This window comes from Schistocerca piceifrons, chromosome 4, assembly GCF_021461385.2.
Source record: "Schistocerca piceifrons isolate TAMUIC-IGC-003096 chromosome 4, iqSchPice1.1, whole genome shotgun sequence".
Taxonomy (NCBI): Eukaryota; Metazoa; Arthropoda; class Insecta; order Orthoptera; family Acrididae; genus Schistocerca; species Schistocerca piceifrons.
The window spans coordinates 656,347,004-656,491,182 of NC_060141.1; the positions used below are offsets into that span (position 1 = coordinate 656,347,004).

General features: G+C 42.3%; 2 protein-coding genes across 2 annotated transcripts; both read left to right on the forward strand.

Moving 5' to 3' along the window:
* Window positions 1-27,207: 27,207 nt before the first annotated feature.
* On the forward strand, window positions 27,208-87,202 carry LOC124796093 (sodium-coupled monocarboxylate transporter 1-like; the record flags this gene model as incomplete). Its single annotated transcript, XM_047260179.1, has 9 exons — window positions 27,208-27,428; window positions 33,263-33,422; window positions 40,107-40,224; window positions 49,414-49,481; window positions 66,930-67,084; window positions 72,933-73,073; window positions 75,557-75,665; window positions 79,156-79,265; window positions 87,100-87,202. Coding segments are annotated over exons 1-9 (1,185 nt in total), but the record flags the coding sequence as incomplete, so codon positions are not given.
* On the forward strand, window positions 87,172-120,618 carry LOC124796387 (sodium-coupled monocarboxylate transporter 1-like). The gene is made up of 4 exons (XM_047260555.1): window positions 87,172-87,283; window positions 89,831-89,917; window positions 97,872-98,047; window positions 120,040-120,618. Exons 1-4 carry the CDS (start codon window positions 87,203-87,205, stop codon window positions 120,308-120,310), a joined length of 615 nt encoding a protein of 204 aa, XP_047116511.1. The 5' UTR covers window positions 87,172-87,202; the 3' UTR covers window positions 120,311-120,618.
* The last annotated feature ends 23,561 nt before the right edge of the window (window positions 120,619-144,179 follow it).

Consider the following 144,179-nt stretch of genomic DNA (forward strand, 5'->3'; position numbering starts at 1 on the left):
TCTTTCTATTGGCAAAAAATTCTCAAAACTCAGACGTTCATAGCGAATTTGATGAGTGAAGAAGTGTCCGTCAATGATATCATTTAAGAATGGAAGGACGAGTCCATGATGACGACAAAAGTGGTCTTCCGCCTGTAGTCAGAAACGAACTGATGCATATAAGTGATAAAATACGTTAATGAAAATCTGCGATTCACTATATCTTAATGGCGGCCAATTTTTCTCAGATTTCTCGGGGCCTTTTTCTTGAGATCGCGAGTCAACATTTAGATTGCCACAAGTTCTCTTTTCGTTTGCTTCCACATATTTCAAGCTGCTGATAAATATGCAGACGGATTCAGCAACTCGGTAAATCTTCATGGTGATTATGAAAAGACGCAATAAAAATGTGTAGTTTCAAGATTTTTTTAGAAATAATTTGCTTAATGAATTACAGAATTTTATTTACAGCCTGACAGACAACCCTCTTATTATCCGTAAATCTGTAAGAAACTGACGTCAACACCACAAGGCTACCACTCCGCGCGCCACTCTTTCGACCGTCCTTGTGGGTCGTAACGGCCTGCGTCTGATGCTAGAAGAGATGCCAGTTGCTCCATGTGTTCGGAATCTTGTGTGCTCTGTATCAGGTGCTACGGTCTTTCCCCTATACTGAGTTCTACTTGTCGTGACCTCATGGGTAGGTTAGATAAACCATAGAATTCCTCATTCCTGAAATCATATATATTAGGGCGGGGGGGGGGGGGGGGGGAGAGGTTACTCTAGAACTTGCGACTTTCACTTTCGCAGTTCAACTCGTGACCTAATTTCCCTATCTTTAAACACAGTTTGCTCGGAAATCAAGGCAATCACTTGGCGTCTGCGCCTGCAACATGACAATCAAGCACTCTTTGTAAGTCCCTCTCAGTTTCCATGACACCGTTTGACACAACGCTCGAGACACACAGCGTTGCAGTTACTTTATACTATATCTTGTAGGTTTCTCCCCTACATTTCTTATCATCCTGTGCTTGTCTCTTTATTCCTACATATTTGATACAAAAGAGTCCTTCAATAACGTGAGATATCAACTTTAGAGCTCCTTTCATTGTTGAACTTATTAGTCGACGTTGTCTCACTGACACATTTTCCACCTTATTCAGTCTCCTGATGGTTTTCTTGCATCTTCAGCTAATGTATGTTTCGCTATTTCAAACATTATTTACCTTCTCAATTGTGTCTTCGTTATACAGATCCCTGTTACTGCCATTCTTTGAAGTGATTCTTTAACTATGCTAGGCTCCGCCTATTCTCGGCCCAAACTCAGTATTAAGCAGACTGTTAATTTTTATTGAATCCTTACTTTCAGCAAAAACAGAAAGTACAATCAGCTATCCTTTCCTTCATTATTCGGTTCTACAGCACTTTTTTCATGTTCTGAAATTGTTATTTACTTCCTTTACAACAGACAGATAAATCTGAGATAAGCAGCAAGTCTATTCTAAAATCCTTAGCTCTATTTTGTATGTCTTGGTTTTCAGCTTTTATTATTTACACTTTTTGTGGACGCCTTAAATTATTGGCCTGTCCTTGTAATTTACGCTTACTCTCATATGTTAGGAAATTATGGTTCTACTGTTCTGGTTTTACGATTCATGCATTTCGCTTTTGAGAGTGGCAGTTAAGAAATACATTTCGTATTTAAACTCACGTACAAAGAACTTTCATGCATACATGAATGAAGCAGTGGCCAATTTTCATAAAACAACGTACACCTCATACGACTAACCCGCGCCGCTCATTTCAACATTGCTTCGTGGCTACGGCGTCTTACGAACATGACGAGTTGTAGTATGGTAGAACAGTGTAATATATGGAAGGTATTCTCGGTTGAAGAAGAGAAGTTCCTCTATAGCGGCAAGCCACGTACTTTGAGGGGTACGGTTACTGCCGGAATAGATCTTCCCTGCGGTTCGTAGCAGGTAGCGGGAAATGGGTCTATAAAAGAGTTTACGGCAAGCCCAGCAGCAAACTTGCGCCTGCTTTTTCAGGATGTCAAAAGAGACCAGACGAGCATAGTAGCATCACCGCGGGTGTTCTTCTCTACAGAAAATGAAATTTTCAATAGATTCGCTAAGGCTCATGAAGCTAACGATACACTATCTCGAATCGTATTCCAAAGTGATTGCACTGCCTTCAATTACTAACAACAACATGCAATTTTTGGCAACCATGGCGAGTGGTTTCCTATGTAAACTAATTTATCGCAACAGTCCCTGGCCAAAATAAATGTTTCTAATCGAAATGGTCTTGCCACAATGAATATACCGGGAAGATATTTCCTGACAGATATCACCAGTAAAATGGCTCTGAGCACTATGGGACTCAACTGCTGTGGTCATAAGTCCCCTAGAACTTAGAACTACTTAAGCCTAACTAACCTAAGGACATCACACACATCCATGCCCGAGGCAGGATTCGAACCTGCGACCGTAGCGGTCGTGCGGTTCCAGACTGTAGCGCCTTTAACCGCTCGGCCACTCCGGCCGGCAGATATCACCAGTATTCAGAATAGGTTTACATGACACAATCGTCGACAGAGACTTCAGCAACTATGCTGATACTTAAAAAGTACACTGGAGACGAAAAACTGGGTTGTGGTACGTCTGTGACTTGTTTCGTGAATAGCTCTTGGCCTGTGAATCAAAAAACAACCGCAGTTTCTGTCCATTACGTTAACTTCTTAAGCTACAAGTTACCCTCTATTTTCCTCAAAAGAAGTTCAAAATTTGCATGTACAGGAAAATAAAGGGAAAACTTACCAAATATGCTGTTCACACAGAATAATTCATAAAAAAGCTTTACTACAGGTTGAACTGTGTCCACGCAATTAGTAAAGTTTCTTTACCAAATGGTAAAGAATGAAAATTTTTGCTTGTAACTTCTTTTGGAGTGTTTAATCTGTGGATATTTTAGGTTGATGCTCCAACAGTAGTGAGCCATCATGTGTGTATCCCGTCTACCTTGACATAGTGCCTCCATAAACCTTCAAATCTTGGTGGAACCGTACACACTGCTCATGACTGACTGCATCAAGATTTTTTGAGAAGTCAGCGAGATGGCTATGTAAAATGATTCAGTTTGATGCTCATTTTGTAACAAAGCATTTTGAAGCTCTCGAAGAGTTCTGGACAAATTCGATGTAATTCTGTGTTCGTCTATTTCCATGAAAATTGTTGACTATGTTTCTGAGTGCCACCCAAGTATTCTTTTCGAGTTCTGTCATTGTTCCAAAGAAATGATCATATTTGCCGGTCGATGTGGCCGAGCGGTTATAGGTGCCTTAGCCCGGATCCGCACTGCTGCTACGGTCGCAGGTTCGAATCCTGCCTCGGGCATGGCTGCGTGTGATGTCCTGATGTTAGTTAGCTTTAAGTAGTTCTAAGTCTAGGGGACCGATGACCTCAGATGTGAAGTCCAACAGTTCTTACAGCCATTTGAACCATTTTGATCATCTTTAACGAGCCGCTGAATCTGGGGGCCGTGAAAAACACTGACCCTTACCTTTTCATATGACAAGCTAGCAAACACCGATATGAGATACCTGCAACAGCCTGGAACAGCCTGGAAATACACCGCAAAAAAAAAAAAAAAAAAAAAAAAAAAAGAGAGAGAGAGAGAGGTACACCACCTGAAAAGACGACGTCGATTTTGATCTGATGATGCCATACACCATCTGGAGGGCAGAAGATGTATTGATAATGGTTTCAACGTCGTCCACCAACAGATAGAGTAGCGGCACAGCTATCAGAGGACCACCTGTATCTACTCTTTAATAGGGAACGCCCACAGTCTGAAGGCTCAGTGTGGCGCGAGCTTGTGAAGTAGGATGCAACCATGGCATGGAGACACATTCGTGTTTCCTACAACCAACACAGCGATTTTGAAAAGAGTCAAGTTGTGGCCTACCTAGTGACGCGACGGTCCTTTCGGAGAGTTGACACACAAGTTGGATGTGCTGCGTCAGTTATGCAACGATGCTGGTATCAGTGATCGCGTGAAGATTGTCACATCTGTAGACGAGGTTCTGGACGCCCACACAGCACAGATGCCCGCCAGGACTGTCGTATTGTAAGGGCAGCATTGTCAGATCGTACACCTACCACATCACAGATAAAAGGGCTTGTGAGCCCAGACGTGTGAACTAACCGGTTATTGTCAGTGGGACTATGGGCACACACACCTCTAGCCCATCTGCCACTCACGCCTCGGCATCGACTTGCACAGCTTTGCTGATGCCATGAGAGGATCACTTGGAAGATGGAATGATGCATTGTGGTCTTCAGCGATGGAAGCAGATTCTGCCTGCACGCAAGTGTTGGTCGTTTCCGCGTACGACGTGGATGTGTTCAGCGTTGTTTCGTAGAGTGCTTTCGTCCTAGGCATACTGTACCCCCCTCCCAGGCTTTGTGGTCTGGGGTTTCGATAAGCTACAGCTCTCGCTCACCTGTGGTGTTTCGGAAGGAGTGCTAATCAGCGCTCATTGCGTGCAGAGTAATTTCCAAAGAAGTTATCTCTTTGAGAATGGCACTGGGATGTCAGCTGAATGAGGCACTGTGTGTATAGCTGTGGAAAAGCCATCAACACACGGGACGGGCTTGCTAACGTTGATCCGTAAGCAGATGGGACGTCCATCGTCACAAGATACAGCGCTGTCGGCACACGGGACGACCTGGTTAACGCGATTATGCGTTCTCAGCGCCCTCCAGCGAAGTTGTCGGCTTTATTTGGCTCGCGAACGATGCAGTTCGTTCACGAAAATGGACGCACGTAAAATTCCTGCGGTGGCTATATCAAAACGCAAATTTCCGCCTTTCTCCATATAATACTCATATTGTTCTGTCCGTGGTAAACACAAATAAAAACATCAATATCAGCGAAAATGTAATAAGATAAAAAGGAAAGATACGTGTCACGGGCAGTGAGGACATCAGCTTTTAAAATTCCACCAAATCTAACAAACTCACTCATGACAGGGGACTGCCTTATATTTACATAAAATTAAGAATGACAGAAATTATTTCTATTGATACAACAGAACTCGAACCCTTTACCGTACTAATCTCTGCCTCTACATACTACGCTACGCTGTAGCTTTGATACAATGGACTTTGGATTTTATCTCACAGTCTTCTAGAGGCTTTAATCACCGATATGTTAATAATTTACAGTTAAATTCTAACAAAAACGACAAGTTTGTCAGGAGCCTTTAATGTGCTCTTGCCTTAAAACGGCTTATTCTGCTAACACCCGAGTTACAACGCGATAATAACTAAACACGAAAATGTTTTAACCGCCAGTATGAGGTTTCCTCTAGTTTTCTTACAGCACACCGAACAAGTAACGATTCATTCCCGATGCATTAAATTTTCTGGTGCGTAGAAACAGCATACATTCATGAAGTGTAAGGCACAACATAAAAACCCACCGAATATGGGCTTCTGCTGAACAAGACAAGTACGACACGGCGTCTTGCTTGCTGTTGGCTTCAAGCTCTCGTCTCGTGACGTATAGTGTTCTTGCTTCCTTTCGGTTCTTCTAGTTTACTGGGCAGGTCGCCGATAAGTCGGAGGACTTATTTTTTGTTTCATATGACGAAATGGCTCCTCAGCGTAAAATAGCCGGAAGTTACGTCATAGAACTCGTAGAGCGCCACGTCAACGTTGCGTAGTTCATTCTGCATGGCGACAGCTTAATCTGGGACACACTATTTGCTTTTCTTGTATCCTGACTTTTTCACTATCAAATGTAACGATCACTTGGGTGAAATTTGTGCTCTCCCAAATTATAGGGATGCCAAATAAAGGCTTATTACGAATTCCTTTCGACCTCAACCATAAGCTCTCGACACACTGCATTCACACTTACTGAGTGGCCCATAATTTATCTTTATCATTAATTTTCATTTTAAAGTAGGCAAAATAGGCTTACCTGACTAATGTAATGATGCTTACCCTTGGACTGGGGATGGGAAAAAATGGTTCAAATGGCTCTGAGCGATAAGGGAGTTAACATCTGAGATCATCAGTCCCCTAGAACTTAGAACTACTTAAACCTAACTATCCTAAGGACATCACACTCATCCATGCCGGAGGCAGGATTCGAAACTGCGACCGTAGCAGTTGCGCGGTTCCAGACTGAAGCGCCTAGAACCGCTCGGCCCTACCGGCTGGCGGGAATGGGAAAACTGCGAATCGTGGCTGTTTAAGCACATACGACAAGTATTAACAGAGGCAGGCATAAGGAAAGTTTAAGTTCATACACACATATAAACTAAATTGTGTAATACGTCCGACCGCGGCCAATTCCGCCAACGTGCTGCGAGAGGCCGAGCAGGACCCCATGGGGCGATCCCCTGGGTCACTGCAGCCATTCTGCAAGGACACAGCGGGAACTCAAGGAGAGACACTATGCGAAGGGCCTGCCTGACAACGAGAAGCGTGCCGTGCCGAGAGCTGATGAACACCTACAGCCATTAGGACGGAACGCCAAGAATGCACGCGAGACGGAGCCCAAACATGAGTCTGTCCAGGGCTCACGCAGAGAGAGCGGTGATAAGGATTTGTTGTGTAGCTGCTCTCCCAACAGCCTCGGAATGCAGGAAAACATCTTACGAATGTGAAATTGTGAGAAAGATGCCAGTTCACGAGGCACACGCCAGCCCACGCCAGATAGGAAATTTCCACCCCACAAGATGTGGCGTGGCTATGATCTGTCACTGTGCTGTATTGGAAATTTTGTCAGCCAATGACGACGCATAAGGAAGAATATTTCGAAGAGGAGTTGAGCTGAGAGATGGAAGGAGAAGTGAGGAGGAGTCGGGGAGACACCGCGGAAGCGAGAGGACACGGGCCGTCTTCCACCTAGCGCCAACATCCGCCCTCCGACGTCGTGATATCACAGCTTCGGCCACGCAACCGACAACGGGCAGACAACGCGGAGATCGTACCTGGGCCCCGCCGCAAATCCGCGAGTGCTGGTCAGGGCAGCCGACTCGCGCACCACAGATCCGAGGCGACGCGCCATACCGACGCAGCACCTGCCGCCGACAGCAGTATACGACGAACGATAAGGAAGAATAGTGATACGATTCGTTCCCTCCTCCTTCCCCTTAATAACTGAGTTGTGTCCACACCCAATCAAATAGGCCCTGAGATATATAAATTTGTTTTAGTTTGTGTAAACAGAACGCAAATAAATACATTTCTTTCATGGTTTGATCATATAAAGAATCTTTTACATTAATTCATGTACATCTTAATGTTTAACCATTTGTGTTTTATTTTATTTAATTATTGATATCAATTAATTGTTGGCTCCTAACGTGGGGCAATGTCATCAGTTATCTGCTCGTCATTTCACGTCCGACAGCAGAGAGAAGAATACACAGTTCACTACATTTTTGGCGCACAACATGGGGCGACCTCATAGGTAATGTTGACGGTATCTGATGTCACAAAGTAATTTCTCGAATCCACTACAAAATACTGTTTTATAAACACAAGAAAACGAACTCCACGTTGAAATGCGCTTCACTGTATCAGACCGACGCACAACGTCTCTCTACAGTGTCTGAAGCGTAACTGCACCGGTTCAGATAAAATAATCCTCTCGCTGGTGTGCTATGGCGTCTTTCACTCCTCCGCTCTTCGATCGGAGACCGTTTGTGTCAGCCACTAGGAGCGCAAAAGTGCTTGCTGTGCTCCACGGTCGATCCTGTGGAGAGCGGTGCAGTTCACATAAGATGTAGAGAAAAATCTCGTCAGGGTAGAATAAACCTAACAACAGTTTTCAGATCAGCATGCGTATTTAACAACCACACACGGCGATAGTTTCTACTGTTTGCCTTGCCCAACAAGGTCGCCGGGTCCCTCCGCAATTAAGAACGTTTGGAGCCTTATGGACAGGGCCCACCAATCAGCTCCAGATTTTGACAATTTAACTCGCCAGTTAGGCAGAACATGGCACGATATCACTGAGGAGGACATCGAACAACACTATCAATCAACGCCAAGCCGAATAACTACTTGCAACGTGGCCAGAGGTGAACGAACGTGTTATTGACTTGCTTAGTTTGTGAAGGTCTTCCCTTGAATAAATCATCTTTTTTTTCTGAGACTGTAATCGTTTGTTTGTACATGTGTATCTACCGATTTCCGTCCCATTCGTATAATTCTTGCGTTTGCTTATCTGTACAGGTGCATTATATCCACTGATTTCCGCCCAATATGATGCGTTTTTGTTTAATTTTCGGCTGTAAAATAGTCATAGTAATAATAATAATAATTATAGTAACAATTATATAATGACAAAACACAGGGCGCCGGAGGAGGATTGCCGAATATTCAGGGATACAACAGGAAAGATCATTCGAAGCGAATAGGAGGAGAAAAGGTGTGCTCCAAAATGAAAAAAAAGAGCTATGAGCATTTGTTTACCTGTGCTACAGAAAAAATTGCTCACAGCTCTTAAGGTAAGCTTTTTAGAGCCCATGTTTATTGTACTTTGCTTCTTGTTGCTTCCACCTCTCAAAATATGGAAAGCAAAGAGCTTACAGTGAAGAGATTTGTTTCGCAGTATCGCAGATGAAGAGATGTTCATAGCTCTAAAGATATGTGTTTTGGAGCCCATGTTTACCAGATATTTTCGCTTCGAATGTTCGTTGCTGTCGTCTGATTGCTTTGATGCGGTTTGCTACGAATTCCTCTCCTGGGCTAACTTTTACGTCTCAGAGTAGCATTTGGAACATACGTCCACAGTAACGTGCTGGATCTATAGCAATCTCTTTCTTCCTCTACTGTTTTTACCATCTCCCTCTAGTATCATGGAGGTCAATCCCTGGTGTCATATGCCCTATCATCGTGTCCCTTCTTGCTGTCAGTGTTTTCGATTCTGTGGAGAACCTCCTCATTTCTTACCTTACCCGTCCACTTAATTTTCAACATTCTTCTGTAGCACAACACCTCAAATGCTTCGATTCTCTTCTGTTCAGGTTTTCCTACAGTTTACCATAGAATGTTGCGCCCCAAACGTACATTCTTAGAAATTTCTGCCTCACATTATCGCCTATATCTGATACTACAGGCTTCTCTTGACAGGAATTTCCTTGTTTGCCAGTGGTATTTTGTTATTTTCCTGAATATTGACCATCCGCCCTCGGACAACCTGTACTTCTCGGCAAAACTGGTCAGCTGGTCGCAGTGGGATATAACTTGGTCACGTGACTAGGGAGAGTCAAATTGAAAGCCACACTCGTTGACTTCCTGTGTAAGCGCGAAAAGTGACGACGAATAATAATCGCGTAAAATATCTTTGCGGGAAGATGCAGCAACTTCCTGTTATCAGTAATTTTACTGACAAAATTAATTTAAAAAGTGTGATAGAGTCGATACAGAGGCATCGGACCGTGCAAGTAAATGCTGACAAGCGTAAGTAAATTAAGTCAATGGTGTGAAAATTACGGAAGGAGGGACACGCTGCCGAGTGAAGCAAGTGTCAAGTACCTCCCGATTTAGTAAAAAAAACTCAATAAATATTTCATTCACGAATTAGACAAATGAGTTATCAGACAGAAATTTCTGGGAAATAGTGGACAATAGAAGGAAATACCATCTTCGCAAGAACATCACAGATCTTTTTTTTTTCTTTTGCACAGAACTGGACTTCCAGACTAACATAGGAACCCTAAGAAAAACTGTTCCATCTACGGGACTGATTTTAAATAAACAACTAAGTATGTGCAGACGAGAGAACATACTTGCAAAAATATTTTAGATTTTTTAGAAAAAGTGAAACATCCGAATTAAAGCGACCAGTAATTTGTATATAACGGGCAGTGAAATGAAAACGAGTCAGAATGAAAAAAAAAAAAATTAAGTAAACAGATTATTATTTTAGTGTCTTCTTATTATATTCTTTCAATAATTATGTTAGTTAAAAAAAAGAAAAAAAAGCTGAACAGCCCTACCTGATCATCTGCGAAGTTCAAAGTGTACATACAGTGATGCTCTGTTACCTTAATACTCTTGCTGTACATTTCCTACTTCATAACTTCAACGCTCTCTAAACGTGTGTTTTAAACTACATTGGAGAAGAGCCAGCACCTCTGTTTCAATACTTTTGTAATTGTGGAACGGAAGGAAACTGAAAAATCGGTTAGCATAGATTCAAACAAACAGTCGGCATTGTCTTTCACGACTGAAACAGCGGACGACGAGTCAGCGGACACTGGGAAATAGCGACGTCACCGGGGAGATAGTTTTACGAACACTGACAGTGAAGCATCGTGAGCACTCAAGGTGAGACATAACTTAGGTATCATTTCCGATTTTCTTTTAAATGAGCGCTTCATTAATCGTTGCGTATAATCCTGTAGCAGTTTTCGAAACTACACAAAGTATGGCAGTATGGGAGTGAATGCTGGAAACTACAAGAAGTACCGAACTGTACGCTATTACTGCCTCCCCTCCCTCTTTCTCAAGTCTAAACACGACGGTGCTGGCACACTGACCAGGTAACAAGTTCGTTTTGTCCGAAAATGGACACGAATGAACATACGAAATTTAAAAAAAAAAATCGGAGACTAACAATGGCATAAGCAATACTACTACGTTCTTGTTAAATATGAGTGACGGCACGTAAAAGAAACGTGTGGCAGCACTACAGAATAATTCATTGGGAAGAAGTTTATTGGCCAGAGGAAGATCGAGAAGTAACAGGGTACGGTTAGCAGGTGAGATGGAAGGAAGACTACAGAAATAAAAGGGTATGAGGAAAACCTGGATAGTTTACAATGTGAGGGAGATAGTAGTTTTCTGCTGAAACAATGGGAAACAGCTAGAATGAGCCAAGAGAGAAGCTACACCAACGATACACTGATAATTCTTCAATCTCCTCTTGCATGGAGAGGGGTTTTGGGTGACACGCAGGTTACACACCAGTTTCTTCAACAATTGTATGGCTGACGTGGTAAAGGAGCTCGAGAAATATTAAGTGGTGGAAACAGCAACGCCACGAATTGGAGTCCTTTTCTTGAAACATTTAGTGTTGCATAAAAGTACATCCAGCGTAATAAATGTAACCGATCCCGTATGATAGTTATTTAGTACTTTTGAAGAGGTACTGCGGCTACTAGTGACTACGAAATTGTGTAAGTAACCAGAGCTCGTGAAAGTCATATCACCTGTCCGACTGGATCCAGCCTAACAGCAAGAACTGATGTGATCAACTGAATGTTACACACGTGTCGTGCTGGTGCATTCAAAGTTAATCGCTATGTATGGAGTTTACTCTAACGTTGAACCACATCACAATAGTAAAGAATTGGTTAAACTAAAGACTATACTAATTTTTGTTTAATTTAAGGTTGAAATGTTTTTTCTAAAGCTTTGGATTACTTCTGGCTGATGCGAATTTCATGCGTGCTGCAACAGTCTGTTTTGCTAAATTTAGATGTTCAACCAAGATGGTATACTAATTTCTTTTTAGGTAACTGGATACTATCAAGGCGTATTGGAGAAACTGTTTCAAAAATGTGCCCTGATAAACGTTTACTGTGGTACGAGGATGATCTGTGGTTTCTTCGGGTTTAGTTTAAGACTATGGATTTGTGCCTTTCGTGATGCTGGAAAAAAAATCTTCATTCGTACATGGTCCAGTCACATTAATGTGACCACCGCCAATCTTAAGCGTTGACGTACACTGACCAATCACAGACAAGTGGCAGCTCTAGTAATGGATGATATACAGGGTGAGTCACCTAACATTACCGCTGGACATATTTCCTAAACCACATCAAATACTGACGAATCGATTCCACAGACCGAACGTGAGGAGAGGGGCTAGTGCATTTGGTTAATACAAACCATAAAAAAACGCACGTAAGAATGTTTTTTAACACAAACCTACGTTTTTTTAAAATGGAACCCCGTTAGTTTTGTTAGCACATCTGAACATATAAAAAAATACGTAATCAGTGCCGTTTGTTGCATTGTAAAATGTTAATTACATCTGAAGATATTGTAACCTAAAGTTGACGCTTGAGTACCACTCCTCCGCTATTCGATCGTGTGTATTGGAGAGCACCGAATTACGTAGGGATCCAAAGGGAACGGTGATGGACCTTAGGTACAGAAGAGACTGGAACAGCACATTACGTCCACATGCTAACACCTTTTTATTGGTCTTTTTCACTGACGCACATGTACATTACCATGACGGGTGAGGTACACGTACACACGTGGTTTCCGTTTTTAATTACGGAGTGGAATAGAGTGTGTCCCGACATGTCAGGCCAATAGATGTTCAATGTGGTGGCCATCATTTGCTGCACACAATTGCAATCTCTGGCGTAATGAATGTCGTACACGCCACAGTACATCTGGTGTAATGTCGCCGCAGGCTGCCACAATACGTTGTTTCATATCCTCTGGGGTTGTAGGCACATCACGGTACACATTCTCCTTTAACGTACTCCACGGAAAGAAGTCCAGAGGTGTAAGATCAGGAGAACGGGCTGGCCAATTTATGCGTCCTCCACGTCCTATGAAACGCCCGTCCAACATTCTGTCAAGGGTCAGCCTAGTGTTAGTTGCAGAATGTGCAGGTGCACTATCATGCTGATACCACATACGTCGGCGCGTTTCCAGTGGGACATTTTCGAGCAACGTTGGCAGATCATTCTGTAGAAACGCGATGTATGTTGCAGCTGTTTGGGCCCCTGCAATGAAGTGAGGACCAATGAGGTGGTCGCCAATGATTCCGCACCATACATTTACAGCCCACGGTCGCTGTCGCTCTACCTGTCTGAGCCAGGGAGGATTGCCCACGGACCAGTAATGCATGTTCCGTAGATTCACTGCCCCGTGGTTTGTGAAACCCGCTTCATCGGTAAACAGGTAGAACTGCAACGCATTCTCTGTTAATGCCCATTGACAGAAAAAAATGGCTCTGAGCACTAAGGGACTTAACTGCTGAGGTCATTAGTCGCCTAGAACTTAGAACTAATTAAACCTAACTAACCTAAGGACATCACACACATCCATGCCCGAGGCAGGATTCGAACCTGCGACCGTAGCGGTCTTGCGGTTCCAGACTGCAGCGCCTTTAACCGCACGGCCACTTCGGCCGGCGCCCATTGACAGAATTGCACTCGATGATTAAAGTCATCACCATGTAATTGCTGATGTAGCGACACATGAAACGGGTGAAATCGGTGACGATGCAGTATGCGCATGACACAACTTTGACTCAGTCCACCGGCTCTCTCAATGCCCCGTTACTCTTGTGTGGGTTCATGGCAACAGCAGCTAACACTCCAACTGCACCCGCTTCTCCTGTGACGGGCCTGTGACGGACCCGTTTGCGTGCTACGACCATACCTGTTGCATACAGTTGGCGGTAGATGTTTTGCAATGTGCGGCACGTTGGATGCTCTCTGTCCAGGTACCGTTCTGCATAAACCCTGCAGGCTTCAGCTGCATTTCGTCCACACTCATCTCCGCCTATTCAGAGTTCGAATACACCATGGTCACATTTCCTACAACACTACACTATCACAGACGTCTGGTAACACGGTGTACTACAGTTGGTCTGCGTGCAGAGACGAATGCAGAATAACAATAGCAGCAAGCGCTACATGCGGACACTGCGACAGCTAGACCAAACCACAACAGTGCACTACAGCCACACTCGTAAACACGGTCGTCATCGTAAACATGTCCCTGCAGATGCTGCTCGCCGACCGTGGGCCGTGTTTGTTACAACACGCAACTGAACGTCGGAGGTTTCAAGCGTCAACTTTAGGTTACAATATCTCCGGATGTAATTAAAATTTTACAATGCAACAAACGGCACTGATTACGTATTTGTTTATATGTTCAGATGTGCAAACAAAACTAACGTGGTTCCATTTAAATAAACGTAGGTTTGTGTTAAAAAACATACTTCCGTGCATTTTTGTATGGTTTGTATTAAACAATTACACTAGCCCCTCTCCTCACGTTCGGTCTGTGGAATCGGTTCGTCAGTATTTGATGTGGTTTACGAAATATATCCAGCGGTAACGTTAGGCGACTCACCCTGTATAATGCGTGTCGCGGGAAAACGGGAATCAGTGCAGCTGTTGTAATGCGAAAATGGAACAATTCATCTCACATCCTAAAGGGCATCCTAATTGGCTTTTGGCCCACGGGCGGAAGCATTTCAAATGGTTCAAATGGCTCTGAGCACTATGCGACTTAACTTCTGAGGTCATCAGTCGCCTAGAACTTAGAACTAATTAAACCTAACTAACCTAAGGACATCACACACATCCATGCCCGAGGCAGGATTCGAACCTGCGACCGTAGCGGCCGCTCGGTTCCAGACTGTAGCGCCTAGAACCGCACGGCCACTCCGGCCGGCGAAGCATTTCAAGAAACGACTATGTTTGCAAGCTGTTCGTGTACAGCCGTGGTCAGTCTAAACCGAACATGATAAAATTGGGCAACTCTGGTGAACCACGGCACATAAATGACGGCAGCTGAGATGTGTCTGGGTGACTAGACGCGCAACTGTTCAACGACTGCCTATCTACATCAACAAAGTGTCCACGAACAGTGTCTCTTCAGCGATCGTTCAGCTAACGTTGCTGCACATGAGAGTTCCCAGAATGCACCTGTTTCATGCTCCCAGGCTGACTGCTGTTCATCGCCGATGGAGGCCGGAATTTACACGCCGGTACCGCAAGTGGACATCCAGTGATTGGCGACAGGTGGCCTTTTCAGACGAATCACGTTTTAGGCTTCATCTAAAAGATGGCCGTTGACGTAAAACATCTGAAAGCGAACACCTTGTATCACTTATGGTCTAAGGAAGGACTTCGGGGTATTTCCTGGGTGACCTCGTAATTCTGGAAGACGCAGTGTACCAGCACAAGCATGCATCTATTCTTGGTGCCATGTCCATCCCGACATGAAGTTTGTTTTACCATGGCACGATGGCGCCTACCATCACGACAATGCCAACGTGTCACAGAGCTCGCATTGTACGTGTGTGGTTCGAAGAAAAACTGGTTGATTTCATCGTATTACCCTGGCCAACATTCTCCCCGGATCTGAACCGATTCGAAAATCTGCAGGACTACCTCGATCATGGTTTTCGCATCATAGATCCTCAACCGAGAAAACCAGAGCAGCTGCTCACAGCACTGGAGTCATGGCTCCATATCAGTCTTGGTACGTTCCAGAACCTCACTGACTCTCTTCTTTTACGTCTCGTAGTGGCCCGCTCTGCAAAAGCTAGTTATTCAGGTTATTCAGGTTCTCACAATAATCTGACTGGACATGCAGTCGGTCTGATCCGTATGCAGCGTCGTTCGTACTGCTGATTCTTAGAGCCACCTGGTTATCGTTAGCATGAAAGTCGTAGTTACAAGAATGAAGAGCAGGTAGAATAGCGTCGAAATATGGCAGAAAAACAATGGACCAAGGACAAACACCTAGATGACTCCAGAGAGCACGTGTTACCGGCTGACCCCTCTGACCCACAGACAACTCACTGACATTTGTTTCCAACCTATCTGCCGAACCACGGTATTTCACGTCAGAAATTCATCTGTTTCATTTTCATAAGTAATATATATATAAATCAACAGTATGAAAAGCTTTGCTGGTCGCTTAACGCCTGTCCATGGCGTATTTGACGTCTGCTGACAATTTGATTAATGCTGCTGTGTTTCCGGAAGCCTGATCGGTATAAATTTTAAGTTGTATAAGTTTTACGGTATTGCGTCACCTGTTACTGGACAGTGTACTCCCAGTAAGGGTAATACGCTGAGGGTAATACGCTGATGAGCCTAAAATCGCCTGGTGAGTTTGGCTTAACAGTCTTACATATTTGTTAAATTATGCTTTGCTTCCACTTAGCAGGATCCGTACCACTAACTAGATGGAGAATGAGGAGGCCTTTGAGAACTGAAATAACAGTAACGTCTATGTTTTTAATCATAGCTATGCTGATTCTATCATCACTTTCTGCCGCAGAGGAGGTACCCATGATTGCTTGTCGTACTGACTGAGCAGAAATATGTTTTAAGAAACACGTGCCTGTCGAGAAGGCGCTAAAGCCGCGCAGTTTTTATAGCAGTGATGTCGGTTTTGACACGATGTGTACAAAAGAGTCGGCATGCATGATTTCGGCTACGCACACATTTTGTTTCCCTTCCTCCCACAGCTCCTCGTATAACTTATATATAAGGCGAGAGAAATAAAATTGGCCTGGAAAATATTTAAAGCGTCTTACTATACTTAACCGAGCTCACATCATCCATATTCGAGACGGATGATGTAAGTTGGGTTTCGTATCTTGCGGTACCTGAAATACTTTCCGGGCCAGTTTTCTTCATTTACCTAGTAGTTCAGATGTTGGATATGCTCGAATCTTCCTTGTGCAGAATATAGTTTATTCGTTACCAGGTGTAAGTTTGTAATCGGTCATGGACAATGTTACTTTGATAGAACGCTTATGGTAAGTCTACCATCTCGAGCAGTGGTTGCTATAGACGAGTTGGACGCTACGATGGTTGACTGAATTTGGTAGCTGTAGTGTTAATCACCATAGCCGATAAATGCGTCTGTGACTGTTTCACTGATTTGGGAGTCGTCCTTTTTTTTTTTTTTTTTTTTTTTTTTTGAGTCATCAACCTTCCGACTGGTTTGATGCGGCGTGCCATAAATTCCTCTCCCGTGCCAACCTCTTCATCTCAGAGTAGCACTTGTAGCATACGTCCTCAGTTATTTGCTGGATTTCTGTCTCCCTCTACAGCTTTTACCCCCTACAGCTGCCTCGAGTACCAAGAAAGTTATTCACTGATGTCTTAACAGATGTCCGATCATCCTGCCCCTTCTCCTTGTCAGTGTCTTCAACGTATTCCTCTCCTCTCCAATTCTGCGCAGAACCTCCTCATTCATTACTTATTTTAACATTTGTCTGTAGCACTACGTCTCAAATGCTTCGATTCGCTTCTGTTCCGGTTTTCTCACAGTCCATGTTTCACTACCATACAAAGCTGTGCTCCAAATATACGTTCTCATAAATTTCTTCCTTAAATGAAGGACTATGTTTGATACTAGTAGACTTCCCTTGTCCAGGAATGCCCTTTTATTCCATTGCTAGTCTGCTTTTGATGTCCTCCTTGCTCCGTCCGTCATTGGTTATTTTGCTGCCTAGGTAGCAGAATTCATTAACTCATCTACTTCGTGACCATTAATCCTGACGTTAAGTTTCTCGTTGTTCTCATTTCTGCTACATGGCATTACTTTCATCTTTCTTCAATTTACTCTCAGTCCATATTCTGCACTCATTAGACTGTTCATTCTATTTGGCAGATCATGTAATTCTTCTTCACTTTCACTCAGGATAGAAACGTCATCAGTGAATCGTATCATTGAAATCCTTTCACCTTGAATTTTAATTCCACTCCTAAAGCTTTATTTTATTTCCGTCACTGCTTCTTCGATGCGCAGATTGAACAGTAGGGTCGAGAAACTATATCCCTGTCTTACACCCTTCTTAATCCGAGCACATCGTTCTTGGTTGTCTTTTCTTCTTCGCTCATGTACATATTGTATAAAACCCTTCTCTGCCTATAGCTTACCCCTATTTTTTTTTTTATAATTTCGACCATCTTGCACCATTTCACAATGTCGAACTTTTTTCTAGGTTGACAAATCCTATGAACTTGTCTTGATTTTTCAGTAGTCTTGCTTCCATTATCAACTGCAACATCAACATTGCTTCTCTGGTGCCGTTACCTTTACTAAAACCAAACTCATCGTCATCTAACTTATCCTTAAAAATTTGGAAGTTTGTGGTAAGGTCTTATCTGACCAAACTGCTTAAGTCATCGGTCCCTAAACTTGCGGACTACTTAATCTAACTTAAACTTACTTACGCTAACGACAACACATACACCCATTTCCGAGGGAGGACTCAAACCTCCGACGGGGGGGGGGGGGGGGGGGGGCCGCGCGGACCGTGACAAGGCGCCCAGACCTTGCGGCTACACCGCGCGGCGCTTATCCTTAATTTTCTTTTTCATTCTGCTGTAAATTATTCTTGAAAGCAACTTGGATACACGAGCTGTTAGGCTGATTGCGCAATAATTCTCGCACTTGTCAGCTCTTGCAGTCTTCGCAATTGTGTGGATGATATTTTTCCGACATTCAAATACTCGTAGTATGTTGTCAGACTCACACACCCTTCACACCAACGTGTATAGTCGTTTTCCTGCCACTTCGTCCAATGATTTTAGAAATTCTACCGGAATTTTATCTACCTCTTCTGCCTTATATAAGTACTCCAAAGCTCACTTAGTTTATGATTCTAATACTGGATTTCCTAACTCTTCTAAATCGACTCCCATTTCTTATTCTATCACATCAGACAAATCTTCCCCCTCATTGAGTCCTTCAATGTTCTCTTCCCACCTATCCGCACTCTCCCATGCATTTAACAGTGGAATTCCCGTTTCACTCCAAATGTTACCCCTCTTGCTTTTCATTTCACCGAAGGTTGTTTTGACTTTCCTGTATGCTGAGTCAGTCTTTCCGACAGTCATTTCTTTTTCATTTTCTTCACATTTTTCACGCAACCTTTTTGTCTTAGTTTCCCTGGACGCCCTATTTACTTTATCCCTCAGCGACATTTATTTCTGTATTCCCGAATTTCCCTGAACATTATTGTACTTTCTTCTTTCATTGAATTGTCCTGTTACCCATGGTTTCCTCGCAGTTACATTTCTTGTACCTATGTTTTTCTTCCCAACTTTGCCCTTTTTTGGAGATGTTCATTCCTCTTCAGCTGTCCTCCCTACAGAACTATTTCTTATTGCTGTATCTATATCCTTAGAGAACTTCAAGGGTATTTCGTCGTTCCTCACTGCTTCTGTATGCCACTTCTTTGTGTATTGATTCTGCCGGACTAATTTCTGAAACTTTAGCCTACTCTTCATGACTAATAAACAGTAATCGCCTACTCTTCATGACTAATAAACAGTAATCTGGGTATATATCTACTCGTGGGTACGCCTTACAATCCAGTATCTGATTTCGGAATCTCTGTCTGAACATGATGTAACTTAAGTGAATTCTTCCAGTATCACCCGGCCTTTTCCAAGTATATCAATTCCTTTCCTATCACTAGCTGAAATTTATTACAGAACTCAATTAGTCTTTCTCATTCCTTGTCCCAAGCCCACATTGTCCTGTAACCTTCCCCTACAACTACACACCAGTCCCCCATGACTATTAGATTTTCATCTCCCCTTAAGTACTGTATTACCCTTTCAATATTGTCATATGCTTTCTCTGTCTCTTCATCTTCAACTTGCAACGTCGGAATGTATACCTTAAATATCTATGTCGGCGTTGGTTTGCTGTCTGTTCTGATAAGAATAGCAGTATCACTGAACTGTTCACAGCAGCACGGTCTCTGCCACTCCTTCCTATTTATAACGAATCCTACTCTCGTTACAACATTTACTGCTGCTGTTAATATTATCCTGTACTCATCTGACCAGATATCCTTGTCTTCTTTCCATTTCACTTCACTGATCCCTATTATATCTAGATTGAGCCTTTGCATTGAACTTTCAGATTTTCTAGCTTCCATAGCACGTTAGAACTTCTGATATTCCACGCCCCGACTCGTAGAATGTTATCCTTTCGTTGGTTATTTAATCTTTTTCTCATGGTCACCTTCTCCTTGGCAGTTCGAGAGATTCGAATGTGGGGCTATTCCGGAATCTTTTGCCAATGGAGAGATCATAATGGGACATTTTGAATTACAGGCCACATATCTTGTGCGTACACGGTACGTGTCTTTAATACAGTGGTTTCCATTGCCTTCTGCATCCTCATGCCGTTGGTCATTACTGATTCTTAAAATGAAGAACAAACCACCTTCAGTCACAAGTTGCGTTTATTTACTGCACTATGCATTTCGAGCCCTGGAGGTTCATCATCAGGTGCTTTTTAGTGATTTACATCGGGTTTTTTAGTTGTTTGCCTGTTGATATTACATTTTTGTGTTGCAACATGGTATATTGTAGATATAAGTTTAACAGCGTTAATAATATGAAAATAACTTACAGTTTAACATTGTATGATGTCTGCTTCTGTTGTTCAGTTGGTATACACAATATACATCTTTAATTTTGCAGTGCATACTGGGATATATACATAGTCACACACTTTTTCGCACATTGTAGCAGCAGAACATGCCAAAGATTCTCGTTCATACAGATGTTCTACTTCTAAATATAATCGATTTTCTTGTTTCACACAAGATAATATGATATAGTATTATTAGTACTGTTATTAAAATAATTATTTGGTACCATGTTGTAGGTTGTCAGCTGTTTGTACTGTTATAGATTTGATTCCTCAGGAAAAAAATAAACTTTTAAAGGTGTAGAAAAAATTGTGGCTGTTAAACTCTGTTTGTTCATTCAACAAGTTTTCAGAATATTTTTCTTTGTGTAGCATTATTTCTAACTGTTCTAGTGGATTAAGTTTTTTACTGTTGGGTTCTGTGTGAAGTACAGTTAGGCTGTTGTGGATGTCGTCAAGTCTATGGTTATTAGTATACATGGGGTTAGCTATTGTAGATTTTTCAAAATGGTTTAGTCGAAAGCCGTCGGTGTGTTCTTTATACCGTGTTTGGAAGGTTCTTCCAGTTTTTCCTATGTAAAATGCAGGGCAACTGTTACATTGTAATTTATATATTCCACTGTTTTGTGTTATTGGCTTGTTTGTGTTCACTGTGTGAGGTAAAAGGTATCCAAGTTTGCTGTCTGTGGAGAAAGATATTTTAATATTGTTTTTTTTTTAATAAGTTAGCTATTTTTTGTGATACTGTGCCTAAGTATGGAATGCTTGTGAAGATTTGTTTTGTGTCGGTAGTTTTCTTTTCGTTGCTTTTGTGAATGATGTTGGTCTGAATTTTTCTAGATAGTTTATCAATTAATTTTACAGAGTAACCATTATTTACTGCAATTGTTTTGATAGTATCTATTTCTTGTGTTAGTGCTTTGGGTTTTAAAGGTAATGTATGTGCCCTGTTCAACAGTGATCTAAATGCAACATACTTATGTGTGTTCGGGTGGTATGAAGATTCATGTGTTGTGATGTCAGTGTAGGTTGGTTTTCGGTGAATGTACAAGTTATGTTCTTGTTGTTCATTCACAATTGTGAGGTCTAAGAAATTTATGGGGTGATTTGTTTCATGTTCTATTGTGAACTTTATTTTATTGTGGAGTTAGGAATGATGCGAGGAGTTCTAGTTCATCTTTAGTGCCACCAAATAATAGTAGTGCGTCATCTACATATCTCTTGTAATACACAATTTTTTGAACAAGTTTATTTTCTCCTTTGAAGAACTTATTCTCTAATTGGTTGATGAAAATGTCAGCTAGGAAACTCGACATGCAGTCAAATTGCTGATTCTTCCGCCTTTAGGGGCAGTTTCCCACCACAAGGACAAAGAGTGCCCTAAACCTGTGTCCGCTCCTCCGCCCTCTTTGATAAGGCCGTTAGCAGAATGAGTGTAAATTCTTATGCCGGAAGTCTTCCCGCCAATACTGATTATTAATCAACATGTTACCGGCGACGTAGTCGTCATACCAGTATATAATTATCGAGCGATCTTAACTCCGACATATTGACTATAATCTGAACTGAACAACATGAACGAGGGAGATCTCTAAGAATATCTCACCCAGATCCTTGTTTATGAGGTTACTGCACGTGCCAATCGCTCTCACTCATTTTTGTTAAGGTGTATGGGTGAGGGGAGGCGAGGGGTCATCATTTTTCTGCCTAATGTGATGCAACCCGGCATGACTTATTCACCATCACACAGGTGGCGAGAAACAACTCTTTCTATTGATTCTGAGCCGCACATATTTTTGGAATTTCACACTCGATCCTTGGTGGCCGGCAGTTTGTTGGTCAGCTTTCTGTTGTAACTATTTCTGACGATTTGCGAACTCGCTGGGAAATTCCTATATCCTAGCCCTTTTTGGCCTTTACATACGCTGAGTGTGTATCTTGTGGAGCAAGGCACCAAAATAAATTACCGAACAGAGAGAACTTCTGCAGTTCTCACGCACTAAAAATTGTTTTTGTTGTGTTTAATCCACCAATAAAGGTTGTTTCAGTCACATGTCTACATCTACATCTACATAAATACTACACAAGCCACCGAATGATGCGTGGCGGAGGGTACCCTGTACCACTAGCGGTGCAACGTACGGGTGTATTATGTTTATGAAACATCTTTATTTTTAATTAGTGCTATCCGACTTCGGCTCTGTTTAACTGCGCGAACTTGAATGATAATTGTAATTATGAAAACTCTTATTCTCAATGGGTAGTTTGCTACCTGCGGAAATAATAATACTTTAATTATGGTATGTTATCAAATCTTACATTCATTCAATAAAACAGGATGAGCAATATTAATAACCTGAAACATTACAATCAAATTAATTGTCTAAACTAAGTATCTTACCATTTGCACAATGGAGACTCTGTCTCTAATCATGCCACTTTCACTAACTTACGTAGGTTAATACTGGCCATGCAAGTTGTTTTACTGAAGCTCCACCTAGATGGACACAGAATCAGAGAGCTCAAGCAAAAGAGGAACAGGTACTCATTTGCAATTACAGTGCCCTACTTTGCCAGCTGTTTGTGCTAATATCACCATAATTCAGCGCGACGATTACGACAGTCGGCCCAGGTACCGGTGTGATGCCGTCTTTCCCCTATGAGAGCTCGACTTTACCTAAAACGTGGAAGTGATTTCCGTCCGTAAACTCCAGACCATAAGGTACTCAACTGTGGAGTCCGTCACTAGCAAATACACAATCTACTTGCACAAATGCCAGGAGTAGTTGGTAGACTCAAATGCGCGGCAGCAAAGCAACACTTAATGTTGCATTCGAACGCCACAAGTGAGCAAAAATCTGTTTCTCTTGTCAGAGAAACAGATGATTCTGCTTTTGTGGGGACGTATGCAATACCTTTGAAAAACTGGAGAGGGGTCACATTGATCGCAATGCCAGCATTATCTCCAAAGCTAACTGTTGTGTACATAGTTCCGCGTAGTCAGCGTGTACACAACTTTCCCACTAGAGCGCGCCCCGCTAAGCACATCAGCGCAGGCGCAGCGCTCGCCCATCTCCGCACTACGAGATGGGGTGCTGCCTTAGAGACGGACCAAATTCTGCTTCCGTCGATCCGCGTATTAATATGTAACGCAGCCAATGAGATTGCTGCTAACGTAGAACCTTTTCTCCTCGCGGATCACACTCGCGCAGTGATACATGAACGCGCGAGGTATTATAACTAGTGTACAGACCTCCAATTAGTCAGTCTGCATTTGTCTGCACCAGTCTGTACCAGTCTGCATTAGTCTGTACCAGTTTATAGTCAAGTTTCAGTCTGCGCCTAATAAGATTACCATATTCCCGTACATTGCCATGAAGATAAATGAATAGACACTTTTGTCCGGTATCAGAGATATATGTGAGAATAAGATTAATGTACTAATACCACAGGAACTTCAGATTGTCAATTGTAAATAGCATCCAGAATCAAGTTAAGTAATGTTTACACTTGTTATTATTTTAATAAATGTGTGTGAAAATTAATCAAGTTCTGTTTAAAGTTGGTCACCGTCACTCTGCTACTCTAAGCGTGCAAGTGGCATTTCTATCGACTGACCTAACGGCAGAAGATAAATACGCCACAATAAGACCACTAGACATATTGCTGACACTCGCCTACTTCGTTAGAGCGACAAGTCAAATAATCTGATGGTGTGTGTATCAAAGGTCTTACAGTACGCACACCACACTAACTATCTCTAGGCCTCCGCTTGCAGAGCACATCCACAGCGTCCGCCCAGCACCACCTCCGGCACCAGAGCCCCGATCTTGTTGCCGCCAAACTTTGCTGTTCGTCACACATGTATCCCTGCGCGTTTTCGGCCAATCAGGATTCTGAATTTTCGCGCGGTATCTTGTTGCCGCCAAACTTTGTGTCCCGTTAGCCGCAACGGCGGGAAGCAGTCTCTCTCTGTCTCGCACGGACGCTCTCTCTCTCTCTCTCTCTCTCTCTCCCTCTCTCCTTCTACCTGTGTGGTCTCAGGCTCCCCCGATGCTCCCTGCGGCCACAAGTACCACTCTGCTACCAAAGCAGCCGCCGTGTGAAGCTCCGGCCAGCTGCCTGCCACTTCGTTTGTTCGACAGCTCAAAACAGTTCTTTCCTGTGTCCGTCCAAACTACCTTCCCGATGGTAATACGCACAGTTCTAACAATCTTACGTACCAGTATCGACGTTGATAAGTTGATATTAGTATTAAAATGTAGACTTTCACGGCCGGAAATATCATGTCCATTATAATTATCCGGGCTGTTATGCCGTGGTCGGTTGACGAATTCTGTGTCGATTCCCAACGTTTCGTCTCCGACTGCGGGAGACATCTTCAAGGGGGTCCGTAGCACAATGGAAGGTCCAACACACCCACTGGCTCGCTACTGACAGTCAGTAGGTGTGTTGGACCTTCCATTGAGCTACGGACCCTCTTGAAGATGTCTCCCGCAGTCGGAGACGAAACGTTGGGAATCGACACAGAATTCGTCAACCGACCACTGCATAACAGCCCGGATAATTATAATGGACATGATATTAGTATTGTTCTGTCAAGGAGTTATCTCTATCCACGTGGTATTTGTCATTTATTATTTTCTGAATAAATAAGGTGCTAAAATCTGCCACCTTACACCGGTTATTTCCTTTCCTGTTCTAGTCGCAAATGGAGCGGGAGAAAAAAACTTTTTGTACGCCTCTGTTTGAGCCCTTATTTATCGTATCTTCGTGTTCCTTAGGCACAATGTATGTTCCCAGTAGTAGGATAGTTCGGCAGTCAGCTTCAAATTACTGTTCTTTAAATTTTCTCGGTAGGGTTTTTCGAAAAGAAAGTTGCCTTCCCTCCATGGATTCCCGTATGAACTCCCGAAGCATCTGCGTAACACTCAAATATTGTTTGAACCTATCGGTAGCAAATCCAGCAGCCCTCCTCTGAACTGCTTGGATGTCCTCCTATAATACGACCTGTTACGGATCCGAATCATCTAGCAGTGTTTAGAAAACAGGTTGCACCAGCGTCCTATACGCAAATCTCCTTTACAGATGAACCACACTTTCTCAAAATTCTCCCAATAATCCGAAGTTCACCAATCGCCTTCCTTACCACAATTCCCACATGGCCGTTCCTCTTTATATCGCTTTCCAGTGTTACGCCCAAATATTTAAACGACGTGACTGTGTCAGTCAGGACACTACTAATGCTGTATCCCAACATTACAGGTTTGCTCTTCCTACTCATTCGAATTAACTTACGCTTTCCCAGAATTAGAGCTACCTACCATTCATTAACATTTGGAAATTTTGTCTAACTCTTCTTATGTCTTCCTACAATCACTCAACTTCAACACCTTACTGTACACGATAGCGCCATAGGCAAACAATCGCAGATCACTGGTCCGCCAAGTCATTTATGTACGTAGAGAACAAAAACTCAAAATGTTCAAATGTGTGTGAATTCCTAAGGGACCAAACTGCTGAGGTTATCGATTCCTAGACTTACACACTACTTAAACTAATGCTAAGAACAACAACAACAACAACACACACACACACATCCATGTCCGAGGGAGGACACGTATCTCCGGCGGGAGGGGCCGCGCAATCCGTGACGTGGCGCCTTAAACCACGCGGCCACTCTCCGCGCGGCAGAATAACAGCAGTCCTATCACATTGTCCTGGGGGGCACTCCTGATGTTGCCCTTGTTCCTGTCGAGAACAACACACTGCGTTCTGTTACTTAACAAGTCTTCAATCTAGTCACATATCGGTGAATTTATTCCATATGCTCGTACCTTCGTCAACAGTCTACAATGGGGCACTGCGTCAAATGATTATGAGAAATCTAAGAATATGGAATATATATCTTGCCCTCTTCTTAATGTTCCAATTTATGCTTCTGTTAGAGCAAGTGCCATTCTGCCATAGGCGGCGCGAAGACAAGATTACACTAATATGAAACTTCCTGTCAGATTAAAATGTGTGCCGTACCGAGACTCGAACTCGGGACCTTTGCCTTTCGCGAGCAAATGCTCTACTAACTGAGCTACCCAAGCACGACTCAGGCCCCGCCTCACAGCTTTACTTCTACCAGTACCTCGTCTCCTACCTTCCAAACTTTACAGAAGCTCTCCGCTGCACACTCCGCTCCAGAATGAAAATTTCATTTCTGAAAACATCCAACAGGCTATGGCTAAGCCATGTCTCCGCAATATCCTTTCTTTCAGGAGTGCTAGTTCTGCAAGTTTCGCGGGAGAGCTTCTGTAAAGTTTGGAAGTTAGGAGACGAGGTACTGGCAGAAGTAAAGCTGTGAGGGTGGGGCGTGAGTCGTGCTTGAGTAGCTCAGTTGGTAGAGCACTTGCCCACGAAAGGCAAAGGTCCCGAGTTCGAGTCTCGGTCCGATACACAGTTCTAATCTGCCAGGAAGTTTCATATCAACGCACACTCCGCTGCAGAGTGAAAATTTCATTTCAAGATTACACTAGTTACAGGGGGTACAGAGACATTTAAGCATTTCTCTCGCGTTCGATTCGCGATTGGGATGGAAAGAATCCCTCAAATCGATAAAATGGGAACAACCGTCTACCATGTACTTCACAGTCGTTTGCAGTGTGTAGTATAGGTGTAGAATCCCAAGGGATCGTTTCTTCTTTTGATGCTTTAAAAGTCGGTCGGTGTAGCCGAGCGGTTCTAGGCGCTTCAGTCTGGAACCGAGCGACCGCTACGGTCGCAGGTTCGAATCCTGCCTCGGGCATGGTTAGGTTTAAGTAGTTCTAGAGGACTGATGACCTCAGATGTTAAGTACCATAGTGCTCAGAGCCATATGAACCATATGATGCTTTAAAAGCCGGAAAAAGAAACTGTCTAATACGGAAGTTTGACTGTGTTGTTAATAAGAGTGACGTGATATTTCAGGGGTCCTCGGTAATAGCAGCGTCCAGGTGCACACACAACCGTCACCACTGGTGGGAGCAACATGGCGGCCAACGTAACAGCTGCGGCAGCAGGTGTGGTGGGGAGGCAGGTGCTGTTCGGCTGGGTGGACTACGTGGCGTTCGCGCTAATGCCCACTCTCTCCGTGGCCATAGGCCTCTACTTCGGCATCTGTGGCCGTGCCAAGAACACTGCCAAGGTGGACTACCTGCACGGCGGAAAGACTATGAGGGTGCTCCCCGTCGCCATCTCGCAGATATCGAGGTGAGCCATCCACTCTGCAAGACATTACTCACATGTTTCCGTAAATTAGTACACTACTTGAGAACTCCTTGGTAGTAATGATGCAGGGCGTTCGGTAGTTCCAGCTGCATACTTCGAAGATATGTTGAGGTCACTGAGCACACAATATATCGAATAGGAACCAACGGCTGGGAATATACCGTCTCAGCTCTACAACCATTTCAGATAAGGTTTTTAACACACTCATTTCTGCTTTATGAATTTAATTATTTAGTAACTGCAAGGAGAAAAATTAAAGAACTTATCAGCACTTTTGTCTGTAGTAAACCTGAAAAGATTCCTGACATTACTGAAAAAAAGAAGAAGAAGAAAAACAAAAACGAGTGCAGCAACGGTTACTCATGCACAAATCAGCTGCTCAGTATGGCGACCACCTAAGTCGATGTGTGCGTTGTACCCGTCCATCATGTTATGATGTACCTTCTCCGTCACACCTGGTGTGTCGTCAGTCTGTCGTGCAGAAATTGTGCCAGCGAGCCTCCCTCTGCCTCCACAGGAGTGTCACAAATTGAGCAATATATTTGTGACACGCCTGTAGAGGCAGAGGGAGGAAAATGTCTGAAACGCTCGTAGGTGCGTTGCAGGGCAGATTGCACCGTGACATAAATGTTAAGAAAAAATGCGATACGTTGCACCGTTTCCGAGTTATTAAGCACTGAATGTAGCCAATCGGGGCGACGCGCGCTCGCATTCAAGGGGCCTGCCAGGAGCGGTGTTACCTAACGAGTGCTTTATTTGGTTAGCAAAAACTTGAATTCGCGCGCGCAACGAACATATTGGCTAACTTCAATGCTAAATAACTCGGAAACGACGCAACCTATTGCATTTTTTTCGCAACATTTATATCTCAGTACAATCTGCCCTACAACATCACGACAAGCGTTTCAGATATTTTCTGACCACCCTATATACATATACTTTCATTCTAGTGTGAAAATAATTTAATTCTATTATTGAAGTATATATATATATATATATATATATATATATACACTCCTGGAAATGGAAAAAAGAACACATCAACACCGGTGTGTCAGACCCACCATACTTGCTCCGGACACTGCGAGAGGGCTGTACAAGCAATGGTCACACGCACGGCACAGCGGACACACCAGGAACCGCGGTGTTGGCCGTCGAATGGCGCTAGCTGCGCAGCATTTGTGCACCGCCGCCGTCAGTGTCAGCCAGTTTGCCGTGGCATACGGAGCTCCATCGCAGTCTTTAACACTGGTAGCATGCCGCGACAGCGTGGACGTGAAACGTATGTGCAGTTGACGGCAACGCCACTTCCAAGCAAATTAGGGACACTGTTGCTCCTGGGGTATCGGCGAGGACCATTCGCAACCGTCTCCATGAAGCTGGGCTACGGTCCCGCACACCGTTAGGCCGTCTTCCGCTCACGCCCCAACATCGTGCAGCCCGCCTCCAGTGGTGTCGCGACAGGCGTGAATGGAGGGACGAATGGAGACGTGTCGTCTTCAGCGATGAGAGTCGCTTCTGCCTTGGCGCCAATGATGGTCGTATGCGTGTTTGGCGCCGTGCAGGTGAGCGCCACAATCAGGACTGCATACGACCGAGGCACACAGGGCCAACACCCGGCTTCATGGTGTGTGGAGCGATCTCCTACACTGGCCGTACACCACTGGTGATCGTCGAGGGGACACTGAATAGTGCACGGTACATCCAAACCGTCATCGAACCCATCGTTCTACCATTCCTAGACCGGCAAGGGAACTTGCTGTTCCAACAGGACAATGCACGTCCGCATGTATCCCGTGCCACCCAACGTGCTCTAGAAGGTGTAAGTCAACTACCCTGGCCAGCAAGATCTCCGGATCTGTCCCCCATTGAGCATGTTTGGGACTGGATGAAGCGTCGTCTCACGCGGTCTGCACGTCCAGCACGAACGCTGGTCCAACTGAGGCGCCAGGTGGAAATGGCATGGCAAGCCGTTCCACAGGACTACATCCAGCATCTCTACGATCGTCTCCATGGGAGAATAGCAGCCTGCATTGCTGCGAAAGGTGGATATACACTGTACTAGTGCCGACATTGTGCATGCTCTGTTGCCTGTGTCTATGTGCCTGTGGTTCTGTCAGTGTGATCATGTGATGTATCTGACCCCAGGAATGTGTCAATAAAGTTTCCCCTTCCTGGGACAATGAATTCACGGTGTTCTTATTTCAATTCCCAGGAGTGTATATATATTGTAGTGTGAAAATAAAACTTTTTCTCTAATTTAATTCTTTTATTAAAGTATATATATATAAATTTCGAAATACGTAAGAAAATTAACAGCACTTTTGTAGAATAAGTGTTTTGAAAGAAAATTAATTTAGAGAAAAAGTTTTATTTTCACACTACAATGAAAGTATTTTCTTGAAAAACACTTATTATACAAAAGTGCTGTTCATTTCCTTACGTATTTCGAAATTCATGCGACCAGATAGGCTAGGATGATCTTACGATGATAGCACGTTCCATAAGATTTGAGAATGGCAAACACATAACCGTATAAACGGAAAGCTACTCCCGGAGCAGTATCTTTAGCGCCTACTGTCATTCAGGGTTCTAGCCGTGGTAATCTCTCATTAGCACGCGTCCCTATAACACCCGATGAGAATGTTCGATCGGATTCAAAAAAATGGTTCAAATGGCTTTAAGCACAATGGGACTTAATATCTGAGGTTATAAGTTCCCTAGACATAGAACTACTTAAACCTAACTAACATAGTGACATCACAAACATCTATGCCCGATGTAGGATTCGAACCTGCGACCACAGCAGCAACGCGGTTCCGGACTGAAGCGCCTAGAACCGCTCGTCGGATTCAAGTGCTGCTAGTATTGAATGCAGTCCCTTCATACATGATTTTGAGGACAACTGCGAATAAGAGCCGTAAGTTATATGATGTTGTTGTTGTTGTGGTCTTCAGTCCTGAGACTGGTTTGGTGCAGCTCTCCATGCTACCCTATCCTGTGCAAGTTTCTTCATCTCCCAGTACCTACTGCAACCTACATCCTTCTGAATCTGCTTAGTGTATTCATCTCTTGGTCTCCCTCTACGATTTTTACCCTCCACGCTGCCCTCCAATGCTAAATTTGTGATCCCTTGATGCCTCAGAACATGTCCTACCAACTGATCCCTTCTTCTCGTCAAGTTGTGCCACAAACTCCTCTTCTCCCCAATTCTATTCAGTACCTCCTCATTGGTTATGTGATCTACCCATCTAATCTTCAGCATTCTTCTGTAGCACCACATTTCGAAAGCTTCTATTCTCTTCTTGTCCAAACTATTTATAGTCCATGTTTCACTTCCATACATGGCTACATTCCATACAAATACTTTCAGAAACGACTTCCTGACACTTAAATCTATACTCGATGTTAACAAATTTCTCTTCTTGAGAAACGCTTTCCTTGCCATTGCCAGTCTACATTTTATATCATCTGTACTTCGACCATCATCAGTTATTTTGCTCCCCAAATAGCAAAACTCCTTTACTACTTTAAGTGTCTTATTTCCTAATCTAATTCCCTCAGCATCACCCGACTTTCTCCTGATAAAAACGTCCTCTTGAGTAGTCCCCGCCCGGAGATCCGAATGGGGGACTATTTTACCTCCGGAATATTTTACCCAAGAGGACGCCATCATCATTTAACCATACAGTAAAGCTGCATGCCCTCGGTAAAAATTACGGCTGTAGTTTCCCCTTGCTTTCAGCCGTTCGCAGTACCAGCACAGCAAGGCCGTTTTGGTTATTAGTTATATGATAACAGAATCCAAATAATGAACTCATTATATATCACCATACACAAAAAGTGATCAGTGTAGCTATTGTATTGGGATGAAGAGATTCGTAGGATTTACATCATTTCTGAAGTCTACCAAATGATTTTGAGTGGTGGTGTAGATCTCGCTAGATTATCTCACCTGGATTCATTTCTGCGTCTGTTCCAAAAAGATTTGTAATAAGACGTTCAGTAATGAGAAGCTTCGTTCATGGACGCTGAAGAATTATGAAAGAATCTGATTGTGGAAAACCACGGGAAAAAACGATATTTCATTATTGCAGACATCCTGAAATACGATATCAGCGAGACCTGCCATGAAGATATCACCATTCGTCTCACAAGGGAGATTTTTCACAAGTAAGCCAACATTTACATGTATGTAATCAAAGAAGAGATTATCTCTTTCAACGCGCTGAGCAAAGGCGAGTAAGTCTGTTAGGATACCGGCACTTCTTAAATCAAATCTATTCAGCAAGAAACATAGGCAAACTGAGATTAAATTTATAATATTCTCATCACTTTTATCACACGGAAGTTTACCCCTGCATGCCATATGAACAGAGTTTCGTTCTAGCAAAATGGCAGCAGATGTCACCTTATTTTGCAAAATGCCAGGAAGAGTTATAATACACGAAGCAATTATCAAAGGGTTACCTTAAGACGGGAGTTCGTGTATCTCCAAATGCCTGATAAGACCTCTATGTTTCTCCACACGGAACGATGTTCATGTCTGTAAATATAGAAACGTAATGCATATATCACCGTACGTGGATATAATTGATTATGATTGTATCCTACATGGTTGCAGTCCTCGTTCACACAGGATTCATCTAGCGAACGATGTCTTCAAAAGAAAATAGCTTGGTGGCGGAAAGGTCAAGTCGAACTCCCAGTCTGAATCCCATGAAGCAAATTAGTATACTCTAGGAATCGTATTGCTGCCCATAGTCCACATAATCATCGAAATAAGATGTTTGTGATGCTACCTGGTACTAAAGCTACCTTGTTAATTATAAGAGCGATTTTTATTGCTATGAAACTCGATTGAAATTACAGTTATTTCTCTGAAACTGGCTTTGATTTAATGTTACCTTAATGTGAATTTAAAAGTAACAAAGTTGAGTAATTATTGTCTGGAAAGATAGAGAAGTAAGTATAGAATATCACTGATCAAGGCGGACGGAAATGGCTTGCTTTGTACGAAAAGAATGCATCTGACAAGTAATACCAGTAATACAGAACCTGGTAGAATATAAATGGTTTGCAGTCATTGAGACTTACGTGGACACTTCTAGAGCTTAAGCTGTCTGCTTCGGTTTCTCGTCTGACGTCTGTTTCATCGACAAGCTGACATTTTACCAACACAAGTGGCGGCATACTGGCAGACTTACCCGCATTTGCTCAGCGCGTTGAAAAAGGTAATCTCATCTTTGACTACACACTGCTGCCTCCGAAAGTTCCGCTTGAGAAAACGGTACTCCATCTTGTAGTTAATCTTGGTAGTCAGTTACCTCGTACAGCTCTGCATTCAGTAATCATTTGCGAATTGTAATGAGCTTAGTTTGCGGAATAACGTTCATTTCAAACAGATGTATTCTGCTTACTGTTGAGATTATCACAATACTTACTATATATACATCACAGCGACCTTGGTGTTCTTCTCTCGATTGCGCGTCAAGGTACTCATATTGAACTCTGTGAATAAGAATGACACATTTACCAATAGGAGCCAGTTCATCGACATCTCAGTTGAGAATATTTGCCACTTTAGTTTTCATAATCTTGTTGTAGGCTATCTGCTATAAAACACAAAATCAGATATAACACTCGTACGTTAGGAATCCTCTACCATTCGGGGACGAATGGTAAATACAAATGAGTGCCATAGATTAAACGAATAAAGAACTATAAATCATTTGATCTCCTTAGGGAGTGATTCTTGATTTTATACATAGTATGTTGCCAACATCTACCTTATACACTCACACTTTTCTCAACAGTCACGTATCTGGTAGCACGCTGGTGGGTGTACCTTCAGAGATCTACTTGTACGGCAGTGTATACACTTGGATTTGCCTGAGTGTCATTCTGTTCTCTATTGTCACCAACTTCGTCTTTCTCCCAGTCTTCTTCGAGCTTCAGCTCACATCAACTTACGAGGTAAGTATATGAAGTATCTTAGATAGAAAACCTGAATGGGAATTAATATTGTGGCTCAAACCCATTTGTTAACTAGGAACTGTCAGTAAATTCTTCTATTATTACATATGAATATTAAGCAATGTCTCTACCTTAGGCTCGAAACAAATATATAAAAATGAATAAAAGTTTCCAGTCGTTTTGACGATAAAACTCTTTCATATGTGAGTGAAGTTGTTTCCCGTTTATAAATACTTGTTTAACACGAAGGAAATGAGCGATTGCTTAAAATTTTATTTTTAGAATTATTTTAAGACAATTGACTATTCATACTTCGTTAAATATTATAACTAGTATTCAGGAAATTACACCTTTTCGGTTTGGATTAATATCGACGAAATGTTGTGAAATATAAGCACAAGAATGAGTTTTGTTACATTAAAGTCATCAGTCGGTCTATTAGTCCAACCAAGTTGATCTGTGAGTACATACTACACGAAATGTATTACAAAGGGCCTTGGAAAGGTTCGGAGATTGGTTTCAGAAAATAAAGGAAACAAGAGTTACGAACAAAATATCTCCATTGGCCTTAAAACTAATCTCCATTAGCTACAACACATTTGTGACGTCGATTGCAAAGCTGTTGGAAATCGACAGCAAACGCTTCTTCTGAAATTACCCGAAGAAATGGCCTTGTTGGATATCAGCAACAGCTACAAGTTCTTCTCTCTCAAAACAAAGCGCTTGTCCTTCAAAACTTCCCTTATTCTCTAGATTTGGCGCCAGCAGACTTCTTTTTCTTTCCGAACTTTAAATTGGCTCTGCAAGGTTAACGCGTTGCAGACATACCATGTGACCACAGTGCTTCCGTTTATTTCCACAAGAAGCGTTTCGAAACAATTTCCAACAGCTTTACACCCAATGTCAGACGTGTGTAGTAGCTAATGGTGATTACTTTGAAGGCCAGTTAAGAGAAATTTTCTAACTCTTGTTTCCTTTGTTTTCTGACACCATACACTGAACTTTTCTGATGTACGTTGGACGTACCAGTCTGTTGTCTGACATCCTTGCCATTATAGTCCGTGAGACGAGTGATTGGTACTGACAGTTCCAGCGGGCAGACGTCGCTGTTGCCGAACGTGGCTCACAGCACGCGGCGCCCTGTCTGCTACACGCATTCTCTAGCAGCAGAAATAAAAGCGAGACAAAATACAAGTCGTATTGGTACGCGTGAATTTATTTAAAGTTGATGCTTGAAATATATTAACTCGAAAACTGATAAGAGCTATTTAGTACAAGTATCTAAGATGCTGAAACATAATAAAGTTATTTGTTAAACTTCACAACTGAAATGAAAACTATTTTCGCAAGTTGTTGAACATTAGCAGTTTTGGTTTCCATTGTTAAGTATTAGCATTATTAATTTGTTCTACTACAAGCTACAGAATAATTGGTCAGTGTATTAAGAGTTATAATGTGAAGAAAGTACTCACAATATGATGATCTGGTTGTAGATCGATAGCAAACTCCCTCCTTACATTCCTGAATACGTTGTAGTTACTGTAATGGAAAAACACCACTCACATCACTGTCAGAATCTGATTTGACATTGGCTTCCTCAGCACTACTCGAACTATCACTGCTCTGTCCCATATGTATAATTAAATTTTCGATGCATTCTTTCACAACCCCTTCGGATTTGGCCGCCTCTCTGATAGCACTTGCAGTGCTGTTTACAATTTTAGCACACGTCTCGTTTGTCACTTTATTGATAGCTGCTGGAAGGAGAGTTTCCACTTCAGAGATCGTGAATTTTTTATTGTTTGCAGCAATGTAATTTTTTATCTGCGCCCACACTCCTTCAATTGCACTGAAGTGACAGTGGTATGGAGGAAGCCGAACGATTTCATGCCCGTGCCTTTTAGCAATCTCGTCAATTACATATGTTGAGAATTGGAGTTTCTTTTGTGCCACAATTTCGAGCAGTTGCGCCTTCCTTAAATCTTCTCTGAAATCTACTTTTCGCCGTTTGAACCACTGAATGATATCGTCTTTTTTTGTTACCAATGTTGGTGCCTTATCGTGAACAACGGAATGATAAGGCGCATTGTCCATAACAATCACTGATGGACTTGTCAGATTAGTCATAAGCGATGTCTCGAACCATTCTTGAAATACTACACTGTTCATTTCTTCATGGTAATCTCCCGTCTTTTTTGACCGAAACATTTTCAAGCAGTTTGGCACAAAACCTTTCGATGTTCCTGCATGTAAGACAATAATACGCCCTCCTTTGCCAACAGGCACTGCCATTGTCCCCTCGGGCGTTCCATCATTCCAGCCTCTACGTAAAGAATGGCTGGCATTGACCCAAGTTTCATCTAACCACACTATACTTTCGAATTCCACACCCATGATCCTACGCAGAAATCTGCACCGCCATGCTACTACATCTGTCCTTTCCATTAATATTTTGCGTCCGTTAAGCAGTGAATAGCTGAAGCCTATGTCTTTCAACACTGTACGCAATGAAAATTTGCTCCCTTTAAAAAGATCGTCTTTCTGAAGCGACACCAGTAATTTAGATAGAGTGTGATGTTCCCTTCTCTTATAATAGCTGTATATATGACGACGAATAGCGTCTTTCTGAAAATCGTCCAAAGCTGTCATCTGCTTATTTCTCGGTCGCTTCTTTCCTGGTGTGTGCAGCTTTGTTGTGCCACTCTCGTCACAGTATACACTATACTGTTCTTTTCCTATCTTTACAACAGTGTTCTTACTTATTTTCAATGCTGCTGCAGTTCTCTTCACAACCTGAACAACAGGAATTAAGGGCCCACCTTTGTCCTTTTCTTTCTCAAAGTAATCCATCACAGAGCACACGAATTCACGGGCCTGGGTGTGTAGCACACTATTCTTCCTCCGTTTCACTTCTTGTGTTGGGCTGGTACTACCCGGCGCACTAGACATTGTTTACAACGAAACATAAACAAAGAAACACTAAAAACAACAAAAACGAAATAAACTGCGAATTCAACGAAACATAAACAAAGAAACACTAAAAACAACAAAAACGAAATAAACTGCGAATTCAACTTCAGACAAACGACGAACGACCGCACCGCCTGCACGCGAGACACTGGTAAGTTTCATAAGCGCGCGCGACCGGGTTTCAGAGCGGCAACGTGGCCCTTGCTACCCGCTCAAAGTCAGGCCGTCATTGGCTGCCTGCCTGCGGTCGCTAGGCAATGGAAAGACGCTACCGAGCTGTCAATACCAAAGACTCGTCTCCCAGACTATATACATTACTACTTCAGAACTAAAAAATACAGATTATAACAAGGAACTATATGTCATTTATCCATTTCCTCTTTCATTTACAGACTGATACTATGGAAAAATTTATATACCGAATCAGATAAGGTAATATTTTTTCAGTTGACTTATGTTTGCTCATGGGGCTCTCTTAATGAAGAAGCAAGTTACAAACTGTGTCATACACAGTGGAAGTCTTTCTGGCCCACCAGGTTGGCGGACAGTCTACATTTTTTTTTTTTTTCTTTTTTGGTTGCAAATTGAACTTTTCCAACTTTATACGTATGCTCAGAGTTTTCATGCATTATTGTACTATTCACAAGGTACAGCTAATGTATGAACTTCTGAATTCCTTCCGCTAACTGTTGATATAATGTATTATTGTAACAAAAATTCCACATCAGTAATGAAAAAATATTATGATACACAATCTGATTGTTCATCCAACTACTTAACCCCTTGACATTGCTTTCACTTTTCCAAAATATATTTGGAAGACTGATAAAGGACCTCAAACATTGAGAATAAATTTGTTATCATTTTCAGGCTAGATTCTTTATTTCGGTTGTTCTTCGTCTGCTCTTTTAATAAGATTGAGCTTAAAAGAGAAAAAGCAAATTTTATCGAATAGAATTAAAATGGCTGACAATATAATGAATAGAGAGTTGAATTATGAATGATTATGTCAGGGGTGTTGTTCTTCAGAATGTATGTTACCTTGCTTCCTAATCGTAATAATTCCAATATTTACCTCATCTCTATGAATGGCTAACGATCATCCATATTTCTAACATCGCTTGTGAAGATGGATTTGTTACTGTATTTCTAATTCATATATTTTTTAACATGTGTTTTCAACATCTATCATAGTTGCTTAATTAATATATTGCATGTCTCACTTTCATTTGGCTTTGATTTTGTTAAATCTGGACTATTGCTTGAATAATAGTATTTATAATTAGTAACATTTTTATGTTCTTACATCATTTTAGGGCCTCTTTGTCCTAAAATATTTCCCATAGCAAATCTGCCTTAATTAAAATGGCAGCATTGTCAGACTGAGCACTTGAGTTACCCATGCAAGAATCATTATCTTTAAAGTCTATTTGAAGCAGAGATCTTTAAGTTCTTTAACGTGCTTATATGTGATGGTCCGTATATTTGTTATCTGAAGTAACATTTCTTCATTACATATTCCTTCATTCTCCTTTCTTCCCCAATATACGCAATTTGTTCGAGTTGTTTTTGCCTATTTGGAGATGGTGTACAAAGACTTAATTATTATCTTTACAGAGTAAACCCCTGACAAAAGATGGTTCTCTTGATGTTGAAGAAACAGGAAAAATGTCTCAAAAGTCTTTTGCTGATGGTATTGAAAGAATTCTTTCCTAACCTTTCGAATCTCTCCAGTAGTCTTTATCGTGATGACTGCACTTGTTGAATATTTATACAAGGATTAAAGTAAATAGTATGATTATATTTTTGTATATATTGACTATAATATCAGTTTCATTAAACATGACATCTTTCATGTTCATAACGTTGTTCATGTTTACATCGATGGCGATTCATTTATTTGTATGTTACATGTATTTATATTCATGTATATGTTAATGTGTTAGAGATGCTTTAAACTTTTCCTGCTGGGAGTTTTTCATTGTAGTGAATGGAAACTCACCATTCTGTCATTTAATGCAGACGTCATAACATTGCTTATTTGTAGCCTCAAAAAGCTTTTTTTCTAGAGATGAACTGATGAATAAATACATCCAAGGAAACGAACTGCGCGATCAGATTTAGAAGCCCACTCAACGAAAAATGGCGGACATGTCGTCTTGTGCCTCATTTAGATAAAATGTATAGCCTTGTTAGGTATCCAGATACTGAAATCGCTACTTTCCATTCAAGTAGCCCTTGCATTGGCCTCACAGGGCTGTCAATAACGAACTGTGTCTTATGTCAAGAACATTGATGAATAGTAATATTGCATCAAATACATAATTCTGAAAGAAGCCAAAATGTTAAGCTGAAGAAATACTGTGGCTTTAAAGTGAGGTATCTGAACCCCGAAACAAACAGTAATAAGCGAGGGCGAATTTTTTAGTGAACTTGGTTTTAATAACTGTAAACTGCTGAATATATCGATACATGACTATTTCTACAGTGAACAAAATACTCATGTCATAGTCATCAGACAAAAGTAATTTAAACTGTGAATAATAAAAATGGGAAAGATGTAGTTTGGAAATACCATGAACAGATATATAAAAAGGAATTGAAATAAGAGTTTATAAGAAAAGTGTATATACTTGTATTTGGTGTGATATTAGAGAAAAATGGAGTTCTTATATTTTAATGTCTCTGCTTGCCGTTAGGAAATGAAGTACCTCCTTAATTATTCTTATTCAATGAAAAGTGGCTTCGCCATCTCAAATCTGATTAAAGGAATAATGTTTCAAATCTATAAATTGCTACTTGCGATGAAAGTATATTTTATAGTTGGTATCAAAAAGAAAATTATACATTCTTATAGGTAACTGAGATACGTGAATGTAACAGGTAATACAGGTTTGAAAACGTTATTAATCCATTACCTTAACGTATAAAAGAATCAAGAAGACCAGGGATCGTAAAAGTATGTAGTTACATGAGTTTTCTCACAACTGATTCTGTTTCATTAAAATAATGGACGAAGCTTCGTTATCTTTGGATAAATGACTCCATATTGAGAATGATATTTATTACTGTGTAGGCTGTTATGCCTATGTGTACGATAAATAATTTACTACTGTAGATGACATGTGTGTTGTTAACAGCAATCTCAATCTGGAATCATGGGCTATGTTACGCAGTGTGGAATAATTTCAAACCAAAAAGAGTTTAATGAAATTTGCGGAAGAATTAAGAGATAATGCATATTCTAACGAAAAAATGTAATATTTTGGTTTCCTAGGTTCTTGAATACCAATTTGTGCAGCATGATGGCGAATAAACACCTACTTGCCGGTATGGTATGTTCAGAAAGAGCGTTATCAAGGCGAAAATGATGGAAAAACTACCTCAAAAAATTTACATACCGGCAGTAAATTACAGTATTGTGTTTGTATCAATATTTTGCGTATCCTGATTTTCTCAGGTTTTCACCAACTTCACAATTTTAGGAAAAGAGTAGATGTACTCGTGTAATGAGAGAGTGAAGAATGTTTCTTGCAATAAAATAAAAATGTGGAGAACTGAGTATTTTCAGAAACTGTACTGACCTCATCACCATGTATCTACTAGTTCGTACTAGCGGTATTAAGAGATTCGCCAACCCTGTCTTTAGAATAGGTAGTTCTTGTAATTTCATTCATCCATTCCCCGTCTGCTTACATGCTGTTGGTGTTTCAGTACTTGGAGCGCCGCTTCAGCCGTATTATCCGTGTCCTGGCGTCGGGCTTGTTCACGCTCAACATGGTGCTCCACCTGCCACTCTACCTCTACACGCCAGCCATCTGTTTCAGCCAAGGTACATCAACGAAAATAGCTTTATAAAACAGTTAAAATCTAACTAAAAACATCTATAGCAATTATCGTTTAGGTCTGTCGAAATTGTTGATTGAATTGTGTAACCAAATATACAAGACAGGAAAATGGCCAAAGGACTTTACAGAAAGTATCTTAATACCTACAGAAAAGAAAAAGAACAGCAAAAAGTGTGAGGAACATAGAACAGTGAGCCTGATGTAGCATGCGGCCAAAGTCTTGCTTAGTACGCTCAACAGGAGGCTTTATGGAAACTGAATTGCGTAATAGGAGATGAACAATTTGGTTTCAGGTGAGGAGTGGGAACTAGAGATGCCATTGGGCTACTGTGAGTGATAGGGGAGAGGTACATGGAGAAGAAAAGAAAGGTGTCTGTCGTGTTCATTGATCTTGAAAAGGGTTTTGACTGTGTCAGATGGGACAAACTGATGGAAATCCTAAGGAAACATGGAGTTGACAGGAGGGATAGACGGCTAATTAGAAATTTATATTTGAACCAGAGAGCAAGAGTAAGAATAGGAAATGTGATGAGTGAAGAAATAGAACTGGGAAGAGGTGTAAGACAAGGTTGTTGTTTATCACCAACACTGTTCTATATATATCTTTAGGAAATTATTAGTGAAAGTTTTGATGGAAGGAGAGGAACTTGTATAGGGATTCGGAGAGTAGACTGAATAAGATTTGCAGACGACATGAGTGAAAGAGAGATGGAACAAATGTTAGATGACCTAAACAGAAAATTAGAAGAATATGGAATGAAGATTAACAAGAAGAAAAAGAAAAGTGTGGCAATTGGAGAAAAGGGGAGAAAATGCCGTATGAAAATAGGGAGAGAGGAAATAGAGCAAGTAAATAACTTCAGTTACTTGGGAAGTGTAATAATGGATGATATGTATTGCTCAAAAGAAATTAAGAAAAGAAGTGCAATGGCAAAAGAAGAATTCAAGAGGAAACAGAAATTACTTTGTGGACCACTAAACAGAGATCTGAGGAAAAGACTTGCCAAATGTTACATCTGGAGCGTTGCACCATATGGTGCCGAGACCTGAACATTGAGGAAGGAAGATGAAAGAGGAGTGGAGGCACTAGAGTTGTGGATATGCAGAAGAATGGAAAAAGTGAAATGGGAAGACCGAGTAAGGAATGAAGAAGTATTAAGAGGAGTTGGAGAAGAAAGAAACATTCTTAATTGTCAGAAACAGTAAACGGAACTGGATTGGATACTGCTTGAGGAGGGACCGTTTATTGAAGGAAGGAAGGAATGGTGGAGGGAAAGAGGGGAAGAGGAAAAAGAAGATGTCAAATGCTGGACAATATCAAAGTAGACAAATATTCAGGAATGAAAAGACTGGCTATGGACAGACAAAAGTGGAAGAGGCTTAACCCATGACAAGACCTGCTGTAAGGCAGAATACCATACCACTACTACTACTTTGTCGAAACAGACAACACATCTGAAATGTCTCTCATTGCTAAGACAATTAGTTGCCATTTCTATCAGAGCAATAGGACACAATTCTCTAGCAGTTCGCTTATATTCAGTAGCTAACACCGTGGTACTGGAACTTTAATAATGGTAAGCATTTATTTATAGCTTATACAGAAAATGAGTAGCGTTCCATAAGGAATGCAACACATTTTTCTGAAAGCTCGTTGGTTTTATTCGTAATTCTAATGTATCATATTATTCACCACTCTTTTGGCTGATGCCAAATCCGAAATCAGGGCAGGAAATGAAATACAACAAAAAGATCTGAAAGGACTTTTATTACGAACACAAAAGTATAGCCAGAACAGAACTGGTCTTCTTGACGGAGAGTGTTGCTATTTATACAAACATCGAATATCCAGGAATCTTCTATTTACACAAACGCCAAATACTCCAGAATACACAAACGCTGCAAACATAAGCTATTTCGAGAACCTTCCCGAAAAGATAGATACTATCTAACATATAACTGATGGTGATCGGGTTTGAGTTGACAACCAGCAGAGCGCCAGCTAGCGAAACTGACCTCTTCCCCACTCTGCATTTACCATAGCTTGCTGCAAATATTAACCTTTTAAGTATTTTATAAGATGATGCGGCAGTACAACAGAAGATATTTCAAGGAGAATTACACCAACCACGGAACCGGTAGATTTGAAGCATTTAGTGTATGAGTCAGTACAGAAAAGCTTTGTCATAATTTTGTTGTTTGCAATGTTCGCATTAGGGACCTTGACTTTTACGCTATGTCACACTGTCCAATAATACATGGTGTATCAAAAAGAATCATCCGACTAAAAAATCATAACTATTATATTATTTGACATATGTGCGTGAACAACGTACAATTGAAAAGAGCAGACTCTCGAGTTTTATACGGTTCCGGCTAAGTAGTAGCAGTGTGCGCCCCTTCAGTTCTAGTAAAAATGGTGTCGGGACAACAAAAAGCGTTTTGTGTTCTACGTTTCGCGCAGTGTGGCTCAGTATCAACTATTCAGAGTAAGTTTTGTACTAGGTATGGTATGGATCCTCCTACAGCACAGAGCATTAGACGCTGGCATGAACAATTCCCAGAAACAGGTCGTTTGTGAGACAAATCGCAGGGGCCGTCTCCGATTGTCCGACAAAGACGTCGAACGCATCCGTCATAGTTTCACAAGGAGTCCACAGAAATCCGTTGGCTGTGCAGCTCACAGCTCAACATGTCCCCATGTCCGTCCGGCGTGTGCTGCGTCGACGATTGCACATGAAACCATACAAAATTCAGCTACTGCAAGCTCTTCGTGAATGTGACGAACAACAACGTGTGGAGTTCTATACCGGATTGACATATGTCGTGCATCTCAACGGGGGCATGTTGAACGCCTATGAACAGGTAGGGAAAAAAAGCTTTTTTATTTTCCCGTTCATCAAAAAACAAAATTCACTGTGTGTATTTATTAGTTTCAGAAATATTGACGTGCCAAATCGGATGATTCTTTTGGATGCTCCCTGTACAACATCTTGATTTTCTGATCAACGCATGGAAACAAGGTATCGCACAGTCTCTTACTTGCGCTAACGGAGGCAGTGCAAACATTCTTATTCAGTCCAGGCACCCTACTTTGAGGTCACTCGTCATTTAATATCAGCTTGTACAAGGTCATACCAAAAAGTATAAAAAAAATATCGGGAATGCAGCCGAGTGGAAACTTCGACAAAGGCCAGTGTTTCGACACTTCCACACCAGGAGGAAATTCAGAACTTCGATTTGCAGAGCATGCGGAAAGATACATGCATACACACACACACGCACACTCACACACACAAACACACACACACACACACACACACACACACACACACACACACACCGTTAACACAAGTACCACCACACAACTAAAAATGACCGACGTAAGACGTTGCAGAACTTACGCAATAACCTCTACCCTCACTTGTAACATTCAACTGCTTCATTATTAACACTATCTCAGTAGGAGGAGGTGCATGCCAGAAGCTCCATATTGCTACACTGAAGCGCCAAAGAAACTGGTATAGGTATGCGTGTTCAAATACAGAGATATGTAAACAGGTGGAATACGGCGCTGCGTTCGGGAACGCCTATATAAGACAACAAGTCTCTGACGCAGTTGTTAGTGCTGTTACAATGGCAGGTTCTGAAGATTTAAGTGAGCCTGAAGGTGATGTTATAGTCGGCGCACGATGAGATGGGACACAGCATCTCCGAGGTAGCGATGAAGTGCGGATTTTCCCGTAGGACCATTTCACGAGTGTACCGCGTATATCAGCAGTCCGGTAAAACATGAAATCTCCGACATCGCTACAGGTGGAAAAAGATGCTGCAAGAACGGGACCAACGACTACTGAAGACAGTCTTTCAACGTGACAGAAGTGCAACCCTTCCGCAAATTGCTGCAGATTTCAACAAGTGACAGCGTGCGAACCATTCAACGAAACATCATCGGTATGGGCTTTCGGAGCGGAAGACCCTCTAGTGTACCCTTGATGACTGCACGACACTAAGATTTATGCCTCACCTGGGCCCGTCAACTTCAATATTGGACTGTTGATGACTGGAAACATGTTGCCTGGTCGGAGGAGTCTCGTTCCAAGTTGTATCTAGCGGATGGACGTGTACGGGCAAGTAGGCACGCTCATGAATCCATGGACTGTTCAAGCTGGTGGGGACTGTAATGGTGGAAGGTGTGTTCAGTTGGAGTGAATAGGACCCCTGGTACGTCTAGATACGACTCTGACAGGTGACACGTACGTAAGCGTCCTATTTTATCACCTGCATCTATTCATGTCCATTGTGCATTACAACGGACTTCGGCATTTCCAGCAGGATAATGCGACACCCCACCGTCCAGAATTGCTGCGGAATGGCTCCATGAATACTCTTCTGAATTTAAAGACTTCCGCTCGCCACCAAACTCGCCAGATATGAATATTATTGTGTATATTTGGACTGCCTTGCAACGTGCTCTTCAGAAGAGATCTCCATCCCCTCATACTCTTACGGATATATGAACAGCCTTGCGGGATTCAAGGTGTCAACTCCCACCAGCACTACTTCAGGCCATAGTCATGTTGCGGCATTTCTGCGTGCTCACGAGGGCCCCACACGATATTAGGGAGGTTATCAGTTTCTTTGGCCCTTCAGTGTATATTCCATAGGTTGGTCTATGTAGTGGCTATGTTCTGCAATAGCTCGGCTGTTGTAAGCGTGTGTGACGCTTATGCTCAGTACACCTATCCTCCACGGTCTTCCCATTATATGACGTGCCACAACAGGGAGGAATACATTAGTTGCCCGCCTTACGCGAATCAAGATCATAATTTACGAATCTGTGAACGGCGCTAATAGATGGTGGTCGAAATATGAATTTCGCATCATTTCTCCCAGAATATGATCAATCCTGTTTGAAATGCTTCTTATGTAAGGGAAAAATGCCTAGACGTTGGTGCCACTTGATTCGCGGGTGGTCAGTAGCGCAACGCACGTATGATCTGTCTTTCACTGTAACCCTTCTGAACAGTGCATTCGAGATGTTCTAATTCAGGTGACAGTGTTTTAGACTCTTAGATGACGCTGTTCCTGTGAACCAAGGAACGAAGTAGTCGTTCATGATGAGTCGGGTGGCGACAACTATTAGTCTGTAGATACAAATCAATATAAGTTGAGTTTCCACAAAAAGCATGTCGCGATATACCATCAAAATTTCTCCTGATCAACACAACAGGAAAGGGATGGCAGCAATCCTTCTCCACCTACTTATGAACGGAGTATTTAGGTGGACTGAATTCGGATGCTCTTAAAGGCCGTTTAGTTCTTAGTTCCATTTAACAAAAAATCATCTACGTACTAAAAAAATACGTCTCTCCAAACCTTCCATAAACAAATGGCCGCTAATTGTGACAACGGGTTCTCCATCTGTATTGTGCCTCTTTGTTCATAGTACTAGCCGTCAAATAAACAACATAGTGTTATTACGGAAACAGTTGAAATTAAATTAGCAATTGACCTAATACATAGAGGTGGAGGTTTTCGGTTAAAATCTGTGTAGAATAGTGCCGTCACCCCATGGTCAAACAACAGAGAGACAGAGGTAATGCTACCTCACCCGTTGATGAATATTCACTATCAATAACGTCTGATATTGATCATTTTCGGTTTTGTTTACAGTGTATGTGTGATCTTTTCGCATAAATTTCTCTTATATTCGCATGAATACGGTACCACCACAGCCCTACAACTTACTGTAAAAAAATGAAAATTAGTGGCGGACTGGGACTCGAATCCGGATTTTCCACTTTACGCAAACGGTCGTCCTAACTGCTTCGTCTATCTGAGCACGCTTCACGGAGAGACCCAAACTTCCAGATGCCCCAGTGCCTGATACCCATAGTGCACGCACAATCACATGATTTCAACATAAGGAGCTGCGCGGTCGTGGGCGCCTTGCCACGGTTCGCCTGGCTCCTCCCGTCGGAGGTTCGAGTCCTGCCTCGGGCACGGATGTGTGTGTTGACCTTAGCGTAAGTTCGTTTCAGTTAGATTAAGTAGTGTGTAAGCCTAGGACCGATGGCCTCAGCTTTTTAGTCCCATAGAAACTTCCCATCACCACCGCCACACAAGGAGAGACATATTTAGTTTTCTCGTCTGGTTGGCTTGGCTTTGACATGAAATACGAGTAAATTAGTGCCGTGTGTGTATTTGACAGTGTCTGTTGACTTATAAGCAATGTTACTTCACATAAAGCGGCAAATTCGGGTTCGAGACCCTGTTTAGCATACATTTTCACTTGTTTCCAATAAACTGTATAGCTGTGGTGGTCCGTATTTGGAATTTGCGAATGTATTTCATGATTTAATACCGTTAAAGAGAGTCAGCAATGTCTGCTCCTTAGGACACACACGCATATCTGAAGGAACATTGCATTGAACATTATAGTCACTGTCAAGATACAGACACTCTGCTACTGTCTATCGAAATAGTAGCGGTTGTCGAAAATGTCACCCTCCTACATTCCGTAAGTCATTCGAATATTTATTCGCCAGGAGAAACTTAAGTTTCAGAAAAACATGTCAGCTTATGTGCTTTATCAATAAGCAGTAGTATTCAGTTCCAAACATAGATTATTGGCATTCATGTGTGTGACTCCAATTGTGTACCTTAAGTGAGATATACAACAAACTGTTTCATATCATGTTTTTCTTGACGCAGTCACACATCTCGACTTTTATTTATCATTAATGATTCTTTCACAATAACTGACCCATATAAAAAAATTCAGTGATAATGGTATCTGCATAAAGTTTTCACTTGCTGCCAATTTCTTACACAAATTAAACAAAATCAAAGATATGTGAACCTGGACATCATCATTATCTTCCTTCCAAGCATTATGCTATTTCCTGTGCCGAACTCAGAAACAAAAACATTACCATAATTCCCGAGGTCTTCCAATGTTTCTTTTCTCATTACACTTGTTGTACAGGATCTTCTGAGCAATTCTGTGATCTGGCGTTCACTTGAGGTCCTGTCTGCTACTTTCAAGATAATTTTGAACTTTTCCATTCATACTGAAAGTATTTAATTCTGTTGTAATATCTTAGCTTCTAATCATGCCTGTTCTGTTCCTGTGCATTTCTTCGTCCTCCTTAGGAACGCACCTCTGCTGGCCTTTTTTTTAAATTTTAATTTTTATTTATTTATTTTTTTTTAGCTTTGCCTCCATAGGATAACGTCAACAGCTTATAAAATTTCATGATAGTTTACAGACATAAATTTACATAAATTTGAGTATTTTGCTTTCAATGGTAGGCTGATTTTCATTCTTTTGAGTAATAACGCTATCATCTGCAGACAGGTTAGTCACTCCTCATTCGCTGTCTTAAGTCATTTGTTTAATTTACATTTCATTTTATGAAGAATGAAGAAAACATAAAGATATTACACCTCGGTTAATAGTTACTTCTTCTAATTGATTCCTTCCTGTGTTTATTATAATGGGTCTGTTATTGTAAAGACTTTTCACTATTTTATTAGGTGATATGGATCTCCACATTCACTCTTACACAGGCTATCACGCTCATGGTCAAAGGCCTTCTCAATGTCAATACAGGCCATATTGGTTTCTGTATTAAATTCTCTGTGTTTTCCTGTAATGTTCCTAATTACAAACACAATTTCTCTGTATGAAGGGCCTGTTCTAAATACGTTCTGTTCCTCAGGACTAGCACAGTCTGCGACATCCCTCATAAGGTTGTATCCAGTGATCAGATGACTGATGCCACGATAGGTTCCACAGTCGCTGCGTTTCCCTTTCTTCAAGAGACAGTTTATTGCTGCTGGGTACGGAATGTCTGCAACCTTACAGTTCCTTCAGCATTCATTTATTGATTGTGAAAGTGTTTTATGTCTTCATATTTAATTAGTTCGGCATTTATTCCATCTTGTCTAGTAGGCTTCCTGTTCTGCATGCCTTTCAGAGGCCCTTGTAACTGGATCTACTATTTCATTGTACATACCTTCTCCACTGTCATCTTCGTTCTTCTCTGTACACCGTAAGTCTGTATAATGATTCATCCATTGCTCATTGGGTGTGATTTTCAGTGAAGCAGTGTCTTTTTCTTTCTTGATCAGAGGGTCCATGACTTATATACACCTTTCTGTCCGCCGTGTGTGTCGTGACTTACGAACGTTTCCCGTGACTCCGGGGCGTGAATATTTATTTCTCAGCGTTCCTTTTTATTCTGCATGCATTCCAGTTCTCTGATATGTTTGTCTGTAGAAAGTTCAAATAAGATACCTGCAGATACGTATTGTTTCTAATTTAGTGCATGTCATCTTCATTTGCCGATGAATTTCAGGCAAATAAAAAAAGAATGCTATTGATATGTTGACGTAGTTATCCTGTCAAAGCCCGCTCTGTTTCCATATCCTGCGGATAACAGCGCGTCGTTGTTATTAAGTTATTTTTCACAGCGCATGAATGAATGGCCTTTGTGTATCAACCAACCTAATTATGTATATCAGATGTTCAGTCCTACTGTCAGACGTTTACAGTTTTCAATGAATCATTTGCATATTCCCTATATGACTGTTGTACAACCTATGACGCATTTCATAGGCTAATACGTGGTAGTAAAGGTAATGGAAAAGTTGAATTGATCCTGAAAAAAGAGGGTCATGTGCCTGTTGCAAAACAAAAAAGCCACTTCTAGCACAAAATATCCGCCGGGATCAATTTCATTACTCCTTTCGCTTACACGCAAACTCTTACCATCTTTCAGTTAACAATTAAAACGATATTATACCTAATACGGCCGTGGTTCTACATTTTTGTCTTTTAGAATCTTTTGATTCCTTGAAGTGAAATCTCTAGTAAAACTTGTTTTAGTAAATATTTCGTTTATTATGTAGTCTTCAACATGGTTGTGCCTTGAAAATGTTAACAAGCCCGTTGTGGATGTCTTGATGATATATTCACAAATAGCCAACAAGTCTGACGTTTTCCACCAACTTACTCGATCTCTTATCGCGAGTGAATAAAATACATGGTTTGAAGACAATAAAATACAAAAGCTCTTTTTTATGCATTGTTCATTATCATCTGCAGTACTGGTTCATTCACGAAGATCATTCACTATATAAATTTACCTTCTCTCTGTTTCTAGTAACTGGAGTCAGCGTCCACTGGATCACGCCTGTTATCTGCGTGATGTGCATTTTATACACTATGTTGGTGAGTAAGAACGGTACATGTTTATTTGATTCTTAATTAAGAAGTGGAACCAGATGTTCTCTGTTCAGTAACTCATAATAGTGCTACAACAAACATACTGGCTGTCTCGTAAGAAATTAGAAGATGGACCCGCTGACGGTTTTCAGGTCGACAGGATAGCGTAAATAGGCTGATATAGCGTTCGAGATCAAGTGCAGTTCTTAGCTGATTTCATATCGTATTCCTTCACGGAACGGAAACCTTCTTCCTGGTATCACACAAGAGTTTGGATAAGCCCCATAATTCACGGATCACCACAACTGGCTGCAAATTGTAGCATTTGCACGGGATTGTAGTGCTTCTTAAAAATTTAGTAATATTTGCGGGGGAGCACAGAGAAAGGAGCTGTGATGTACTGTGTCGTATTCTAGTCATCTACGTGCACTATTTTTAGTCCCAAAGAATAACTTTAAATACTGTATCCGAAAAGTATGAAATATTTCCAGTGTTTCTGGATTATTTACGAGATAGGCTATATTGAATATAACGACGGTAAGACACTGAAGAGGCCAGAAACAGTTCTGGGCTTCAGTGAGTAGATACGATACATCAGGAAAGGAGGACGAACGCTCCTATTAAGGGGAAGTGGGCTGGGGTGCGAAGGTAGGAGTAATAGTTTGTCATTTCCTTACTGCTACAACATAGAGGGACGTTAGCTGCTACGTAGAACAAATAAAAGCTACCAGGTGTAGAAATATGAAAACGAAATTTCCCTGTAGTCAGTGCTAGCCATCAGTATAGAGCCCGCGAGACCGCGTCTGCAGCGCCGTCTGCTTCCTGTAGCGGCTGACGAAGAATGTCAACACACAGGAACTCAAGCTCCATACATCAGTATTTTTTCAAACCCGTAAGCAAGTCGAGTTTTGTGCCTACGAATCACGATCTGCGGACGGCATTGGTTTTCTGTTATCATTTGAAGAAAATTTCTGCAGAATCGCATCGAATGCTTGTTGAAGCTTTCCGCGAACATGCTCTTGGGAAAACACAGTGTTTCGAGCGGTTAAAAAAATTCAAAAGTGGTGATTTTAACATCAGACGCGACTAGCGGGGGAAACCTCCGAAAAAGTTCGAAGATTACGTGAATTGCAGGCCTTATTGGATGAAGATGATACTCAAACTCAACAGGAGCTCGCGGAACAATTGAATGTGACGCAGAAAGCCGTTCCTCTTCGGTTGAAAGCTAGGGGAAAGGTGCAGAAAGTGGGAAAATGGGTTCCACATGAACTGAATGAAAGATAGCAAGCAATATTTCTCCATCGAATAGTGACAGGAGACGAAAAATGATTATATTTTGAGAATCCCAAGCATCGTAAATCATGGGTGAATCCAGGCAAACCATGGACAACCACTGCAAGACCAAATCGCTTTAGAAAGAACACAGTGCTTTGTGTTTGGTGGAATGAGAAGGGTGCCATTTACACTCCTGGAAATGGAAAAAAGAACACATTGACACCGGTGTATCAGACCCACCATACTTGCTCCGGACACTGCGAGAGGGCTGTACAAGCAATGATCACACGCACGGCACAGCGGTCACACCAGGAACCGCGGTGTTGGCCGTCGAATGGCGCTAGCTGCGCAGCATTTGTGCACCGCCGCCGTCAGTGTCAGCCAGTTTGCCGTGGCATACGGAGCTCCATCGCAGTCTTTAACACTGGTAGCATGCCGCGACAGCGTGGACGTGAACCGTATGTGCAGTTGACGGACTTTGAGCGAGGGCGTATAGTGGGCATGCGGGAGGCCGGGTGGACGTACCGCCGAATTGCTCAACACGTGGGGCGTGAGGTCTCCACAGTACATCGATGTTGTCGCCAGTGGTCGGCGGAACGTGCACGTGCCCGTCGACCTGGGACCGGACCGCAGCGACGCACGGATGCACGCCAAGACCGTAGGATCCTACGCAGTGCCGTAGGGGACCGCACCGCCACTTCCCAGCAAATTAGGGACACTGTTGCTCCTGGGGTATCGGCGAGGACCATTCGCAACCGTCTCCATGAAGCTGGGCTACGGTCCCGCACACCGTTAGGCCGTCTTCCGCTCACGCCCCAACATCGTGCAGCCCGCCTCCAGTGGTGTCGCGACAGGCGTGAATGGAGGGTCGAATGGAGACGTGTCGTCTTCAGCGATGAGAGTCGCTTCTGCCTTGGTGCCAATGATGGTCGTATGCGTGTTTGGCGCCGTGCAGGTGAGCGCCACAATCAGGACTGCATACGACCGAGGCACACAGGGCCAACACCCGGCATCATGGTGTGGGGAGCGATCTCCTACACTGGCCGTACACCACTGGTGATCGGCGAGGGGACACTGAATAGTGCACGGTACATCCAAACCGTCATCGAACCCATCGTTCTACCATTCCTAGACCGGCAAGGGAACTTGCTGTTCCAACAGGACAATGCACGTCCGCATGTATCCCGTGCCACCCAACGTGCTCTAGAAGGTGTAAGTCAACTACCCTGGCCAGCAAGATCTCCGGATCTGTCCCCCATTGAGCAAGTTTGAGACTGGATGAAGCGTCGTCTCACGCGGTCTGCACATCCAGCACGAACGCTGGTCCAACTGAGGCGCCAGGTGGAAATGGCATGGCAAGCCGTTCCACAGGACTACATCCAGCATCTCTACGATCGTCTCCATGGGAGAATAGCAGCCTGCATTGCTGCGAAAGGTGGATATACACTGTACTAGTGCCGACATTGTGCATGCTCTGTTGCCTGTGTCTATGTGCCTGTGGTTCTGTCAGTGTGATCATGTGATGTATCTGACCCCAGGAATGTGTCAATAAAGTTTCCCCTTCCTGGGACAATGAATTCACGGTGTTCTTATTTCAATTTCCAGGAGTGTATTATGAACTGCTAAAACCTGGTGAAACCAATAACACTAATCAATACGAACAGCAAACGATCGATTTAATGGAGCTTTACGTGACAAACGATCGGAATACAAATGATCAGAGTATGGAAAAAGGGTACACAAAGTCATATTGCTCCACAATAACGCCCCATCACGCCCAGCAAAACCGGTCGGGGAAAAGGTTGGCGCGTTCAGTTGGGAAATACTAGGACATGCAGCTTATTCTCCAGACTTGACTCCGTCCGATTATCATCTATTTGCATCACTGAAACACGTTGTCGATGAACAACGGTTCGATTCGTATGAAGATGTACGGAAATGGGTCGCTGATTGGTTCGCTTCAAAAGAAGAACATTCATAGTCTGTCGGAGAGGTGGGAGAAACATATAAATAGCAATGGAGATTATTTTGAATAAAATATTGTTTATCAGTTTCAAACAACAGACGTGTAATTATTGCAACAAAAATCCAGTTTCATACTTCTATACCTGATATTCTGTATTGTTATAATTTTATTTTCAGTCATCTGCATTTATTGATTTTGTTTATTTGCCATCGATTTCAAAATAATAGAGGCTTCACGTCGAGGCACATATTGTGGTAAACGATGTGTTATACACCCGGAAATAGACCTGTGTGAATTCCACCTGGGATGGCTCTACTTCAGTTTTGGGTTCACAATTGTATTAGTCTATTCTGGAAAATACATCTACATTTTGCACAAAATTAAAAGGGCATGGGTCTGGAAGTGTTAAGGTGCTCGGTGTATCAAATACAAATACTTTACGCTTTTTTTTTTAGTTTCAAGTTTTAGCATACCTTAAATTTCAAAAGCATTTAAGAGTTTATCACAGAGGCACTCAAAAGACTGCTCATAATTATTTAGAACAATATTTTAGAATAACTAGCACCTGAAAAACATCGAAGGAATTTTTTTTTTAAATTCCGAAAACGTTTAACTCATGCAGTGTTTTAAATTGAGTAATCAGTAACAGAATGACTATTTAATACATAATTCACCAAAGATCTGAAAATGAAAGCATTAGCCAAAGTAAGTTGACCGGCTTTACCCGGTTACCAAGGATCACACAGATGATTCGTTCAGTTCAGACTATAAAAACACACAGAATACACATTCAATTTAATTAACAGAAATAAATAACCGAACGCACACGGATCTTTGCCCTCGGCATAATATAATTAAAAGAAAAAAACTGTACTCGTTGAATTCACAGGAGCTTTAAGGTAAACAGAGCATAGAAGATACAAATCTTTTAAAACAGTTTGAACAACTGAACATTCAGAAGAAAGCGCACTCAAAGTTTTTGAGAATATACACATGAGTGCTTTAAATACGAAAAAGTTTGAACACCTCAGAAATCAAAATAAGACACACATACAACGTGAAAGTATCACTCTCTGTGTTTAATTAGACAATAATGGAAACAGAACCGGCTAAAATGTGAGGTCTTTTACGTCTGTCTTAAGAATAACTCGGCCATGTACCGATTACCGTAGGTGCTGATCCATATCAAACAGACAGGAAAAATTGAGGACCACTAGCGAAAGCTACACAAACACACAGGGGTCTAAACATTCTGCGTTGTGTCTGTTTGTTCTATATCGTGTCTCCCTACCACTTTCGCGCAACGACGCTCTGAGCGTGTTTTTTAGGGAATTGACTAGTTTGAACCTGGGACCTGTTGCTGGTAAGGAGACGTCAGACCACACATGACATGTAGAATTCAGAAGAGTTCAATGAGACTAGCGATGATATAACCAAATACTTAATGATTTCAGCGTCAGCTCCACTGCACTCCCTGTAAAAGAATCTTAATACTAACTAAATTTAGTGGAAGGGGTTCAAGGCTTTCCTATTTTTAGTTAGCTGGTAAAATAACGTTGAAAAAGCAGTTAAGTTTACCATTGGAAATTTTATTCTACTCACAAAACATTGTTCATAAATTGCACTATTGATAAAAGGAAATGTTTTAATACAGGATGGTAAAAACCAACTGCGTTCAACAAAAATGTGAACGAATATTCCCTGAGTGGGTTTCCAAGTTCTACAATGGATCGAAGGATGACTATGCCATATCACATCTATAATCTAGGTTTAAATTAAGTTTCACAAGAGAGAAAACTATCAAAATGGTCTACAGTGACCCTCAATTATCTTTAATTACTTATCTAACTTTTCATAAATTACAGTGGCTGATGTGGTTTCTCAATAACTATATAACAGAAAAATCATCGCGTTTCAGATTTTTACTTCAAGTGGCAAATGTGAACACCATGAGCTTTAATTGACGATCGACACTAGTATTACGCAAAAAGGGCATGTAACAGATGAGACTTCTGCAGTTCTGAGTGAAGCCTTATGCGCTCAAAAATGCGGCATTACGTGCGTTCATTACCTTGTCGGTGTTCGTCAGGGGGAGGCGGCCGGCGCAGCTCCGTCCAGCTCGCCCTCTCGGAAGCAACTCTCTTCTCTTCTCCTTACTACAGTTTACCGAAGTTAGTTAAAAAAAACTATCTGGCTGTGTTTTCATCTGACCAATCAGGGTCTCAAGCTCCACCTACAAAAATTCTGTCTATCCAATGAGAAACGTTATACTTTTCGTAGTGGGGCAATGTTTTTTTAAAGTTTGCAACGTAACAGAGACGCGAAAACGTCTCACGCTAAAACTTGCAGCTTGTGTGGTCCTTTTAGCGTTATCGTAAGATATATACTATTCTTCTGGATGGCTCTATCTTTTAACATGGGCTGGGGGGTGGTCTTAACGTATCAGAGACGCGGATAAGTCTCACGCTAAAAACTTGCGGGTGGTGTGGTCGTAGCGGTTAGCTGGTGGCGACGTGGGGGTCCGTCCCTTATCGTAAGGCCTTCTCGCTTAACACGGTTCTGCTCTCGGCTTCTGTTCTCGTTTCTCCCCTCGGAACTGCGTTTGTCTCACGGTGGGAAGGTATGACATGCATTTAGGCATTCTTGTGATAGTCTGTAGTATTCCATGTGCTCACTCGTTACTCGTATTACTTTGGTTAATTTAATGTCACGATTTATTCGGAGCTATGTGACATGCTACTGGATTTGCTTATCATGTCAGGGTTTTCATGGAAGGTGTTGGATTTGCCTGACACCTTAGCAGGGGAGAACCAAAAGAGTATTCACTGACAAGGGCACAGCAAAAGAACAAGGGTCTCCGCGAATCGCATTCTACATCTACATCTACATCTACATCCATACTCCGCAAGCCACCTGACGGTGTGTGGCGGAGGGTACCTTGAGAACCTCTATCGGTTCTCCCTTCTATTCCAGTCTCGTATTGTTCACGGAAAGAAGGATTGTCGGTATGCTTCTGTGTGGGCTCTAATCTCTCTGATTTTATGCTCATGGTCTCTTCGCGAGATATACGTAGGAGGGAGCAATATACTGCTTGATTCCTCGGTGAAGGTATGTTCTCGAAACTTTAACAAAAGCCCATACCGAGCTACTGAGCGTCTCTCCTGTAGAGTCGTCCACTGGAGTTTATCATCTCCGTAACGCTTTCGCGATTACTAAATGATCCAGTAACGAAGCGCGCTGATCTCCGTTGGATCTTCTCTATCTCTTCTATTAACCCTATCTGGTACGGATCCCACACTGCTGAGCAGTATTCAAGCAGTGGGCGAACAAGCGTACTGTAACCTACTTCCTTTGTTTTCGGATTGCTTTTCCTTAAGATTATTCCAATGAATCTCAGTCTGGCATCTGCTTTACCGACGATCAACTTCATATGGTAATTCCATTTTAAATCACTCCTAATGCCTACTCGCAGATAATTTATGGAATTATCTGCTTCCAGATGCTGACCTGCTATATTGTAGCTAAATGATAAGGGATCTTTCTTTCTATGTATTCGCAGCACATTACACTTGTCTACATTGAGATTCAATTGCCATTCCCTGCACCATGCGTCAATTCGTTGCAGATCCTCCTGCATTTCAGTCCAATTTTCCATTGTTACAACCTCTCGATATACCACCGCATCATCCGCAAAAAACTTCAGTGAACTTCCGATGTCATCCACAAGTTCATTTATGTATATTGTGAATAGCAACGGTCCTACGACACTCCCCTGCGGCACACCTGAAATCGCTCTTACTTCGGAAGACTTCTCTCCAATGAGAATGACATGCTGCGTTCTGTTATCTAGGAACTCTTCAATCCAATCACACAATTGGTCTGATAGTCGATATGCTCTTACTTTATTCATTAAACGATTGTGGGAAACTGTATCGAATGGCTTGCGGAAGTCAAGAAACATGGCATCTACCTGGGAACCCGTGTCTATGGCCCTCTGAGTCTCGTGGACGAATAGCGCGAGCTGGGTTTCACACGACCGTCATTTTAGAAACCCATGCTGATTCCTACAGAATAGATTTCTAGTCTCCAGAAAAGTCATTAAACTCGAACATTAAACACTTGCGTGATGTATTCCAAACCTAAGGTCGGGTGACCAGAGTTTACCTAATCGTCGGCTTGCTGCGCATGCATTGCTGTCTACCGGCTCGTTAGGAAACTGCAGCAGTGTTGGTTTGATTCAGTAGTCGTTTGCCAGTCGGTGAGAGCAGATCGCAATTGCCGAGATAATCGAAGATCCCAACAGTTGTGAAGTACGCGGTGTGATTAAATTTTTTTCTGGCAAATGGCTCTTCAGCTGCTGAAATCCACCGTGTATGGAACTGACATAATGAGTGACAAATAAGTACTAAAATGGTGTCGAGAATTTTAAAGTGGCCGTGCATATATTCACGATGAACGGCGTAATATTCGGATCGACGACATCGTTGATCAAGTGAACGAAAAACTCTGAAGTGATAGCCGATTGACGATTAGTGGTCTGGCTACTGAATTCCAAAATGTTGCTCTAACTTCAGTTTACAGGACTGTCCCTGAACAGCTTTTTTATCACAAGCTGTGTGTGAGGTGGATTCAAAAAGCTCAATAATCGCAAAGGACGCGTAATGCACGAGAGTTTTAGGAGCGGTGTAGACAAAGTTGAGATGATTTGTTTTCCCACATTAATATGGGTGACGAGACATGAGTATTGTACATCAACGCATAATCGAAACAACAATTGCTGCAGTGGTGGCATTCAACTTCACCCAAACCAAAAAGTTTAGGCAGTCTCCGTTCTTGAATCAAAATTCGTTGGGACGAAAAAGACGTCCTTTTGACTCATTTCATGGGTCGTGGGACAACAGTGACAGCGTATACTGTGAAACGCTAACCAAACTGAGACGTGCGACCCAAAATTGACGCCACAGGGAACTGTCGTCTGGCAGAATCTTTCTTCACAACAACGAAAGGCCTTACCCCGCTGCCAAAACTAAGGTGACGATTCAAGATTTTTGTTGGGAACTTTTTGAGCATCCTCCGTACAGTCCCGACCTTGCACCGAGCGACTATTTCCTACTCTCGCATTTGAAAAAAAATGCCGGGATGGACAACGGCTTAAAAACAACAATGAACACAAGACTGGCATTACAAATTGGTTCAATTCCCAGGCGGCAGATTTCTGTACGGATGGGTTACAGAAGGTGGTATAGCGTTGTAGAAAGTGTGCAGATGTCAAAGGCGATTATGTGGAAAAGGAAGGTAGATATGCAGTAAAATATTATTGTCAATAAAAACATTTTCTCAGGAGGTTATTTTTTATGACCAAATGGACCTTTTCGAATATGGATGCAAAACAAGATGCCCACCATTTATTTCAACGCCGGTCTTACTTAATGAGGAAAGCTAGCAGGACCACAACGAACCAATGTAGCAGAAATGGGAATTGCGCCGACTCAGACGACGCAACCCACGACCGCAAAGCCATAAATAAGCGGCGATTCTTAAAATGGTGTCCGCCTGCTCTTCACGTTAAACAATCGCCAACCACAACACAGCTACCAGACCTCCGTCCTCAGCAAACGACCTGTGTTAGCATGCGGAACAGCGAGCAAGAAGAGACCCAGCACAGAGCACTCTGTGGTTAAATGCCTCCAAAGAACTGTAAGGTTGCCCCATCGAGGCACGAGGTACGAAACGAACACCAGCAAAGTTCAACGAGCAGCCAAAATCGATTTGAGCGCACTTTTGGCTCAGATGTAGTGCACAGAAAAGAATGAAAAGAAGTTAGAGGTATAAATACGCAAATCATACCCTCTCTCCTAACATCGACCGATGTTTCTTCACGACCATCAAACATCTAAGAATTTTGGCAGTGGTGGTCTTACAACACCGTAATAAATGCAATAGGCTGAGACACCTACTCTGTCGTCATATTAGTCTTCACCCTAATGAGGAATGCTGAAACACGACTGAAACGATGGATGGTTGAATACTTTGAGGATTTTGGTACTTTATCACTTGGAAGTACATCCGAGAACTTTTATGGAAGGAATTATGTAGTCACATAATTCAGTTTACATAGAAGCCAAGAAGATCATTGGCTCCAAGCCCCACTAATCCCCACAGTCTGCCTTGAACATGCAAATGATAATGCTGTCGGTCAGTAATCATTCTCCTGGACGAAGAATTCTTTTCTGATAGGATATCCAGTGACAAATTATCGTCTTCCTTCCATATGAAATATAACTTTCAAGCATCTTGTAGCGATCTTCTCACATCAATTCTTGTAGTACTCTTTGCCAATTTATGTTTTATGTAAAACTTTTATCCAACATGGACCAGGAACACTGCGGCTGTGATGGATAATGGTTCCTTGAAATTACTGAAACTAGTCACATTTGTTTTGTTCTTCAATTTTTTATTATTCCATTGCCGGTTTCGAACCGTCCAGTGGTTCCTCATCAGATGGTACGTATATTAATTTTCTGCAGCAGTGTGGGAGTCATGTAGCTGTTACAAGATGTATAAACGAAATTTGCAAGTTCTAATTCTCGCCACGCTCAGTGCTCACATGTTTCGTATACATGTTGCCACAGCTACATGACTCCCACACTGCTACGTGTCATCTGATGACGAACCACTGGGCGGTTCGAAACCGGTAATGGAGTAATAAAAAATTGAAGAACAAACCAAAAGGCGACTGGTTGCAGTAATTTCAAGAAACCTTTATGTTTTATGTTCCTTGATGTTTTCCACTTCTTTTCGTATAACACTTTCTTACGAAGTTGTGACATACCTTCAGAATAGCATTTTTCTTTCCTTATGATTGAGGTAACTCGTACCTGAGGTAGTTAGATACACATTACGTTCACTCACCTCATCTGAAGAAAACAGTCCGTTTTCTGATCAAAGTCAACATATGGCGCAATATTGTTAGCAAATAAATCCATATGTCATTGTTGCAAGTAACCTACGGTTGAAGCATATACTGATTACGTTGTTAACAGCCAGCTGACGAAGTGTCCTTTTATCTAAGACACTGCTGTGTTTACTTTGATCTGACAATGACCGGTAACGGTCGAAACCAGTTACCAAATTTCCTATGTGCGATCTTGGCTAATGAAGATTTTCTGAAAGAAAAAAAAATCAACATTCATTGATATACTGATCAGCCAAAATATTATGACCTTTGTCCACCATGAGGCTAAATGCCCAGTGTGGCGTTACAGATAAAGCACATGACAAGTATGTAAGAAGACACGAATGTGACGTCATTCTAGCGATGAAACGGTAGACAAAATAGGAAATACACTGATACAAGCGACGTTGACAAGGATCAGATTGTTATGGCCCGGCCTCATAGAATGTAGAAGATGGACAGTGAAGCCACGTGTTGGACGTCAACGCCTGATGACAAACGTGGAGGTCATCGGTTTGCCCGCTCTGTAAAGTAGGATAGGCGGCGATCTTGGCAGATACGACGACAGACGTGTTCCGGAGCCCAGCCTTCAGAGCACATTCTTGAACATGTGGCTGCACAGTAGGTAATCCCTACGTGCTTCCATCTTGACCCAACGACATCGTCAACTGCAATTGCAGTGGAAGGAGGTCATCGAGATTGGCCCGAGGATCAGTGGAAATGTTTCGCCTGGACGGATGAAGCATCTTTCTTGTTGCATTTGGTCGTTAGTGCTGTCTAGTTTCGCCATCATCCAGACAAATGGCTGCTCCGATACGTGCACTACCCCATGCAAGCCGACCAGTGAAACCGCCACTTTGCCATAGCGGTTAATTCACCTAGGCTTCCAGGAGACTGTGTTAGAAATCGAAGGTAGCTTGACTGTTATGGGCCACATGAACATTACTGCAGACCACCTGTATCTCTTCGTGTTTGATAACTTCCCCAGCAGTGAAGGTGGCTAATTAGGTTTTGTTTTATGGTAATGTACAGTTATATGTACTGGTATTTTGTCTGTGTGGTAATGTGAAGTTGAACTCCTGATTAGAGAAACAGTTAAATAATCTCGGCGATGCAAAAGTTAATCAGAAATACAACATTAAACTGTAGACTCCTACGCTCGGGGCGGGAGTACAGACTGTTCTGATAAATTTAACGAAACTGTCCTGTTCGCAATAATAAAAGCAATCTGACTGCGAGAAAAATATAAAATATAAATAACTACCAAAAATGCCCTATCGAAAAGTATGTCACTGTTGAAATGTTAGTTGTATCACACGTAAATTAGAAATGGCCTACCTGTTTGCGCAATGAATAAATGTTGTACTGCTGCCATTTCCGAACTACCGCTGTTGCTGCGGCTGTGCTACTTAAGAAATTAAAATTCAAACTACCAGCAACGCGATGTGCAACGCGTGCTTTGAATTACAGAGACATCCACAAAACACCTGTGCTAATAAATCTTACTGCTGCAATGATCACTGTCAATTAAAGTTCTGTTACTGAGAAACTCGGGGAAGCAAAATTATGTATCTGAAACGGAAATAAAGAGACGAATGCTGATTGGTAGGAAAACAATAAAGTATCTGTATTAACAAAACTTTACAACACTAAGACAAAATACTTTAACACCTGCAATATTAAAAATTCACTTTACATTAACAGTGGAAAAACCTGAACAAATTCTCTTTACTTTCTTAGAAACACGTATGGTATCTGCCTTCGAAGAAGGATTAGTAAATCACACAGTGTTACATTATCATTAAAAAATCGACAATTCTAAATTCCTGATTAAATTGATTACTACGCCTGGATGTCCGGCAAATGCACTATTACAGTACCTTTTGAAGACTTCTGAATGAATGTACAAAATATCTCTTTATAAGTGAAAAATAATAAGAAAAGTACTGCCAGCACATAGCATGGCGTAAAGACATCTTACTCTATCACAAGATACCGGGTGATCATAAAGTCTATATAAATTTGAAAACTTAATAAACCACGTAATAATGTAGATGGAGCGGTAAAAACTGACACTCGAGCTTGGAATGACATGGGGTTTTATTAAAAAAAAAAAAAAAAAACATATTGCTAGACGCGTGAAAGATCTCTTGCGCGCGTCATTTGGTGATGATCGTGTGCTCAGCCGCCACTTTCATTATGCTTGGCCTCCCAGGTCCCCACACCTCAGTCCGTGCGATTATTGGCTTTAGGGTTACCTGAAGTCGCAAGTGTATCGTGATCGACCGACATCTCTAGGGATGCTGAAAGACAACATCCGACGCCAATGCCTCACCATAACTCCGGACATGCTTTACAATGCTGTTCACAACGTTATTCCTCGACTACAGCTATTGTTGAGGAGTGATGGTGGACATATTCAGCATTTCCTGTAAAGACCATCATATTTGGTTTGTCTTACTTTGTTATGCTAATTATTGCTATTCTGATCAGATGAAGCGCCATCTGTCGGACATTTTTTGAACGTTTGTGTTTTTTTGGTTCTAATGAAACCCCATTCATTCCAAGCATGTGTGTCAATTTGTACCTCTCTATCTACATTATTCCGTGATGTATTCAGTTTTCAAATTTATAATGACTTTTTGATCACCCAGTACATCTCGACTCCTTCTCATCTCTCTCTCTCTCTCTCTCTCTCTCTCTCTCTCCCTTTCTCTTTCTGTCTTTCTCTTGCCCTTCCCCCAAGACCGCACTCCACTCTCCACTCACAAGCAAAGATTCTGCTAACAGTCTCTCACAGCACAACTCTTTGCAGGTTGGCAGAGATGTTGTCCGCTTTTACTCAGATGTTATTGAAGCTATACTTTTCTGAGTGATATCCAAAATATTACCAAAATTACAATTTCCTGTATAAAGCAAAACCCTTACAACAGTCGTAGCATCTTCCAGCAGGATAATTGAAAGACATCAATCCCTTTTGGCCTGCCACCATTTCATTTTCATTTCGTGTATGATGTTTATTTATTGAGAGTGTGCTGGTTAAGGGTTATGAAGCGACAGTGACTGGGTACTGGGAGCGTCGACAGCTTGTTGTTACTTGGATGATGGATCATTCCTTTATTTCCCCGTATTTTTGTGGGGTCTGATACGCTGTCACTTTGTGTCGAGGAAGCACGTTACAGAGAGTTGTTTCCACCAGGCGAGACTGCCGGGCAGAGACTTAGAAGGTGCGGTCGGATAGGAAGAGAGTGTCCGGCTTGCGCTGACGCTAAGGCAGGACGCCGAGAGGCAGCTGGACTGGCGTCCCTGGCCCGTTGTTAATGCCGGGCCGGCTTTTGTGTTTGCTAGCCATGCCGTTGCCCATGTCTTACTGTCCCAGCTGCACATGCTTGGGCTGGCATTTCCTAAATCGCTTTATGGCAGGAGAGGAGTGTTATGGACGCCTGTCGGATTTTGCTGGCTAAATGGCCGGGGGCCTACGTTGCGAATTCTGCATCAGCAGGCACTGTGGATATTCCTCTTTCAAGTAAAAGCGCATCCTTCGCAGCGGGGTGTCTGTCAGACTGTCGCCCATCTAGCCGGAACGTTTCACTCAAACTTTCAGCGTTCTTGCGACTCTTAGTTTCTCTTGCAAGCAGAATGCGTGCATTTTGTTTGGAGATCAGACATCAGTTGTAACAAGGTGTCACAAATTTTTTGCAGCAAGCAGCTCGATTGGGGGTGGCGGTACGTTTTTCCCTATTTTTGGTGGGAATAATTCCGTGGTGGTTTGTTCTTACGATTGGTGAGGAAAAATACTGCCTTGCTATTGGTCGTTTTGAGTTTGGCAGAGTCAGCGTGGTGTAATTTTTTGGGGGTTGTGCACGGAACGGGACGAATAGGTCAGAATATTCTGATCCACACCACCGAATCGACAACTTGTTTTATTGTTCGGAAACGAGATTCTAGTACGGACTTGAGCCAGGCTCTGTTGTCCGAGAGTGAGGGCATCAACCTGATCGCCAGCTTCCAGATTTACTCAGCGACGTCTGTGGAGTTCGAACATGATGTCATCTGTACATGGTAAAATACTGGCAGCTCCGACACGTAGAGAACTTTGTCGAGTTGTCCTCATGCGCCCTGTAATGTACTGACGTACCTGTTGGAGCAGCAGATCTTCCTTGGTACGCGTCATAGTCATACACTCTTGTGGTACTCATTCACTGTCTTGAGAGATAGTAATGAAGCAGTCAATAGAGTTACCGTCTTGTTCATGATAGGTGACACAGAATAGCGGCCGGCCGCGGTGGTCTAGCGGTTCTAGGCGCACAGTCCGGAGCCGCGCGACTGCTACGGTCGCAGGTTCGAATCCTGCCTCGGGCATGGATGTGTGTGATGTCCTTAGGTTAGTTAGGTTTAAGTTGTTCTAAGTTCTAGGGGACTGATGACCATAGATGTTAAGTCCCATAGTGCTCAGAGCCATTTGAACAGAATAGCGTAGTAAAACAGTACGCCCTTAGTTCAACATTGCCAACTTACCCCTCTACTGATCTAGCCTCTCATTCACTTTGTGTCTTGGTGAACTTACATTTTAACAGCATATCATATCAGTGTTTCTAGTTAAATAAAGCTACTTGTAGGAGTTAAGGCCTTTGTTATTTCAAGATCAGTTTTACCTAATTCACTTAAATTTTGAGGGATATTTGACTGTTTATTATTTTTTAACAAAGTCCAAACTCGAAATACAGTGCCAAGGCCGATTCAGATTAGTTAGCTTTATACATATAATCCGTTGCGTCGACATCAAAACAGTGCTTCTTGAGGGTGGTGATGTGGTAAGGGGGACCTCCGGTACAGAACTGAATATCAGGCAGTCCAACACTGTCACGCCACTGAGCATCATGCAAACTGTCCATGTCACAAAGACAGAACATGCTTCAATGTTTCGAGCAGTTTGACAGCGAACTCACGTTGATGTCTAGGACACCAGATTCGGGTGACCTGAACTCAGTGGAACACATCTGGGACGCTAAAGGGTAGCAGCAAGGTGCCCACAAACCAGCGGCACGAAATTTACGGAAATTGCGTGACCTTTATGTTGATATCTCGTTCCCCATATCTCCGGAAAACTGCCAAGGACTTGTCGAATCCATGTCACAGAGAATCGTTGCTGTATTGCGTTCCAAAGACGTATCAACACGCCATTAAACTGGTGATCCCAATATTTCGACTCCTCACTCTAAGTTTGTGTCACGCATTCCTATTCAAACAACACTTGGATAAGAGAAAACGCAAAGTCACTACTCTGGCGCGTAATATGCTGTGAAATAAAGTTTGAGTCCAGATTGGAGTATGAAAGTTTGTCTAAGTTCAGTAGTCCCTAATGATAACTTCTCCAAGTTCGAAAGTGTTCTGCGGGGAGGGCCAGTCACCAGAAGCGTGACGTCAAAGGCGGAGGGCGGCGGCGGCTACCGGTGGACAGGGAGGCAGCAGCGGCGGGAACTTCGGAAGTGAACAACAGTCTTCAGTGAGTGGATGGACAACAGGTTGTGGTCAGAGCGCGGTCTTAAACCGTGGCCGCGCGGATCATTTCTTCTGGGCTGGTCCTCATGATGGTGGCTGCATAACGTAACCCGAACGGCGCGGGCCACAGGGTGGTGTACGTGTCGATTGCTGGCTTGATGCGGTATCGCCCTCTGACGCCCCGCTAGCCGACTTGTTGTTGCCGTCTGAAGATCGCCTGCTGGTAGTGCAGACTCATGGGAGTTCAAAGGCTGCGCCTCGCGGATGGTCGGCAGTTGGGGCTTTACGGGGGGCGCGCCACAGTATCTACTGGACGACCCTGGCATTTGTTGCTACAGTATTACAAATAACCCTGCTATAGTATTACTAACGACACTGTAGCACATGGAACTTATTTTGCATTTAGTCTACAGTACAGAGATCTTTAGTAATCTTGAAGGCCGCTGTGGCGCAGCGGTTCTAGGCGATTCTGCTACGGTCGCAGGTTCGAATCCTGCCTCGGACATGGATGTGTGTGATGTCCTTAGGTTGTTGTTGTTGGGGTCTTCAGTCCTGAGACTGGTTTGATGCAGCTCTCCATTCTACTCTATCCTGTGCAAGCTTCTTCATCTCCCAGTACCTACTGCAATCTACATCCTTCTGAATCTGCTTAGTGCATTCATCTCTTGGTCTCCTTCTACGATTTTTACCCTCCACGCTGCCCTCCAATACTAAATTGGTGATCCCTCGATGCCTCAGAACATGTCCTACCAACAGATCCCTTCTTTTAGTCAAGTTGTGCCACATACTCCTCTTCTCCCCAATTCTATTCAATACCTCCTCATGAGTAATGTGATGTACCCATCGAATCTTCAGCATTCTTCTGTAGCACCACATTTAGAAAGCTTCTATTCTCTTCTTGTCCAAACTATTCATCGTCCGTGTTTCACTTCCATACATGGCTACACTCCACACAAATACTTTCAGAAACGACTTCCTGACACTTAAATCTATACTCGATGTTAACAAATTTCGGTCCGCAGCTCGTGGTCGTGCGGTAGCGTTCTCGCTTCCCACGCCCGGGTTCCCGCGTTCGATTCCCGGCGGGATCAGGGATTTTCTCTGCCTCGTGATGACTGGGTGTTGTGTGATGTCCTTAGGTTAGTTAGGTTTAAGTAGTTCTAAGTTCTAGGGGACTGATGACCATAGATGTTAAGTCCCATAGTGCTCAGAGCCATTTTGAACAAATTTCTCTTCTTCAGAAACGCTTTCCTTGCCATTGCCAGTCTACATTTTATATCTTCTCTACTTCGACCATCATCAGTTATTTTGCTCCCCAAACAGCAAAACTCGTTTACTACGTTAAGTGTCTCATTTCCTAATTCCCTCCGCATCACCCGACTTAATTCGACTACATTCCATTATCCTTGTTTTGCTTTTGTTGATGTTCATCTTATATGCCCCTTTCAGTACACTGTCCATTTCATTCAACTGCTCTTCCAAGTCCTTTGCTGTCTCTGACAGAATTACAATGTCATCGGCGAACCTCAGTTTTTATTTCTTCTCCATGGATTTTAATACCTACTTCGCATTTTTCTTTTGTTTCCTTTACTGCTTGCTCAGTATACAAATTAGGTTTAAGTAGTTCTAAGTCTAGGGAACTGATGAGCTCAGATGTTAAGTCCCATAAAGAAACTTCCTTTTGGACGCACTTTGCACTTTGCTCTTGGTCTAAAATTTAGGTATGGCTGGTTGAAGGTTTGTGGTGATGTCGCAGGGCGGCCTGAAGGCGGTGGTGTGGACGGACTTCCTGCAGAGCGGTGTCACGCTGATGGCCTTCATAGCGGTGCTCGTCTTCGGGCTGGTGGGCGCCGGCGGCTTCTCGCAGGTGTGGCAGGCGGCCAGCGACGGCGGGCGCGCCGACTTCTTTGTGTGAGTATCGGAGCTGTCGTGACTCTCATCGAGCAACGGGATGAAGCATCCTAAAACAATATCTCAGTTTCATGTAGGTGTGACAAACGGAATATAGACGTCCTTAGATTAGTTAGCACAAGGAGGGCATAAAAAGCAGACTAGCACTGTCGAAGAGGGCATTCTTGGCCAAGGCGTCAGGTGACGTGTCGCAGAAGGCGTCAGACACCGACGCCACACTGCAGCACCCTGCCGTCTGGTTGATTAGTAGCTCAGCCCTTGCGACAACACGACCTTCCGCCACGGACATCGCATGGCGATCTGTAGAGGGCCTTTGCGTACACCGAACCAAATCACAGAGGGGTGTAAATCAGCAAGAGTGGTCTCTCCTGTCACGAACCTTTTGCGGCACCCGCCAGTGTCACTCGCAGCCAATCAGGGGGAATTGTAGCTCTGTCATGCGGGTTCTTAGAACCACCTATGTACTCCCGGTTAATCACGCCCAACTTCTAGCTTCCTCCCTGCAAAACCGTCCGACATATGTCAACATCAACCATGCCGGCTCCCACATATTTCACCCTGCTGCAGGTGTGCCTCAAGGCTGTGTCCTCTCACCCCTTCTGTACATCCTGTACACTTCAGTCATTCACAAACAGCCACCCCCAACGCTCCTCCTGCAACATCTCGACGACACCGCCTACCTCGCCACCCATCATACACTTCATCTTTGCCACTCCTCTCTCCAACGCCACCTGAATCTCCTAGTGGAATGGTGTAATACACGTAAACTGCAAGTAAACTCGCAGAAAAGCTAAGCCACCATCTTTGGTCGTACCACTCGACGTTTCCGTCTTCCAGATTTCCTTCTTTCCATCTACAACCACCCTGTCTCACTTGCTAATAAAGTCAAGCACTTGGGACTAACTCTCAACGGAAAGTGTTTTACATCTACATCTACATATATGTATATGCAAGCCACCGTAATCTCAAAAGAAAATTAACATGGGACACGCATCTCCTTACCATGCAACACAACGCCTGAAACCGACTAAAACTGCTACAATTATTAACAGCCCATACCTGGGATCTACATCCTTCTGCCCTTATCCTCACCTATAAATCCCTCATCCATCCCACCCTAACCTACGCTAACCTTACCTGGATCTCTGCCTCACCTAAAGTCTGTAAGTCACTTGAAATCCTGGAAAGACATACACTCAACCTTCCCTTCTGCATCGGCCCACCTTCCTCAACTCGCGTCATGTACCAACTCATCCACTTCCCACTCCTTTTTCTCTTCTAAGAGCATCTGATGCATAAATCGCAAAACCTATTCCCAGCACCCGATTTCACATGCACTAATTACAAATCCCGGTTCCCTGCTGCGCCACGACATTCATATTCCACTTCCTTGCACCTCCGTGCCGGAATTTTAACCAGGTCCCACTCCCAAACGATGAAATCCGTCCAAAGATATACCCTCTTTCCAAGCCTAATCACAACGCTCCGCCTCACACCGTCCCCAATTTTCTCCTTCCTCCTTTACCTACCCTCGTTTTCAATTGGTGAGACACCTGGGTACCTTGTTTGCCAAGGTATGGTTTGACAAACACTAAGGCAAGCAGTAAAAACTCCCGCTTTGTATGGATGGTCGTCACCTTGCTGAAAGAAGGCCCTGGATGGCAATAAAACAGAGCGTAGAATATCATCGACGTACGACCGTGCTGTAAAGGGGTCCTACTATTAAATCAAATGGCACCCCCAACAATCATTCCTGGTTTTTCGAGGTGTACCAGGTTCGTACACCACCGCTGGCTGGGTGAACACTTCTACTCCAGTCAATGAGATTCGACGCCAAAGCAACGTTTGGTATAAGTGAATGACCATTTAACAGCCTGGAGAAAGTCCATTTCATGGGACACTAAGTACAGCAGTGAATTAAGGACCCTAGCATAGCATACAGCGGCAGTAGTCAATGGACACCAGTATGTAGTAACACAGCGCATGCACGCAGTGCAGACGGCGACACACCAGCAAGTCAGGTGCAACTGCAAAGCGTGGATTACTGGGTAGGCTGATATCGCCCAGGAGATGGCCCCCACCTTTAAGGGACCAAGTCAGCTCCTGGCAGTATTACTAGGTGCTTCCTACACAGCCACATTGAGCGAAGGCGGTGTCCATTAGCAGTAGACTCGGTACTCTACGTCAGGGTGATGGGTGCCGTGGAGTACATCTCGAAACAGACGGTGGACGATGACAGACGCTCCACAGCTGCGGCGGGTAGTATTTCTATTCACTTAACCTCACCCTGTTGCGACAACGCATCATGTCTGAAAAAAGTTGTCTCCAATAGAGGCACAGTGCGACGCTTGGGCGTGGTGTGATCTGAATCATCGCTCCAACAGGCTGACCCTCGAACTATGTTCTGCCAAAAATATTTCATCCCTGCCAGCAGAAACAGTGGCTAGATGTCTACATCTACGTGGATATTCCGCAAGCCACCGAACGGTGCGTGGTGGAGGGTACCCTGTACCACTACTAGCCATCTCCTTTCGTGTCCCACTCGAAAACATAGCGAGGGAAAAACGACTATCTGTATGCCTACGCACGCGTCCCACTTTCTCGTGTCTTATATTCGTGGTTCTTATGCGAAATATCTGTTGGTGGCATTAGAATCGTTCTGCGTCATCTTCAAACGCTCGTCCTCTAAATTTTCTCAATAGCGTTTCTAGAACAGAACATTGCCTTTCCACCTGCGATTTCCATGTGAGTTCCCAAAGCATCTCTGTGATAACTGCGTGTTGCTCGTATCTACTGGTAACAAATGTAGCAGCTCACCTTTGCATTACTTAGATATCTTCCTTTAATCCAACCAAATGCGTATCCCAAACACTGTAGTAGTCCTCAAGAACTGGTCCCATTAGCGTCCGATATGCCGTCTCCTTTAGAGATGAACCATACTTCACTAAACTTCTCCCAAGAAAACAATGTTGACCACTTTCTTTCCCTAATACAATTTTCACAAGCTCGTTCCATTTCATATAGCTTTGCAACGTTACGCCCAGATGTTTCAACGATGTGACTGTGTCAAGCAATATACCACTAATGCTAATTACGGGTTTGTTTTTGTAGTCATCTGTATTAACTTGCATTTTCTAAATTTAGAGTAAGCTGTCATTCATTACATCAGGTAGAAATTTTGTTGAGTTAGGTTGGGTTGTTTGGGCGAAGAGACCAAACAGCGAAGTCATCGGTCTCATCGGATTAGGGAAGGACGTGGAAGGAAGTCGGCCGTGCCCTTGCTAAGGAACCATCCCGACATTTGCCTGGGGCGATTTAGGGAAATCACAGAAAACCTACATCAAGATGGCCGGCCACGTAATTGAAGCGCCCCCCCCCCCCCCCCCCCAATGTGTGTCCAGTGTCCTAACCACTGCGCCACATCGCTCGGTGAGAAATTTTGTCTAAGTCATTTTGTATCCTCCTACAGCCATATAACTTCCACATTTCCAGTCCGTCACAACATCATCAGCAGAACAATCACGGACTACCGTCCATCCTGTCTGCAAGGTCCTTACGTACGTTGTTGTCGTTGTGTTAGTGGTCTTCAGTCCGAGGACTGATATGATGCAGCTCTCCATGCTGCTACATCCTATGCGAGAGTCTCCATCTCCGAATAACTACAGCAATCCATAGCCTGCTGAATCTACTTACTGTATCCATCTCTTGGTCTCCCTCTACGATTTTAACCCCCACTCCCCCCCCCCCCCCCCCCCCCCCACACACACACACACACGTCGCTCCAATACTACATTCGTGATTCCTTGATTTCTCAGAATGTGTCCTGTCAACCGATCCCTTCTTTTGGTCAAATTGTGCCACAAATTTCTCGTCTCCCCAATTCTATCCAGTACTCCATCGACCCATCTAATCTTCAACAATCTTTTGTAACACCACATTCCGAAAGGTTCAGTTCTCTTTTCATCTAAGCCGTTTATCGTCCACGTTTCACTTCCATATATGGCTAAACTCCAGACAAATATGTCCAGAAAAGACTTCCTAACACTTAAATGTATATTCGATGTTAACAAATTTCTCTTCTTCTGAAATCTTTTCTAGCGATTGCCATTCTACATTTTATATCCTCTCTGCTTCGGCCATCGCTAGTTATTTTTCTGCCGAAATAACGGAACTCCTTTACTACTTTAAGTGTCTCGTGTCCTAATTTAATTTCCTTAGAATCACGTGGTTTAATTCGACATCATTACATTATCCTCGTCCACAGCTCATTGTCTTGCGGTAGCGTTCTCGCTTCCCGGGCTCGGGGTCGCGGTTCGATTCCCGGCGTGGTCAAGGATTTTTCCTAACTCGAGTTGACGGGGTGTTGTTGTGTCGTCTGGATCATCATCGTTCATCCACTTTATGGTAAGAGGAAGGCAATGGCTAACCACCTCCACTAGGACCTTGCCTAGTACGGCGGTGCGGGTCTCCCGCATCGTCCCCTACGCTCCTGGGAGTATGGGACCTCACCCACATTATACTTGTTTTGGTTTGTTGATGTTCATTTTATATCCTCCATTCAAGACAATGTCCAATAATGTATATAGAAAATAATAGCGATCCTATCACACTTCGCTGAGGAACTCCTGATAATATCCTTGTCCTCAGTGAAGACTCGCCGTCGAGGACAACATACTGGACTCTGTTAATTAAGAAGTCTTCGAGCCACTCACATATTGGGAACCTATTGCATATGCTGGTACCTTCGTCAACAGTCTGCAATGGGGCAACGTGTCAAACGATTTTCGGAAATCTAGAAATATGAAATCTACCTATTGGCCATCCTTCATAGTTCGCAGCATATCATGCAAGAAAAGGGCAAGGTGAGTTTTGCACGAGCGATGATTTCTATATCCGTGTTGATTTGTGGTTATTAGCTTTTCGGTCCCTAGGAAATTTATTACGTTCTAACTCAGAATATGTTCTAGAATCCGACAGCAAACCGATATTAGGGATGTTGATCTGTAATTTGGCGGGTCTTTTCCTTACCTTTCTTATATAAAAGAGCCAGCTGCGCTTTTTACCAATCGCTTGGGACAAAGCGCTGTGCGACAGGTTCACGAAATTGCAAGGTAAGAAAGGGGCCAATGCCATAGAGTACACTCCGTAAATTGTCATTGCACCAGGATCTGACGACTTATTTGTTTTTAACTTTTTCATTTGTTTATTTGCGTCAGCGATGTTTATTACTATGCCGTCCATACGGGACTTCGTGCGATGGTCAAACGACGGTATGGTTGTACGATTCGCCTAAGTGAGCAATTACTTAAACGCGAATTCTAAAGTTCGGCTTTGGTTTCACTATCTTCTATGGTGTTTGCTAACTAGTCTCGCTCTAGGGACATGATGGAGACTTCGGTAGTGTTGGTGCGAGCTGTCTAAAGCTTCTTACATCAGAAAGCTGTGACAGCCATCTGTTGACTTAGTAACTGCCATCTGTTTGCTTGGACTAAGATTCCAGCCACCAAGCTGCAAGGCAGTGGTAACATGTAAAACATTAGCAATACCACAACATTTAAACCTCAGTTCAATTTGGATAGACTCGTCTCACGTGGGCTAGCACTCATCCTAGTTACTCACCACCTCGTTCCATTTAGTTTTAGAGAATCTGCACCAAAGAGCGGAGTTTAGCCAATGCAGCGTAACAGCAGAAGTGTGCACCTGGAGAATAACAATTGAGTTGCGTTTTGCGTTTTCTTGCGCACGTATACGTTAGTGATACGTATTTTTTTTAGTACTTTAAACCGATAATGGAAGTAGTTTGAAGCAAAGAATTAATCAAGTAATTCGAGGTGTTCTTTCCCCACAGGATGACCCCGGACCCATTCGTCCGCAACTCCTTTTGGACTGTGGTGGTAGGTGCTACAGTTTCCTGGGTAGGAGGAATCGCTGTCCACCAGGGGATGGTACAGAAGTTTCTATCTCTGCCCAACATGAGAGCTGCTCGGAAGTAAGTATTCTCAGGCAAGTGTGCTGTAGCTTTAGTCGTTCTACACCGCTTCATTATTTATGGTGCCGAATTGAATAAATCATAGCGGTTGACATTAGCCCTATCGTTTATGGACAGAATGGAAAAATGGTTCCTGTGTCCTCAGTTATTTATAGGACCTATTCGAATATCTTTCTTTCCCTGTGGCTTTTGCCCTGTACACCTCGTTCTACACTGAAGCGCAAAAGAAACTAGTATAGGCATACGTATTCAAATACAGAATATGTTAACAGGCAGAATACGGCGCTGCGGACGCCAACGCCTATATAAGACAACAAGTTCTGGTGCAGTTGTTAAATCGGTTACTGGTGCTGCAGTGGCGGGTTATCAAGATTTAAGTCAGTTTTAACGTGGTTCTTTAGTCGGCACACGAGCGATGGGACACAGCATCCCCGAGGTGGCGATGAAGTGGGGATTTTCCCGTACGACCATTTCACGAGAATACCGAGAATATCAGGAATCCGGTAAAACATCAAATCTCCGACATCGCTGCGGTCGGAGAAAGATCCTGCAAGAACGGGACCAACGACGGTTGAATAATGTCGTTGAACGTGACAGAAGTGCAAATCTTCCGCAAATCACTGCAGATTTCAATGCTGGGCCATCAAGAAGTGTCAGCGTGTTAACCATTCAACGAAACATCATCGATATGGGCTTTCGGAGCCGAAGGCGGACTCGTCTACCTATGATGACTGCACAACACAAAGCTTTACGCCTTGCCTGGGGCCGTGAACACCGACATGGATTGTTGATGACTAGAAACATGTTGCCTGGTCGAACGAGTCTCGTTTCAAATTGTATCGAGCGGATGGACGTGTACGGGTGTGGAGGCAACCACATGAATCCATGGACCTGCAAGTCAGCAGGTTTGGGGACTGTGCATTTGCAGTCGGGTGTGGAGGCAACCTCATGAATCCATGGACCTGCAAGTCAGCAGGTTTGGGGACTGTGCATTTGCAGTGATACGTCTAGATACGATTCTGACTGGTGACTCGTACTTAAGCATCCTGTCTGATCACCTGCATCCATTCATGTCCACTGTGCGTTCTGACAAACGTGGACAATTCCAGCAGGAAAATGCGACACCCCACATGTCCAGAATTGCTACAGAGTGACTCCAAGAACACTCTTTTGAGTTTAAACATTTCCGCTGGCCACCAAACTCCCTAGAAGTGAACATTATTGAGCATATCTGGGATGCCCTGCAACATGCTGTTCAGAAGAGATCTCCAACCTCTCGTACTATTACGGATTTATGGTCAGCCCTGCTAGATTCATGGTGTCAGATCCCTACACCACTACTTGAGACATTAGTCGAGTCCATGCCACATCGTGTTGCGGTACGCACGCACGTACATATCACCTCACCTCGAATCTCCCCTACTATGTGACTGGATTCGTGATTTCCTGTCAGAGAGGTCATAGTTCGTAGTAACTGGCGGAAAGTCATCGAGTAAAACGGAAATGATTTCTGGCGCTTCCCAAGTTAGTGTTACAGGCTCTGTTCTTATCTATATAAACGATGTGGGAGACAATCTGAGCAGCCGTCTTCGGTTGTTTGCAGGCGACGCTGTCGTTTATCGACTAGTAAAGTCATCAGAAGATCAAAACAAATAGCAAAACGATTTAGAAAATAGATTTGTATGGTACGACAATTGGCAATTGACCCTAAACAACGAAAAGTGTTAGGTCATCCTCGTCAGTGCTAAACCTCGCTACACGATAAATCAGTCAAATCTAAAGGCCGTAAATTCAACTAAATGCCTAGGATTATAATAACGATCAACTTACATTCGAAGGAACACATAGAAAATGTTATGGGGAAGGCTAAACAAAGACTCCGTTTGATTGACACGAAACTTAGAAAATGTAACAGATCTGTTAAGGAGACTGCCTACACTGCGCTTGTCCGTCCTCTGCTGCGCGGTGTGGGATCCTTACCAGATAAGACTGACGGAATACATTGAAAAAGGTCCGAGAAGGGTAGCATGTTTTGTATTATCGCAAAATAGGTGAGAGAGTGTCACTGAAATGATACAGGATTTGTAATGGACATCATTAAAACAAAGGCGTTTTTCGTTCCGGAGGAAACTTCTCACGAAATTCCAATCACTATCTATCTCCTCGGAATGCAAAAATACTTTGTTGATGCCGACGTACATAGGGAAAAACGATCACCATGATAAAATAAGGGAAATCAGAGCTCGTGCGGAAACATGTGTTCTTTCCGTACGCTACACGAGACTGGAATAATAAAGAATTGTGAAAGTGGTTCGATGAAGCCTCTGCCAGGCACTTAAAAGTGATTAGCGGAGTATCAATGCAGATGTAGATGTAGCTAATATTGACAGCATCTTCATACCTAGTAAACCTATTTTCTTTTGTTTTGTTTTTGATGTATTTGGTTCTTGTTTGTTCCTCTGAATATTGTTAACATTCTACAGGTCTCTGGCGGGGTTCACTTTTGGTATGATCCTGATACACCTTATAAGCATATTCTGCGGATTTTTGCTGTACGCTGATTATCAAGACTGCGACCCAATTAAGACGAAAGTAAGTACCACACCATCCAATACGCCAATGACGTACGTTAATAAATATTAATGTCTTGAAAAATGTAATCGAGGAGTAGTGCCTGTGTACATTTTAAGCAGCTCGATGACAATCAGTAATCTTGACATTTTAGATGAATAAAGTTTTGCTTTAATTGCTATGATAAAGAAGTTGTTTTTCTTTTAAGAAATTTTGAACATAATATTCAACTATACAAATAATTCACACAATAGGTATATTACAGGATTAGATGTTCACTGCTGTTTCACCTCCGAAACAATAGTTTTATTTTTTGTAGGAGTAACTAATGTCATCTCAAATAGACTTGTAAGTGTTACATAGAGTCCAAAAACAATGTTTCTGGACTTGCATGTGGAAAAGTGTAACATGTACAGTAAAAGGGTAGGAAACTGGAATTATGTTACTACTTTGCCTACTTTTTAAGTCACTTTTTAGTGGTAGGGAACGTGAACAAAAAAAATGTGTAACTTCATTGATTTTAGGAAAGCGTGTGACTCCGTTCACCGCTGAGCCTTTGGACTGTGATAACGGTCCTGGGATCTCCAATGAAACTTATAGACCTTCGTAAAATGTGCAGGCTTTTCCTAAATGGAATAAAATCTGACCATTTTATAAATAAAACTGGATAAGACAAGGTGATCCTCTGTCTCCTCTTCTCTTCAATGTAGCCTTGGAGGGTGTTGTGAGGAAATTTAAACTAGTACATGCTAGGATCCTCTTAAGAAATAAAGTTAAGATTTTAGCGTATGTTGATGATATGGTGCCCACAGTTAAAAGTGAAGTAGACATTATACGGAAATTTGAGGAGCTTATAGAAAATGCCGCGCGGGATTAGCCGAGCGGTCTTAGGCGCTGCAGTCATGGACTAGGCGGCTGGTGCCGGTGGAGGTTCGAGTCCTCCCTCGGGCATGGGTGTGTGTGTTTGTCCTTAGGATAATTTAGGTTAAGTAGTGTGTAAGCTTAAGGGCTGATGACCTTAGCAGTTAAGTCCCATAAGATTTCACACACATAGAAAATACATCTAAACATGATCTTCAAGTAAACGATCAGAAAACAAAATACAAGATAGTTCACACATTAAGACGTTAAAAAGTCAACCAAATGCGTTTAATAATCGGCAGTGATAAATTCGAATGCTGAACAGTTCAAATTTCTGGGCACAATGCGAGACGAAATGAATCAGATAGAGTTAGTAGTGAAAATGGGACTGCAAAATGCTAACAGAGCCTATTATTCCCAACAAAAAGTTCTAAGAAATACTGACAAGAAAATCTTAACACGGAGCAATATAGCGCAATCATCAGACGAGTCATAACCTACGGAGAAGAAATACGGAGTATAACAGAAACGGAAGAATTCCAGTTACAAGTTTTCCAAAACGAACATCATAGGAAGATCTTTGCTCTATAATGTGATAAAGAACCACAAAGCTGGAAGAGGATACAATACAGAAATCCACATGCTGTCACAACAAGCAACAACAGTGAGCATAATAAATTACAGATGACTCCAATGAGGAGACCGTCTGATGAGAATGAAAAAGGACCACGTTTCGACTACACTGAAGCACCAAAGTAACATGGTATAGGCATGCGTTTTCAAATACAGAGATATGTAAACAGGCAGAATTCGGCGCTGCAGTCGGCAAAGTCCGAAAAAGACAACAGGTATCTGGCGCAGTTGTGAGATCATTTACTGCCGCTACAGTGGTAGGTTATCAATATTTAAGTGAGTTTGAACGTGGTGTTATAATCGGCAATCGAGGGGTGGGACACAGCATCCCCGAGGTAGCGACGAAGTGGGGATTTTCCCGTACGATCGTTTCACGAGTGCACCATTAATATCAGGAATCCGGTAAAACATCAAATCTCCGATATCACTGCGGCCGGAAAAAGATCCTGCAAGAACGGGACCATGAGTAATGGTCAACCTAACAGAAGTGCAGCCCTTTCGTAAATTGCTGCAGATTTCAATGATGGGCCATCAACATGTGTCACCGTGCGAATCATTCAACGAAACATCATCGATATGGGCTTTCGGAGCCGAAGGCAGACTAGTGCACATATCATGACTGCATTCTTCCCCGTCAGCACCGACAGTGGGCTATTGATGAGTGGGAACATGTCGCTTGGCTGGGCGAATGTTTTAAACTGTATGGAGCGTATGGACGTGTACGGTTATGGAGACAATCTCATGAATCCATGGACTCTGCGTGTCAGCAGGGGACTGTTCAAGCTTGTGGAGCCTCTGTAATGGCGTGTGCCGTATGCAGTTGGCATGATATGGGACCCCTGATACGTCTACATACGACTGACAGGTGACACGTACTTAAGCATCCTGTCTGATCACCTGCTTTCATTCATGTTCAGTGTGCATTCCGGCGGACTTGGGCAATTCTATCTGGACAATGGGACACCCCAAACGACCAGAATTGCTGCAGAGTGGCTCCAAGAACACTCTCCGCCGTTTAAAAACTTCCGCTCGCCAATAGACGCCCCAGACATGAACATATTGAGCATATCTGGGGTGCATTGCAACATGCTGTTCAGAAGAGATCTCCACCCCCTCGTACACTTACGGATTTTTGGACAGCTTTGTATTATTCATGGTGTCAGTTCCCTCCAGCACTACTTCAGACATTAGTCGAGTCCATGCCAAGTCCTGCTGCGGCACTTCTGCGTGCTCGATAGGCAGGTGTAGCAGTTTCTTTCGCTCTTCAGTGTACAATATTCATGAACAAGTCCTTTGGTACAGGAGCAAGTTTGAGATTCAATGCTACACGAATAAGTGGAATTAAAACAATATTCAACAGAATGGGCGTAAATAACTGGCAAGAAATAGTACTAGAGCATTTCGTGGCAATGTGTGAGATTCGCATGGGAGCGTCGAATCCTTTAGGAGACAAGAAAAAGAAGTAGATTCTTTAGCAGGAAAATTAACTGGATGCGGCTGTGCAATAGTAAGGCAATGTCCTCGTATTCGGGAAGAGGACGGTTCCAATCCCCTTTCAGCCAACCACAGTTTTCAGTTATTCCCTTAACGGCTCGAGGGAAATGCCATGATGATCCCATTGTTAGGGTTGACAGATTTCGTCTCTCCTTCCTTCCCTGATCGTGTTTGTTTCCCAGTGACTTCGTCGTCGACGGGGCGTTAGTCAAAAATCTTTATAATGTTTGAAAATGTTTGTAGATAAAGAATAAACAAACAATCAAACAAAATTAGCACAACCTGTGAACGAGTTTTCGAGGTAAAGTATTTATAAGGGATACAGTCGTCGGTTGACGTCCCGACGCCAAGCAGTCTCAATGCCCCGAAGCTCGTTCGACCTGCATTTCACTTTCAGATGGATGTTCTGCGCCTACTTCATCACATATTCATTATTCAATTTCCTGGAATGACTTGTTCGCAGCGCGGATTCCTTGGCCGTCGTACGCTGACCTGACACTGAGACTGTATTGATATTTTACAGGAGATATCTCGTCCAGACCAGCTGCTACCTTTCTACGTGATGAAAGTGGCTGGACACGTGCCAGGATTGCCAGGGCTCTTCGTCGCTGGAATATTTGGAGCCGCTCTTAGGTGAGTAAACAGCAGTGTAAAGCGCGATATCTTCGAAGAGGATTCCATTTCTAATTTCATGGTGGGGCAATAATTGATACTAAAATGCTCTATGTAGGCAGTATCGTAATGTTTTACAAAAAATTTCCATCACAAGTTATTTTTACCTCTCTCTAAAGCAACACTGAAGAACAAACGCTTGAGTTCGCCTGACAAATGAATTACAGTAACTAGAGAGAATCTGGCTCCTACCAGTCCTACCAGTCGTCCTACTTCATACACTATATTCTTACGAAATAAGAAAATATAGCTAATTTGGTTATTTCATTTCAATGGTGTCCAGTTACATTACGTTTAGGAACTGCCTTTACTTTCCCAAATGATATCGTATAGTCGTGAATGTGTTATCAGAAATCTTTGCGGTGCAAATCTGTTGAATAAACTGGAAGTTCTAACGGTATCATACAAGTGTTAGTGTGGATTGTAATTTGAAGCAGTGGTGCACCCCCACTGAACAGCTAAGTTCGTCCATTAGAAACGAGACAAAATCGTCGCACGAAATAAGTGAGTACAGGGTAGAAGAACAAGTGAAATCGATCGACAGAGCAACTGGCCACTGGACCTGACGTGATATCAGAACGATTCTACAGAGAGTGTACAGGAGAACTTGTTGCTCTGTTAGCAGCAGTGTACCGTACGTTGCTGTAAGATAGGAGCGTTCCTAATAACTAGCTGAAAGAACTGGTCATTCCTGTTGCCAAGAAGGATCGTCGAACAGACGCACAAAACTATAGTTCTATATGCTTGACATCGGTCTCCTGTAGAATTTTAGAACAAGTTTTATGCTCGCGTATTATGAAATCTTGAGACAAAAAAACTCCTCTGTAGTAATCTACAGCGGTTCCGGAAACAACGATGGGGTGAAACCCAGATCGTCCATGAGACCCAAAAGCCTGCAAATATTGGCGCCCAGGTTCCTTGACTTACGGAATGCATTTAATACAGTTCTGCACTGTCGTCTACTGAACAAAATACGAGCGCACACAAAATGGGACCAGTTTTGTGACTGGATGCAAGTGCATCTAGCAGACAGAGCACAGCATGTCATTCTCAGTGGAGATAAAAATTCAGAAGTAAAAGTAGCTTTCGGCGTCCCCCAAGCGATACTTATTGGATCATTTCTTTTCTCAATACAACACTGCGCCCAATGTAATTAATTGAGATTTCACGATGTATAAATGGAGCATGAACGGTCTACATACCGCAGGAAAGAGCAAGATGGAAGAATTGGTTTGTTACAAAGTGGTTGCGTAAATGGCAGCAGGGGTTGTGATAGTTACATAAACGGTCAATAGGTAGTCGCCAAAATAGGCAGTTGTGTGTAAGTGGCATTTATAAACTGTGTACAAAAATTAAAATAAAAGTAAATCAACGACGCACCGCGAGGAATTATCGGAACGGAATACAAATTGGTAGATGTAGTGTACAAGTACAGACAAACAAATGATTGCAATTTCAGTAAAAACTGGATGAAAGAACCTCACAGATTGAGCAAGTTTATCACCCTTTGGTCGACCTCTGGCCCTTACGCTAGCTGTTATTCGGCTTCCCATTGACTGATACAGTTTTTATATGTCCTCCTCAGGGGATCAAGCCAAACTCTGCCCAATTTCCGCGTTAGGTGATCAAAATCCCGAGTTGGTTGGAGAGACCTGCCCATTATGCTCCAAATGTCGTCAGATGGGGAGAGATCCGGGGCGATTGCTCGCCAAGATAGGGTTTGAAAAGCACGAAGACAAGCTGTAGAAACTCTCTCCGTGTGCCGGCGTGCCTTAGCTTTCTAAATATAAGCCCAGGATGGCTTGCAACGTAGGGCAACAAAATGTGGCGTACAATATCATTGATGTATCGCCATGATGTAAAGATGCCACGGATCACAAACGAAAGGGTCCTGCTATGAAAAGAAATGCTACCCCAGACCGTCACTCAATCCGGCTGGGATACCACCACAGTCCGGGGAGTCTACAGATACGACTTCACTGGTCATAGGGGCTTAATTTGAAATGGGTCTCATCACTGAAGACAATTCCACTCAGTGAGTTCCCAGGCCGAAGTCGTGTCCGGAGATGACCCAGACAGCGGAACGATACCAACCTGACTGTCGTCCACCACGTGGCCCGACAACCACGACTGATGGTATGGGATGCCACTTCTTTTCATAGCAATCGCGGCACCCTTACAGTACAGCAGTAAGTCGACGATACTCTACCTTCCGTTTTGTTGTCCTTCATGGCAACCCACCCCTGAGCTTTCATTTCAGCAAGGTAATGTACACCTGTACGTGGTTATAGTTTCTACAGCTTGTCTTCGGGCTTACCATACTTCACCATGTCGAGCAATGTCGCCGAGTTGTGAAGGTTTGGAGCATTATTGACACGGTCCTCCAATCACATCTATTGTTTTGACGATCTAATGCGCCAATTGGTATAGACTTCGGTATGTTTTTGTTCGGGAGGATTTCCAACAAATCAGTCAATCAATGGCAAGCCGAATAACTGTTCGCATATGGGTCAGAGGTGGACCAGCTCGTATATTAGGAAGTTGCTGAGAAAGCAGAGAATTTTGCACAGTCGTTGTAAACGTAGTCACTGTCCCGCTGACAAACAGAAATTATGCGAAATGAAAGCAGCTGTCAGAAGGACAATGAGAGATTATTTTAACGAATTTGAATGCAATATTTTAACTGCGGATTCGAAAAATAATCCTAAAAATTTTGGTCGTACGTGAAATCTATGAATGCTACAAATAATTCAATACATTCTCTTGCTGACAGTACGGGTAATGTAACTGATGGAGATAAACAGAAGGTCGAAATTCTAAACCTAGCTACGTTTTACGTTGAGGACTGCAGCACCATTCCCATTTCAACTATCGAACAAACGCAAGGATGGCTGACATAGTGTTTAGTGTATCTGGGATTGTAAAACAGTTACGATCCTTAGACGCCAGGAAGGCATCTGGCCCAGACGGTATTCCCGTAAGATTATATGTTGACTATGCTACAAATAAAGCACCATTCTTATCCATCATCTATTTGAGGTCATTGGAACAGTGGAAAGTTCCACGGGACTGGAAGAAGGCCCAGGTCATAGCAAGCTATAAGAAGGGGAGAAACTCGGATGCACATAATTACCGGCCAATTTCACTGACATCGATTTGTTGTAGAATCATGGAACATATTTTGTGTTCAGACATCATGACCTATCTAGACTCTGAGAAGCTCATGTGCAAAAACCAGCACAGTTTTAGGAAACAGCGGTCATGCGAGACACAGCTGGCATTCTCTATGCGTGATATACAACAGGCTCTAGATGCCGGCTACCAGGTTGATGCCGTATTTCTCGACTTTCGAAAGGCATTCGACTCAGTTCCACACTGTAGCTTGCTCCAAAAAGTGTGGGTTTACGGTCTATCCAATGACATATGCGGTTGAATAGAAAGTTTTCTAACAGACAGGGAGCAGTATGTCTTCCTGAACTGGGTGACTTCAACAGAAACAAGCGTAACTTCAGGTGTGCCCCAGGGCAGTGTAATAGGTCCGCTGCTTTTTGCGATATACGTAAACGATCTGGTTGATGGTACTGACAGCGGCATTAGACTGTTTGCTAATGATGCTGTAGTCTACAGGAAAGTAGTATCACACGAAAGTTGTGAACAAATCAGTGAGAATTTGCAGAAAATAAATGCGTGGTGTAATGACTGGCAGTTATCTCTCAATATTAGTAAGCGTAACCTACTGCGTATAACAAGGCGAAAAACCTCATTAATCTAAGAGTATAAAATAAATGCCCATCCTTTGGAAGTGGTAACATTCGTCAGGTATCTGGTTGTGACTATTTGAAATGATCTCAAATGGAATGATCAGATTACACAAGTAACGGGTAAGGCGAACTCTAGATTGCGGTTTATTGGTAGAATGCTGAAGCGATGAAGTCCTTCAACAAAAGAAATAGCTTACAATACGTTAGTTCGTCCAGTTTTATTGTTCGTCTGTATGGAACCCTTACCAGTTGGGTCTCATTCAAGAGATTGAGAAGGTCCAAAGAAGAGCCGCAAGATTCGTGACTGGTACATTTAGCCATCGCGAGAGCGTTACAAATCTCATAGAAAGTTTGAAGTGGGACACACTTGCAGATAGACGGCGCGCTAAACGGAAGGGGCTGCGCACTAAATTCTGAAATCCGATCTTCACCGAGAATGTAGAGCATGTATTATTACCACCAACTTTCAAATCGCGCAGTGATCACCAGTCAATGAAAAGGCAAATTAGAGCTCGTACTGAGGCGTTCAGACAGTTGTTTTTCCCTCGCGCGATCTGCGAGTGGAACAGGCGGGTGGGGGGCAAAGACTTTGACTTTGGGTCGAATTGTGTCCTCCGCCACACACTTGGTGGCTAGCGGAGTATATATGTAGATGTAGGTTAACTTACTCAATTTATGAGGCATACTGTCTTGAATAAATCATCCACTTTTTGTTAAATTGTGAATTGTTTGTCAGTAAATATACATCACATCTACCGATTTGCGTCGGATTCTGATTATTCCACTTGGTGCCCCGGTCTTTTTCTCTTTTTTTGTCCTAGAGTGTACACCTACATTAAGGTTTTCGCTGATGTTACTTAAGCGTCATCCAGAAATTAAGTCCAACTATTTTTTAGAGAAAAAGATAACATAGTTACATTAAAAATAAGGTTGAGAGTGAGGGTGGGGGTTTGTTTGCTACAGATACGTCATTTTAGGACCTAATCATCACTCGAACCGAGACACTTGTCATATCGTGGGATCACTTTTTGTTTTCCTTTGTCATAGAGGTCTGCCGTCCCGTAACGGAGCTATTGTGTCCAGCTCTTCGCCAGTTTTTATATGTCCTCCTCAGGGGATCAAGCCAAACTCTGCCCAATTTCCGCGTTAGGTGATCAAAATCCCGAGTTGGTTGGAGAGACCTGCCCATTATGCTCCAAATGTCGTCACTGTCAAAATGCTGATCGGAGGACAGCAATTTCTTGATGTGAAAGATAGGGTGGAAATCGCTGAGACTTTTAATTGTGTTGCGTAAGGCGCTGCCTCACCAACTGCACAAGGTCGTCATTTATGGCGGACGGTCGCCCATGGCCTCTTCCGTATGAACATATTTATACTCTTCAGAAAATTGCCTACACCAGAGACGCTCCATGAGTTTGCTCATGACGTTCAGTCCGTACAGCTTACACAGACGACCAATTCCAACCGACGATATGTTTTTTGCATTATGAAACTTTGTGACAGACCGAATCTCAAAGTCGGCGGGAGAAGTCAGAGCCGCCATTTTCAGCCTCTGCTATAGTGCTGCTGACAATCGAGACTGATCTGGTTGCCGTATGGTTGTTACCTCACAGTACTGTTGTCATTGCCCTGTATTTCAGGCTCAAAAGTTTAGTTTCTTCCTCTTTTTTTCTTTAAGTGAGAATATCTCTAGATGACATTCACACTTGCATGTAATGACTCGTTCCGTAAGATTTGCTTCATGTAATCCCTTCACGATAAAAAGCTGCTTAAGCTTCAACACGTATAAGAAGTTTAGACAATTTATTGGTAACCCAGCGAATTTTGGTTTATTTAATAACAAATATTAACAGCATAAATCTTAATTTCATTTTATTCCCGATACCTGTCTCCTGGAACCTAAAGCGGGTCGTATTTGCACATAGCTACAGAAAATTATGCACAACTATAATTAACATTTGGTTTGTGATTTGCAATGTCGTTTAAGCAGATAAATACAATGGTGTCTAAAATTAAAGCAACAAACGGAAATTTTGCAAGGTTGCGCTTGTTTTGCCACAAAACAATATAAACAGCTGATAGTAAAGTAGAAACAATATAAAGAATGCAGAACCCGAATAACTGCAACATGCACAACGGAAGAAAAAATGTTCTTTGTTTTCTCCAACTTAACGTATTTTCACACACATTCCGACAGCTGGTTAATATGTTCAGTGTTGGGTTCGACCACCTCTGGCAGCAAAAAGGCCACACAACGACAGGGCAAGCTCTGAATGACGTCATCAATCTCACGTTGAGGCAATAACGCCCATTCCTCCCGCAGTTGGAGAATGATTGGTGGATGGTGCAACTCATCTCCCAAGTGCACTCCAGACACGATCTACGGAATTCAAATCAGGAGAGCGAGCAGGTCACGCCGTGTGTGCATTATCTTTCGTTGCCAAGAAAACGTCAACCACCGGTGCTCTAAGAGGTCGAGGTGGTCAACATAATCCCTGCTCACACATTAGTAATATTCCTCAATATCGATGTTCTTTAGACAATGTTTGAGTCCAGAAATCGTGGTCCCGTTCCCACCAATACGAATACGTCGATAATCACTCTCCAGATAAAATCGGGACTTATCTGTGAAGAGAACATTGACCCACAGTCCGACTGTGCAGGTGGCATGTGAACGATTGAACTCTAGACGTCCTATTCTGTGAAGATGCGTCAGAGGTACACGTACAGCACGTCTCCGACAGTAAAGGCCACTCTGCCGAAGCCTTCTGTGCGCCGTTTACCTCAATACAACATGTACAGTGGATGATGGTAGGTCATATGCCAGCCACCGTGCAGTCCTGAGACGATACCGTCGTGCCCTTACAGCCAAATAACGGTTCTCTCTTTCTGATGCCACACGTGGTGGGCCCTGCCCTGGTCTTCAGAATACAGTGTTGGTCTTTATAAATTGTCGCCACATCCAAGAGACAACAGAACAATTGACATTAAGCCGTCGGGCCACATTAATTGGAGACTGTCCTGCTTCCATTCTTCCTATGGTAATGCACCTCATAAAGCCTGGTAGACGTTTCCTCTGTGCCATACTGCACCGCCTGTGACTGTGTACACAACGACTGTGGAAGTAGGGCTACACGGCAAACACTACCCCTTGTGACAGATGCCCTGACGTAGCCGTTGGTGTGATTGTACGCTGACTGGAGTGCTATCTTCCGTGCAGAAAGAGATCGTACGGGCATGTATTGAGAGTTCGTATGATTATATTGTGAATTAAACACAGGACGGGGAAATTGCGGTTTGTTGCTTTAATTTTTGACAACAGTATAATTGGTGAAGTTAAACGTAATGTATAAAAATGTAAAGATACCCAAAAGCCTTAACCAGTGGTATTACATTTGTCAATCATCTACACTACGATTTGCAACATAAGGCTTACTGGCAGCTTTTATTCGAAATCACTGTTATAACTCAAGACCGAGGAAGTTATATTCCTTAGAAATCCACTGTTGCGGAATTCTCAGTCTATGATCTACGCTAACATTAGTTACGTCTGTGCGAGTACACACCAGTAAACGGCTAGAGTAGCTTAATTTGTAGGGTTCTAGCTTGTGAGACATGGAGGTAGGCTACATCGCGGTACAACAAGGGCGCCAGATTGACCACCACTGACATATTATACCAGAAAGCGTGAGTGTAGCTTTCAGGTAACTTCCTACACACGTGTAGTCAAATTCCAGATGTGTTCCCATATTGTCGCACACAAAGGTACACAATACTAAAGGCAAGCTATTTACTAAGTCTTCCGTCAGCTTGAGGGTGAATGACAAGGTGACAACACTGACCTGGAGGGGGATCATCATAAAGTAGCTGTTAGAAGTTGAGCAACTGCTCGTAGAGAAGCGACTCTTATTCTTCTGTAACATCAATGCTCATCCCAAATGAAATATTGGGAAATGACTGGATGTGGAATGTATATTGCGTATTTAAAATCAAGTAAAATGGATTGCATTTAAAACAATTCTTTCTAATTGCAGTTCCATGTCTGGATGCCTTAACGCACTATCTGGGACCATCTACGAGGATTTCCTGCTACCCCTGATGCCTGGCAGGAAGTCGGATGTCGTGGTGAACCTTATAATGCAGGGCATCGTGCTGGTTGTGGGCGCCATCACCGTCGCGTTAGTCTTGGTCGTCGAGAAACTGAGCACAATACTTGAGGTGAGACACACAGCCAGCCGGCAAAATGGATGGCTTCGACAAAAAAAGAAATCCGATCGAGGAAGAAATGAATCGATTAAATTTTCACTTGTTTTCTATTCGAAATGTATTGCTAACGAAAAGCTTACGATATTGCAGTGCCTGTGTTATTCCGAATTATGATGCAAAGTTCATTCGAACATGCATGTATGTTCGAAGGAACTTTGCATCGTTATGGCTACAGTGGTTACTACTGCTGAAGTTTTTTTTTTGTAGCATAGTTTACAACTTTTTATTTTCTTGGTCCATTTTATCGATGTGTGATGTAAGACATTCTGATATTCATACTTTGGACAATTGAGAGAATTTTCCACGTCCGCGCTAGCGACGCAGTCGACTTCAAATACCTGTGTCAATACCTCACTCTAGGTCGCTTCTGTAATAGAGGCACCTGAAACAGCAATCTATCGTTTACAGGTAATTCGGCTACTAATGGTTCGACCATCATCAAGGCCAGTCGCTAAATGCATTAAAACCACTTGATTGAATTACATACAGTATATATAGTATAAAGTAGTTTTAATTCATTCACAGACTGGTCCTGAAGATGGCTGAACTGCTAGCAGCCAAAATACCTGATATACCCATGAAAGATAATGGAATAGGTGACGACGAAGTCGGATTGCGACAGTAGTGGAAATTTTCACCAGTACTCCCTCAGAAAAGGGGAACACAGCTTAAGCGTACAGTTCCTGGTCACAAAATACGTAGCAATGTACGGACTTGTATGGGACTTCACCGTAATGTCAGAAGCAATGAGGACATGGGGCATAGCTAACGGACTGCGAGTTGGCGACTGAGAGCTTGTTGTCACTTTTGGAGCTTTTGGAGAGGAACAAGGTATGTGACGTCTGCTGACTGGTATGATGTGGCCAGTCACGAATTCCACTCCTGTACCTCCATCTTTATTTCTGAGCAGCACTTGCAACCAATGTCTTCATTTACTTGTTAGATATAATCAAGCTCGAGCTTCCCTTTAAAGTTTTTACAGTCTCCTCCAGTATCGTAGAAGGTATTCCTCGATGTGTTATCATTTCTTTCATCATACTGCTCCTTCTTGTTGTCACTGTTTTCCATGTGTTCCATACCACGTCAATTCTCCACAAAACTTTCTGATCTCTTATATCACACTACATAGTTTTCAACACTTTTCTACAGCACATATCAGACGCTTCGAGTCTCTTCTCTGGTTTTTCCAAATTCCCTACAGTGCTGTGATTTTTGCTCCAAACGTGCATCGACAGAAATTTTGACTCGAATTACTGCCGACGTTTGTACTTCTTTTGGGTTGGAATGCTTTCTTTGTCTGTGATAGTCTGATTTATGTCCTCCTTGCTTCGTCTCTTATGTGATGTTTTGCATCGAAGGTAGAGGAATTTCTTCACTCCGTCAACTTCTTGGCCTCAAATGCTGATGTTACCACTAATCTCATTGCTGCTCATACGCATTGTGTGTGTATTGTGAGGACCAGAAACGACGGAGAAGCTTCATCCCCCCCACCCCCACCCCGTAGCCCTCAGTGCTCCAGAACCCCATAACAGGCCACAGCAGTTCACCCAACCCACCGCCGCCCCACACCGAGGTAGGTGGAAAACCGCCTAAAAACCAACCACAGGCTGGCCGGCACACCGGACCTCGACACTAATCCACCGGGCGGATTTGTGCTGGGGACCGGCACGCCTTCCCGCTCGGGAAGCAGCGCGGTAGACCGCGCAGCTAGGCAGACTGGCGCTCATACGCTTTGCTTTCATCTTTCATCGTTTCTCCCTCAATCCACAGAACGTGTTTATTAGATTGTTCATTCCATTCAGCAGTTCCTGTAATTCTCCACTTTCGCTGAATATAGCAATGTAACAGCGTATCTTTTCACTGATACTCGCTCACCTAGAATTTTCATCTCACTCTTGAATCCTATTATTTCTTTCATAGCTTATTTTCCTCGTGATTCTCGCACATCTCGTATATTATCTGTTTTATCTATAACTCATACCTATTTACTTGGGAATTTAGGACACGATGTAACATTTTACACGGTCTAGCGCTTTTTCTATGCCGATGAGTCCCACGAACGTGTCACAAGTTTTCTCTAGTCTTGTTTCCGGCATCAAGAGCAATGATGCAATTGTCTTTCCGCTGCGTTAAACTTTACGTAAAGCCAAAGTCATTGTCATCTAGCCTTGCTTCAATTTTCTTTTCTATTCTTCTGCACACTATTATCATCAGCAACTTTGATGCGGGAGCTGTTAAGCCGAAAGAGCAATATTTCTCGCACTTACCTGCCATTGCTATCTTTTGGATTGTATGTACGATAATTTTTGTGGAAGTCTCGTGGTACGTCTCCATACTCATAGATCCTACAAACCAACTTGAACTGATAAATAAAACCATACAAAAAATCGCGTATTTTACAGCACTTTGAATGTTTATGTTACCAATGTTCTTGAAGAACAACCGGAATGTGTCGTTTGCTATCTACATCTGCAGTAAATGCTGTCTTCGTGTTCACAGCTGGGATACAGTGTCAGCGGCGTCAGCAATGGAGCACTGCTGGGACTCTTCTCGTTTGGCATGCTGGTACCTTCGGCGAACACCAAGGTATGATATAGCCATTCCGCTCCCAAATATTTACACAGCTCTGAGAGAGTTTTCACATCGAGAAGAGCAAATACAGAAAACATCGACTAATGCTCAACAGAATGTCATTCTCCCAGTTTGATTAACGTTTGAACGACATGATTCTGTTCTTTCTACTGGTATATTAACATTTCACCTGTAAAGAGAGAGGGTTTACGCAATAAGCAGAATGAGGGAAGACACGCAATAAACCTGAAGACAAAAATGAGTACTTCCAGATACGAAAGATATTCCTGGCATTATCGCGTCATTTTCAAACGTTTTCATGAATACTTCCGGTCACAGGAAAGACATAATTGTCGTGACGAAGTGACGCTGCCGATCAGTGAGTAGCTGAGACTGATAGCTCACATTTTTGAGTCAGAGGCTGACAGACTTCCCCTTGGTTTGTATAAATATGTTCTTAACCTACTTTTGTTTCCCATGTAAAACTAGGAAATGAAAGAGAAAAAAAATGGAAGCTTGTTTCATGAACTAGACACACTTCAGGTCCGAAAATGTCACAAAACCAATTACGGGTTATCTAGTTACATAAAGCAAGAATGTACTCAACACCTAAGTTGAGGGGTCGGGTGCAACTTGTGTTACTTTCTAGTTTCTTGGAAGCGAGTAGGTGGAGCAAAAAAGAAAAATTTCTAAAATAAAACTCTAAACTGCTGACGAACTGTATTTACTAATCTCCGAACATATGTATGCTGCCTACAATATACTCAAAGAAGAGAATATGGTCTAAATGAGTTTTTTTACTTATTATTTTGCTGCAAACCAGATAACGTTCAGATACATTAAAATTTTAGTAATTTTTTCCGTTGGCTGATGAGAAAAAAAAGCGTTGCAGATTTACGGTATAGAGCTACTGGAAGCTTATGAGATACACAGTAATCTCACATTTTCAGTTGGTCAGAGAAGCCAACGGAAAATTATTACAAATTTCACAGCGAATGGTGCTGGTCGAACTTGCCACAAGTGAGTACGAATTTCATGCTCTGACTTTCTTCAAACTGATACTGATTTGATACGTGTGTGTGGTGGGGATCGATGCTCGATCTATTTGTGATGATGCGCCATTCACGTAAAAGCATTAGAACAAATGCATTTTAAAATCAGGGTTGTGCACCGAGTCAATTTCGACGTAATGATGCAGTGAGACGCTCGGAAACCATATCTGGAAAAATATGGCACACCTTCACAGTTGCCATCGACCGAAAGAAGTAGCACGTTCACAAAAATTCTCTGGAATGATCTGCGACTACTGCTTTTCAGCGTGAAATTATTGTCTTCTGATATTACGGTCCGGAAAACGAACCTTTCGCTTGCTTAATCCCACGGGCTTGGAACGCATGGAGAGGATCTGGCAGTAAATTGAACCTTTTAGTCGGTCTGTGAGGCACTGTCAGAGAACGCAATTGGTAGCGCACTGTCCAGGAAATGCAGAGATTAAAGTCCTGATCCGGAGCACAGTTATAACTGGAATCAAATCTCCGTCGGAGCCTGTACTCTACGAAATGAGAACATGTCAACACATGTTGAAATAATACTCGTGAAATACAAAATTACATCAGTGTCTGCACAGTGCTGTATAGGGCCAAGTTCCATCGCGATTGCCGCCCACACAAGTCATGTCATGAAATCAATGAGACGGCGACTGCAACACAGTGAGAAATTTTGGGTTCACTTAGTGGACACAGATATGTTGTTTTGACTGATTATGTGAGTTTTGTAACGTTGGATGCTACGTAAATAGTTCAACATATCGCGTCAGGGGCTAGGCTGCTTATTAGAATGGTTGCAAATGGTGCGTTAATACTGTGCACAACTGTTCGCTGTGAAGAAAGGTCGGCCGAGAAACACCGTCTGGAGTTATTCGGTCACCTGGCTCAGGTCCTTCTAATTGACGCCACTTCGGCAACTTCCGCGTCGTAAGTTCAGCGACTGATCATGACGCACGCACAATCACACAATCCAAGTAGCTCTTTTGTTTGCCGGCCGCGGTGGTCTAGCGGTTCTAGGCGCTCAGTCCGGAACCGCGCGACTGCTACGGTCGCAGGTTCGAATCCTGCCTCGGGCATGTATGTGTGTGATGTCCTTAGGTTAGTTAGGTTTAAGTAGTTCTAAGTTCTAGGGGACTGATGACCACAGCTGTTAAGTCCCATAGTGCTCAGAGCCATTTAGCTCTTTTGTTTAAATTCTCATTACCGTTTTCGGTTGTAGCATCTTCAGATCAACTGCCGAGGGATATACTATGTACTAGTGGGACCTGGCAATGTTTCGCAGCTGCTAAATACTTACGGGTGTTGGATATGCGTCCTAATGTCGTGCTTCCAGCCCCCCACCCCCCTGTCCATCTCTTCCTCCCTCTATCACCTTCTCCCCTCTCCCTCTCTGTCCACCTCCCGCTTCTCCCCCTCTACCACCATTTCCTCCTCCGTCTCTCTAAAGCTCCTCTTCCCCCCTTTCTCTGATCTTGAGCACATTTATTTCCATTGCCAACGAATCTCTGAATGGGAACTGAAGTCACTTAAAATGAATGGATAAATTGGTTGGTATCATTGGTATTGGGAGTGTGAGGCGCCTCTCCTGCAGCTGGCAGGTTAGTAGCTTCACTGACAGTTTTTTGCAAGGTCTTAATATGAAAATGGGTAGAAATACAGAGTTTCGAACGATTTTGATTCACTAGAAGTGTCCGAATCATAAGCCATTTAACTGTAAACAGAAATCTGTTCTATGTTAAAACTGACTGCGAGGTACAAAACCAATCAGCATATAGTTCTGTTTATCCAGTTAAGGATACACACTAAAGGGCCAAAGAAACTGGTATAGGTATGAGTATTCAAATACAGAAATATGTAAATAGGTGGTATACGGCGCTATGGTCGGCAACGCCTATATAAGACAAGCGTCTAGCGTAGTTGTTAGATCGGTTGCTACTGCTACAATGGCAGGCTATCAAGATTTAAGTGAGTTTGAACGTGCTATTGTAGTCGGCGCAAGAGCGACGGGACAAAGCATCTCCGAGGCAGTGATGAGGTGGGGATTTTCCCGTACGACCGTTCCACGAGTGTACCATGAATGTCAGGAATCCGGTAAAACATCAGATCTCCGACGTCGCTGTAACCAACGACGACTGAAGAGCATCGTTCAACGTAACAGAAGTGCAACCTTTTCGCAGATTGCTGCAGATTTCAATGCTGGGCCATTAACAAGTGTCAGCGTGCGAACCATTCAACGAAACATCATCCATATGGGCTTTCGAAGCTGGAGACCCGCTCGTGTACCCTTGATGACTGTACGACACAGAGCTTTACGCCTCGCCTGGGCCCGTCGACACCGACATTGCATGTTGATGAATGGAAACACGTTGCCTTATCGGACGAGCCTCGTTTCAAATTTTATCGAGCGGATGGACGGTATTGGTTTAGAGACAACCTCATGCATCCATGGAGTAGGGGACTGATCAAACTGGTGGAGGCTCTGTAATGGTGTGGGACGTGTGCAGTTGTTGTGATAAGACTGTCACGTGACACGTACGTAAGCAACATGTCTGATCACTAGCATCTCCATTGCGCATTCCGACGGACTGGGCAATTCGACAATGCAACACCCCACACCTCCAGAATTGCTACGCAGTGGCTTCTGGGTTTAAACACTTCTGCTGGCCACCGAACTCTCCAGATATTAACGTTATTGAGCATATCTGGGATGCCTTGCAACGTGCTGTTCAGAAGAGATCTCCGCCCTCTCGTACTCTAACGGATTTAAGGACAGCCCTGCAGCATTTATGGTGTCAGTTCCCACCCACCACTACTTCAGACGTTAGCCGAGTCCATGACACGCCGTGATGCGGCACTTCAGCGTGCTCGTGGGCACCTTACACGATATTAGACACATGTACCAGTCTCTTTGCTCTTTGATGTATCCCTACACGCAAAAATTGTTTCGAATTAAATATTTAGAGATAGTGTATATGATCATCTGATCTGTGGTAAGATCAACTGCGAAGTTAAACAACAAACCAGCATACCCGTTTAATTGCAGCTCTCCATGCTACTCTACCCTGTGTAAGCTTCTTCATCTTCCGGTACTTACTGCAACGTACATCCTTCTGAATCTGCTTAGTGTATTCATCTCTTGGTCTCCCTCTACGATTTTTACCCTCCACGCTGCCTTCCAATGCTTAATTTGTGATCCCTTGATGCCTCAGAACAGCCATCAACATGGCAACGTTAATACAGTCTCTCAAAAGAAAACTAGAAGAGCAACTACTCAGTGAGGGGATAAGATCAACTGCGAAGTTACACAACAAACCAGCATACCCGTTTAATTCAGAATATATTCATTACGAATGATCTCTAATTTTTTAAATGTCCAGCTATCGTAGAGTGACTGCGAGAGTGAAAACAAAACCGCACGTTCTAACAGCACAGCACTTTATTACTAGCAGAACAGAAAATCTATGCATTGTTACTTATAAAAAAATACAATCTAGGTCCTCTGAATATTTATTAGTGCGTCGCGGAAAAATTTGAAGGAAACTGGCCAAGTACTATGAGATTTTTGCTAGCAGAGTTTTCTCTTATACATTTTACATTTATATTCATATACCATACATATTAAAATACATATAGCTTACGTCGATATAAACATTTATTAGAACACAGTGGAAATATTTGAGGCAAACCTGTCACGAACCATTACTCGTTCTTGCTAACTACATTTCTCCTTATAGCAAAATATGTAACCCCTGTCCGTCTGAATGTTTATAAGAGTATCATGAAAACTTTTTGAGATTTTTGCTAAAACGCTTCGTCTTTGTATAGTACCATCATATTTATCTACTATATTGATTAAAAAAATTGTAATCTATGTCCCTTCGACTGCTCATTAGAGGTAACCGATCGTGAACTTTTCGAGACTTTTAGTAAGAACTTTAAACAACGACTAATGAAGAATGAAAATGCACAAATAAGGCTTACTATATGATGAGTTCCTTGTTAAAATCCCTCTAGTTATACTGGTGCTTCATCTTACAAAGTGTTATTTAGTATTTTGTCATTTTAGTGCTTTATAAGATAACGTGGCACCCGGAATGATTTTAACGAAATTGATACCGCCCTCAGATGTCCAGATGTGTACGTTTTTTATTCCATGCGTGATGAGTTGTTTCGTCTGCATAGGTGATTTATGCCCAACTAATATTACTGCTTCAAAGCCACCTGCGCTTCCACGTTGTAAGGCTTATTTCAGCATTCTCACTTTCTTATTTTCTTGTATTTTGATATTTTAACATGTTATGACCCGTTTATTCTGTGCCTGGTATGAGTCTGGTATTGTATAAGAGAAAACAGTAACCAGAAATTAAAACAACTACTTTGATTATGTCAAGAGTAAAGTAGGACATAATTGCTGAAACTGAGTAATTACATATTAAATTACAAACAAAATCTAGAACCCAAAGCGGAATATGGCTACCGGTATATCGAGTTACATATTCGCCTCGTTGTAAGCAGTTACAGCCTGCTGGTCAGATTGTAACTTGACATCCACACTCTTATGAGGAAAAATTGTCACACTGTTTAAAATTGATGTGCTTGTATCTACACGTTCCAATCATGGAATTTTGGCAACTCTATTCGCCAGTGAAAGAAGCTGCATGTCGTTCTATTTCGCTCGCGGTTTGAGAGAACTACATCTCTTGTGACAGGCAGAAACATGATACACCATGGACGAGTAGTGGATTTTACAAACTGGAACTAGTTGTTTCTCACTTCCAGATGTTCTTGTTCCACGATATTGTATTTCAATGTGAGGTAAAAGAGATGTGACGTGGACTATCACCATAGATCGAGTGAATATTGATTGTTAACTGGTGGCCGGTTCTACGCTGCCGGAGCTATACTGTAGGTTCACCAGTACCGCTCTGAGCACAGGGGCAAGACTGATTACTCAGCACAAACGTTATTTATTATACGATATCTTCCATACAGTTCTTCGACGACAGGGACCCAGGAGCCGGTCGCGGTTAGTAGCACAGAACCATCAAGGCTATCAAGATCGCTATCGTATAAGTACTGTATCGAAGGCACCAAGTGATTAAAAATGTTACTGCGAACTACTGATGAAGGGAAATAGGTAGATTTCATTTCCGTACATTTCCGGAAAGGGTTTGAAACAGTGCCTTACAGCAGCAGACCTCTGCATATGGAATATGTTTCCAGACTCGAAGACGTCTTAATTAATTGAACTCAGTACGTCGTTCTGGACATCAAAGACAAGTCCACCGTCAGGAAAGCCTTAGGGAACTACGATAGGACTGCACGCGATCTCTATAATCTGCTGGATAGCGTGAGCAGCAATCCCCGACTGTTTGGTATTGATGCTGCAGTCTACAGAAAACTGTCGTCGTTAAGTGGCTGTAAGATGATACAGGATGGCTTGCAGTCTCAATCTGGTGTGATGCTGTCAGCGTACTCTAAATGTATTTAAGATAAATTAATGTAATGTAATGTTCGAATTTTGTATTCGTGGTGTGTTGCTTTACACAATCATTTCGATTAAATATCTGGACGTAAGTTTGGAAAGTGACATGAAATGGAATGAGCACGCAATGTTGGTAGTAAGAAAGGAGAATGGTCTACTACAGTTTATTGGAAGAATTCTAAGTAAGTGTAGTGTATGTATGAAAGAAACCACCTGCAGGAAAATTGTGTGTCCCTTTCTTGAGCTCTGTTCGAGTGTTTAAGGACACCAGCAGGTGAGGTTAAAGCAGGACATCGAAACAGTTCACATATGCTGGTTGAAAATATAGCTGTTAGGCTCTGTCAGCACGCGACTATTACAGAAATGCTTTCTGAACTCAAATGGGATTTTCTACAATGAAATCCTATTCTTATCGCGAAACACTGTTGAGAAGGTTTAGAGAAGTGGCATTTGCGGCTGATTGCAGAACGATTCTACTGTCAGCAATGTCACATGCCGCAGAACGATTGTGAAAACAAGACCAGGGAAATTAAGTACGGAAGCATATACGCAGTCGTTTCTCCCTCGCTCCCTTTGATGACTCGGACAAGATACCCTACAGTATGCAGTGTATGGTGGATTGTGGTATATATACTGTAACGGCCTAGAATATAGTCGAGAGATGTAACCAGCACACTCATGGAGAATGACCTGCCTGTTCAGATGCAGCAAGATCTAGCCAGACCCAACTTAGTCAAGTCAGCGGCTTGGGACACAGCCTCCAGGAAGCTTCTGGGGTTTGACACCCTCACTGTACGGCAACAGGCAGAGCCCAGTCACTGGCCTGTTTTCGAGACGGTATTACAAAACACAGAAGCGCAGCTCCTTCGAAATAGCACCCAGACACCTGCATTTAAATCCACGGCCCAGCCGTGTTGGTTATCAGCACAGCAAGGGCCATGTTATAATGTGATCATTCGTCTGCTGATTTCTTTTTAGAATATGTAAACGAATGTGTGAAACCTATAGAAAATGGCTCTTAAGCACTATGAGACTTAACATCTGAGGTCATCAGTGCCCTAGACTTAGAAGTACTTAAACCTAACTAACCTTAGGACATCACACACATCCATGCCCGAGGCAGGACTCGAACCTGCGACCGTAGCAGCAGCGTGGTTCCGGACTGAAGAGCCTAGAACCTCTCGGCCATAAAGGCCGGCTGAAACCTATAGAGAAAGCTATCTGAAAAATGATTCTACAAGGCGAACTCAGGACCGCCGATCATCTAAAGTAAACGAAGGAATTTAGTACTGAACTGCACAGCTGTTACTGCCGGGTATATGTTGGGAATGCGTATGAAACTGAACTGATAATATCGCCCCTTTCTGTGCCTAATTGTCAATCACTTCGTTGTTCTTAACCTGCAGCTCACAGCAGTCCATTTGTACCTCTGTTACAGGGTGCTCTGGTTGGCAGCCTGTTGGGTATGGCGGTGGTGGCAGTCATTATGTCAGGGGCTCAGAGCGCCCACGCCATGGGCCGCATGAGGTACCCCTCACTGCCTACCTCCGTCGAAGGCTGCCCTGCCAACTTCACATCGGTCATCGAAACCGTCATACCGTCAAGTACTCCAAGGTAAGCTAAATACTGCAAATAGGAGTTTCGAATCGTGATGGTAGAAAAAGATTTTCGGTACAGGTTATTGGCTAACAGAGGGAAGAGATGTCGTACAGTTAAGTTTCAATAACGGTCTGTGCCACTTTGCTCAGAAGGAGATGTCCCCGGCGGTGGGATCGACTTTTTGAAACCTTCTGTACGGTTATGTAGGATAAGATCCGAGGTGTAATACACCCCAGGCATTCGCCCTGCTGCGAATAATTGACAAAAATTTTTTTTGGAATTTTGCCTGCTGCTGCTGATGATGATCGTATGGCGTTGTTGGCCGGGAGGCCCCATGCGGGGCAGTTCGGCCGCCGTATTACAATGACGCCACTTCGGCAACTTGCTTCATCAGTGATGATGGAAAATGACACACAACATCCAGTCATCTCGAGGCAGAGAAAATCCCTGATCCCGCCGGGAATCGAAACCGGGACACCGTGCGCGGGAAGCGAGAACGCTACCGCAAGACCACGAGCTGCGGACTTTGTCTGTTGATCAGTAACACTGAAAAAGTTGTACTGCATAGATTGGTTGAGTTGTGCATTGGGTAGGATGATAGCTTTATACGCAGAAGGTGGGTGGTTCGAATCATACCAGATGCAATAATTTTTTTTAAAATTTCAAATCTTTCACAAAATGACTTGGATCATCATTTTCATTCAATCAACCGATTTAAAAGTAATTTTTTATTTCCATTCCTTTGATGCATAATTTTAATCACAATATCAACTTATTCAATTCCCTCATTTTTCTTCCTATCGTTCTTTATCCATTTGAAACGTTTGTTCTTGTGTTTTTAATTAATTTTATGCATTAATTTCGATTTTATTTCTTTTGTTTCATCACCCTGTTGCTTCGTCCACATTATTGCGTTCATTATATCTATTTCTCATATTGCTTGAATTTCGTTTTACTTATAAATTCTTGTTTGATTTAAATCTTCATCTGCGTTATTTTGTCCCTCGTGCAACAGGTATTTAGGTTATGTTTTAAATGTTTGTACGACGATTAACGTGCAAAAAAGAATGTACATCTGGTAACGAAAAATACATTTTTCACACCATTGCACGATCAATGTAAATAGATTACTTCGTCTTTTTGTTTCATAATTGGTAGATCCGAATTTTCAAATAACTAAATATAGTAATAGATAAATATAATTAAGTTCATATTCACAAAATTTCCGATAGGAAAAAGAATGATATAAAGAATGAAATGGAACAAATGAAAATGATCATACGGGGATTAGAATGACGTGGCAAAGGAATAGAATTTTTTAAAATTCATTTACTCCAATTAATTGAATAAAAATAATAAGGAAAGTCATCTCGAGAAATATTGAAAAATAAGAGAATTTATTCTACGTGACGGAATTCGACCCCAAAAGCTTCTGTAAGTGACGCTTTTTTCCTACATATCACACCCCACAACCAAACTATTTGTGACGACTTTTTAACGGTATTAAGGATCACGCAAAATTCCGAAATTTTTCTGCGTCAATTACTCGCAAACGAGGACCCATCATGATGAGTGGCTGCAGGAGTGACATCAGGGTTCTTAGCCAACATCACAGTATATCTGGTATCAAAATATTGATCCCATCATTGTATACCTCTCCTTGTCAGTTAAATTACAAACCCTTGTGCACTGTGCCATTTTGCATGTACATGTATCGGTACGGCTGAAAGCAAGGGGAAACTGCGGCCGTAATTTTTCCCGAGGGCATGCAGCTTTACTGTATGATTAAATGATGATGGCGTCCTCTTGGGTAAAATATTCCGGAGGTAAAATAGTCCCCCATTCGGATCTCCGGGCGGGGACTACTCAAGAGGATGTCGTTATCAGGAGAAAGAAAACTGGCGTTCTACGGATCGGAGCGTGAAATGTCAGATCCCTTAATCGGGCAGGTAGGTTAGAAAATTTAAAAAGGGAAATGGATAGGTTAAAGTTAGATATAGTGGGAATTAGTGAAGTTCGGTGGCAAGAGGAACAAGACTTCTGGTCAGGTGACTACAGGGTTATAAACACAAAATCAAATAGGGGTAATGCAGGAGTAGGTTTAATAATGAATAGGAAAATAGGAATGCGGGTACGCTACTACAAACAGCATAGTGAACGCATTATTGTGGCCAAGATAGATACGAAGCCCACACCTACTACAGTAGTACAAGTTTATATGCCAACTAGCTCTACAAATGACGAAGAAATTGAAGAAATGTATGATGAAATAAAAGAAATTATTCAGATAGTGATGGGAGATGAAAATTTAATAGTCATGGGTGACTGGAATTCGAGTGTAGGAAAAGGGAGAGACGGAAACGTAGTAGGTGGATATGGATTGGGGCTGAGAAATGAAAGAGGAAGCTGCCTGGTAGAATTTTGCACAGAGCACAACTTAATCATAGCTAACACTTGGTTTAAGAATCATGAAAGAAGGTTTTATACATGGAAGAAACCTGGAGATACTAAAAGGTATCAGATAGATTATATAATGGTAAGACGGAGATTTAGGAACCAGGTTTTAAATTGTAAGACATTTCCAGGGGCAGATGTGGACTCTGACCACAATCTGTTGGTTATGACCTGTAGATTAAAACTGAAGAAACTGCAAAAAGGTGGGAATTTAAGGAGATGGGACCCGGATAAACTGAAAGAAGCAGAGGTTGTACAGAGTTTCAGGGAGAGCGTAAGGGAACAACTGACAGGAATGGGGGAAAGAAATACAGTAGAAGAAGAATGGGTAGCTTTGAGGGATGAAGTAGTGAAGGCAGCAGAGGATCAAGTAGGTAAAAAGACGAGGGCTAGTAGAAATCCGTGGGTAACAGAAGAAATATTGAATTTAATTGATGAAAGGAGAAAATATAAAAATGCAGTAAATGAAGCAGGCAAAAAGGAATACAAACGTCTCAAAAATGAGATCGACAGGAAGTGCAAAATGGCTAAGCAGGGATGGCTAGAGAACAAATGTAAGGATGTAGAGGCTTATCTCACTAGGGGTCAGATAGATACTGCCTACAGGAAAATTAAAGAGACCTTTGGAGATAGGAGAACCACTTGTATGAACATCAAGAACTCAGATGTAAACCCAGTTCTAAGCAAAGAAGGGAAAGTAGAAAGATGGAAGGAGTATATAGAGGGTCTATACAAGGGCGATGTACTTGAGGACAATATTATGGAAATGGAAGAGGATGTAGATGAAGATGAAATGGGAGATACGATACTGCGTGAAGAGTTTGATAGAGCACTGAAAAACCTGAGTCGAAACAAGGCCCCCAGCGTAGACAACATTCCATTGGAACTACTGACGGCCTTGGGAGAGCCAGTCCTGACAAAACTCTACCATCTGGTGGGCAAGATGTATGAAACAGGCGAAATACCCTCAGACTTCAAGAAGAATATAATAATTCCAATCCCAAAGAAAGCAGGTGTTGACAGATGTGAAATTTACCGAACAATCAGTTTAATAAGCCACAGCTGCAAAATACTAAGACGAATTCTTTATAGACGAATGGAAAAACTGATAGAAGCCGACCTCCGGGAAGATCAGTTTGGATTCCGTAGAAATACTGGAACACGTGAGGCAATACTGACCGTACGACTTATCTTAGAAGAAAGATTAAGGAAAGGCAAACCTACGTTTCTAGCATTTGTAGACTTAGAGAAAGCTTTTGACAATGTTGACTGGAATACTCTCTTTCAAATTCTAAAGGTGGTAGGGATAAAATACAGGGAGCGAAAGGCTATTTACAATTTGTACAGAAACCAGATGGCAGTTATAAGAGTCGAGGGACATGAAAGGGAAGCAGTGGTTGGGAAGGGAGTGAGACAGGGTTGTAGCCTCTCTCCGATGTTATTCAATCTGTATATTGAGCAAGCAGTAAAGGAAACAAAAGAAAAATTCGGAGTAGGTATTAAAATCCATGGAGAAGAAATAAAAACTTTGAGGTTCGCCGATGACATTGTAATTCTGTCAGAGACAGCAAAGGACTTGGAAGAGCAGTTGAACGGAATGGACAGTGTCTTGAAAGGAGGATATAAGATGAACATCAACAAAAGCAAAACGAGGATAATGGAATGTAGTCAAATTAAGTCGGGTGATGCTGAGGGAATTAGATTAGGAAATGAGACACTTAAAGTAGTAAAGGAGATTTGCTATTTGGGGAGCAAAATAACTGATGATGGTCGAAGTAGAGAGGGTATAAAATGTAGACTGGCAATGGCAAGGAAAGCGTTTCTGATGAAGAGAAATTTGTTAACATCGAGTATAGATTTTAAGTGTCAAGAAGACTTTTCTGAAAGTATTTGTATGGAGTGTAGCCATGTATGGAAGTGAAACATGGACGATAAATAGTTTGGACAAGAAGAGAATAGAAGCTTTCGAAATGTGGTGCTACAGAAGAATGCTGAAGATTAGATGGGTAGATCACATAACTAATGAGGGAGTATTGCATAGGATTTGGGAGAAGAGAAGTTTGTGGCACAACTTGACCAGAAGAAGGGATCGGTTGATAGGACATGTTCTGAGGCATCAAGGGATCACCAATTTAGTACTGGAGGGCAGCGTGGAGGGTAAAAATTGTAGAGGGAGACCAAGAGATGAATATACTAAGCAGATTCAGAAGGATGTAGGTTGCAGTAGGTACTGGGAGATGAAGAAGCTTGCACAGGATAGAGTAGCATGGAGAGCTGCATCAAACCAGTCTCAGGACTGAAGACCACAACAACAACAACATGTGTCAGTGTTGATGCTGATCTGTCCGTCTAAAGAAGGTGTTTGCTCGATGCCTCGTGTTATCTCATCCTTAAATAAAACGTGAACACAACACTACACTGTTTGCAGGCAGTCATGACAATCATCAATCGCAGCCACTTTATAAAATTGAGTATTGTGCGGCAATTCGTTTGCTGCGTTTGAAGGGAAACAACGGCGCAACCATCCACAATAATAGAGTGGACGTATACGGCAAACAGTGCACCATCACATGACACTGAGATTAGGCGGCGCAGACGACGCTTCGAATGCTGCTGAACAAGTCTGAAATGACGATGAACTAAGTGGCAGTGCCTCTGCCTGCATAAAGCCAGATATTACTAGAGGAGACCCTGCTGTCTGAATACTGGTTTTACATAGTCTAGACAATAAAGGAGAAAAAGATACTTAGTAATGCATCAAGTGTTGTGAAGCCATCGTACAACCGAATCATGAATTGGTACTGAGAATTTTATGCAGCCAGTTGTCAATGTGTGACATTTTTACCACAACTTAATTCAGGACTGCGTTATGCCATTATATGAATATCTACTTTAGGGTGCCCCAAAAATTCGAAATAGTTTTTATTTGAACGCATACCCTCTTAATTTACTTGTACGATGACAAAACAACTATATGTAAAATTTAAGAACCTTAGAATGTTGGCAACCCAGGCCGACTTGCATTGCAACATGTCAGGTTGGCCGTACTTGGTAAGAAAGGCGAAGGCGCGCGCCCTCGTTCGGCGTGTCTCTAACATTGTTAGTCTAAATTGTTGACAGTAAGTGAAAATGTCAGTGGAATTACGTAGTAGTTCTACAACTCGTATATTTTCAATAGGTGCGGTAAAACATCAGATAAAACGTTCAAAACTGCCATCTAATGGACAAGTTCTAGCAGTTTTATTTTATAATATTTGGGAAGTGAATTTAACTGTCAGTGAAAGTGCAAATCTCACTATTCGGGAATGTATGATCTTTTGGGAAAAGCCGCGTATACCTACCAAATCTGTACCTAACTGTGAATTAGTGAACCTGTATCAAGTTTGGAGGGAGTTGCAAAAAAATTCACAAAAATCCCAAAAGCTATTTGAGCAGCGCCGACAAGAGTTTGTCAACAAGTTAGATGATTTTTTCGACATTGCACACGCCAATACACTTCAGTTAATGAAAATAAATGAAGATAAAAATCTTTTTACAGCGACAGAGAGGGCCAGGTCGTCCTGGTCACTTAGCTAGAATGGACAAGAAGCTGGCTAGTAAAGAGGAAAGTTCGCGCATCAGAGCTATTGAGGAAGAAAACTGACGTGCTAAATATTTTTCCACGTCAGCTCCTTCAACAGCATCTTATGAAGCATTAAAAAATGACTAATCTTCAGATTGTAATGAAAATGAGATGTGTTTGCAAGAAAATTTCACAACTGTGATTGAGAACATAAAACCTGGAACCAGTAACACACCTATGCAGAAATGTTTCATTACTCCAAAATTAGTAGCAGTGCTAGATAGGTGCCAGTTGAGTGTGAGAGATTCAGTCTATATCCTTGAAGCTACCATTGTAGCACTTGGAAATAATGATGATGAATTTTCTATAAATAAGTCCTGCATTCAAAGAATTCGTACAGAGAAACGGAAAGAGCGCGCGGAAGCAATAGATGTTAATTTTCAAAACGAGTTACCAGATGTTGTGACTGTTCATTGGGATGGCAACCTGTTGCCTGCTACACATAATCGGGAATCAAAAGAAGAACCTTTCTATTTCATATAGAAATAAAGAGCAATTTATTGGTGTGCCAAGGTTGGAAAACTCTTCAGGAGGTGAACAGGAGAAAGCTGTATGGAACCCGATTGTGGACTGGATTCTCGAAGACAAAGTGCAGTTTCTTTGTTGTACGGCTTCAAATACAGGTCTGTGTGCTACTGGAGCAAAAACTTAACAATAGTGTCATTCTTTTTCCTTGCCGCCAGCACGTGTATGAACTAGGGTTAAGAAATGTATTCCAGGTAAAAATCAGTTCAGTGACAACAAGTCCTGATAAGTCCTGATATTTCATTCTTCAAAAAGTTCCGAGATAACTGGAAAAGTATAGATCCAGATAGCACACAGCGCTACAAAGAAAAGGTCGCAATGCATCTGACTGTTTCAGAAATTGACAATCTGCTTGAGTTTGGACTGACAAAAGAAATAATCAGAGATGATTACCGAGAGTTGATGAGCTTTCTGTTATATTTTTAGGTGGAGATACAGACAGAAAATTCAACATAGGGCCTCCAGGTGCCATACATCAAGTTCGATGGATGGCGAGAACTATATATTCCCTAAAAGTATCATTACTTTGCGCTCAGTAAGAACTTCGAACAAGGAGAAGGAAGCGCTGTTTGACATTTACCTGTTCATCGTGAGATCCTACGTCCAGTGTATTTTGGCAGTAAGTCACCCCACCAAGATCTGTGCTTTTTGAAGTCAATGAAGGCATACAAAAAAATAGGTAAAGACATCTCAAAAGCAGCTCTACCGAAGATAAGCCAGCATTTATGGTATTTTACTGGTGAAGTTATTGTCTTGTCACTGTTTGATGATGATGTGGATCTAGAAACTGTAGCTGCACCACCGTTTAGGATAGGGAAAGTTAGTTTTGTGCCATATTCTGAGCGCAATTTACATCCAGGTGCAGGCCAGATTGCAGTGGGTTACACATACTAGCAGTTGCGAAGGAAAATAGAGGCCACAGGGGCGTAGAATTGCTGGAGAGGGCGCACACAGCAGTTTGCATGGCGCAAGTCGCGCACGGAAGGAGCCCACTGGCCAACCTAGCGTGTTATGAATGCGTGACACGAAGCGGCGCGCTTGGCAGAACAGAAGCGCACAGCCGAGTATAAATAGGTGCTGTTTTCTAACGAGATTCATTCAAGTGTGGCAGCTCTCCTGGACGGCGGGGCTTGTCAAACTACCAACTTCACACAGCAGCAGATGGAGGGCCAGCGTGCCAGTCCACGGCGGGTAGTAGGTTCGACCCTCTGAGGCCGACGTGGGGTCCTTAGCCAGCCAGCGGTGGGCCACTCCACGGCTCGCTACCGAGGACAGGCGTCCTGGCTTCCAACACACGTCGGTGACATCCGGGCGACGGAACATGGCGCAGACCATCTTGCAGTTGTCAGCGGGCCGCTCGGCGGCTCCTCGGAGCGGCGCAGAGGCAACGAGGGCAGGGACAGCTTAGTCGGCAGGGACGCAGACCGCCGAGTCAACCGCGGCATCCTGGCGTAATCGCAACTCCGCTGGCGTACAAGACTGGCTCGACACAGCATTGCATTACACGGACCGCTGGGATGATTCCTCAGCATTGCGGGGCCCTGTGACGCAGACCAAGAGAAGCGACGGCACTGTAGCTACAAAACAATAAATCACCTGGAAAGTTCTAGCCGAGTTTTAATACGGCACCTTGTGGCACCCATCCACTACATTTGGTGTCTTCCCGCTACAAAACAAAACTAAAAATGGTTGAAAATTTAATCAAAGATAATTTATCAGCTGATGCTAACCATTACATCCCTTTGAAGGAATAACTTTGCGGTCCATTGTTTGGTGAGATAAATAAATGAATAGAGAGGTTGGTTGTATAGTGTTCTGTATACATCATAATTTTGTTAACTGTTAACATTCTCCTCGAATGTCCTGTCATGTGGTCAAACAATGCTTCCCTTCAAGAAACCAGAAAGAAGGTTTCAGCTCTGAGAGCAGTGAATGATACAATTGAAAGAGTGGTCAAGTTGATGCAAGACTTTCATGCTTTAATCTCTGTTGAGAAGGGAAAAAACAATTTTTGTTACGTTGCGTACAAGAACACCGAAAGATTTATGCTGACTGCAGAAAAAAAACTTTGAAACGAAAATGTAGAGACTAATGTTTTTACATGTCAAATTGTGAATAAAAACGATTTGGGCAATTTGGTGTTTTATTTACCAAACAATCATGAAGTTCCAGAATCCCTCCATTCTCACATAGTAAGAGTTTTCAAGTCTCATGTTTAGCGTCAAGTTATAATAATTCAGTTGTAATAATATTTAGTTTGTGAGTTATTAAGGTCAAATAGGAAAAAAAGGAGGGTATGCGTTTTCGTTTTCACAAAAAAAATCCCCTTTATATCTTGGGACACCCTAACCTACGTACATATGTATGTATGTAGGCCTATGTATGATCCACATCTGCTCCTAAGTCACTGGACCAGCTTCAACCATACTTGGCATACATATCATTTACTGTCCTGAAATAATCACTGGGCGGGGGTAAGTAACACCTATCAATCAAAGGCATGGGACTGTGGGTGAAAAAGCCGTGTTGTCACGACGTGTGAATATCCATATTATACTCATCCAGTATTTGATAATGAGAGCACTTAAAGAGTTGCAAACAAACGTAAGTTCGAAATTTCAAAAATCAAATGGCTCTGAGCACTATGGGACTCAACTGCTGTGGTCATAAGTCCCCTAGAACTTAGAACTACTTAAACCTAACTAACCTAAGGACATCACACACATCCATGCCCGAGGCAGGATTCGAACCTGCGACCGTAGCGGTCACGCGGTTCCAGACTGAAGCGCCTTTAACCGCACGGCCACACCGGCCGGCTCAGATCGAAATTTGTTCAAAGGAAGTTTATTTACAATCATTAAATTGGCCGCACTCGAAACCTGTTCCAAATGGTGTTACCAGTATACGTCATCCATTTGCTTTTGATGCTGGCGGGGAATTTTCCCTTCAACAGTAAAAATTTTCAGTAAAAAAACCTGGTGTGGATTGACAAGAGCTAGTCATTTTGCTGAAGGCGCATTTGGAATTTTTGCAAGCAAATGACGGATTTTGCACCGACGAGGAGATGTGGGTGTTGAGTTAGTTGAGATTATAATTAAAACATATTGTATAGTTCACAATTATGTGAGCATTGTTGATGGTTGCAACTTTGAGAACACACTGACCTGTCAGTTGATAAATATGTCTGCAAGAGGCACTTGAGGCGACGGAAGAGCAAAAATGTATGGATTAAAAATCGTAGGGCAACATAACAAAATATCTTTATTAATAACTGTTTCAGCACATTGAGGAGACATTTTCAGATATAAAATACAAGAGGGGATCAAGAACAAGACACATTTAATAACTAAATTTCCATTGTACTGTACATACCAATATAATTATTTTATTTTATTCACTGTGTATCAGCTACCAGGCATTCCACTTGGTAATAATCTAGTGACTAAAATTCTCTTACTGAATCGAAAGGGCGGTTCGGATCAGTATATTATGAAGATATGTAAAACCTGGTGGCTGACAAGCACCGAACGAAATAAAATTATTTTATTGGTATACAGGGTGAGTCACCTAACATTACCGCTGGATGTATTTCGTAAACCACATCAAATGCTGACGAATCGATTCCACAGACCGAACGTGAGGAGAGGGGCTTGTGTAATTGGTTATACAAACCATAAAAAAATGCACGGGAGTATGTTTTTTAACACAAACCTACGTTTCTTTAAATGGAACCCCGTTAATTTTGTTAGCACATCTGAACATATAAACAAATACGTAATCAGTGCCGTTTGTTGCATTGTAAAATGCTCGCCGACCGTGGCCCGTGTTTGTTACAACACGCAACTGAACGTCGGAGGTTTCAAGCGTCTACTTTAGGTTACAATACCTCCGGATGTAATTAACATTTTACAATGCAACAAACGGCACTGATTACGTATTTGTTTAATGTTCAGATGTGCTAACAAAACTAACGTGGTTCCATTTAAAAAAACGTAGGTTTGTGTTAAGAAACATACTTCCGTGCATTTTTGTATGGTTTGTATTAAACAATTACACTAGCCTCTCTCCTCACGTTCGGTCTGTGGAATCGGTTCGTCAGTATTTGATGTGGTTTACGAAATATATCCAGCGGTAACGTTAGGTGACTCACCCTGTATATCATACTGTGTCATGGCGGCTGCAGTGTAACACGTGTTAAGTTCGGCTCGCGAAATTTAGTTGAATTCGAAGGTGTTCTCGCAGGTGGTGTTGTCTAGTACAAGTGGAAATCGTGAAAACAACAGTGTTCTGTGCAGTAGTGCTATTTTTTTTCTGTGCTCCGCCAATATCTTCGAGAAAATGGTAAACAGAAGAGTGAACAGCAGCGCGTCCAGCAGCGGGGAAGCAGCAGGTGCGGCGGGCCCGCTCTTGGCGGAAGGTGCGGCCGCGGCTCCCGGTATAGCGGAGCTGGTCCGCTCTGAGGTAAACGCTGCGCTTCGCGATAAAAACAATCTCGATCTGATAGCAGGCACTATATCAGATACTGTAACGGCAGCAGTATTGGCCAAAATGCGTGAAACTGTTGAGGCCAATACTGCCGAAATTACAGCACTAAAAAAGTCTGTGTCTGAATACGAGAAAAAGGCACGAGAGTTGGAAGTGAAACTGTCCGCCGCAACTGACAAACTAGAACAGTACCAAAGGCGAAATAGTCTACGACTGTTTGGAGTAGTAGAAAATAATGAAGAAGACACGGACAACCTGCTTATACAGGTTGCGCGTGAAAAATTAGGCGTTGAAGTGACCAAGGCAGACATTGACAGGAGCCATCGGGTGGGACGAAAACTACCAGGTGCCACCAAACCTCGTCCAATAATAATTAAATTTGTCTCGTACCGAAAAGGGCAGAGATCTTTACCCAGAAGAAGAAGTTAGCAAGGACAGGTCTTACAATAAGGGAAGATCTGACACACGAACGGCTAAAGATTTTAAACAGTGCCATATCCCATTTCGGTCTTCAGAATGTGTGGCCTCAGGATGGCACAGTAATCATTAAGACAGCAGCTGGAAAGAAGACAGTCACAAACATGACAGAACTGAATAGTATTAAGTGAAGCTACTCGAGCCAAAAGTGCAAACTTAGCACCATTTGCAATTGTAACAGCCTCAATACTCAGATATAGTCTTGTAGTTTTATTAATTTTTTAATTATACCCATATTTGTACCTTCAACTAATTGTTTTTGTAACTGTATTAACTTTTCACTATTTTTTGTGTCTGTAGGTCTAACCATTACTTAATTTTAGTTACTGCTAATACTTTTTTCATTTTCTCAGTTTATTCTCTTCCGTTCTGAAATAGTTCTATTCCAATTATTAGTCTCTCCTTTAGTTCATTAATCACCCATCTCTTCGGTTTAAATTGTTCATAACAAAATCACTATCAGTATTACTTTAGCAAATTTCAATCTAATTGTAGCTTCCTACGATAATCACTACCAGTATCACTCTAGTAAATTTCAATTTAATTCTAGCTTCCTACGATAATCTATTAATTATTAAGCTTACTTCTCTCTGCTGGCAGCATCGGCCTCTTAAATCACTCCCTTCTCCCTTATTTCCACCCTAAGCTGTTTCAAATACGCTAATTACATTTCTCCTCTTACGACAGAGGATACACAGTGACACACAGCTGTCACTATTTTGGTCATATTCTCCTTGCACCGAATACCACTAATCCATTTTCTATACTCCCGCAACCTCAGGAAATCTTTAGCAGTCACCGTTCTTTCGGCACTCGCAATGTCACAAACAGGGCGCGCAAAATCTCGGACACCCCTGTGTTATGTCACTTGGCGGAAGCAGCGGCCAGTGCCCCTCGCGGCAGGTAGTGCCTAACAAAGGGACAAACCAGTCTGCCACCCTACTCCAGGCTGCTCAGCGGAACGCGTCAGAGCTTTTAGCAGCTCACTGCAACATCCAGTCTTTACCTGCGCATTACGAGAACTTAGCCTCCTCTTCAACCAACTAAACTACCACGTAATCCTCTTATCCGAAACGTGGTTGAAACCACACATATCCTCTGCATCTTTTCATCTCCCAGGGTACACATTTCTTAGAGCAGACAAATCAAAAAAACGAGGTGGCGGGGTCGGCGCGTATATACGAACAGAGCTCAAAGCGAAAGTCTTATGTACGTCAAATCCTGCTGAAGAAAAAGAGGCTGAATTCATGTTCATTGAAATAAATATACAAAGTCGGAAATTCTTGACTGGCGTCGTGTACAAGCCGCCAAAAATAAGCTCAATGAGTTCCTTCCAGTCGGAATTACATTCACTTCAGTGTCAATACGAACATGTCATCGTAATCGGTGACTCGAACATAGACCTGCTAAGAGACACTCCCTCCGCAATAAACCTAAGAAGACTGTTTAGTTGCAATAGCATGAACATTCTTCCATTACAACCTACACACCATTCGGCGCACAGTCATACTCTTATAGACATAATCGCAACGAAACAGACTGACAAAGTAAGAGATGTTGGTCAAACATCGGCCCCTGGCCTCTCAGCACATGATGTAATATTCCTGGCCTACTCTCTGCAGCCCCCAAGGATCAAATCGCGTTACATAACTTGTAGGAACATGAAACGTATTGACCTTGACGCTCTAACAGCCGATTGCTCAGAAATCTCATGGCATCAAATAATCAGAAAACCCACAATCGACGGCAAAATTAATGAACTTGGTGATAAACTCACTGCCCTCTATGACAAACATGCACCTGTGCACACAATCCGTGTAAGAAAATCTCCTGCTCCATGGCTGACAGCTGAATTACGTCAAATGATGACTAATAGGGATGCTGCCCACAGGCGTTTCAAGGCAGATCCGAAACCCGAGCGTTTCGAAGAATATAGAAAGCTACGGAACAGAGTGAAACAATGCATTCGCAATGCTAAAATCAGGCACGCTCGCTCCCTTGTATGCAGCGATCTGATGCCCACGACTCTATGGAAGAATCTCCGTAGCTTGGGGGTCGGAAAAGCAAAATCGGAAACTACTTTTCATGTGTCAGCTAACGAATTAAATGAATTCTTCTCTGCACCTCTGAATACCAGCACAGCTGATAATTACCGTCCACAAGAATCCCCAAACAGGATAACTAACAACGATACCTTCCATCTAAAACATGTAACAACAAGAAAAGCAGTAATGAGAATCTCTTCTGATGCAATAGGCAACGACAGTATCGGTATAACCATGATTAAGAATGTTGCCGATATCTTAGTACCTGTCTTAACTGACATATTTAATTTTTCCCTCGTGAACGGAATATATCCCACTGCATGGAAAAGAAGCCTAATTCGACCCATCCCTAAGATCGAAAACCCGCAACTGCCTAGTTATTACCGACCAATTAGCATACTGCCTGCTGTTTCCAAAGCACTTGAATATATTGTTCATGACCAAATCACTGAACACTTGCATGAATTCAGCCTATATGACAAATTTCAATCCGGTTTCCGTAAACATCACAGCACAAACACTGCTGTAATTAGAGTAACTGATGACCTGAAATATGCCATCGACAATCGAAAGGCAACAATATTGACGCTACTGGACTTCAGCAAAGCTTTTGACACTGTTAACTTTGACATATTGCTCAGAAAAATGCAACAGCTTAATTTCTCTGATAGTGCAATGAGATGGTTTGAAAGCTACTTAAAAGACAGACAGCGATGTGTTGTCTGCATAAATGAAAAATCTTCCTGGAAACATGTTACCTTGGGAGTGCCACAAGGATCAGTCTTAGGACCACTTTTGTTTTCTTTACATGTCAACGATATTTCGTCGGTTCTGTCCTCCTGTAAATATCATTTCTATGCCGACGACCTCCAGCTCTACCTAAGCGTCAGACCTGAAGATGTAAACACTGCAATCGTTCAGATGAATGATGATCTGTCTTCAGTAGTGACATGGGCGAAAAACCTGGGGCTTAAACTAAATGCAAAAAAGACGCAAGTAATCTTAATAGCCCATCAGAAATTAATAAGTTCAGATTTCCGCGAACGGCTACCTCCTATTCTGCTCGACGGTACTCCAATACCATATCAGAAAACAGTGAAGAACTTGGGTGTAACTTTGGATGAGCATCTCGACTGGGCGGAGAATACAGTCGCAGTGCGCCGAAAGACGTCTGCTTGTCTCTATGCTCTCAAAAAGTTTCGGAACATATTTCCACAGGACTTGAAACGCCAGCTCGTGCAAGCACTCGTTCTACCGAACCTCCACTATTGTGATGTGATTCAACAAGGCATGAGTAGTGAAAACAAAAGATGGCTAGAGCTAACCATGAATGCCTGTGTGCGTTACACCTGCAACATTCGCCGATATGATCATGTTAGCGCTTCATACTCCGAGCTAGGGTGGCTGCGGCCGGACAAATTGCGTGACTACCACACTCTATGTCTACTCCACCGACCCCTCGTCGCGCAAGCACCGCAGTACCTTGCTTCAGAGATTAAAAACCTGACATGTCATCATAATCGAAACACGAGGTCACTCTTATTTCGTATCCTAACTGTGCCCACTCACAAAACAAAAACTTTTGCAAACTCCTTCTCAGTTGCCGCTGTCCGCCTCTGGAACAAACTGCCCCTTACTTTGCGCAAAATTCGATCTCCTGCTGCTTTTAAGAAGAAGTTGAAGCATTTCCTACTATCATCCTCATAAAGTTATCCACAAAATTAATGTACCAAGCCAATCCTTTCATCTGTCAAATAGCAAAGCTAGCGTCTCCTATCTTGCTCCTGAGATGCCTTCCTCTTCATCTATCTCTATTAGCCACGCAATCTTCTTTTCCTTTATATTTCCTTAATTGTGTTTCATCACGTCTCTATTCTTCTCCTCCCTTCACCATGAGTCTCCCTCATACTCCCTGCTGCCAGCACTCCTATCTAAAATCTGTCTCTTCAATAATGTCTAATTATAACAGTACTTGTGACCTAAGAATATAAACTCTATATGTATGTATTTTTCCAGGTGTACCTGTCAAATTGTTTATTTCACTTTTTGTACTAGATGTTGTTTAACATGCCTACTAAAACATATGAATGTAAAATAAGTATAATGCCTGGTTAGATGTAAGAGAGGGCCTGATGGCCCTAATCTTGCCAGGTTAAATAAATCAATAAATAAAATAAAATAAAATAAAATAATGGAAATTTAATTAATCTCATATAATTAAATACAGACAGGATATCCAAATTACGTTCAAAGTTGGGGTGCTATTCCAATACCAGAGAGATTCGGTTAATCTCGCCACAAATGTTTTATCAAGTGAAGTGAAGTGAAGGACTCCTGGCAGAGAGTCATCAATAATGTGATAAGTACAAATGAGAGACTTAATGCTATTGGTTTATGCAACACAAATCTATGTCAAATATGGGCTGAAGGTGTGAACTGAACTTTGTGTTAGGGATAGCGTTAGACTACGGTAGTCCGTGCGAGTGAGGTAGCTGCACTGCTACGGTGATCAGTGAGACCAAAAGTTCCATGCTAAACTTAAGAGGATTTTCACAGATAAAATTAGACCTGGCAAAAAACGCGGAGCCACACACGTCCCTAGGCATTGTCTTCCACAAGTGCCATCTTAGAATGAATGCCATAAATTAAAGGCAATGTTACATAATATTAGATCCGCCACAAGAGAAAGCCGGCCGGAGTGACCGTGCGGTTCTAGGCGCTGCAGTCTGGAGCCGAGCGACCGCTACGGTCGCAGGTTCGAATTCTGCCTCGGGCATGGATGTGTGTGATGTCCTTAGATTATTTGGGTTTAATTAGTTCTAAGTTATAGGCGACTGATGACCTGAGAAGTTAAGTCGCATAGCGCTCAGAGCCATTAGAACCATTTGAACCACAAGAGAAAACAGATACAGAGACCTGAGCGTCTTGGAGAAGGTTGTTAATATAACTATTCTGGCAAAAGCGCTTCATTTAGGACAATGTTTGCCAACCTCCAAAGGGATAGCGAAGTCGATAATGACTGAAGTATGTGGTTATATATGGCAAGGACACATATTCCGCGTCGCATCTTGTGCTTTAACACTAAAGATGGCCAAAGGCGGCCCAGGCACAATAGATATTTACGAGAAAACAACCGTTTTGTATTTAAAGAGAATACCATCCGGACACCGTCGACGAATGTCCCATCGATCAATCCTAAATTAAAACATGTACGACAATTTTACATCGTACTCAGCTATATCAGAATCAAGCGAAGAAACCAGTCAGATGCAAACAACAGTTCGATCGTAGAAGTGATAATGCAGAATATGAAACGGAACAAAATTGAACGGAAATTTCCAAACAGGAATTGGAATTCGGTCTGGAAAAATCTCGCCACAAATATTTTATCATGTGAAGTGAAGTGAAGGACTCCTGGTACAGAGTCATCAATAATGTGATAAGTACAAATGAGCGACTTAGTGCTATTGGTTTATGCGACACAAATCTATGTCATAAATGCCTACTTGTGGACACACTCTCACACAGATTTACAGGTGTTTGCTATGTAGATATATGGAAGGACGTCAAAAGAAAAATAGCTTTGATAAAACGAACTGATAGTAAATATGTATAAATCTCAGATTTGTTGGTTCCAGATCAGGTAGCTTATCCCTATATGAAAAACGTCATAATGTGACTGTTAGGGAATTATGTCAATTACATTATTAACAAGAAAGGAGATGAGAGCCCACTGGAGTTCCAAGCGTGTATCTAAAAAAGATTATTTTCGCCCACTCTCATTAAAAGATCAGAAACTACAATTTGGAAATATGCTAAACATCCATTTCCGAAAGTCGGGTGTAGGGTAAGAAACACGTAGCTGCTCAATGTATTGTTGTGGAGCTTGCAGGGGTGATGGCAAGAAGGAGAGGATAGCTGCTGAGGGTGGAGTACGGTGGGAACTTCGTGGGCCCCGAGGCCGCTACGATATCTGTGAAGGCCTCAGTAGAACCCTGAAATGTCATCCCTCGCACGTTGTTAGGTGACACTGCATGTAATTACAAACGAAAATGACAAAGTATTTAGAAAAAAATAAAACTAGAACTAAGGCTTGAATAATTTTGATGGATTATGGACTATAGACGCTCTGTAAGCAGAAATCCATTGGTCTCCGGTTCGTATCAGGCCCGGAGGAAACATTTTTAGAGCTGTAGGACAACTGATACACAAGATAACGATTGTTCTTCCCGCGAAATTCTCCTTCACCGCATTGAATCTTCACCCGGGCGATGATCATCGCAAGGGGCAGCCTGAAGCCCTTCCGTGCCATGAGACGATTATGATTATTCATAGTCAGAAAATGAATGATATATGAATGAATATTAATACTGTAATTCGTTATATTTTGGCCACGATACAATTTATATGTATGTTTTGTGATTCGTGGTATTATATTGTTTCTGTGCTGACAAATAAACCAACTTGGAATAAAAAATGTGGTGTAATGGCTAGCACATTCGTTTAGCAATGATGATACGTAGGTTCAAGTCCTGGCTGTAGCACAAATTTTAATTCATTTATTCAGCTTCTATCATTATGAGAAAATTAATTATTAAATTATTAAATCGTCTTGTAAGTCATTTTCTTTATTTTGGATCTGAAGATGTCTCATCAATGAACTGTACCTAGTTATTAATAACTATATTTTTGAGATCTTTACCTGCCATTTTTAATCCTTATATTTTAACACAACAGATCACTTGTCTCCCTATTTCACAATGACAAATAGCAACAAAAGAAGAGGAACATATGGCAAAAAGACCACTACACAGACTACACTACTGGCCATTAAAATTACCATACCAAGAAGAAATGCAGATGATAAACGGGTATTCATTGGACAAATATATTATACTAGAAGTGACATGTGATTACATTTTCACACAATTTGGGTGCATAGATCCTGAGAAATGCCTTGATAGGCCTGGGCATTGAGTCAAACAGAGCTTGGCCGACGTGTACGAGTACAGCTGCTCAAGCAGCTTCAACACGATATCACAGGTCATCAAGAGTACTGACTGGCGTATTGTGACGAGCCAGTTGCTCGGCCACCATGGACCAGACGTTTTCCAGTTGCTGAGAGATCTGGAGAATGTGCTGGCCAGGGCAGCAGTCGAACATTTTATGTATCTAGAAAGGCCCATACAGGGCCGGCAACATGCAATTGTGCATTATCCTGCTGAAATGTAAGGTTTCGCAGGGATCCGATAAAGGGTAGAGCCACGGGTCGTAACACATCTGAAATGTAACGTCCACTGTTCAAAGTACCGTGAATGCGAACAAGAGGTGACCGAGAAGTGTAACCAATGGCACCCCATACCATAACGCCAGGTGATATGCCAGTACGGTCATGACGAATAACGCTTCCAATGTGCCTTCACCACGATGTCGCCAAACACGGATGCGACCATCATGATGCTGTAAACAGAACCTGGATTCATCCGAAAAAATGACGTTTTGCCATTCGTGCAACCAGGTTCGTCGTTGAGTACACCATCGCAGGCGCTCCTGTCTGTGATGCAGCGTCAAGGGTAACCGAAACCATGGTCTCCGAGCTGATAGTCCATGCTGCTGCCAACATCGTCGAACTGTTCGTGCAGATGGTTGTTGTCTTGCAAACATCTCCATCTGTTGACTCAGGGATCGAGACCTGGCTACACGATCCGTTACAGCCATGCGGATAAGACGCCTGTCATCTCGACTGCTAGTGATACGAGGCCGTTGGGATCCTGCACGGCGTTCCGTATTACCTTCCTGAACCCACCGATTCCATATTCTGCTAACAGTCAATGGATTTCGACCAACGCGAGCAGCAACGTCGCTATACGATAAACTGCAATCGCGATAGGCTACAATCCGACCTTTATCAAAGTCGCAAACCTGATGGTAGGCATTTCTCCTCCTTACACGAGGCAGCACAACAACGTTTCACCAGGCAACGCCGGTCAACTGCTGTTTGTGTATGCAAAATCGGTTGGAAACTTCCTTCATGTCAGCACGTTGTGGGTGTCGCCACCGGCGCCAATCTTGTGTGAGTGCTCTGAAAAACTGATCATTTGCGTATCACAGCATGTTCTTCCTGTCGGTTAAATTTCGCGTCTGTAGCACGTCATCTTTGTAGTGTAGCAATTTTAATGGCCAGTAGTGTATTTTCATCTAGTGTCTTGGCAAAATTGCTTTTAGGAGGAAATCTTCTTCTGATCTGAATGAAATTATTTGTAGTTATATACGAAGCAAAAAAATTAAACTTATTTGTTCTTTTATCTATCCACTTTGCATAATTCTTCCAGTTCTGTATCCTCCTACTCTCCCCCAACAAGTGCTATGGTAACTTTTTGTCACTTCTTCCTCGTATGCCTATTTATATAGTCTGGTTTCCTAATATCGTACATACACGGATGTTGTTTCATCTCCTCAATCAACGACTCAATGTCCGTGTAATCTATGTAGCACGTCACCATTGAAACATTTTGACGGATCACGTGACGGACTGAGTGCTGCGTGAAAAACTGCTAGTGCAGCCATTGAGGCAACTGAAATTATTGCAGAGGAACTGGACGGGGGGTGTCTGCTGCGCGTGACACGAAGGAGTGCCCCGCCTGACCCAGCAGCTGCGGGTGTTCTAGCGCTGTGTGGCCGCCCTCGCTTTGTGCTGGAGTTCTATTTCGGAAAGCAGAAAAACGTCATCCGCTAAGTTGCAATGCGGACGAATGTAAGTGTTGACTGATCGTGATGGGAGGTCATTGGAAAGGATTATGACGAAAAATAAGAGGACGACAGCTGCAAAAGTCACTGCAGAAGTGAATGTCTCACTTGGGAAACCTGTCATCATCAAAATAACGCAAAGGGAGATCTATAAACAGCAATATGCGGGATGAGTTGGAATTCCAAGTTTTCTAGTGTCTGATTATTTGAAACTCCTTAAACCTTGCATACTGCATAAACAAAGCTCGTAATACCTGATGTCTATTGGTCCCAAGAAAGTAGTAATGCAGTAGCTCCTTCGCGCACCATAGCATTCGACTGTTGTAGTATCGTGTAAGACGTGGCCTTTTTTTGTATATTATAATATTTTGGGATTTAAGGTCTAACCCACCGAGGATCAGACAAGGGCACTTGTTCCTATACCTTCCCCCATCGCTTCCTTCCTCTCTCTCTGTCTGTGACCCCACGCCCTCCGCTCAACCCCCCCCCCCCCCCCCAATATCCCTCTTAGAAAAACAACTTCTAAAACCTAAAACGCATCCTGTCCCACCAACAGACAAACAAATAAATCTGATGAAGGTCGAAATATTTGATGTTTACGACTACTAACACTTGATCCCAGACCCATGAACTACGAAATGTCAAAATTATTCCGTCATTAAGCGCGAAACTATAGTTGCAGTCACGAACGATGGCGGTCGAGCTTAGGCTTGTTCTGCGCACCTGTGTCACGCGTTCATCCACAGCCAATAAGAGTTCAGTAGTGTTCTGAGCGCTAGCGCTCTGAATGTTATATGCAATGCGAGCATTATACGCGATCGTAGCGAGTCATTTAGTGAATTTTTATTCCACTTGTTACCAGTTATCACGGCTGATCGTGGCTGTGAGCGGCAAATTCTAAACAAGCAAGCGAGAGGCATGATTTGCGGGATACACGCTTTCATCAGGCGAAAAGCACTTGTATGCGTGTACCTCAGCTGTGGCAGGATCCGTTCTTGTCTCAACCTGCGCGAACCTCCTCTTTCGTGGATAGGAGTACAACACTACCTGCTCCCCTCGTAGATTAGGCTTGTACACTCTAGATGTTGTTCACAGCTTCTTCATTTGCACATGTACAAAGAGGGTCGTCACTCAATCCCAGTCGATGTAGGCATATTTCAAAACCACGGTTGTACAAACTTCGGTTGTCTCTATTTGCTTGGGATACCAAAGAATTGTTGGGATCACTGTAACATTTCTCTTTCTACCTAGTGAAAATATTGCTGGAAATTAACAGCGATAAAATACTAATTGATCTTGATTGTCAGGATTTATTAAAAACGAAAAAACACACAACAAAATAATTTTATTAAAAATCACCTTCAGACCATGTCTCGCCAGGTGGTGGGCAGAGACGACGGCATAGAACTCCAAAGTCGTGTTCTCCTCCCTCCTGATTGGCACCTCACTGTAAAACGTTTTACTGCGCTTTTGCGTGGGACGACGACCGTGTAGTTGACCCTTGATTATTCTGTTGTTCACCTTGTTCGCCACTGCGGATACCGCCGTCGAGTTTGGCTTTTATTAATGTGACGTCCTGTAGCTGATTGCAGGCTATCAACTTTAATTTCATGAAAACATGTTTGTCAAGTTGTCGTTATCGCTGTCCGCAGCCCAGTGACGGACGAGGTGCCGCTGTTGTTCCGGCTGTCGTATCTCTACTACACACTGGTGGGCGCCGTCGTCATGGTGACGGTGGGCTGGGCGGTCAGCCGGCTGACGGGTCCCCTCAAACCAGGGGACGTGGAGCCGTCGCTGCTGGCGCCTATGGTCCGGCCCAAACACCTGCGCCGGAAAAATTGCGCCGCCGACGCCGACCCGGCGGTCCGAGTTGAGCTGCTCCAGCAGGCGAAGCAGCAACCCGAGACACACGGAGCGGCCTAATGTGTCAACACACGACGACGAGGAGGCAGCAACCTCGCCAAGGGCTCCTGTACTCTGCCAGCCGTTTGCCTGACATGTGGTCGTTAATACATCTCTGAGTAACAGTTTCGCATCTTACACGCAGGAGTAATTATAGTTTCCTTTGTGTTCCAAACAGGTATCTGTTGAGCTACGACATTTCTACTTACCGTACACACTGCTGACCCTTTTATGCAGACAGTCTCAAATAAAATTTGTGTAGAACCAAACTGAGAAAAATATACCTAGCAAATACTGTTCAGATACCAGGCGACTGGCTTTCTTATAACGTTGCTAGTTACGGAGAAACGAACGGCAGTATTCCTTTTTAATCAGGAACGTCTACCTTTCATTTGGAAATCCGCTTCCTCTCCTCAAGACCCGTTTAACAACATATGATAGTGTACTATGATATTACTAAAGATTTTCCTCTAATGCACTAGCACGCAGTGAAGCTACCCAGCGTAGCGTAAATCGTCCACTTCCTGCAGCTGACAGTGAACAAACATTATTACAAAGAGCGGAAAAATACTGGTATCGGATCAAAAGAGGTGAATATGCTCCTTTTTATTAGGAGACTCCAGCTAAAAAGTGAGGTGCCAGCTGCCTCATTCTACCCTCCTCAGCATCTTCAAAATTTTGGCAAAAATATTGGCATGCGAACATATTCATGCTCTTTTTTAGCATGCAACTCACCTCTCACTCCCGATAGCTGTCCTAACTGTAACTCATTCATATTCACTAGTCCATCGCTGTAAGTTTCTCATTCTCATTCACTCCCAGTTGTCGATGCTCACTCACTCATTCGGCCTGACTCATTGTCATTATCTCTTTGTGGTTCTCTAACTGTCACTGCCTACTGTTCATAGCCACAGCCCTTTTCGTTCTGTCCTACTATTACTGTCTCCCTCTTGCTCTCTCTTATTTCTACTATCTCAATCATTCGTTCCCATTGCACCTGTCTCTTGTCACTGTCATTATCTCCCTATTCTTCCTTGTCATTGTAACAGCCTCTGTCTCTCATCTATGTCCAGTTTCCCCTTCTCTTTATTCCTCTCCCAATCGCAGTGTCTCCTTCACTATTTTCCTAGCACTGTTCTCATGTGTCATTGCCACTGTATCCTTCACTTTCTCTCATAATCCTTTGTCTCCTTCGTTCTTTCTATACCACAATCATTGTCCACTGTCTTAAAGTATTTATTACTTCTCCGTCTCTTTCCCGCTGTCAGTGTCTCCTTCTCTCTTAGCATAAAAAGGTGCGAATACATTTGCATGTCAATATTTTTGCGAAAAATTTTAAAGGTGATGAGGAAGGTGGAATGTTGCAGCTGGTACGCTACTTTTCAGTCAGATTCTTTTAATAAAGAGAGCTTCACCATTTTCATGCTAAGACAGATGCGTTAATCCACTGGTTTCCTTCTTTTCTCTCCCACAGTAGGACATACCACTCACATGGAAAGAACTTGAGGGCCAATAAAATGTTGATAGTTTACTTCAGTGAATCTCGGATAACGAAAACTCATTTTACGCCTGAGACTAGATTAAACGTGGACAGAAAATTTGCCTGTGCTTGAGTATTACAGCGTGGAGTTCACAGAACCCTTCTAATGATAACGGAGACACTTGACATTTTCACCGTGCTACGTAACTTTATAAACTACATTTTCACTTCACACAGTATTTTGCGTTCGTATTTTACGTACATAAGTAGGATAACTTTGAACCTCCGTATTTCGGAACGGATAAAGATATCTATAAATTTCCAAAGCTGTTCGATATCGGGATCTTAAGAATGTATTGCAAAAAGTCCAAGTATCAGCTTACTAGCGCTCCTCATTAGACAAAAACAGTGTACCTGACACATGGTATACATTACACCACATAGCTTACGAGAGGGTGTGCTGATGTGAAATATAAAATCATAATGGAAATTACATAAAGAAATGTGTTCTTTGAATTTTTACCTTGCTCTTCTGCAGTATCTTTTCTGTTCAACTTTTCCACAACGATGTTTAAGAAGAAGATATATAATTTTGTATGAAGGATAACTATTGTATTTTTGCAGCTCGTAACAGGAAAAAGTTTAATCGCAAAACAATAAAAAAAATTTTGGTTAATTACTCAGTTGTTTTACCCATTTCTGTTTCTCTATAACAATATCATCACAAAAAATTAATGTTGTAGTAAATCTTATGATTATGATAAACATATTTATAAAACAGCGGACTTCCTTACGTAAGGCCTTCTATAAACCAAATCTTGCAAAAATTGTTCACAAAATTGGGCAATCAAATGAATTAGTTTTGACGCTACGATGTTACGCTCGCAGTGTCCTTATTTATATCTGACAGTAAATGCACGGAATAAATTTTTTGTCAGCTTTGTTTTAGTACCGTAATTTATTAACCAACTCTTGATGGCATAACCAAGAGCCTTGAATACTATGTTGCAAACGAATTTGTCGCAATGCAGGTATTCACATAACAGTAACTGAACGTCAGAAAGACCTTATATCCCACACAAATCACAACGAACAGAAGACATAACTAACGGCTGAAATATAATGACAGAAACAACGCCAAGAAACAGAGTTGACGTGGCAACAGTCAGACAGCTTCGGTAAAATATTCCGCAAGTGTAAAGGGACGCACTAGTCTCCATTTTTGCCGTTTATCGATCTCAGTGCCCACTACCTCAAAGTTCGTGACAGAACAAAAGCTTAGGCATTAATAACTATCTTTTTCTTAGGAATCCTTTTTTTGAAGTCGCAGGTATAGAAGTAGTATAGGGTTTATAGTGTCTTTTTCAACTGATATCAAAATCTCACTTAGACCATACACTTTCTGCTTTTTTGTTTCAAAGCATAAGAAACGAAGAGTAAAGTATCTTTCCAAATTAACAATTAGACACACGAAGGTTTAATGAAGGAAGATGACACTGACATATATCAAAAATTGATATTTACCAACTTCGATGTATAGGTTGTGAGGCTCTATACTTAGGAGACCAGCAGAAAATAAGAAATAAGATGTAAAGAAAATTAAAGAGCTTGGAAGTATGAAGCCTGCCATTCAACATCTGCAGAACATCTCCAAGGTTCAAATGGTTCAAATGGTTGTGAGCGCTATGGGACTTAACTGCTGTGGTCATCAGTCCCCTAGAACTTAGAACTACTTAAACCTAACTAACCTAAGGACATCACACACATCCATGCCTGAGGCAGGACTCGAGCCTGCGACCGTTGTGCTCGCGCGGGTCCAGACTTCAGCGCCTAGAACCGCTCAGCCACTCCGGCCGGCCTCCGACAAGGAAATCACTACCCAACCACTATGGAAAATATGCTAAACAGTTAGATTAAGTAACAAAATACAATTGCTAACACTACAAGAAAACTTCTAAACTGAAAAGGCAGTCGCAGAAAAGAAAGACATAAGAAGGGACCAGAAAAACATCAGCAAGCAAATGTTAGTTAAACGAATAAAATTTGTAGTAAATGAATAACACTTCCCCTAAACAACACAGGATCAATATCACATGAGACAGTCGACATATCCACTCGAGGTCACCCAGAATAGTTCAACAGTAGAGTAGGTTTAATAAAGTTATAGATTGTGAACTCAGAGGTTAGGCTATATATGTCCGCTACATATACACCCACACACCCACCCACACACACATACACAAAGAGAACAGCACATGCATTCATAGCCGCAGAAAGCAAGACGAAAGACTGTCCTGTCCTTTAACATCAAAACAAAGTACTTGCGGCGTTAGTGCATCTACACAACATGGAAAAAAAGTGCGATGTTCGGCAAGTCGAGCACCTATGTGTGGGAGAACATTAGAAACGGTATAAGAAGCAAAAAAAAAGATAGTATCAATTGTAGTTTAATACTGCTTTATGGTAGTAATATAAAATATGCGAACTGTTTACGATTTTGACAAACAGGTTTCAAAGAAACTCAAATTGCTCAAGTGACCATTGAAGATTTGTGACGATGACAGCTGTTTGCTGCCACTACAACATCTGAAAATAGTTATATAATTATTTTATAATATTTGGTTGTATGAATGTATTTTCTTGCATCAATTCATGGGCTTACATCAAATTATTAATACGCAACGATGGTTGCTTGAGATGAGACATTATGCATTCACTGCACTGCACTGACTTAAAAACTATGAGAGCTATCATGCACCACAAAATAGTGAAAACAACGGTTTATCGTTGGCGTGGTTAATTAGTGTATGCTCCTGATACTTTTACAACGTTTCATTACAACACACGATGTAGGATTAACGGCAGCTACTGTTGCAGCGCTTTCTTGTATACATGTGTCTCGACCCACCAGCGTATGCTGACTTATTGGAACAATTCAGTATTTTTACACTCAAACACAAACGCAAATATAATGTCGGGACAACTGAACTGAACTGCAGACCTGTCTGCGAGTGTTTATTTCACAGGCAACTTAAAACACCATATGAATTTACACTAATCACTCCTGGATGTCTGAAGATGGATAAATTCCTAAACGCGTCATGTGAGCAATGAATTCATTCCTTACCTGATGTTCGACTTTTACCATTTCGGCCCAGTCAGACTGAAAGGAGAACTAGTGATTATTACAATAGTAGTAGCCAGCCTCCTGCATCACCTTACATCACATTTACAATGCTGAAACTAAAATCTCTCAGAAACCTTGGAATCCCTGGGACCAATGTACTGCCAGTATCAATGGCGATAACAGGCAAGAATGGTCGACATTTTCGATTACCCGAATGGATGAACTGTCTATATACACACTTAAATTTGTACACTACTCCACTTTCGCAAGTGACAAGGTTTTTCGGTTTTTATTTCACTGTTTCACTTATATTTACCTTGTTAATTGAAAATAATAAGTAACTCACTGTAACGATACAAAATCATTACAGAAATCACAATCGGCGAATAAATGCTCAAATATAACGTTTCCTTACAACATGGGTGTAAAATGAATGAAATTTTTTAATGTAATATACACGACAGACAAACACAACATAAAACAAATTCAGCAAGATTTCAAATCACCGCTGGTAACCATCTAAATATCTTGATTTTTATCAGGCATATTTCAGTACATGGGCAATCTTTGGTAGCAATTGATTAGGTACTAGTGACTGCAGATTGATTATATTATTTCTCAAGTGGAGATAGACATCATAATCATTCAACAGAAGTAGATCTAAAAATATTCTCAAAGTTCTTGCAACATCAGAAGCCTTATGCATCTCATGATGATCAACTTCCTTGTCTTCCGGTAATACAGTGAAAATGGTTTTTTTACACCCTTTTATGGTTTTAAGAGAAATTAATGGCGAGTTTGGAGCAGGAATTCGAGAATTACTTTCTGAAGCCCCAAATGTCCTTGTGACAGCTTCGAAATCTAGTACAGCAATGTCTGACCAGACCGAAAGATCTTTGAAAGATGTTCTCTTCCCCAGTGAAGGAGAAAATTCTGTGTTGCCATTACATCCTTAGTGCTGTCAATGTAAAAGTAACTTATAGAGCAATATATCTGAGAATAAGTTGCAGTTCTCATTGGTGTGGTACCTCTAAACTTGCAGAACTGAGTGTATTGTGTCTTTCTGAAACTGAGAGTGACATGATTCAAAGAAAAGTACTCAATAACACTATTAAGAACGTTATTTACCATTTATTCTGTTGCTGTGTGTCTGTTTGGTTTGTTTACAATACTAGTGTCATCCGCAACAAGAATTAACTGTGCTTGTTGTATGGTAAACGGAAGATCGTTTGCATATATGAAAGAAAACAGTGGACCTTACATTGAGTTTTTCGGGATCCCAAAAGCGATTTCTCCCCAGTCAGAAGAATCTCCCCTACTGATATTGTTTGAATGATTAAGTAAGTAAGTTATGTTTCATGAAACTATGCAATCTCAATGACTTTCATCTTCTTGTAAATAGCTAAATTTTCTAAATGCACTTGACGTTGTGCTATATGGTGGACTCATAACCAAAAGACGGTCAAGTAGAATATATTCGCAGAAATGAGATGGGTTTGAAGAATGTTTGAATAATTGAGTCCAGTTCTTCACAATGTTGATCAAAAAGTAAATCAATATCGGCAGCGTCTCAAGTAATCATAATAGGAGCGACACGTTCTCGTTATACTTAACAAACTTTAAGTTGAATATACTGTTGTCTAAAGAAACTTATCGTGGTTGTATTATCGCTACGATATGCAGAATCCCTTCTGAATGGCAGGTGTCTAGAAATTATGATAAGTGACAGATGATATCCATAGATAAGGGAGAGAACCCGGTAGCATCCGATTACAAGGTTAGTGGTACACTTTTGGAACTTGTGATATGGTTTAAATATCTAGGGGGTAACACCAGAAAGCGATGTGAAGTGGAAAGAAAACATGAGAGCTGTAGTAAAGGATGCTAATGGAAAATTTACGTGTATTGGAAAGATAATAAGACGATTAATTCTCCCATTAAGAAAACCTTGTACAATACATTAATGTGACTTATCCTAGTGTACCAACGGCGGAGGATCCAAGAATTCTTGTTTTAAGATCCTCAGTTCTTTATTACGTTTGGACTTTTACAAGTAAACACACAAAAATAAACGGTTTACTTAATGTATAAAATGCACGCCCTCTAGCAAGTTATTTTTCCCTACATTTGGTTAAGAATACTTGCTTAGTATTCAACAGCTAGATTAGACTAACCTTTCAAAGTATAATATCTAGTTTCGCATAAGAAGTATGTTTGTGCAGGTTCCGAAACTTTAGTAATCATTCAGAACAAAATATTAGCACCTATCGCGCTTTCGCTTTTATTTTAAAAACTACGCCAGTTTCAGTCCCTAAGTCAAAATCCTCGATACCTACATAATACCGAGAAACAAAGTACAATGGATGTATACCAACAAAGAAGAATGTTGCAACTGTCATCTTCATCAGCAAGCGTAATGTGTAAATGCTACGAAACCAATCATCCAAAAACTTCATGAAGGCAACATAATACATATTAATGTTGTGAACACTCATTTACTGCAGAAAAGGCATATATATGTGCTATAGAAACTAAATGAGGCTGAAAAGCAACTCATTAACAAATATAAAAATAGCATAATGACTTGAATACTATATGAATTCGTTTACAGTCCAAACAGTTGGTATGTGTAACATGAACTTACGTGTCAGGCGGCCTAAAAGAGCACAGGAGATGTCATTGGAATAGTTGAGATGCAAGTTACAATGTAGGAGTGTAGAGGGCTGCGAGGTACGCAGGGAGAGGCATATCATGAAACGAAAATTTATAAAATGCTATAAAAGTAAAATAAATACATAATAATATGGTATTTAAAAGAAAGATATAGATAAATTAGAAAAATACCTGTAATACTTATCATTGAGATAGATAGATAGAGAGAGAGAGAGAGAGAGAGAGAGAGAGAGAGAGAGGACAACCGACGAAGCTCAAAGCCCCTAGGACGAACGTAGAGCCGATCTAGGGAATGATCGAAGCCAGGCAAGAAGAAGGAGCTAAGGCTGTAACATGATCCTGTTTAAGTGCCATCTCCTGATACATTTCATCAGTTCTTCTATCGGGTGTTCGTGTTACATATACCGATTTCTTGGATTTTAAACGGTCTCAAACAATATGGAAGTTATTAAGCTGTTCCTATGATGTTTGTTGACGAGCTGTATTTCAGCTTTGTTTACTATTTCTCTCTAATTGACTAATTCCATTGTATCTTGTTTTTCGACATGAGGTAGATACCACTGGATAATGGCCTTTGGGTCAAAACTGTTCGTGGTTTTTAAATCACTTTCAAAGTTTATCAGCGGAAAGACTACATTTAGCTTGTTGGAAAAACTGGCGATAAAATCTATGGTAGACTAAATTGACATTGTCCGCTTTTGCTGTGGTTTAGAACCACCTGTTCCCTCCCTCTACATTAAGCCCATTTGGGCTTTTGACACAAAGTAATGAACCCATGTCTCGTGTACAGAAACAAATCCGTAACCGAAAATAGGTGATTTATTTTTAAAAAGATCCGAACTCTGCTGAGGAATTCACTTTCAAATTTGCTTAGTATTCAACACGTTTGTTGTAGATAAGTGCATCGATCTCTTTCTTATGCCATGGATACAGCATCACGTCGTGACACATTCTTAATCACCAATCAAGCAAGAGTGTAGTGTACACTTTCTTCATTTCTCAGCTGTGATTACAGTTTTGGAATTTTTTTTCATGGGAATCATTTCAATATATGAGACAATTTTTAATTGTTAGAAAAAAAGAGACACGGTATAGACAGACGTTGATAAATATTTCAGAACAAAACATTTTGTGACAGGGCGCAGGGGTTATCCTATTGAACAACAAACACTTAAAAGGGTATTTCTAATATTACTGTATTAACAAAAGTAGCTTGCACAATTTGCGCCATTACGCAATATTTACCTACATAACAAAAGACAATATTTTAGCTTTGCCGCCTTCTTTGCACCAAGCCCAGATATTTTCTCCTTCGCCTTGTGTATACTTGTTTATAATCAATGGTGAATGCACGACACAACAGCTCTCTGCACAGATGACCTGGAAGAAATACTCGAGAGGCAGGCTCCAATCGACGGTGATGATCCGGCCCCTTCATCGGAATCTGGGAGGTGGGGTATCGGCTCGAGGCAAACTAAGAGAGTTAGGAGCCTCCTTGAAGGTTCAAATGGTTCAAATGGCTCTGAGCACTATGGGACTTAACATCTGTGGTCATCAGTCCCCTAGAACTTAGAACTACTTAAACCTAACTAACCTAAGGACACCACACACATCCATGCCCGAGGCAGGATTCGAACCTGCGACCGTAGCAGTCGCACGGTTCCGGACTGAGCGCCTTAACCGCGAGACCACCGCGGCCGGCTGTCCTTGAAGGACCAAGAAATTCGTTGTGTCATTTAGCACTCGAAACCGGTATGACAGCTGCACTAGCTCACAGAGCAGAAACCCAAAACGAAAACACTGCAAAGTCATCGTGATACTGTCACGGACAAATTGGCCCTGTGTGCTCTTGCATATCTCTGCACTAAATAATTACAGATCTTCCCTGCGCTACTTCGTTACTGAAACGATGCTGCAGTGTATTCGCCACATACTTTCCAGACGTTATGGTTTGGTGGAAATAGGTAGTTCCAGCAATTCCTGTCGCACTAAACGTAACGATACGCCTGTTTCCACATCATGCAGATGCTCTCGATGTAAATGATGAGTGTTTCCAGAAATCTAACATCAACTGTCCTTCAAGTTCACGGATCCCGACAAGTAAAGCCATGCTTCATCAGAGGACAAGAGCATTGTGATCAACGTTTCCATCATGCATAGACTGCAATAGCCCGATACCGTTCTCACGTCTATAAAAAGTACCTGAATTGTTTAGACCGTACATTACCACTACTTTTTAAGATTTTAGTTCAGCGAAAATCATTCAGCCATTTCGCATTTCGAACTGGAGAGTCAGCATTTCATTACGGAGCACCTCTACGTCTACTCCTAACTCATCTAGTTTTTCTTCTTCTTCTTCTTCCTCCTCCACCTCCTCCTCCTCCTCCTTCTCCTCCTCCTCCACCTCCCTCTCGGATAAAGCGATGCGCCACTTGTTCCACTGTCCGAAGAACGGAACGGTGCTGCCTGACAGATATTGGTTCTCACTCAACACTGGATCTTATGACAAAACACCGACAAAGACCTCCACCGTGGTTTCTATCTGTATGTGAAGGATAATATCATAAATTGCTGTATGGATTTTGTTGCAGTTTTCACTAATAGATAGACTGAGTCACGTGGAAGGTTTGTGTATTCATCACTATACAGGGTGGTCCATTGATCGTACCCGGACCAAATATCTCACGAAATAAGCGTCAAATGAAAAAACTAAAAACAACGAAATCTGTCTAGCTTGAAGGGGGAAACCAGATGGCACTATGGTTGGCCCGCTAGATGGCGCTACCATAGGTCAAACGGATATCAACTGCATTTTTTTGAATAGGAACCCTCATTTTTTATTACATATTCGTGTAATACGTAGAGTAGTATGAATGTTTTAGTTCGACCAGTTTTTTCGCTTTGTGATCGATGGTGCTGTAATAGTCACAAACATATGGATGACAATTTTAGACGAAGAGTCGGTAACAGGTAGGTTTTATAAATTAAAGTACAGAACGTAGGTAAGTTTGAATATTTTATTTCTGTTGTTCCAATGTGATACATGTACCTTTGTGAACTTATCATTTCTGAGAACACATGCTGTTACAGATTGATTACCTGTAAATAAATGCTCAAAATGATGTCCGTCAACCTCAATGCATTTGGCAATACGTGTAACGACATTCCTCTCAACAGCGAGTAGTTCACCTTGCGTAATGTTTGCACATGCATTGCCGCCTGGGATTAGCCGAGCGGTCTCAGGCGCTGCAGTCACGGACTGTGCGGTTGGTCCCGGCAGAGGTTCGAGTCCTCCCTCGGGCATGGGTGTGTGTGTTTGTCCTTAAGATAATTTAGGTTAAGTAGTGTGTAAGCTTAGGGACTGAAGACCTAAGCAATTAAGTCCCATAAGATTTCACACACATTTGAACATTATTTTTGCACATGCATTGACAATGCGCTGACGCATGTTGTCAGGCGTTGTCGGTGGATCACGATAGCCTTAAACTTTCCCCACAGAAAGAAATCCGGGGACGTCAGATCCGGTGAACGTGCGGTGCTTCGACGACCAATCCACCTGTCATGAAATATGCTATTTAACACAGCTTCAACCACACGCGAGATATGCGCCGGACGTCCATCATGTTGGAAGTACATCGTCATTCTGTCATGCAGTGAAACATCTTGTAGTAACATCGGTAGAACATTACGTAGGAAATCAGCATAAATTGCACCATTTAGATTGCCATCGATAAAATGGGGGCCAGTTATCCTTCCTCCCATAATGCCGCACCATACACCAACCCGCCACGGTCGCTATGTTCCACTTGTCGCAGTCATCGTTGACTTTCCGTTGCCCAATAGTGCATATTATGCCGGTTTACGTTACCGCTGTTGGTGAATGACGCTTCGTCGCTAAATAGAACGCGTGCAAAAAATCTGTCATCGTACCGTATTTTATCTTGTGCCCAGTGGCATACTTTCCAAGTCGTTGCCATGCGGTTCCTGTTGCATAGAAATATGGTACGGGTGCAATCGATGTTGATGTAGCATTCTCAACAGCGACGTTTTTGAGATTACCGATTCTCGCGCAATTTGTCTGCTACTGACGTGCGGATTAGCCGCGACAGCAGCTAAAACACCTACTTGGGCATCATCATTTGTTGCAGGTCGTAGTTGACGTTTCACATGTGGCTGAACACTTCCTGTTTCCTTAAATAACGTAACTATCCGGCGAACGGTCCCGACACTGGATGATGCCGACCAGGATACCGAGCAGCATACATAGCACACGCCCGTTGGGCATTTTGATCACAATAGCCATACATCAACACGATATCGACCTTTTCGGCAATTGGCAAACGGTCCATTTTAACATGGGTAATGTATCACGAAGCAAATACCGTTCGCACTGGCGGAATGTTACGTGATACCTCGTACTTGTACGTTTGTGACTACTACACCGCCATCTATCACAAAGCCAAAAAAGTAATCCAACTAAAACATTCATTTTTCTTTACGTACTACACGAATATGTAATAAAAATGGGGGTTCCTATTTAAAAAAAAACGCAGTTTATATCCGCTTAACCAATGGCAGTGCCATCTAGCGGGCCAACCATAGCGCCATCTGGTTTCCCCCTTCAAGCTAGACGAGTTTCGTTCTTTGTAGTTTTTTCGTTTGATGCTTATGTCGTGAGACATTTGGCCCGCTCACTATTAGTGGACCACCCTGTATATTAGAAACAAATCATCTGCATATAAATACTCAGTGCTAAACGCATGAAGCCGGAGCGCGTCGCTAGTCAGTAAAGAAATAAGGATTGACAGTTTCCAAATATCGAAATCCCAGGAGGATAATGGTGACATATTTGTTAATGACCTTGCGTGAGGACTATTCTGGCACAACTTTCCGCCAAGCTCCTCATTTCTTATCTGCGTGGCGCAACCACTGCACGTACGTTACTGAGGGGAGTCTGGGCGCGTCAACTGTAAGACTGCAAACTGGCGGCAGAGATGAGCAGGTAACAGGTTGCCGAAAGACACATCCATTTCCAAACGCAATGGGTAGCTAACAGTGGCTTCTTATCGTGGCAAAAGTGAGTGGCCTTCCTTGTGCAAACAAATTTCATCACCGTGTCCTTGTGCTACGGCATTAGGCAGTGACAAACGCGCCGCGGAGCCTAGCAAGAAACAACGGAAGAACTAGAACACCGCCGCCCAAGCTTGTCGATAGCAGCTCAGCTCCCAGCAGTGCAGCAGGCGCCGCGAGAACCAGTTGACTGCCTCTCGGATTACAGAGCTCTCGGCGTCACTGTCTCGGGTAAGGCATGTCGTCATTCATCTCCTCTGCAGCAATAACGTACTCCTCAAGAACGCTGTTACTAAAAGATCAACTCGGTAGTGAAATAAATGAGTTTCGATATAGCTATTACGGCACAGTATAATCGAGAAAAAGTTCGATTTTTGGCGTTCCAAGAAGTATCAGGTGACCCCACAATAGTTTATTTATAATAGTTGTATAGATCTGATGGGCGGCTTCCCAGCTTACTTCGCAAGCATTTCTAATATCCTCCTAACTTTTCGTAAGAATCTACGTATTTCACTTTCAACAGCCCACACTTTCTTTTCTAAAGAAGCTGATGGAAAAACCCACAAAGCTATTACAAACTGGAGAATTTTGACTAACAAACCGGTCTTGTCGTTTTTCATACCATGTTAAGGAGCTCCGCGGTTGCATAGAGAAACTGAGATTTTTTTATTATTAAAAGTGCTTTATGTGTGTCCTCTCGTGAATTTGTAGCTACTCAGTCTAGTACAACATAAGTTTTCTCAATTCCTTTCGTCACCTTCTCCAATTACCGATCTGCTCTCTGATGGAAGCTCTTAATATGAATGAATATATTTTGTGGAATGTGTTATACGTAGCGAGGTTGCGCGGTGTTGTCGATGTTACATTTTAGACATTATGTTTGGGTTACTGGCGTGCCGCAGCGCAGATATTAGCGCTGACGCACTGATTTTGTAGAATTTTTTTTGTAAATGACACATTGTGTAATAAAACAAATTTATCAAGAAACGAACAATACGGAAATAAAGTGTTAGGAACTGACAGAGCACATAAATTACCATGAATACATCAAAAGCTACAAAATACGGCTGTTTTAACTCACGTTAAAGATATACCAACCTACTGTTTTGGTAAGAGTTGGGAAGACAGCAAAACTTATTACCTGCCCTGGCTTTGCGTATCATCACATAAAAGGCGTAAAAATATCCACCTCTTACTATCAAATTCAGTGCGATGTTGTTTGCCCGCCAGACGTACCTCGTACGGTTGGTCGTTACACCGAAGGAGGAGTTTCAGCTTCAAAGAGTATCGAGCAATCCGAATGCCAGTTAACAGGACTTAATCTTGCGATGGTGCTTCTAGGGGTGCTACCACGGAGTGAGGGACCTTTACTTGGTTTCCATGAATATTTTTAGCCACCCCTCTCCCACGCATCCACGATCCTGCTCCGAAGCAGTTAGGTTACAGAATGTGGGATTTCCATAACTTTCAGGGGTTTACACGCACCCTTGATTGCCGCACCCGTGAGTTTGTTATTCTGAATAAATGTTTTACGCCAAAGAGTCTCCTTAATAAAAAGGAAAAGTTTCTCTACGGTATTCACTGATCTGACGAAAGTCATGGGATGGCGATGAAGGGACGGAGCACTGGCGGAACTGTAATTTGTACTCAGGCGATTCATGTAAAAACGTTACCGATATGATTATAGCCGCACGACGGGAATTAACAATCTCTGAACGCAGAATGATACTTGGAATTAGTTACATAGGACATTTCATTTCGGAAACTGTTAGGGAATAAACATTTCGAGATCCACAGCGTGAAGAGTGTGCCAAGAGTACCAAATCTCAGGCATTACCGATCACTACGCAGTGGCCGACAACCTTCACGTAACGATCGAGAGCAGCGGCGTTCCCGTTGAATTGTCAGTGCTAACAGACAAGCAATACTACGTGAAATAATTGCAAAAATAAATCTGGGACGTACGAGGAACGTATCCGTTAGGACTGTGCAGAGATCTTTTGCGGTAATCGGCTACGGCAGCAGACTATCGACGCGAGTGCCTCTGCTTACAGCACGGCATTGTCCGCAGCGCCTCTAGCCGGCCAGAGTGGCCGAGCGGATCTAGGCGCTACAGTCTGGAACCACGCGACCTCTACGGACGCAGGTTTGAATCCTGCCTCGGGCATGGATGTGTATGATGTCCTTAAGTTAGTTAGGTTTACGTAGTTCTAAGTTCTAGGGGACTGATGACCTCAAAAAAAAAAAAAAAAATGTTCAAATGTGAAATCTTATGGGACTTAACTGCTAAGGTCATCAGTCCCTAAGCTTACACACTACTTAACCTAAATTATCCTAAGGACAAACACACATATCCATGCCCGAGGGAGGACTCGAACCTCGGCCGGGATCAGCCGCACAGTCCCTGACTGCAGCGCCATAGACCGCTCGGTTAATCATGCGCGGCTGATGACCTCAGATGTTAAGTCCCATAGTGCTCAGAGCCATATGAACCATTTTTTACAGCGCCTCTCCTGGGCTCCTGACCGTGTCGGTTGGGCCGTAGACCAATGAAAAACCGTGGCCTGGTTAGATGAGTCCCGATTCCAGTCGATAAGAGCTGATGATAGGTTTTGATCTCGGCGCAGACCGCCCAAAGCCATGGATTCAAGCTGTTAACAACGCACTGTTTAAGTATACTATAATGGTGTGGACTGTGTTTCCATGGCTATTGGGAGACCATCTGCAGCCATTCATGGACTCATGTTCCCCGACAACGACGAAATTTTTCTGGCTTACAGTGCGTCATGTCATCGAGCGTCAGTTGTTCGTGATTGGTCTGAAGAACATTCTGGACAATCCGAGCGATTGATGTGGCCATCCAGATCGCCCGACATGAATCCCATCGAACATTTGTGGGACGTAATCGAGAGGTCCGTTCGTGCACAAAATCCTACACCGGCAACACTTCTTCGATTATGGACGGGTATAGAGGCAGCATTTCTCAATATTTGTGCAAGGGATTTCACACGACTTGTTGAGTGAATGCCACGTCGAGTTGCTGCGCTACGACGGGCAAAAGGAAATCAGACAGGATATTAGGAGGTATCCCATGACTTCCGTCATCTCACTGTATATGGCAAGCGTTGCCTTCAGTGAACCGAGGCCGCTGGAGCAGTTAAGGAATATAGTAATTCGAGTATGTCTCACCACCTCCAGTACTGGTCGATATCGTATACACTTCCGTAACATATACTGCGAATTCATTTGGTATGTGGACCTTCAGGACTCAATCGGAGGGAACTACTGTGATGTCAAAATGATCCCTCTAAGGATGCTCCGCCCCTGTAAAGTGCATTAGTGTAAACTACCGTGTAATTGCTGTGCAAACGTTGTACGTTACGTTTTCTTAAAAAAAAGGTCCAGTTGCGAGTAGGTCTTGCTCACTGAGGGTCCCCTATAAGCTTAATGATGTATATAAGCAGTCCATCCATCCTGGGCTCCCAGAATCTCGACCATTTTTACCTGTTATCGACATTAATATTGGCAAGACATTGGCCCCAGGTATAACGAGACTTTCGATGATGTTTTTATTTCAAGTTTGATGTCGGATGACAAATCATAAAAGAAATATTTTTCGTGTGATATAATTACAAATTGGCAATTTTCGGAATTGTTGTTCTTTACTTGTGCTGTAAACCCTTTCTTCTTGCCAAATTTCAAGATTCTAATTCAAGGGGAGGTATCCTGTAGGTTTTAATGAATGAGTTGGTATAAAAATATGTAACATAAATGGCCGTATCTTGTTATTACATTGACCTAGAACCTTCCCTTTTTTACATTGCCAAAGGACCGTAGATTTTGACAAAAATTTCAGATTCATTCGTCTACCATTTACTAAGGAAAAGGGTTTGGAATAGTCAGACAGCCAGGCAGACAGACGGACAACAAAGTGATTCTGTAAGGGTACCGTTTTTACCGACTGAGATAAGGAACCCTAAAAAGGAAATAACAAATAATTTTCTTAGCAAAGCATTGTAAATTTGGGTTAGTTATTGACTTATTTCGCGAACGTGGTGGCATTCGGTTCCACCCTTGCCTAGGCCTGAAGCTTTGTCTACACCAGGTAACAGTACGTCTTGCTTTACGCATGTTTCAAAAGCCTTTGCTGCTAGCAAAGTGGTATGGTGATACGTGAGTGACACTGAGTCTGAACGCCAGAGACCAGCTAGGGGGTCTGTAAGACAGTGCACTCGCATTACGGAAGATGGCAGTTCAGATCCCCCCTCAGCCTATTATGGTGTATATCTTCACGATTTCCCTAAATACTCTATGGCGAATATCGACACGATTTCTTCTAAACGGCAAGACCAGTCTTGTTCCCGACCCCTCTCCAGTCCGTCCTAGTTGTTCGTTTCTAGTGTCTTCACCGTCGACGTGACGTTAAACCCTATCCTTCTTTCTTCCTTTGGCAGAATACTTTTAATCAGATAATAATAAAACAATCCAGTCAGACAGGAGATAAATTTACTCCTGCACTACCAACGTTTCCGAACTTGTATAAACCAAAGCGTATTTTCTCTACAGTCAGTACTAATCATCAGTTGGTCTGTCAACAATCGGATTCTTCTATTACACTGATCAACAGTATTTTACTCACGGAAGTACACCACCAGTTCTTTTAAATTATATATCCTGTATTTTTGCCTTCCTAGTTCAGTTTTCATGTTTGACACTACCTTTATTCTGTCGAAATTCATGAAAATACCCCACTTATATTAGCTTGCTGCTGCTTAACTGGATTATGGTACAGCTGTAATTGTCGAAAAACAATCGAGTTATTTATAATGCACTCTTATACTTCCCCTCGCGGTAATCAAATTCAACTCGTCTTGTGTTATGTCCGTTGTCATTTTCGTCTCAGTATGTTTTTAGTTCTCTACTTTCGGTTTAATGTCTGAGTGTGTTCCTCTTTCCTGTTAGCAAAGAAAAAATGGCCCACTCCCATGTGAAAAAAATTATAAACTTAAAATTTTAGCGAAGAAACAGTAGCGTTAAGGGAAATCACTACACATTCGACAGATCGATGGAAACTATGCGGTGGCTGTAGTTCCCATGATGTGGAGACAACTAAAATAGCACACAACACTTTATTTCCCACTAATTGAAACAGTTGGAATCACTTCCAAAATGAAGGTTAATGCAGTAACAAACACGCAGAAGGCGGAGAAGAATGTGTTCGCGCGGGTGCACTTCAGGGTCCTGTGAATTAAAAACCACCTTTCGTTCGACGGGGATCTGAACTACCTTGACTGTGATTTGAATTTGTCGATGCAACAGCCTGATCTTCTAGCAATGAGATCATAAAGACAGACTCAATTTTTAGGGTGTGAAAGTGATTCCTCTTCTTAAAAACCATGTTTTTTTCTGAATAAACTACTGGCGATTGAAATTATGACACTGTGAAGGCTGCAAGTGTACTCTCTTGGTTGTGCAAATGATTATCATTTTCGTGCAATTGCATGAAGTAGGTAGGAAAAGTGGCAAATACGTAAATATCTAAGGACAGATTAAGCGGTGGGTTTCCACTCAGAAATCACATTTGAAAATTACATTATGCCTCTTGTAAGAAAGAGCAGCAGGATTGAGGCGTATTCTCGTTTATCACTAAACTATACTGTTGTTCGCGTTGGTTGGGTTCTTGCGAGTGTCATGTTAATAGGGAATCGATGGGTTCAGCAGATCCATACCCAACGTCATGCAGTAACTCGCCAACCACTAAGATTCATAAACCCAGAGTTGAAGCACAATGAAAAGACGTAACGGTATTCGCAATTTTCCTTCATTTCGATTCGATGCCCATACGGGTTACGGAGGGCGCCAGAGACTACGGCTCTGGGTAGTAAATTTCGCTTCCTGTATACCCAAAAAGCTGGAGAATTCATTGTTCGTACTATTCTTCTATGTTTAGTAGCTTCTATTTCGTTATTTGCTCTTCGACATGGTGTTAAAATCATAATTATCAGAAATGTATTTCGGCAAGGATGGTTATGTGGTATATATGTAACGATATCTAATACAAATCCGCAGATTCTTGAACATGACTTCAGTATAATTCAGTGGCATTTGTTCACCAGCGGAAAACTTCTACTCTCGCAGCACAATAAAGGCGAATATGTTATTGTCTGATAGACTCTCACAAAGGAGTGACTCCCGGCGGAGGTTCGAGTCCACACTCGGGTATGGGTGTGTGTGTGTTTGTCCTTAGGATAATTTAGGTTAAGTAGTGTGTAAGCTTTGGGAATGGTGACCTTAGCAGTTAAGTCACATAAGATTTCGCACACATTTGAACATTTTGAACCAGTTGACACAGTCCTCATCCCACTGTCCTCAACAAAAATTGTGGTATCTCTCTTTGTAATTACGCCTTCATGCTCAGAATCTCCCTCACACTACCACTGTGTACATATGTCCCTCTCTCTCTCACTGCCTACTATTTCTCCGATTGATTTACATTGCATCCTAATGCCACTGTCTCTGTCACACTTACACTGCCTCTCTTGTCTTTCTTTCCTACTTCCACTGTCTCCTACTCACCTCGGCAACTCAAAAATGCTGAGGGGTCCAGTTTATTTTTCCGCTATACACACGATTTTTATGCGTGTTCTCCTCTCAACTGCATTTTTTCTTACCATTCCCTCCTCTTTCTTTTTCTCCCACTGCTATCTCCGACCATTTTTCTCTCTCGTTTACTGCCTTTCACTGATCTCTCTCTTCGGCTCCGACTGTCTTCTTTAACCATCACTCTTCCTCTTTCACTGCACTTTCTATTTCTCATCAACACTATATCCTATCTCTTTTCTCTTTAGTTCCCACTGTTATTGTCTTCATCCATCTGTCGTTCTCTTTCACTACCACTTTCTCTCTCCCACCAAGACTGTCTCCAGTCTCTTTCTCTCCCAATAGCACTATGTCTACCACTTTCACTCTCTCTCCTCTACTCTCTATCGGCACAAAACCACGAATATGTTCGTCATCCGAAATTTTCTGTTAGGGAGGAGGAATGAGGATTGACGCAGCTGTTGTCCCCTTTTCTGTCAGAGTCATTTAAAGAGGAACGTATTCTGTCTTTTGTGCTCCAGCTGGAGCATTTTCCTTGGTTTCCTTCATCTCCCACCAACAGCCGTACGTGATGCTTATATGAAACGAATTCTTAAGTCAATAAAGTATTCAGAGTTTACTTATATATATTTCGACACGTTCGTGTATTTTGACACATATAAACAAGTATGCACAGTATGAGGTTAACACATATTGAAACTGCTGTATATTTTTTGTGGATACTTTGGTCATCGATCGAAAATAATGGAGAATGCCCGGCTTACGATTAGTTTCTTAATAAAGACTATTAGAAATATTTTAATGAATTTGCAGTCTTTCCTATTTTAAGTAATTTTGACAGTCATTTTAAGCGTTTTTCAGGCGTCTTCATTTTTAGAATACTTTTTGTCACTGCAGTACCATTTTGAGTATATATGTACAGGCGCGAAGAGTCTTTTATACAGAGACAGCGCGTCACAAATTTTATTGGTGAAAAACTGCTGACTATAAGCATAGTGTGGTAACCTTAGATCCCTTGCGATGACCTTAGAATGCTCCCCATGTTTTCACTACGTCAGTTAAAATGTCATTTTCTCTAAAGACGGAAAAACAAGTGCACATTTTACGCACGTAAGTACGGTAATTTTGAACCGCTGAATCTCGGTAGTGGACAATAATACCGACAAAGGTTTCTAGTTTCCTCGAGAGCATCATCTTTAGAAAATATGTCAAATATTTCGACAATTTGCAGTGAATAGGAGTTATAAAGCCACCATTCCCTCAACAGGTACTACCGGTAAACGAAATTTATGGTTTTTCGAGTTCATCTCAATAACATTACGTTCTCGATAACGGAAAAATGCTATCTGTAGATGAATATCTAAGGAATGTACAGTTTAAATTTGAGCCATTTTCATGGTTAATTATTCAGATAATTGCGACCCACGATGTGAAACGTTTGAAAACCGATTTTTGTGGTTTTCTGCATAAGTACTGTGGCAGGGGTAAAATACAGGGAGCGAAAGGCTATTTACAATTTGTACAGAAACCAGATGGCAGTTATAAGAGTCGAGGGTCATGAAAGGGATGCAGCGGTTGGGAAGGGAGTGAGACAGGGTTGTAGCCTCTCCCCGATGTTATTCAATCTGTATATTGAGCAAGCAGTAAAGGAAACAAAAGTAAAATTTGGAGTAGGTATTAAAATCCATGAAGAAAAAAAACAAAAACTTTGAAGTTCGCGTATAACATTGTAATTCTGCCAGAGACAGCAAAGGACTTGGAAGAGCAGCTGAACAGAATGGACAGTGTCTTGAAAGGAGGATATAAGATGAATATTAACAAATGCAAAACGAGGATAATGGAATGTAGTCGAATTAAATCGGGTGATGCTGAGGGAATTAGATTAGGAAATGAGACATTTCAAGTAGTAAAGGAGTTTTGCTATTTGGGGAGCAAAATAACTGATGATGCTCGAAGTAGAGAGGATATAAAATGTACACTGGCAATGGCAAGGAAAGCTTTCCGAAGAAGAGAAATTTGCTAACAGCGAGTATAGCTTTAAGTGCCAGGAAGTCGTTTCTGAAAGTATTTGTATGGAGTGTAGCCATGTATGGAAGTGAAACATGGACGGTAAATAGTTCGGACAAGAAGAGAATAGAAGCTTTCGAAATGTGGTACTACAGAAGAATGCTGAAGATTAGATGGGTAGATCACATAACTAATGAGGAGGTATTGAATGGAATTGGGGAGGAGTTTGTGGCACAACTTGAGAAGAAGAAGGGACCGGTTGGTAGGACATGTTCTGAGGCATCAAGGGATCACAAATTTAGCATTGTAGGCCAGCGTGGAGGGTAAAAATCGCAGGGAGACCAAGAGATGAATACACTAAGCAGATTCAGAGGGATGTAGGTTGCAGTAAGTACTGGGAGATGAAGAAGCTTGCACAGGATAGAGTAGCATAGAGAGCTGCATCAAACCAGTCTCAGGACTGAAGACCATAACAACAACAACTGTAACTTTGAACCTCTGGATCTCGCTAGCGGATAATGATCTCGAAACAATTTTCTTAAGAGCATATGGTAAAAATGTCGACGAGCCACCGGAATGGAAACTATAGACGTGGCCGTCCCCACAATTGGTAAGTTTCATACCCATATCATGATTCTTCGTGGTTACCTTAAAAACCGCCCGTGGACAACTTGTGCTTTTATAAGCCGCCTAAGGTACACTCTAAACCACAGTTAATACAAAAGAGCCTACCAGTTCGTATAATTTTCGTGTACTGGAGGAAGTGTGCATTGTTTACATTTTGACCCTGCATTGGAGGACAACTCAGTGTGCCATTTCTTCCGGTAGGTATACATATAGTCGTTAGGACGATACAAAACACTTGATTCCTTATTTCTGTTATGAATAGAACTCGAGACGTGACATCCCGAAAAATCACAATTTCGCGAAGGGCTTTTTTGGAACACGTTGGTATCATGTACTGTCGAGTACGGACATGTAGCGTCTGGAAAACTTAGTCTGAAAGCAGTACATTTACACAAAAGGATCAATTTTCCTGCCAATTGCTCATGTAGTCACCAAGGAGCAGATAAATGACATCTTCAGACTACTTCTCAGTTACAATACCAGAAACAGAAATGGCATGCATATTGATTTCTAGTTGATTATACTCCGAAGGAAGCTCATGCGTGTGGGACAGCAGAGAAACAAATCACTATCGGGTGGCGGGGGGAGGGAGGGGGGAATGAACCATTGTAAGGAATGAACCACGGCATGTACGGAAGGATTAGAATGAAGGTGTGACTCATCGAAGACTCTGGGACTTCATCTCAGAATCATCAATGACAAACTTATAAAAGTCACAATTAATGTAAACTCTTTCATTAAAAATGCCAGTTCCAATATCGGATCTTCATGATGCATATTCATTTACATGCTATACTGTCGTATGTTTACTTCAGGGTAGGCAGCGATTGCTTTAACTTGATTTAGAATCCCGTCAACATCATTAGAAAACTGATTGCGAATTACCAAGAACCGATACCTCCCAGTGAATCATTGGCCGTTACGCTGAGATAGCTAACCGTGAAATGAACTGCACTTGAACCAAAATTTTACTGATTCACTTAAAAGGTACACATACAGAAGGGTTTTCGAGGAGAAGACCCAACAAGACACACAAATCTTTATTAATTAACAGTTCCTGACTGCTGAAACTTCGTACCTTTTACGAGTTACGTGTGTAGCACTACCATGACGATCGTTTGCAGCTTAGTTCCAACTTAGGCCGTTAATGTTGTGTGCCATCAAAATGTAAAAATGGTTGTTGGGGTGTGAGGTTACCATTTTCAGTTTCATGAAAGTTTGCCTTTGGGCTTACACAAACGGCGTGTATATTACTACAGGGATGTTTTTAGTCTTGAGCCGGCCGCTGTGGCCGATAGGTTCTAGGTGCTTCAGTCCGGAACCGCGCTGCTGCTACGGTCTCAGGTTCGAATCCTGCCACGGGCATGAATGTGTGTGATGTCCTTAGGTTAGTTAGTTTTAAGTAGTTCCAAGTCTAGGGGACTGATGACCTCAGATGTTAGATCCCATAGTGCTTAGAGCCATTTGAACCATTGTTTTAGTCCTTGATTCTGTCATACTTGTCTGATAACATCTCCTACAAAGGAACATGTTCCTGCCATTATATATAACCAAAAAGTAACTAAAGCACCTTCATCGTTTTTGCCCATCATTATATGTAGCGAAACTCGTCTGTGTTCAATTTTGTGAATAACATTTCCTCACTGCAGACATCAACATGATATAACTGTTGTATAGATGAAGGTGAGGCTAAATGAACCATAGTTTGTGTCTGCAGCTACGAACGCAGTGCATCGTTACATGCTTCTACTGCCAGAAATCTATTTAGCCTCGATTGGAAATTGTTATGATTCTGCCACCTGTTTCAAAAATAATTTGGATAAATTCGCCTATTTCTTACGTCGAAATGTATGACCGAAAGTGGCTCAGACTTCCACAACATCCAGCGACTGCATTTTTCAATGCTAACAGTATAAACTGATTACGATGGGTTATTGAAATTCGAAGCGCGTACCTGTAGTCGATAATGGCTAGAAAACTAGTTAGTTGTTAGGCAGTAGTGTGGTGCTCTGTGGACATCAAAATATATCAGCTATGCAGCAGCGCGGCAGAGCGGTTGAAAACACGGTTTGCAGCGAACAGGTGATACCGCGATGAAGGCAGTTCATCTTACAAGGGAACCTCCCCATCGCACCTCCCTCAGATTTAGTTGTAAGTTGGCACAGTGGATAGGCCTTGAAAAACTGGACACAGATCAATCGAGAAAACCGGAAGAAGTTGTGTGGAACTATGAAAAAATTAGTAAAATATACAAACTGAGTAGTCCATGCAAAAATAGGCAACATCAAGGACAACGGTTGTCACGG

Excerpts from the sequence above, each read along its gene's own strand:
- LOC124796387 (XM_047260555.1), top strand. The coding sequence starts at position 87,203 with ATGCAGGGCATCGTGCTGGTTGTGGGCGCCATCACCGTCGCGTTAGTC. Across the intron at positions 89,918-97,871 it reads TACCTTCGGCGAACACCAAG|GGTGCTCTGGTTGGCAGCCT; the intron begins GTATGATATAGC and ends CCTCTGTTACAG. Across the intron at positions 98,048-120,039 it reads ATACCGTCAAGTACTCCAAG|CCCAGTGACGGACGAGGTGC; the intron begins GTAAGCTAAATA and ends CGCTGTCCGCAG.